Source organism: Podarcis vaucheri (assembly GCF_965113315.1).
Source record: "Podarcis vaucheri genome assembly, chromosome: 7".
Classification (NCBI taxonomy): Eukaryota; Metazoa; Chordata; class Lepidosauria; order Squamata; family Lacertidae; genus Podarcis; species Podarcis vaucheri.
In genome coordinates, this window is record NC_138765.1 from 15,789,399 (window position 1) to 15,933,577 (window position 144,179).

Consider the following 144,179-nt stretch of genomic DNA (forward strand, 5'->3'; position numbering starts at 1 on the left):
TCATATATACTCATATTAGTCTGAGAGTTTATCAGTTTAGGCAAAGCTTGAAATTAGTGGAACAGATGGAGGTCATTATTTTAAAAAAAGATTGCTTCCCCCTGGTCAAATCACTGAGAACAGTCAGGGACACTCATTGTATTCTGCTCAGCACCTGCTAAAAACATTCTTGTTTAGACAAGCCTACTGAAATGCTTAGAAAGTTTTTGCAATTTTAATCTGTTTTAGTATTTTAACTCTTGTATATTCTGATTTTTATCAAATTTAAATTTAAAATTTGTATGATAAATCTGAAATATATTTAACATACTTGCAAGTGGGGCTTTCATGTTTTATATAGACTTACTGTTCCATCTCCATCCAATATACCTTTAAGTTCATAAACATCTCACAAAAACTCCTGCATTGACTTCTATCACTTTAATGCGGTGACAACTCTGAAATGCTCCTACTGTCATCGTAATGCAATCCCATGTGAAGGCGATACACCTGAGGTCTGCAGTTCCACCCTCCCCTGTGCAGTGAGTACTGTGGGGTGAAATAGAATGAACTTACACAGACAATGATCTGGATTAAAAATGGTGTAGGTGGAATTTGGGCTCAGGCATTGGCTGTATATCCATTTCAGGGCATCCATGTAATATAAAGCTAACACGAGTTACGAGTAAATTGTAGAATAATTATATAGAAATAAATTCTGAGAAGTGTCTGGCAACAGCTAATGGAACTCAAAGATGAATAAAACAGCCAATTTTGGCACAGAGCTGTGAATTTCGCTATGTCCCTCTGTGTCTTCTTGGCAAACACACAGTACCCACCCCCAGACCTGAATGAACCATTTTTTCTCCAAGAGTTGCCCACATCATGAATCTATAGCCTTTAAATATCTCCATGTAAGACTCTACCAGCACCAGTTCTCTGCCTTGGTACATCTCTGCTCTGAGTCGCCATCTTTCAAGAATGCAGAAAGCATTTCTGAGCACCTGCCTCCTCTTGGCCCTGCTTTCTCCAGGTAAGTAGGAACCAGCAGAATTTGATTCTTTTAATCGTTTTTCGATGACACTGAAAATGTTTACTCCTGGGGATGGAAGGAGAGTGAGTAAAATAGATGAGCATAATGGAGTGTAAGGACACCTGTGTTACAAGGAAAGTAGGAGAGAGTCAACTCCAAGGTTTAAGCACTTAAGCCATAACAGCCAAATACAAAATAAATAAAAAAATTCCTTCCAGTAGCACCTTAAAGACCAACTAAGTTAGTTCTTGGTATGAGCTTTCGTGTGCATGCACACTTCTTCAGATACACTGAAACAGAAGTTGCCAGATCCTTCTATATAGTGAGAAGGTGGGGAGGAGTATTACTCAGAAGGGTGGTGGGAATGGGAGATTGGCAGATAGCTGAGATGAGCCTGTTGACGACTCTTAACGACTGTAATAGGTCTTACAGGAAAAGGCAAGGGGTGAAAAGGTGAGAAATGGCTTAGTCATGTATAATGGGATAAGAATCCAATGTCTTTGTTCAAACCAGGTCTCTCCATGGTTTTAAGTTTGGTAATGAGTTGCAATTCAGCAGCTTCCCGTTCCAGTCTATTTCTGAAATTCCTTTGTAGTAAAACAGCTACTTTGAGATCTTGTATAGAATGTCCTGGGAGATTGAAGTGTTCTCCTACTGGTTTCTCTGTTTTGTGATTCTTGATGTCAGATTTATGTCCGTTTATTCTTTGGCGTAAGGTTTGGCCTGTTTGTCCAATATAGAGAGCTGAAGGACACTGTTGGCATTTGATGGCATACACAATGTTAGACGATGAGCAAACTGAACAGTCCCGAGATGGTATGTGTGATGTTGTTGGGGCCAGTAATGGTGTTGTCCGGGTGTATGTGGCAGCAAAGTTGGCATCTGGGTTTATTGCAGGCTCTGGTGCCAGTGTCCGTGTTAAGTCTGGTTGTAGTATTATTGTGGGTTAGGAGTTGTTTAAGATTGCAACTCATTACCAAACTTAAAACCATGGAGAGACCTGGTCTGAACAGAGACATTGGATTCTTATCCCATTATACATGACTAAGCCATTTCTCACCTTCTCACCCCTTGCCTTTTCCTGTAAGACCTATTACAGTCGTTAAGAGTCGTCAACAGGCTCATCTCAGCTATCTGCCAATCTCCCATTCCCACCACCCTTCTGAGTAATACCCCTCCCCACCTTCTCACTATATAGAAGGATCTGGCAACTTCTGTTTCAGTGTATCTGAAGAAGTGTGCATGCATACGAAAGCTCATACCAAGAACTAACTTAGTTGGTCTTTAAGGTGCTACTGGAAGGAATTTTTTTTTATTTTGACTATGGCAGACCAACACGGCTACCTATCTGTAACTGGAGCCAAATACAGTTTATTCCAAACATGTATTTATGTGATGAAGGAATCTGACTAACCATACTATGGCAGTAGAAGTGAATAAAGGTCAATGCAGATGTCAGGTCTGGAGAAGAGTAGTAATCTGAACTGAGTGCAATCAGCTCTTGCCTTATTGGTTGGCCACCTGGATTCTGTACAAATATGTTTTAAACTGGAAGGCTATCACTTTGATAGTAATGATTTGGTGCCAGTGCAACATTCCCTTCCCAGTAATTAGGAATAGAATTTTGATGTGTGTCGATTGAACACCTCCAAATAATTTTTGAGGCCCTATTGCGAAAGAGAGAAGAGCACTAAATTCACTTATTTATTTATTACTTATTAAATTTGTATACTGCCATTGGATGAAGGGCAGTATACAAATTTAATAAGTAATAAATAAATAAGTGAATTTAGCGCTCTTCTCTCTTTCGCAATAGGGCCTCAAAAATTATTTGGAGGTGTTCAGTACATACTGTCAATAAGAAAACCTATCTATAAATTACTCTAAGAGCAAGATTAAGATTTTTGGCAAAAGCGGTCCTAGGTAAAAATGGAGTGAATTTAGCGCTCTTCTCTCTTTCGCAATAGGGCCTCAAAAATTATTTGGAGGTGTTCAGTACATACTGTCAATAAGAAAACCTATCTATAAATTACTCTAAGAGCAAGATTAAGATTTTTGGCAAAAGCGGTCCTAGGAAGCTATAGAACAAACCTGCTCATGAAATTCCTATATATACTGTTTGGTTAAACCCTTTCTTGGAAGTGTCAGATGGATGCAATGAAATTCAAACACAGAAAACCGCAGGGGCATTGATGAAATTCTATCACATTAAGGGAGCGCAGTTGAATGAACCTGTCCTAAAGATATTTCATAGCAAAGAGCTTACTAAAATGCTCTGTGGTACTGAATAAACCATTTTTTGAAGCTAAACTCTCTCCCATCAGTAATAGCAACAGTTCTTATTTACCCACTTGTCTGCCATCTCCTTAGGATGTTGACACCTCCTCCCACTTTAGAGTATTTTGGCTTGTTTGTAAAACAGCACCAGGGTGATCAACATGCATTTGCCTTCATAAATTTAATTTATAATTCTGAAATATATTTGATATACTTGAATGTGGGGTTCTCATGTTTTATATAGACTTATTTTCCATCTCCACCCAATGTACCATTAAGCTTGTTACCATCTCAGGAAACCTCCTGCACCAACCTCTATTTCCTTTATATAGTGACATCTCTGGTATGTTCCTACTGTCATAATAAAACAACCTCATGCAAAGGCGAATCAGATGAGACGTGTGGCGCTAATCAAATCTGTGTTTCTGGTGTTCTGGATAACAATATAGGTGAGCTGAAACTTTTCAATTACTGTTTTTCACCCCATGTTTATTGATTACTGGTGTAGGTAGACTTTTGGCTCTGGCTTTGGTTATAAATCCATTCCAGTCGCCTGCTGAAGGGGTGAAACCACAGGGTAATGTAATGAAATATGGCCTCTCATCAGGCGCCAATCTACTCAGATTGACTTGCTAAGGCCATCGCTGGGAACGGAGACTTCCATCGAGACCCTTCTAATGAGGTACCCTGATTATGCTGCTGGTTCAGGACAGGGTGGTTAGGTTCATCTATTGATTCAAGAACTGTGCATTGAAGAGTAAACAATTTAATTATTGGGAAGCATCATTAATTCCTTCCAAGTGTATTTATTTTTAATCAGAATACTCACAGATCTTGTGATTTGTTTCCTTTTGTTCTTTGCAGTTTCACAGTATAAAGCGACAGCTTACCGGCGATGTGGTGATTCCATACATTGCCACTCAGGTGATTACAGTTTAACTTCAGCCAATGGTAACTACCTCCAGGCGAAGGTCTTCTGCTGCGGAACAGAAAAGTGTAATAAGGAACCTCTCTATGGTGAGTTTCTGCATCTCTGAAGGTTAATATCTTATTAACCTGTTATATAACTTCCACCCAGTTACAGGCAAAGTGTAGCATCTTTGTTTTTCAGTCCATTCAACACTGGGTGCAAGGGTCTAATAAGTATCTACAACTGATCCCTGAATCATTCAAGTTACAAGATAAAAAAATTCCTTCCTGTAGCACCTTAAAGACCAACTAAGTTAGTTCTTGGTATAAGCTTTCGTGTGCATGCACACTTCTTCAGATACCTCCTTCCTGTAGCACCTTAAAGACCAACTAAGTTAGTTCTTGGTATAAGCTTTCGTGTGCATGCACACTTCTTCAGATACGTGTTCAGACCAACACGGCTACCCATCTGTAGCAAGTTACAAGAAAAGAGATTCCAATTAAACTTCAGGAAAAACTTTCTGACAGTAAGAGCTGCTTTACAATGGAATGGTCTCAATCAGGACAGTGTGGAATCACCTTATTGAAGGTTTTGAAGCAGATTGGATGGCCATCTGTCCTGGATGCTTTAGCTGGGTATCCTGCATTACAGGGGGTGGACTAGATTATCCTTAGTGTCTCTTCCAGCTCAACAGTTACATAATTCTACGATGAATCTGGAATGGATGAAGTAGATGATCAGTCAAACTTCACATACGTAAGGGCTGGGGCTGGAGGCATGGATGTGAAAAAATCTGGAAAATCTGGACATAGGTCTACCAAATTTGGGTTCTGGGTCTGCTGACTACATCCTTGCACCCATAGAGAGAAGGAGATTCCTTCTCAGAGAATGCAGCTGACTGTAGCTTCAAATAGCTTGCTAGATAACAATATACAGTGGTACCTCGGGTTAAGAACTTAATTCATTCTGGAGGTCCGTTCTTAACCTGAAACTGTTCTTAACATGAGGTACCACTTTAGCGAATGGGGCCTCCCACTACCATCTCGCCTCTGCAGCATGATTTCTGTTCTCATCCTGAAGCAAATTTCTTAACTGAAGGTACTATTTCTGGGTTAGCGGAGCCTAACCTGAAGCCTCTGTAACCCAAGGTACCACTGTACAAAGTAAGAACTCCGGAAAAAAAGAATTAAAATGAGCATACCTGACAAATGGTGAAAGACAAAATCATTATGCATAGACACTCAGCAGATGTTACAGTTCTGCAAAGCTGATGGCAAATATAGAGTACAATATGGAGGTAGCACATCCAGCTAGTGCTAGAAGTTACTAGAAACCATGAAAAAAAAGAAATAATGTTAACAATAAAGTGAAGGGGGGATGAACTACATCCATATACTGACTGTTGGTTTTTACTTTGGTAGTTCTACCTCGTGAGGATCTTTCCCCCAATGGTTTAGAGTGCCCAGCCTGCTTCGGTATCGCCAATTTTACCTCAAATCTCAAGTGCAAAAATCGGGGGACTGTCAGCTGCCTTGGCAATGAGATCAAGTGCATTGACTATTCTTCCAGGGTTTCATGTGAGTATTATTTCCAATCAGCCAAGAAAATCTGCTCCTCTGTCTCTTTATCACTGCCAGAAAAGCAATGTCTAATCTTTGTTTCCTTTTTATATGTGTTATGTGTATAAAGCTTTGATTTCTTTCTCTGAGGAAAAAACAGATGCTCTAGTCCTGTTTTGTATTCTAAACTACCCTGTTAGAATTGTGTAAGAGCAAAAGGGAACAGACACCCTCATGGGCAGGGGTTTCCATTGTGTGGGGTGTTTACAAAGGTACAGTAGGCTCCTCACAGCACACTTTTGTCCTCTAATGGGCAAGGGGCATCAGAAAATAGGGATACAAGCGAGGGTGTAGGACCAGATAGCACTGTCCTGCCTTGCAATTCTGAAGTACAGAAAGCATTGGTTTAATGTGTAGTCTGGGTTCTGGTAGAAGGTTTTGGTAATTTCAACATATTTCTAATACAAGCTGGTGCAAGCTTGGATTTTCCAGCTGACAAGTAAGTTTCTATTCTGTTTTGGATTCCAATCTACACCTGTTATAGTTAGATAAGAACTAGAGGGGACAGACTCACTCAGGGGCAGGGTTTTCCATTGTGCGGGGAGCATAAACAAGTACAACAGGCTCCTTACAGCACACCCTTTCCCTCTAATGCACAAGGGGCATCAGGGCAGAGGGATACAAGGGAAGGTGCAGAACCAGCCGGCACATGACTGCTCCTCTGCACAGCAGTATGAACCATTGGTTGCTGGTCCAGGAGGACTGTGTCTTACCACAAACCTTGGCCAAAAGTTTAAAAGAAAGGAGGCTGGGAGAAAGAAACATTCTGCCAGTGCACAACTATTCATTTTTCCTCAGAAATTAGTTGCATTGTGTTCTTGGATCCTGATGCCAGCACAGCTTCCTGTTGGTGCCACTCAGCTGATTTGCGTTGACAGCAACAAGTTCAGCCTATTGACTGTGACTGCAAGCCCTGCTTCTCAAGCAGCAATTCAGAGTGGCCTTCAAGGCTCCCAGTTGTTCTGCAGCAGCAGCAGATCTACCTGACACATATCACTTGTGATGTGTTGTTGGTGTAAGGCAATTGGGGATAGCTTTGGTAAAAGCGACAAATTTAGCCACCTGCTGGGCTTCATTGGCTAACAGGTTAAGGTTCCTAAGGCATGCACTAGTGATAGTTTGATGTCAGATTAATCATACCATGTGTTGGTTTCAAACACATTAAGCTTTTATAATCATGTTCTTCCCTATCCCCAAGAACCTAATAAAGAACTCATGCAAACCTTATGCTTTTTATTTCCCAGATTTTACGATGCTTTATAAGAAGCTGAAACTCAAAGGATGTGCAACTGAAGACGTTTGTGCCCTTAACGGAAAAGATACTAAATTTGGCAATCTTATAGTAGAGAACATTGTAACCAAATGCTCTGATGCCTCAAAGCAGATTGAGCTCAAAGGGTAGGTAGGAGAGAGGAAAGATCTCCTTATCAATTCCACCGTTCATGGAACCAGCAGAATATGTTAACAGCTTATGCTGAGAGGAGGGGCTCAGGCCTTCTGGGTTTTCTTTTTCACTATTGGTGAAATTCATGATCAAAATAAACCCTTCTGACACATAGAATCTGTATTCTGTATTTGTATGTTTTGTATATGCAGAATGTGTGGAATGATGAGAAAGCGTGTTCTCCAATAAATGAGAGCACGTGTTGCGGTGTGGGCCACCGGGCCAGGCCTCTGGTTGCCAAGCAGGTTAATAGTTGTTGCCTGGCATTGTGATTGGATAACCGGGTTGCTGGGGCAAATTGTATGTTGCAAATTGGGTGGGTGGGACCATAGTCTTTAAATATTGGTGCACTCTGGTTTCTCTTTCTCTTTGCAGAGTGCATCGGATCACCCGCCCGCCCGCCCTCTTTTCCGGTTGACCTTGCTTTGCCTGTCCTGGGGTCGTCTACCTGGGTGCAGGGGCCTAGTAGGAATTTTGCCATTTGGTGATTGGCTGTGCCATTTGGTTTTTGCCTACTACTCAGCAATTCGCCACAACTTGTAAGGTTGCGGTTAGGCATTGGTTATAATATGCTGGTGGTGGAGGGGTCAGGATAGGCCGTGCCTGCCCCTCCCATTGCGCTGAAGGGAATTCCTTTAAAGGAATCCTGGGGCTTGCCATGATTTCGTCCAATCCCTGTCATGGGACCAGGGCCGCCCAATCCCTGTCATGGGAATCCTTGTCATAGGACCTGGGCCGGCAAGCTTTCGGGGAGCTGCTGGGGTGAGTGGCGTGGGTCCGACACTTAGCTCAAATGACCCCCAACTTTCCCTTCTACTGTCTTCCATTCTCATTATTACTAATAATGAGAGTATCACATGTACTCTCATTATTAATCCTTTGTCATTGCTGAAGAGGCTGCAGTGCTCATCAGAATCATATGAAGCCTGAGCCAATGTCTGTGCCAGAGGGGTGCAACTGAGGCCTCGCTGTCACAAATAGGTATTAAACACACACACCCAATTGAAATAAATTGTGGAATCCACAAGACAGAAGGTTATTCTACATCCTATCCTCAAAATAACATTGGCAGTCAGGGTAGAAGCAAGGGGACTACATTCTGTCTTTCATACATTTTAGAAACTAAAGACTTTATGATGAGTGAGACAAGTACAAAGTAAAATACAGTGGCACCTCGGGTTACATATGCTTCAAGTTACATACGCTTTAGGTTACAGACTCCGCTAACCTAGAAATATTACCTTGGGTTAAGAACTTTGCTTCAGGATGAGAACAGAAATTGTGCAGCGGTGGCGCAGCGGCAGCAGGAGGCCCCCATTAGCTAAAATGGTGCTTCAGGTTAAGAACAGTTTCAAGTTAAGAAGAGACCTCCAGAACGAATTAAGTTCTTAACCCGAGGTACCACTGTAAAGCCAATGCTTAATACTTCCATTCTCAACATGTACTCTCATTATTAACCCCTATTGAAGCTGACTAGGGCTGAGGCTTCCTGTTTCCGGCGGTGGGAAATGGCTGCCTCCCACATGACCCCAGCTGTGCTGGTAATACCTCAGCAGTCCTTTTTCTGGGGCATGAAAGATGATAAAAACATCATATTCACCTTCCATCTGAGTTAGACTCTACACAGCAAAAAGGAGCAAAGACAGAGGCATTGTCTCACCGTGAATATATCCCTTTATCCAAGAAAAACCCAGCAGCTTCCCATAGGCATTGGACACCTGAGTAGCAGCAGTACTAGTTCACATTTGTGTAACAAATTAAGGCCAGCAGTCAGTCTCTGAGAGCATTGTTGCTGGTCATAGCATTGTGAGAAGATACTAAAAAATGGGGGGTGGGGGATACTCAGAAGGCCTCAGGTTGGATGGCTGTGTGTCATTTAAGATTTAGTTGAGAATCCTGTATATCAGCAGCTTGGACAAAACGGCGCTCAGAATACCTTCATATATTTCAACTCTTCAACTCTATTCTTCTAGAATGTTATGATTCAATGACTTAGAGGCCTTCTCAGAGCAAGAATCTAAGTAGGAGCTGTCCGTGTTCCTACAATAACCCTACCTCCTTACCCCCAGCACCAGTACAAGAGGCAGCTGCCTTACTTGTTGGCTGAAAATCTGCCGTACCCTCACTATCCAAAACATTATTGGATTCTTTTAGACATTTCTGCTCTAAAGCTAGTATGACGTGCAAGCCTTAAATATACTGAATAAAAGCCACAATTCTTTTTGATTTTAATAGAGAATACTAATAAAAATGAAAGGCTTGCAGTAGCCCGGCTCCACATATCACATATCAGTCTGAGAGTTTCTCAGTTTAGTGGACACTTGAAAACAGTGGAACAGATGGAGTCAGTATTTAAAAAAAGATCGCTAAGGAAGTTGCTGCAGATAGAGCACTGGCTCCATTCATCACTCCTTGCATGCCTTCCGCCTGGTCAAATAATACTATTAAGTGGATGAATTTTGGGAAATAGTCTTTCAGTAAATTAATTCAGTTGCTACACAGGGTCTCTTGCCAGTACCTTCTCTAGCACTGAGATCAGTCAGGGGCACTCAATGTACTCTGCGCACCACCTGCTAAAAACATTCTTGTTTAGACAAGCCGACTGAGATGCTTAGAAAGTTGTTGCCGTTTTAATCTGTTTTAGTAATTTAAAACTTGTATATTCAGATGATTTCTCATATTTATCTGCTTGTAACTGCTGCTTCTTTTTACAATGAAGCCATCTTTAAGTCTTAGGAAATAAATAATGTATAAACGAAACCGCATTGCTGGGTATCTGGGATGCAGAAAGGGGAAAACAGAGCAGATAAAGGTTTTGGTTTTTTTTCTTACTACATTACTATAAATTTTGTGGGAGTATGTAAAGAAGTTCCGTTTAACCATAGTCATATATGGGTAGCTGACAATGTTTTCTTTTTCTCTGTTGTTGTTTTTCAAATTTTTAATTAATATTTCCCTACATAAGTGTAACACAGAGGAATAGTGAATTGTCGTATGTTAAGGTATAGTAGGATGTGCTATTGTCAAATTCTCCCTTATTTGGGTTTGTATTATTGAGTATTTCTTAGCAAAATAGTAGCAGTGGGGGTCTGTTGAATTGAAATCAACCAAGCACCTTGTGGTATCTTAAGCACTAGCAGCTGAAGAAAGAAAGACCAGGCCAAAAATGTTGATAAATATAGACCCAAAATGGTTTAGCTGAAAGAACTTATAAATGCATAACTGTAGGACCATGTAAGTTTGGTGCGAGAGATGGGGTTCTGGTAGGCTCTCTACTCTCACACCCAATATAGTGCACACAAGCCAACATTAGAGTATCCCTAACAGATGAGTGTCCATCCTGTTTTTGAATAAGTTCAGATTTGGGGCATATACCGTATTTTCCGCCCTGTAGGACACAATTTTTCCCCTCCAAAAATGAAGAGGAAATCTGTGTGCGTCCTATGGGGTGAATGCAGGCTTTCGCTGAAGCTTAGAGAGCGAGAGGGGTCGGTGCGCACCGACCCCTCTCGCTCTCCAGGCTTCAGGAAGCTATCAGCAAGCCTTGGGAGCCCGCGGGAGTTCCCGCAGGGCTCCCTAGGTTGCGGATAGCAGCCTGCTTGCCCGGAGTGCGGGGCACCCTGAAGCAGAGCGCCCCACGCTTCGGGCAGACATCGGGCAGCCCCACAAGCTCGGGGGACAGCGGGGAGGTGCAGTGCCGCCATCCCGCTGTTCCCCGACCTGGTTTGGATTCCCCGACCTGGTTTTGAGGGGGGGGAGGGGAAAAATTTCCTTCATCCCCCCCCAAAAAACTAGGTGCGTCCTATGGGCCGGTGCGTCCCATGGGACGAAAAATACGGTAGATGAGTTTCATAATGGGTTTTGAAAACACTTGTAAAACATTAGCTTTGTTCTTTTCAAAACAGTTTGACTTAGGGCAGTCATCACCAAACATGTCAGATGACTCAGACTGTCCTCCTTCCCAACAATCTGATACAATTGGAACAATGAGAAACTATGTACCAGATACTAATAGTGATTTTAATAGCTTTGGCTCCATTGTCCAATATTCAGGGCACGTCACAATGTCCCTAGCACTGTCTAAATCCCTCTAGCTCTATCTAGCTTGGCTCCCTCAGCAGTCACCTGTGCCATATTTTGAGTCTTTAGCTGTCCTATGATTTGAGGCATGGGGGAATTTTTTAAAAAATGCTTCTGTGAAAGGCTGCAGTACTGGTTCTTTTTCAGTATATTGCTTTGTCCATCAAGGACACAATAACCTCCCATAGTCCCTTGGACATTGAAGTAATACATAGATAGCAAACAGTTGCAGAGCAATTGTCCTTATTTCTTCTGAACAGAACCAATGTGTTGCAGAGCTTTTAGTTAGAGGGAGCCATGCCACCACTTGTGGTGGGGCTGTCCAAGAAGAGAACTTTTGGGGTGTGTGGAAATACATTCAGAAATGTATAATATTGTATATATAAGGTTTTATGGGAACAATCAACCCCCATCCATTTGTTAGTTTTACTAAATGTGTTGAAGGGTTATCCAGACCTAGATAATAGTACTTACAATTTGAAAGGTTTTAGGATCCTGTTTCATATATTAGTCTGATAGTTTATCAGCTTGGCCTAAGCTTCAAATCGGTGAAACAGATGGAGGTAATTATTTTAAAAAAGATTGCTAAGGAAGTTGGTAAAGGTAGAGAACTAGATCCATTCATCACTCCTCGCATGCCTCCCCCCTGGTCAAATCCCTGCTGTTTGTGGTCCTGAAAAAAAGTGTAGAGAAAAATTGATTCATGCATCTTTGATCCTTCCCAAAATGTGGGTCAGTCAAGATGTGCACCTGTGCTTAGTTCACTGTGTGTCCTTTGACAGTGTAGTGGGGTTGCTGCCCAGGTGTGGCATTGGAACCCAGATGGGCAAGGTTGTTTTAGAACAATCTAAGGGCCAAAGTTCCACTTTTAGTCAGAGTACTATTAAGTTCCTGAAATTTGGGTAATAGTCTTTCAGCAAAAGAATCCAGTTACTCCGCAGGATTTCTTGCTAGTATTTTCTCTAGCACTGAGAATAGTTGGGGCACTCCCAATATTCCGCTCAGCACCTGCTAAAAACATACTTGTTTAGACAAGCCTACTGAAATGCTTAGAAAGTTTTTGCAATTTTAATCTGTTTTAGTATTTTAACTCTTGTATATTCTGATTTTTATCAAATTTAAATTTAAAATTTGAAGGATAAATCTGAAATATATTTGACATACTTTGAAGTGGGGCTTTCATGTTTTATATAGACTTACAATTCCATCTCCATCCAATATACCTTTAAGTTAGTGGCACCCACTAACTTTAAGTTAGTGGCGCTGGATGGATGAAATGGTGCAGTTAGGGCATGGCAGATGCCCAGTCCCAAAAGGTACTGCTCAAAAGTGCCTGACGTGAACTGCGGTCCGTTGTTGGAGACAAGGACATCAGGACACCCATGTGTCGCAAAGAGGCCTCGCAGCACCCGGATGACAGCCTCGGTAGTGGTGGAGGGCATCAGGGCCACCTCCAGCCATTTGGAATAGGTGTCTACCACTACCATAAAGGTCCGGCCATGAAAGGGGCCGGCCAAATCGATGTGCACCCTCGACCAGGGCGTCTTGGGCGTCTTCCAGGTGTGTCCCTTAGCTGCCGGTGTCGCAGGCCTCGATTCTTGGCATGCTTGACAGGCGGAAACCCAGGCAGTCATGGCATCACCCATGTTAGGCCACCAGATGTAACACCGAGCCAACGCCTTCATTCTGATGATTCCCGGGTGGCCAACGTGCAGAGCCTCAAGGACGCGTTGACGGAGTCTTTGGGGAATCACGATGCGGTCTCCCAACAGCAGACAGCCGCTATGAGCCGAGAGTTCGTGTTGTCTGGTTGCGAACGGCTGGAACTCCAATGCAAAAGGCCCTTGTGGCCATCACCTCCACACCCAGTTGAGCACACGGCTGATGGTGCGATCCTGGGCAGATGCGGAGGCCACAGTGGCTGCCGATACAGGCGCTGCCAGAAGATCCTCAGTCAGGAGGAGCAATGAAGCAGGAGTCGGGTCTTCCACAAACGCTGAAAGAGGGCAGTGGCTGAGAGAGTCAGCATGGCCCATTAATTTCCCCGGGTGATGGACGAGCCGGTAGTGGTAGGCAGCCAGGAAAACAGTCCATCGCAGCATGCACAGCGAGAGGACCGGTGGAGTTGGTCGATAACTGGCGAGGAGGCCCGGGAGCGGTTTGTGGTCGGTGATGAGGTCAAAAGTCCTGCCATGAATACCTATTCATGGAACCTCTTCACTCCAGCCACAAGTGCCAGTGCCTCCTTGTCAAGCTGGCTTTAATTCCCTTCAGTCAGAGATAACAACCTGGAAAAGTAGGCAAGCGGTGCTTCTCTTCCATCTGGAAAACAGTGACTAAGGACAGTGCCAATGCCAAAAGGTGAGGCGTCACAGGCAAGGACCAGCGGACAGGCTTAACTGCACTGTACCAGCACACTGTCCGATGAAAGGAGAGCCTTGACCACGTTGAAGGCCGCTGTCTCCCGATGACCCCAGGTCCAAGGTGTCTTCGTGCTGAAGAGTCGGTGAAGAGGCTCAGCCACCGTGGCTTTCTGGGGCAGGAACATGTTATAAAAGTTCAGCAGTTCCAGGAATGCCTGCAAATCTGTCTTGTTCTTTGGGATGGGGGCCTGCTGGATAGCGCGGATCTTCGATGTGGTCGGGTGAAGGCCGGAGGCATCGATAAGATAGCCCAGGAACTCCACCTGGGGAACGGCAATCTGGCACTTCTCCCTCTTTACCTTGAGCCCGGCCTCCTGAAACCTGGTCAGCACGGCACGGAGGTGCTCGAACAGCTGCTGGTGTGAGTCTGTGGACACCAAGACGTCATCAAAATATGGTACCACACCCGGAAGCCCTTTCAGGAGACACTCCATAAGGCTTTGGAAGATGCCAGGAGCCACACTCACCCCGAACTGCAAACGGCGGCAACGGAATGCCCCCGGTGGGTGCCGATCGTCTGGGCTTCAGCGGTGGCATCATCGACGGGCAGTTGTTGATAGTCTTGGGCAAGGTCCAGCTTAGCGAAGACCTTACCCTCACCCAGGGAAGGCAGCAGGTGTTGGACAACAGGAACCAGATAAGCATGCTGCTGAAGTGCCTTGTTGAACGTGCACTTGTAGTCGGCGCAGATTCTCACTGACCCGTCTGGCTTGACAGGCGTGACGATGGGGGTTTCCCACTTGGTGTGGTCAACCGGCTCCAAAACTCCTTGGGCGATCAGCTTGTCCAGTTGTTCATTCACCTTAGCCTTGAGAGCAAAGGGAACCCGGCGTGGCTTTAGCTTGATGGGGGCGACTTGTGGATCAAGGCTAAAGGACATGGGCGTACCTGTATATTACTCCAAAGTGCCGTCAAAAACCTTGGCAAAGTCTTTGACCAGACCTTCAGTCTCTGCGTTAGAGATGCAGTTGATGCCGGTGACTTCCAGGCCGAGGGCATCAAACCAGTCTAGCCCTAGCAGGCTTGGCCGCTGACTTTCGACCACTACCAGTCGAAGCAGGCCCAAAAAATCCTTGAAGGCGATCCGGAACCAGCCAACGCATACCACGGGGATGTTGATTCCCTGGTAGTCTCTCAGCTGTACAAGGTGAGAGTCGAGCTGCAAGACACGATGGACAGGGCAGACCCAGTGTCGATCTCCATGTCACATGGAGCTCCTTCAATGAGCACAGTGACATTCAGCTTATATCTCGTAGGCAAGTTGGTTTGGCCAATTGTGGTTCCAGACGGGCAGTGGCAGTTGGTGAGAGTGAAACAGTTTTCCTTGGCGGACTGGAGTGAAGACTTGGACTTGCGAGTCAGTGAAGGGGGTGTGTCAGATGGAGCCAATCGGCAGACCTTAGCAATGTGGCCCCTTCTGGAACACTTCCGACAGATGGCATTTCGGAATCGACACTTGGCACGGGAATGGTTGCCTCCACAGCCGGCACATTCCTATTGGCCCTTGGATTTCTTTTGGAACTTCCTGCGCTCCCGCTTTGTCTGGTGCACGTCATCGTCTTCACTGGAGGATGCCTCATCACTGCTGGCCTCTTCATGATGCACTGGAACTGGCTTTGTAGCAAGACGTGGGCTGCTGGCCTTGCAAATCTCCTGGGCGGAGTGTTCGGCAGCTTCCGAGGCCACGGCCTCCTCAATGGCTTTCTGCAGTGTGAGGTCTGGCTTGGTGAGGAGACGCCGTTGCAGACGGATGTCTCGGACCCCGCAGACGATTCAATCCATCAGGGCATCATCTAAGTCTCGGAACTCGCAGTGTATTGCAATCTGTCAGAGGGCGGCGGTGTAGTTGTTAATTGACTCCCCCTCTGCCTGGTTCTGGTGGTAGAACGCATGGTGGGCAGCAATCTTGGACGGCTTTGGCGCATAGTTGTTGCGGAGCTTCTCTTGAATCGTGTCCCATGGTGTTGCCTGTGTTGGGATTCACAGGATACTGAGTAAGTCTGCAGGCTTCAACAGGCTGATGCAATACTCTGTGAAGTGCTGGGTCAGAGTGACTCAGCAGGAGTGTGATTAATGTGATTGGCTATCACCTGTTTTAAAAAGGAAAGCCTGTTCAACAGTAAGTGTGGTGGTTGTGCTGTGGTGTGGTGATGCTGTGGTGGAGAGTATTCGTTTGTCTTAAGGAGCAGGTACTCTGTATGGACTGTTTTCATAAATACTTGTATATAGCTCACATTAAAAAAGACTGCACTGAAAAGAAACCTGGGACTCTGAGCGTTTCGCTAAAAAGCGCCGCGAGGAATTCGTGACAGGGGTATGGGCCCAGCACGCTTCCACTGCGCAAGAGTACAGGTGGCAGTTATCTAGCCGTGGGTGCTGGAGGTGAGCTGCAGGGATGGAGCAGTCCAGAACTGGTGTGTTGCTGGAGAAGCTGACGGCCACGAACTACAGCATCTGGTCGGTCCGCATGCAACACTTCCTCAAGCGTGAGGGCCTGTGGAAGGTGGTGGAAACTACACCGCAGCCCCCTGAGTGGGATGAGGATGATGGAAAGCTGGCACTAGCAGAGGCCCAGCTAGAAAAGGATGAGAAAGCTTTGGCTACGATCATTCTTGGAGTGGACGACAGCCAGCTAGCATACGTAGCTGATAAAGTGACAGAAAGTGAGGCGTGGAATGCGCTCAAGGCTGTCCATGTGCGAGAGACAGCTGGCTCACTGATAACATTGACCAGGAGACTGTACCGGTGTCGGAAGAAACCGGGGGACTCCCTGGTGAATCACCTAAGATTCCTAACTTGCTGTTTCCAGGAGCTAGCCTTAAGAGGGAGGCCTGTGGGGGAAGAGTACAAAGTCTTTATAGTCCTGAGTTCCCTTGATGACAGCTATGATATGCTGGTCAATTCCCTCGAGTCTGTAGAGACTGATAAGCTGACTCTGGAATACGTTACTGGACGGTTGTATGCAGAGGAGGACAGGCGTGCAGAGCGAAAGATGACCTCAGCCCAGCTGTTGGAGCATCCCAGAGGGAACAACAGCCGGGAAGAGCAGAGGTATCGGGAGCCAGAGAAACAGCCAGGAGGAGCTGCTGCAGACCAGCCGGTGGTCAACAAAGTAAAAAGGTGTTTTTGCTGCAAGTCCAGTGGACATCTGCTGCAGGACTGCCCAAGAAAACAACAAAAACAGCAGAAGCACAGGAGGCAGCAGAGAGAGTCTACCGCTTGGGTGTCTGCAGATGGTCAAGAAAATGAAGAGCTGTGGGTTCTGGACAGTGGAGCTTCTCAAACCTTTTGTAAAAGAAAAGGATTGCTAACTGATGCTAGGGCTTCAAACAAAACAACAACAACATGTAAGTCTTGCTACGGGCCAGAAAGCTAATGTGGTTTGTGAGGGGGAGGTTGTGTTCCCACAGCTGGGACACACATTCAGGAATGTGTTGTGTGTGCCTAGTTTGCAAAACAATCTCCTGAGCATTCCTGACTTGGCAAAAGCAGGCTTTGAAGTAAACCTTGTGGGAGATAAGTGCCAGATAAAGAAAAATGGGGCAATGTTGGCAAATGCTAACCTTAGAACTAATACGTATGTACTGCAGTGTGAGTCTAAGGTTGTGAATGTGCAAAATGTCCCAACCCATGATATGTGTATTCATCTCCTGCACAGGCGTCTGGCTCATGCTAGCTTTAAGGTGCTGAACAAAACATTGGAGTTGTGTGGGGGGATGACAAACATAAAAAGTTGTGATAATTACTTAGATTGCAATATCTGTAAGGAGGTTAAAAGCAGGGCTTGCCCAGTAGCAAGAGCAAGCCAGAGAGAAACCAAAAAACTACTGGAGTTGATTCATGCTGATGTAACTGGTCCTTTTCCACCAAGTGTCTCCCATAACAATTACTGTTTGATCCTAGTGGATGACTATTCTAGATTTGGCTGGGTCTATCCATTAAAGCAAAAGTCTGACGTTTCCCAAACTTTGAAGAAGGTAAGAAGGGTAGAAAGGCAACTTGGCAAAAAGGTGTGCTCTATTCAGACAGACAGGGGAGGGGAGTTTATGGCAAGCTCCCTAAGAAACTGGTTGCATTCCCAAGGGATTAAACATGGGCTTACCAATGTGGCCACGCCTCAGGAGAACGGAGTAGCAGAGCGTAGGGGAGGTGTCTTGCAGACACAAATGAAAGCATTGTTAGCAGATGCAAATCTTCCAATTAAGTACTGGGCTGAGAGTATTAAGACCGCAAATTATATTGGGAATCGCTTGTGGTCAAGGGTACTAGATGACATACCCTATAAAATTCTCTATAACAAAAGTCCCAGTTTGCAACATTTAAGAATCTTTGGGACAAAGGTGTGGGTTGACATACCTGTAAAGAACCGAAGAAAAGGTGGGAAAAGGGCACAGCAGTTGCTATTTCTTGGGTATGAAAGTGGTACGAAAGCCTACAGGTTTGAAGATGATAAAAATCTTTTGACTTATAGTCGATCAGCCAGCTTTAATGAGCAAAGAAATTGGCCCAAGATACATGCAAACCTACTGCCAGAAAAAGTTTTACTGCCGAGCGTACCTGATAAGGTAGTTGAAACAAAGCTAAGAATTGGTAGCTCTCCCAGAGAAACTGAAAGGGAGGAGGTAAAAGTTGAGCATTTTTCTCCAGCTGCTAGCATGGAGCAGGGGAGAGAAGAAAGTGCAACAGGGACAGGAGGAGGTAGATCTACAGAGTCAATCCACCCCAAATGCAGCCCTGAAGGTAGCCCAGGGGGTGAGATTAATGAACCAAGGAGGTCTACAAGAAGTAATAAAGGTCAACCTCCAGACCGTTATGGGTTCCCAACCACCATAAACCAGGTTTGTGTAACTGAGCCAGAAAACTTTGAAGAAGTGCAAGAGTTACCTACTCTAGAGAAAGAGGCGTGGTTAAAGGCAATGCAGGCAGAGTATAACTCTCTGCTAAACAACAATGTGTTTGTACCTACAGAATTGCCTGAAGGTAAAAAGCCCATAAGCTGTAAGTGGGGTTTTTAAAGTGAAAAAGCTGGCTGATGGTAGTTGTCAGAGGAAAGCCAGGTTGGTTGCAAGGTGCTTTACACAAAGGAAAATGATACATTATGATGAAGTGTTTGCCCCAACAGCAAAGGCTGAAACAGTAAAATCAGTTTTATCGATGGCAGGTCTGAGAGGGTTAAAAGTTAATCATTTTGATGTTGCCTCAGCATATTTAAATGCCCCTATTGACACTGAGGTGTATTTACAGCAAATACCAGGTTATGAGCTGGAAAAAGACAGCATGGTGTTAAAGCTGCAAAGGGCACCAAAGTGCACATCTATGGCATGAATGCATAGACACAACTTTGAAAAAGATGGGATTCAAACAAAGCTTGGATGATTCCTGTTTATATTCAGCAATGGTGCAAGGAAGTGTTTGTTATTTACTTTTGTATGTTGATGATATCTGTCTAATAACAACTGCACAAAAGCAAGTGTCTTGCTTTATAAACAGCCTAGGTAACAAGTACAAACTGAAGTATTTGGGAGAGATTCAGAATTACTTAGGAGTAGAGGTTCAGAGAAATGAAGAGGGCGTCTACTCTCTCAGTCAGAAGGAAAAAATCGAAAAGTTACTGAAGACATATGGAATGGAGAGGGCAAATGAGGTTGACACTCCCATAACTACCCAGTATAAAAATGAACCAGAAGGGCAAAAATGTGAGAATGCAACAGCGTTTCATTCTCTGTTGGGTTCTCTATTATATTTAAGTTGTTGGACAAGACCCGACATAACATTGGCAGTGCATATGTTAAGCCAAAGAAGTGCAGACCCGGCTCAGAGAGATTGGGTAGCACTTAAAAGAATCCTAAGGTATCTGAAAGGCACAAAAGATTACAAACTGGTGCTGGATACAGGATATGATCAGCAAGTGTATGCATACGCTGATGCCAGCTGGGGGGACAGAGAAAATGGAAAGTCTACCACTGGCTATGCCATATATATTGGAAATGCCCTGGTTCAGTGGAAATCCCAGAAACAAACATTTGTTGCCACAAGTACTTGTGAAGCAGAGTACTCAGCCATAAGCGAATGTGTGTCACAAATAGAGTGGTTTGCTTGCCTAACAAAAGAGCTTGGAATACCTTCTGAAATGCCAATCACTGTGCTAAGTGACAACATGGCTGCACAACAGCTTGCTAACCAACAGAACTTTAAGAGGAAGAGTAAACATATTGCTATAAGATACGGAAACGTGAAAAATGCTTTGGAAAGAAATGTGTTAAAGGTACAGCACTGTAACACAAAATGTAATGTGGCAGATTTGTATACAAAATGTTTGGATGCTCCTAAATTTCGAGACTTAAGAGAATTATTAGGTCTCAAGCCTTTGACTTAAGGAGGAGTGTTGGGATTCGCAGGATACTGAAGTCTGCAGGCTTCAACAGGCTGATGCAATACTCTGTGAAGTGCTGGGTGAGAGTGACTCAGCAGGAGTGTGATTGGAGCCAGTGTGGTGTAGTGGTTAAGAGCGGTAGACTCGTAATCTGGGGAACCGGGTTCACATCTCCGCTCCTCCACATGCAGCTGCTGGGTGACCTTGGGCCAGTCACACTTCTCTGAAGTCTCTCAGCCCCACTCACCTCACAGAGTGTTTGTTGTGGGGGAGGAAGGGAAAGGAGAATGTTAGCCGCTTTGAGACTCCTTCGGGTAGTGATAAAGCGGGATATCAAATCCAAACTCTTAATGTGATTGGCTATCACCTGTTTTAAAAAGGAAAGCCTGTTCAACAGTAACTGTGGTGGTTGTGCTGTGGTGTGGTGATGCTGTGGTGGAGAGCATTCGTTTGCCTTAAGGAGCAGGTACTCTGTATGGACTGTTTTTGTAAATACTTGTATATAGCTCACATTAAAAAGACTGCACTGAAAAGAAGCCTGGAACTCTGAGCGTTTCGCTAAAAAGCGCCGCGAGGAATTCGCGACAGCCTGGACTGCTACAGGCGCAACCAATGCTCGGACCGTCACGAACACCTCAGGCCTCCTACCGAGCAAGGTAGGAGTCCCATGATTCAGAGGCTGGCACAAACGGTGGTAGAGGCACGAGTGAAGCCATGCTTCCGATGCCGATGTGGAGGCGATGGATGGAACACAGTGCTCTAGCCAGAACAGTCAGCTCTGAATTGGTTCTGTTCAGTGATTTCGCTCGGTGTTTCAGCTCAGTGATTCAGCTCTGCTCAGAGGGTGGCTGCATCTGGCTGTGCTCTGTTGTCCATCCATCCCACCTTCATCGCCAGTGTTAAGTTGTGGGTGAACATATCAGACGACACAACGATTCTTCAAACAGCTCTTGAGCTGAAACTTTTCAATTACTGTTTTTCACCTCATGTTTATTGATTACTGGTGTAGGTAGACTTATGGCTCTGGCTTTGGTTAGAAATACATTCCAGTCGCCTGCTGAAGGGGTGAAACCACAGGGTAATGTAATGAAATATGGCCTCTCACCAGGCGCCAATCTACCCAGATTGACTTGCTAAGGCCATCGCTGGGAACGGAGACTTCCATTGAAACCCTTCTAATGAAGTACCCTGATTACGCTGCTGGTTCAGAACAGGGTGATGTATAGATTCTCAACATTGCCACTCAGGTGATTACAGTTTAACTTCAGTCAATGGTAAATACCTCCAGATGAAGGTCTTCTGTTGCGGAACAGAGAAGTGTAATAAGGAACCTCTCTATGGTGAGTATCTGAATCTCTGAAGTTTAATGGCTTATTAACCTGTCATATAACTCCCACCAGTTACAGGCAAAGTATAGCATCTTTGTCTTCAGTCCATTCAAACACTAGGTGCAAGGGTCTGATAAGTATCTACAACTGATCCCTGAATCATTTAAGTTACAAGAAAGGAGAGTCCGACTTTCTGACAGTAAGAGTTGTTTTACAGTAGAATGGTCTCCCACAGGGCATTGTGGAATCACCTTATTGGAGGTTTTGAAGCAGAGGTTGGATGGCCATCTGTCCTGACATATGGATAATCTTGACACAGCTCTACCAAATTTGGGTTCTTCGTCTGCTGAATACTTGCTTGCACCCATAGACAGAGAGATAACATCCAAGAGAATGCAGCTGACTGTAGCTTCAAATAGCCTGCTAGATACCCATATACAAAGTGAGAACTCAGGAAAATAGAATGATAATGAGCATGCCTAACAAAAGATGGGAAAAAAAATGTTTATTTATAGACGCTCAGCCAAAGTGCCTGTTCTGCAAAGCTAATGGCCAAAGTAGGGCACAATGTGGAGGTAGCAAGTCCAGCTAGGGTCAGAAGTTACCAGAAAGCATGAAATGAAATAAAGCTAGCAATAAAGAGAAGGGGGAATGAAGTGTACCAATATACTGAGTGTAGGTTTTTACTTTGGTAGTTCCACTTCATGGGAATCTTCCCCCCAATGGTCTTCAGGGCCCAGCCTGCTTCAATGTCACCAATTTGGGAGTAATTCCCAATTGCAAAAGTCAGGGGACTGTCAGCTGTGTTGGCAATGAGACCAAGTGCATTGGCTATTCTAGCGGGGCTATATGTGACTATTATTTCCAATGAGCTAAGAAAATCTGCTCCTCTGTCTCTTTATCACTGCCAGAAAAGCAATGTCTTGTTTGCTTTTCATATGGGTGTTATGCATATATAGCATTGATTTCTTTCTCTGAGGAAAAGGAGGATGCTCTAGTCCTGTTTCGTATTCTAAACTACCCCATTAGAATTGTGTAAGAGCTAGACAGAACAGACACTCCCATGGGCAGGGTTTTGCATTGTGTGGGGTGTCTACAAAGGTACAGTAGGCTCCTCACAGCACACTTTTGTCCTCTAATGGGCAAGGGGCATCAGAAAATAGGGATACAAGCGAGGGTGTAGGACCAGATAGCACTGTCCTGCCTTGCAATTCTGAAGTACAGAAAGCATTGGTTTAATGTGTAGAAATCATTTATAGTTTATGGGTTCAAGTAGAAGATCCTGATAATTTCTATTCTTGATACAAGCTGGTACAAGCTGGGATTTTCCAGCTGACAAGTAAGTTTCTATTCTGTTTTGGATTCCAATATACCGCTGTTAAAATTATGTAAGAACTAGAGGGGACAGACTCACTCAGGGGCAGGGTTTTCCATTCCATTGTGTAGGGAGCATAAACAACAGGCTCCTTACAGCACACCCTTTTCCTCCAATGCACAAGGGACCTCAGAGCAGAGGGATACAAGGGAAGGTGCAGAACCAGCCGGCACATGACTGCGCCTCCGCACAGCAGTATAGACCATTAGGTGCTGGTCCAGGAGGATTGCGTCTTGCCACACACCTTGGCCAAACATTTGAAAGAGAGGAGGCTGGAAGAAAGAAACATCCTTCCAGTGCACAACTATTCATCTTTCCTCAGAAATTAGTTGCATTGAGTTCTTGGAACCTGATGCCAGCACAGCTTCCTGTTGGTGCCACACAGCAAATTGGCACTGGCAGCAAACATTGCTTTCAACAAGGAGTTCAGCCTATTGACTGTGACTGCAAGCCCTGCTTCTCAAGCAGCAATTCAAAGTGGTTTTCAAGGCTCCCCATTGTTGTTCTGCTGCAGCAACAGATATACCTGCCACATATCATATGTAATGTGTTGTTGGTATAAGACAAGTGGGTATAGCCTTGGTAGAATCGACAAATTTGACCACTTGCTGGGTGTCATTGGCTAACAGTTCTTAAGGCATGCACTAATGATAGCTGGCTGACAGATTAATTATACCATGTGTTGGTTGCAAACATCCTGAGCTTTTATAACCATGCTCTTTACTATATCCAAGGACCTAATAAAGAACTCATGTGAACCTTATGCTTTTTATTTCCCAGATTTTTTTAGTTTTGTTAAGAAACTAAAACTCAAAGGTTGTGCAACTGAAGACGTGTGCACCCTTAATGGAAAAAAAGATTAAATCTGGCCATCTTGGCTTAGCTAAGATTGTAGTCAAATGCTCTGATGCTGAGAAATCCTCAAAGCAGATCAACCTCAAAGGGTAGATAGAAGAGAGGAAAGCTTTCCTCCTTGCCAATTCCACCGTTCATCCTACCAGCAGAATATATTGACAGCTTATGGTGAGAAGAGGGGCTGAGGCCTCTTGGGTTTTCATTTGGTGAAATTCATGATCAAAATAAACTCTTCTGACACAAAGAATCTGTATTCTGTATCTGTATGTTTCATATATGCTGAATGTGTGGAATGATGAGAAAGGGTATTTGACGGGAAATGTGAGAATTGGCATAGTTCAACCCTACTGAGTTCCACCCCTTCCTCTTCCCACATGTAAAGCCCCGCTTTGCTTCTATTCCTGTTCACACCTCTCATTAATTCTTGCTCGACTGCACGTCATGTGATGGGCTATTTCAGGTGGCCCTCCCTCTGAGTCTGAGCTTAAACTGTCAGTCTGTGTCTTCACCCTTGAACTCCCCCTTCCTTCTCCAAGTTCTTGGAGGTCATGCTTCTACTGCATCTAGGCTGCTCCTCCCTCGTTCCGCATTCCTACCTAATTACCTCCTCCTGTCTCTCCAAGCTCTCCCCCTCTGTCAGCAATGGGATTCAGCTGACAACAGAGTGAAGTATGATTTGAATGGATTAATAGAAGGAATTCCTGGGTTTGAATCAGGTCCTTGTGTTGGGAGACTGTGACTGGACCAAGTGGTGCCTTCTTCAAACATAACATGAAAAATGCCTCAAACTAAAGACTTTATGATCAGTTAGACATGGACAAAGTAAAAGAAAGCCAATGCTTAATTCTTCCATTCTCAACATGTTCTCTCATTATTAACCCCTGTTGATGCTGACTAGGGCTGCAGTGCTCATCAGAGTCATATGAAGCTGGAACCAATGTATGTGCCAGAGGGGTGCCATTGTGTGTGCCAGAGGGGTGCTGTCACAAATAGGTCTTAAACTCCCCCCTCCTCATTGCAATAAATTGTGGAATCCACAAGGCAGAAGGTTATTCTATCCTCAAAATAACAGTGGCAGTCAGTAGAGAAGCAAGGGGGCTACTTTCTCTCTTTCATTCACATTAGAATCTATGGACATCTCTCTCTCCCCCCCCCCATGTGTGTGTGTGTGTGTGTGTGCGCGCGCGCGCGTGCGTGCGCTGATATTGACATTCAAAGAAGAACAAAAGGTTGCTTCTTACTTTTATGGCAACATAAAAGAGGGAGGGAGAGACAGAAAGAGGTGGGCATATTTTTGCCATCAAATTTGCAGAATTTGCTTTCTGGCTCAGTAAGAATTTTACTTCTGAACATATAAACTTCAAATATCAACGCACTGATTTTCATTCCCATGGAAGTCGATGATCTCATCACTCAGACAATTTTTGTCTTTGTAAGTGAAGCATACTGGGCACTGCAGACCATTCAGGGTAAGAGCATTGGGATCTGGAAGTGTCAAAATCAAATGTACAGTTAGCCTATGTTATTGTTTTATCTGTCTTTATATTTGCATGTTACATGATTGTCATGTACCAAAAGTGTGGCAGGAGGAATGTGCCCCTCCACCCCTACTCTGCCTGTGACTTTGAGGCGGTGTTGGTTAGAGCAAGAGCAGACGTGGGTGAGAATGGTGCGCCTTTGCTGCTGCTGCCGCCGCTACCACCGGTGCCCCACTGGCTGCTTCTCCTGCTGCCCCTCTGTCCTTGACATCCGAGACCTGACAAAGATGAGGGGTCACCCTGGTGAGGGGAGTGCAGGAGCGCTGGGGAGAATAAGGCAGAGAGGGTGTCCCCCCCCCGTTATGTACTAACTTTGGATCTTAGAACAATAGGCAGGTAGGATCCTAGAATGCAACAACTGATTGGCTTGCAGGAGAAGACCAATCAGGCTCCAGGAAGAAGTTAATCAGCCTATTAGGCTAGTAGGATTGTAGAATGCAACAACTGATTGGCCTGCAGGAAAAGACCAATCAGGCTCCGGGGGGAAGCAGAATCAGCCAATCAGATGGGACTCACTGTGTAAATAATGTATATAAAAGCCTGAGATTTGGGGTGCAAATCAATCACTGTTTTACAAGCTGCATTAAAGAGAATGAAATCACTACAGGACTCCGAGTATATTTCAACCCCTTTCCCCAGCACACGCGCACGGCCTTCCAGCCCTTTTGTGGGGTCCCCGCATTCACCACCGCTCCCCTCAGCCTGCCCTATGATTTTTGTCACCATTCTTCTCTCCCTCAGTCCACCCCACTGCCTGCCCTACACACCCTCCTGCCCTATCCTCCCTCCTCCTTCTCCTCCTCTTCCGTCTCCTCCGTCTCTCCTCAGGTGCCTCCCGCACCTGACCTGGAGTATGTGTCAGCAGCTCTTCTCTGGGGGCCATGGATCCTATTCATAGTATCTCTTAATACTGGTTTTCTGGCGCTGATAGTGGCGCCTTCTATTTTGTCTCCTGCTCTGATCCTTTTGACTCCTCCTATTCATAGAGGTGGGAAATATATATGTATATAGAGAGAGAGAGTGCAAGAGAGAGAGCAGATAGGAATGGAGTGTAGGGTGATGAGCAGGCCCTGCTGGGGCGGGGCAGTGTGCCAGTATTTGATACTGGATCTCAGCCTACCCTAAAGTGGACATGCTTGCATTACACCATCTGCTTTATCTCAATTTGGCTTTGTTCTATTCAAAACAGTTTGGCTTAGGGCGGCCATCAGAAAACAAATTGTTCTCTCTCCTTCCCAACAATCTGATGCAATTGGAAGGAGGAGGGTCAAAGTTCCAGAAAATTATTTCATCAGGGCTCAGCAATGACTTTGGAGTCATTGTACAATGTTCATGGCACAACACTGTCCCTGGCACCAATCAATTGCCTTAATCTATGCTTAGCTTTTCTGGGACGTGGGTGGCGCTGTGGGTTAAACCACAGAGCATAGGACTTGCTGATTAGAAGGTCAGCGGTTCGAATCCCCGCAATGGGGTGAGCTCCCGTTGCTCGGTCCCTGCTCCTGCCAACCTAGCAGTTTGAAAGCATGTCAAAGTGCAAGTAGATAAATAGGTACCGCTCTGGCGGGAAGTTATACAACATTTCCGTGTGCTGCTCTGGTTCGCCAGAAGCTGTATGCTGGCTCCCTCGGCCACTAAAACGAGATGAGCGCCACAACCCCAGAGACGATCATGACTGGAATTAATGGTCAGGGGTCCCTTTACCTTTACTATGCCTAGCTTTATCACATCAGGATTCACCTGAGTTGTACCTTTAGGCTTTAGTTGCAGTTTGACCAGGAACTTGCAAAACCAGAAGTCAGACCTGGGGACTAATGTTGTTCTTCCAACGACGTTAGACCCCACACCAAGTGAGAACAAAGACAGAGGCACTGGCGCATAGTCAATATATCTCTTAATCCGTCAGTAACCCAAGAACTACGCATAGACCATGGATAGTCAGATAATACTGTAGGCGGCACAGGATGCCAGTGCAATTCTTCCACGTTAATACTGAAATAGGGTCAATGTGTTGAAGGTATTTCATTTATAGGGGGACAAAACACCACTGAGGTGGTGTTCCCCTAGAATACACTGGAGGGAGCAGAGTTAAAAATACATTCTGAATTTTAAAAAAATGTATGGGAGCAAATAACAGCTGTGTTTCTTTTCACTCCTTAAAGGGTTTCCCCCCTACCCTTTAAAGGTTTTTAGTACATCCTTGATGTATTTATTTGGTGGAGCGAGATTATCAGTTGTGCAAATGTGAAGGGAATTTAAAGTTTGGGAAATAGGCTTAAGAATGACTAACTGAGAAAATGACCTGTAATGTAATAGTGCTGAAAGGATAGAAAGAATGGCATAGATAGTCCTAAGCCTATCGCTGTGAATATTGAATAAAAGACGGTGAGTCTTACTTGTCTACTTATCCCTGGCAGCCTGCTTTGAGGATCAGATTTCCTGAAGTCTGACAGCAGCCTTGTTCCATGACAAAGTGCTCACACTTTTGGGGGAGTTTTTTATATAAATGAAGTCATTGTCTCCTCTGGGGTGGGGGACACTTCTTTCTGGACTCTCTTACTAGAGAATGTAAGCTTTATGGCTCGGTGTGCCTCTGTCTGTTCATCCCATTCCAAGACAGATCAATAGGAGAGGGGACCAAGAGTTGACTTTGCAGGCTCCACAGTGGGTTTAGGTGCAGGGAAAGAAATAGTTTGGTTTAGCCTGCTGAGGCTCTTTAGGCACATTTCAGCTGATGGATTGTCCCCGAGGCTCACCTCTGGCTCACCTCTCCCACCCCATTGTAACCTACCTGGGTTGATTTTTATTTAAGGTCAAAGTAAAAGTGGCTGAGTTTATCCTCAGCTTATGCAATCCAAAGCTAAGATGGGGTAAGAGTACATTGTAAATTAATTATATAGATAATGACTTCTGAAAAGTGTCTGACACTCAAAAATGAATAATTTAGCCAATTTTGAAATGGAGCTTAAGATTTCACTATGTCCCTTAGTGTCTTCTTGGCAAACACACAGCCCCCACTCCAGGACTTCACTGAACCATTTGTTCCCAAGTGTTGCCCACAGCATGAATCCTTGGTCTATAAATATCTCATTGTAAGACTTTACCTGCATCAGTTCTCTTTCCTGGTCCATCTCTGCTCTGAATCGCCTCATCTTTCGAAAATGATGAAATCACTTCTGAGCACATGCCTCCTCTTAGCCCTGCTTTCTTTAGGTAAGCAGAGACCAGCAGAATGGCAATCTTTTCATCTTTAGATGACACTGAAAAGACTTGCTACTTGGGAGTGAAGGAGAGTGAGGAAAGGAGATCAGCATAACAGAGAACAAATATTGCTGGGTTACCAAGGAGAAGTAGGGAAGAGTCAAGAATTTAAGCACTTAATCCTTGACAGCCAAGTATAGTGTGTTCCAAACTTGTATCTAGGCAATGGAGGAATCTGATTAACCACACCCAGGCACAATAAGTGAAAGCTACAGTTTCTGGGATATTTGGGTATAGCAAATCTATCTAGATTATACCTCTATCTATCTATCTATATCTATATCTATCTATCTATCTATCTATCTATCTATCTATCTATCTATCAAAATATTTATTCATCTCTAAATTGCTTCTACATCATTTCCAAAAAAATGAACAAATCTGTATTTTTGTTAAATTCCAGAATGATTAAAATATACACCATGGTTAAAATATGCAATAAAAAACCCCTTTAAATTATAAACCACCATGGTTAAAAGGTGCAATTCAACAATTCCCATTAAGCAGCTCAGCAGTTATGCTCCACCATCTTAGTCTGCATCCAACACCGTACATTCAACTGGGGATTTAAGTCTGATAAACATTCACTCTTTCCCTCACAGCAGTTGCAGAAGTGTAGCAGCCTGGTGGTGCAGAGAACTGTGGCTTAGAGTTCCACTTTCCCTCAGTTGCTTTTGACATTTAACATACTTGCATGTGAGGTTTTCATGTGTTATATAGACTTCCAGTTCCATCCCCACCCAATACACCATTAGGCTCATTACCATTTCAAGAAATCTCCTGCACCCATCTCTATCCCCTTTCTGCAGTGACATCCCTGATATGTTCCTCCTGTCATAGTAGAACAACCTCATGTGAAAGCAAATCAGAAGTCACCTGTACGTCTAATGAAACCTGTTCCTCCTGTGTTCTGAGTAACAATATAGGTGAGCTGAATCTTTTCATTTGCTCTTTGTCATCCCAAGGAATGACTTTTGTGTGTAAATTAGCTTTATTTATTATTTATGAATTGTATTTATATTTCATCTTTTTCCAAGGAGCACAAGGTGGTGTACATGGTTCTTCCCTTATGCATGAAACCTTGTGTGTGGAAGTGAGAGTGTCCAAGGTCACCGAGTGAGCATCATGGCTGAGTGCAGTTCAATCCTGACAGCCCAGGTTCTAATCCAACACACAGCAGCTATCCTCTGTCTCTTACATTTATTCCACATGAAGGTTTCAGCATAAAGATCCTGGCATGGTTCCCGGGACTGGCTATGCTATGGCCCTCTAGAAGTTGATGGACTATCACACCCATCCACCTCAGCCAGCATGGCCAATCGATCAAGATGATTGAAACTGTAGTTCAGTAAATAATTGAGGGCCACAGCATAGCCGTTCCTGCTTTAACCAAAAACAGTGAGCTCTAGTTTGATTTTGGTTAGCCTTCCATCATAAGGCAAGGTATTCAGTTAAATAAATTATTAGAAATTCAATGCAGGCATCATTTGGGGCAGCTGCAGTTTCTCAGTTTGCTGCTACCCCAGCTGTAGTGAAGTTAGGAAATCTTAGTTAGACAAACTTTGGTCAAGCTGAGGAAAAGCATTGTGGGAGAACCAAAGGCCAAAGGATTTATGGGAAATGTGTATTTGTTACTTTAAACCGCAGACTAATTGGCTCTGGAAGTGTGAATAAGTTATCTCATGCATCTGCAGGAAGGAAAAACTTTCCCAGTTGATTTGTGGGTTTTTTAACACCTGGTTATCTAAGTGCTGTCCCTGTGTGAATAAGGGCTATCAAACCTCATTACAACAAGAAAGGAGGATCTGGTCTGTGTCTGGGAAATTGGGAGGAACCCCTTTCATCCCAAGGTCTTGAGAACAAACAAGCTTCAGCTGTCACAAGCTGAGTTATCACCCTACTAGGTGACCATTGGTGAATTTTAAATTAATCAGAAAAGCTGATTGGTCCTTGGGGTCCGATTACACGTGGGTCTCAAGGATAAAAACTTTAGGAATGGAGCCTGCAAGTGCACAGCATCCATCCGCCCTTCTGCCAGATTCACCACCGTGCTGGCAGTTGTCTTCCTCTCTACATTCTGCCATCCACGACCTGATTGTGGAAGGAGGATTTGACCTGGCATGTGTAACAGAGACTTGGTTGGATGAAGCAGATGGGCCTGTTCTTGCCGCTGCTTGTCCACCAGGTTTCTCTTACACACAGCAACCCAGGTCATGTGGGCGGGGAGGGGGGGTTGCAGTGATTTTTAGGAAGTCATTAGTTTGCACCAGGCGTCCTACTGGGAAGACCCAGTTTTCTGAGTGTATGTTCTGGAAGTTGGGCAATAGGGGCAGTACAGGATTCCTTTTGGTGTACCGACCTCCCCGCTGCACCAAGGATTCCCTGTCCGAGCTGATTCAGGTCGTGGCGGATGTTCTTCTGGAGACACCTAGTTTGGTTGTCCTAGGGGATTTTAACATCCACACCGACACGACCTTACAAGGGGCCGCTCAGGACTTCGTGGAAAGCATGGCCTCCATGGGGCTGTCCCTGAATAAGTTGGGCCCAACTCATAGTCATGGACATGCCTTAGACCTGGCATTCACCTCTAGTGACGTGGGTGATCTGACACTAAGTAAAAGTGAAAGCAAAGAAGTGCCATGGTCAGATCACTTCCTGGTGCAACTGGACTTCTCCGCGACCCTTCCCCTCTGCAGGGAGGTGGGACCAATTCGGATGGTCCGCCCCCACCACTTAATGGATCCAAATGGTTTCCAGAGAGTGGTAGGGGATGCTTTATCCCATGTTGATGGCCTTTCAGCTGACTCCCTGGTGGCCCGCTGGAATGCGGAGTTAACCAGGGCTATCGACTGTCTGGCTCCGAAGCGCCCTCTCCGATTGCATGGAGCCCGGACAGCCCTGTGGTTTTCCCCGGAGCTGAGGGTGATGAAACAATCGCTGAGACGGCTAGAGCGTCGGTGGCAGAAAACTCACTCCGAATCTGACTGGACACAGGTTAGAGCTCAATGTCGAGCCTACCAAGTGGCGATAGCGACAGCGAAGAAGACTTTCTTCACCGCCTCTATTGCATCTGCAGAAAATAGTAGCAGGAGACTCTTTCAGGTGGTCCACAATTTAACGGAACCACCTTTACCACCGGGGCCTTGTAAAGACCCCAAGATCTCCTGCAACGATTTTGCAAAGTTTTTTGCAGATAAAATCACTCATATTCGGATGGAGCTAGACACCACCGTGGGAGCAGGGCGGGGGCGGGAGAGTGCTGGAGCTCTGTCTGGTCAAGTTGCATGGAATCAATTTCAATCCGTTACCCCCGAGGATGTGGACAAGCTGCTTGGACGCGTGAAAGCAACCACCTGTCTCCTTGATCCTTGCCCATCCTGGCTAATAAAAGCAAGCCGGGAAGGGCTGGGCGATGGGCTCTGCGGGGTGGTGAATGCTTCCCTCTGTGAGGAAACATTCCCAGATCTGCTGAAAGAGGCGGTCATTAAACCGCTTCTTAAAAAACCATCTTTAGACCCGGCCAGTATGGCCAACTATCGCCCAGTCTCAAATCTTCCATTCTTAGGCAAGGTGATTGAGCGTGTGGCTGCTGAACAACTCCAGGCACACCTGGAGGATGCGGACCATTTGGATCCCTTCCAATCGGGGTTCAGGCCTCATCATGGGACTGAAACTGCCTTGGTCGCACTGGTTGATGATCTCCGGCGAGCTAGGGACAAAGGTGAGAGTTGTTTCCTGGTTCTGCTGAATCTCTCAGCGGCCTTTGATACAATCGACCATAACATCCTTCTGGACCGTCTAGAGGGGTTGGGAGCTGGGGGCACAGTGGTTTCGCTCCTTCCTCCTGGGCCGTGTTCAGAAAGTGGTGGTGGGGATGAGTGTTCAGACCCCTGGGCCCTCACTTGTGGGGTGCCTCAGGGTTCCGTCCTCTCCCCCATGCTTTTTAACATCTATATGAAGCCGCTGGGAGAGATCATCAGGGGATTTGGACTGGGTGTCCATCAATATGCAGATGATACCCAGCTCTACCTCTCTTTCAAATCAGAACCAGTGAAGGCGGTGAAGGTCCTGTGTGAGTGCCTGGAGGCGGTTGGAGGATGGATGGCGGCTAATGGATTGAAGTTGAATCCTGACAAGACAGAAGTACTGTTCTTGGGGGACAGGGGGCGGGCTGGTGTGGAGGACTCCCTGGTCCTGAATGGGGTAACTGTGACCCTGAAGGACCAGGTGCGTAGCCTGGGAGTCATTTTGGACTCACAGCTGTCCATGGAGGCGCAGGTTAATTCTGTATCCAGGGCAGCTGTCTACCAACTCCACCTGGTACGCAGGCTGAGACCCTACCTGCCCGTGGACTGTCTCGCCAGAGTGGTGCATGCTCTAGTTATCTCCCGCTTGGACTACTGCAATGCGCTCTACGTGGGGCTACCTTTGAAGGTGACTCGGAAACTACAGCTAATCCAGAATGCGGCAGCTAGACTGGTGACTGGGGGCAGCCGCCGAGACCACATAACACCGGTCTTGAAAGACCTACATTGGCTCCCAGTACATTTCCGAGCACAATTCAAAGTGCTGGTGTTGACCTTTAAAGCCCTAAACGGCCTCGGCCCAGTATACCTGAAGGAGCGTCTCCACCCCCATCGTTCTGCCCGGACGCTGAGGTCCAGCGCGAGGGCCTTCTGGCGGTTCCCTCATTGCGAGAAGCAAAGCTACAGGGAACCAGGCAGAGGGCCTTTTCGGTAGTGGCGCCCGCCCTGTGGAACGCCCTCCCATCAGATGTCAAAACGATAAACAACTACCTGACATTCAGAAGACATCTTAAGGCAGCCCTGTTCAGGGAAGTTTTTAATGTATGATATTTTAGTGTTTTTTTGGTTTCTATGGAAGCCGCCCAGAGTGGCTGAGGAAACCCAGCCAGATGGGCGGGGTACAAATAATAAATAATAATAATAATAATAATAATAATAATAATAATTATTACATTCATATGCGTGTACTTTATGGTGTAGAATTTCTGTTGTCTTTTTGAAATGTGGATTCAGCCGAGAACCTTTGAGCTATCCTAAGTCTTCTTTTGTTCTCGTTGTGAGTATGTATTAGCTAGTGAAATTAAACCATGTTTTTATTTTCTGGTTTGAACCCTGTAAGAGATGTGCTTACTTTTAAGTATGTTTAATCTTGTTTTTTAAATAAATCTTTAAAAGGATTTTCCTGTTTGTCCTGTGTGCCTTCTGTGGGGAAAGTCTGAATCCAAAGTCTGACCACTTAGCCTCCTACTGAACCTGTTGAATTTCTGCCCACATTTGTGGTAAAGCAATGCAGGGTGGGGCAGCCGGTAGCACTGAAGAGTAGCCTTCTCCCTTGGGTTATTCTTCCGGGCTTTCCCCAGACAAGGGAGTGGTGGCAGCATCTACCCGTTCTGTTGTGTTTTGTCCTGAAAAAGTAAAGCTCTGGCACACCCTCCCTTAGCCGGGTCCTCCTGGATTGGAGGACAGGTGAGGAAGGTGGGGGTGTGTGCCAGCGTCAGCATTACTACACCTGCTGCTTCAGATTAGATTTCACAAAGAAGAAAAAATGCCATTTTTCTTTCTTGAAATGCTTTTTATCCTTCTTGCATTATTCCAACTAACATCCTGTGAAAGACGATGTGTGCCATGATGTCATTCTGCCCAGAGACCCAGGTCCCCTGCAGTTTCTTGTAATGGTTGTGAAACTCAGTGTGCAATGACACTAAGCCATGCATCTTCATAGATTGCATTTTGGAGGGATACATGGGATTATTGTCTTAAAAGCAGAACCAACTTCCTTTTATCCTGAGTATGCAGTGATTTTAGAACACAAGGAAGGACTATATGGCCTCAGCTTCACAATGGCCCCTGGCATGTTGGCTTGCTCTCAGTTTCAGCTTCCAGTTATCTCATTGACTGCCCGCTCTGGAATAATGACCTGAGATACAAGATTGCGGTGTGAAAGTTAGACATCATTTATTACAATTTGTGAATCTTCAGCATTAACAAAGCACACAAAGGCAGACTGGTGACAACTGTGCATAAAGTGAGGGCAGTTGTATAGCATGCAGGGGCTGTTGCCCTGGGCATAAAATTGTTAGGGGTGCAAAATTTCAACACCCAGTGCTGCCTCAATACAGCTATGTGCTTCAGTCGCTGGGCTCTGTTGAAAATGGCTTTTCTGTGTAAACCAGGAAGTGACCTTTGCAGACAATGGAATGACTTATCTCTGTGGGTGATGAGGACACTGTTAGACATTCCCTCTGTATGGCCCCAGGTGCTGGCAACCCACGATATGCCTCTGAGTCAGGGAAACCAGTCTGTATAATAGCCTAGACAAAGGTTTCTTCCATCATCAGAATGCTGCAAATTCATTCCCGTCTGATAAATGAGATGCCTTTTTCATTTGCTACGCCTTTCAGCTAGAGTCTTCCAGACAGACAGATGTATTATAGTCTCTGATGGGGTGGATAAATCTGTCAATATTGTTTTCTCTCACCTTTTCATTTTTTCCCAAACTTACATTGAATTCTGCACAGTAGATAAATAAATAACTCATAAAATGTGCCAGAATTTAAGAGCAATTTTCTCCTAATACAACATTCTCCTGCAGTTTTTGTTAGGATATTTCCGTTCCACCTTAAAAGGGAGCAGGTTGTGTGAGTCAGAGAGTCTGCGCATGTCCTGTTCACAGGATGTTTATGTTTGTTATTGCTTTCATTTTTCTCTCTCTCTGTCGGAGACACTGACGCAGGCAGTCATGTCTTTCTTTGTTCTGATCAATGCTGAATAAAGCTTGTAAATAATGCTCTCCTGAGTGTGACTTTTGGCTGTGCATTATCTGCTGATAGAGTGTACATGAGCTCTAGAATGTGGCAAGATATTTTCTATTTTTTTTCATATAGATGTTTATTAATTTATTCCAAAAAAGACAAAGAAAAAAAAGGCACAAAAAATGGGAATACACAGATTAAGAATTTTACCCCAGAAATTTTACATTACCATCTCTTTCGAGACTTCCTTCAGCTTGTCTGTAAATCATTCGTGGTAATAATTAAGGTTACGCATTTCCTGGCTTATATTGTCATTATACATTTCTCTCTCTTCTATTTTCTTTGTACAATAACTCTTAGTCTTTCACAGTGCTTCTCTAAATCCCATTAGCGTTGTTTGTCCCTCACTAATGTGTTCCAGATAATCTACATATTTTCCCCATTCCTTGATGAACTTTTGTTCTCTTAAATATCTGATCTTTCCTGTCAGTTTGTCCAATTCCGCGTAGTCTAATAACTTTGATCTCCACTCCTCCATCGGCATTTCCTGCTGTTTCCACTTCTGGGCTAATATTACCCTTGCTGCTGTAACTGCATAATATACAAATTTGCAATCTTTCTTTTTTATCTCGTTCCCTAATATCCCTAACAGGAAGATTTCTGATTTCGTTGTAAACGTATATTTTAAAATCTTCTTTAGTTCAATGTATATTTTTTTCCAAAATTGTTTCACTTTTCCACACTCCCACCACATGTGGTAAAAGGAGCCCTCTTTGTCATTGCATTTCCAGCACTTATTACACACCTTATATATTTTCGATAGTTTCACAGGTGTTATATACCACCTATAAAACATCTTCATGACATTTTCCTTTATCGTTATACACGCCGTGAAATTTAGACCGTCCTTCCATAGTTTTTCCCAGTCCTCAAATTGTATACTATGACCCACATCCCTAGCCCAGCGAATCATTAGGGCAAGATATTTTCTAGACACTCATGTCGCTAATTGCTGATACTGCGTGCCTATGGGAGATCGATGGATCGTCCGGCAGACGGCTTGGGGCCATGATGGACTTTATCTCCCTGGCATTATCCCAACAGTTTTGACTAATATAAAGATATTGGCAAACCATTTCCCTTAATACAATTTTTTTAACTAATATAGCTGGATTGCATTCAACTAAGTCCTACTCAGAGAAAGCAACTGAAATTAATGACCCTAAATTAGCTACACTCATCAATTGCTGTGGGTCTATTGTGAGTTGGATTAGCATTGAATGCCACCTGTTTCTATGCACATATTCGTTAATATTTGCATCTTTGTATGCACTGTTTGGTTGGAGAACTGCTTAGCAATATCAGAGAACAGTGGAATTCGAAGGAAAATTGTGTTTCGGAGACAGGATTGACACTGGTTAAGAAAGTGAAATATTTAGGGGTTAACATGACATTTCTTCTTACAAGAAAGAAGATTCCACCTAAACATTAGGAAGAACTTCCTGACAGTAAGAGCTGTTCGACAGTGGAATTTGCTGCCAAGGAGTGTGGTGGAGTCTCCTTCTTTGGAGGTCTTTAAGCAGAGGCTTGACAACCATATGTCAGGAGTGCTCTGATGGTGTTTCCTGCTTGGCAGGGGGTTGGACTCGATGGCCCTTGTGGTCTCTTCCAACTCTATGATTCTATGATTCTATGACTGCTAAGAATATGAATTTATTTAAGGATAACTATGAAAAATGTTGGACTGAAGTGAAAAAGGATTTAGAAATATGGTCAAATTTGAAGCTATTGTTGTTAGGCCAAATTGCTGTGATAAAAATGAACGTACTGCCAATAATGCTGTTTTTGTTTCAAACATTGCAAATTTTGGACAAAATGGACTGTTTCAAGAAGTGGCAGAGAGATATCTCTAGATTTGTCTGGCAGGGCAAGAAGCCTCATATAAAATTTAAGATATTAACAGATGCTAAAGAAAGAGGTGGATTTGCCCTGCCAGACCTTAAACTTTATTATGAATCAGCCGCATTTTGTTGGCTGAGAGAATGGATGCTTCTTGAAAACACGGATGTGTTGGATTTGGAAGGTTTTAACAACGTATTTGGTTGGCATGCATACCTGTGGTATGATAAGGTTAAAGCACACAAAGCATTTAAAAACCATATTGTTAGAAAAGCACTGTTTAAAGTCTGGATAAGATATAAGGATTTGTTAGAAAATAAAACCCCAAGATGGTTGTCACCAATGGAAGCAAAGGCTCAGAAAAAAACTCAATATGGAGGCCAAATGGCCGAAGTATTGGGAAATTCTGGAACAAGAGGGAGATAGATTAAAATTGCAGAGTTTTGAAAAATTAAAAAACAGAGTGCGAGACTGGCTCCATTATTATCAAATAATGGAGGCATATAATTTGGACAAAAAACTGGTCTTCCAGGTGGAAAAATCAAAATTGGAAACAGAATTGTTAGATCCCAAAGTTAAGAATCTGTCAAGAATGTATAACCTGCTGTTGAAATGGAATACTCAGGATGAAACGGTGAAATCTGCTATGATAAAATGGGCACAAGATGTTGGACATAATATTATGATGGCTGACTGGGAACAGTTATGGACCACTGGTATTAAATTTACGGCATGTTATGCCTTAAAAGAGAACTTAATGAAAATGATCTATAGGTGGTACATAACACCAGTCAAGCTTGCAAAAATTTACCATTTGCCTGATAATAAATGTTGGAAATGTAAGAAGACTGAAGGTACTCTCTTTCACCTTTGGTGGACATGCCCAAAGATTAAGGCATTCTGGGAGATGTCTCCGCTCCTCCACATGCAGCTGCTGGGTGACCTTGGGCCAGTCACACTTCTCTGAAGTCTCTCAGCCCCACTCACCTCACAGAGTGTTTGTTGTGGGGGAGGAAGGGAAAGGAGAATGTTAGCCGCTTTGAGACTCCTTAGGGTAGTGATAAAGCGGGATATCAAATCCAAACTCTTCTTCTTCTTCTTCTATAATGAAATGAAAAAGGTATTCAAATATACCTTTCTGAAGAAACCAGAGGCCTTGCTTTTGGGCATGGTTGGCCAATTGGAGCCAAAGAAAGATAGAACTTTTTTATGTATGCTACAACAGCAGCAGGAATACTTATTGCAAAATACTGGAAGACGCAAGATCTACCCACCAGGGAAGAATGGCAGATGAAACTTGATGGATTACATGGAAATGGCGGAAATGACTGGCAGAATCCGAGACCAGGGAGAAGAGTCGGTGGAAGAAGATTGGAAAAAAATTAAAGTATATTTACAAAAACATTGTAAAATTAATGAATGTTAGAAAGATGCTGGAATGAATTTACATGGTTTTAGCAGAAAGGTTATAAAGAATTAAGTAAAAATAGATTGTCAATGGGTCAAAGTGTAAAATTTAAGGTTAAATTGTGTCAAGATAAACTATGGAACAAAGTTTGAGAAAGAGGGAAAGGACTTGCTGAAACAACTAATTGAATTAGAATACAAAAAGGGAGGTGTGAGGAAGTCAAGGAAACAAGTAAATGAAAGATAAAGATATGAAAATACTGGACGTTAGTGTTTTTAAAAGTTTTTGTTTTTTCACTCTTATTGCTTTGTTGTACTGTTTTTGGGTTTTCTTTTTTTTTCTTTTCTCTTTTTTTCTTAGTATTGTATTTTTCTTTTATTTTTGAAGTTGTCAAGGAACTGCCATCAGAGGCACGGGAGAAGGAGAGGGTCTCTGATTCTGAAGGGGAAGGTCCAAGCGCTAGAGGGAGACTCAGCCGGGAGGAAGGGGAAGAGAATGAGTGTAACACCAGGGATCCAGGAGAGCAAAGGGACAGGGAGGTGCAGGGGCTCCAGGACTCTTCGTTGGAAGTTAGCGAGGAGAGCCCAAGCACCCCGCTGCCCACGCCCACCCTGCACAGGAGACTCCCGCGCAGTGAGAGGCGGAAACGATCGGGCGTCAAACAACTCTTATGTTGGCAACGCTTTAAGAAACGCCCACAGACAGATTCTACAAGTGACTAAGGGCAGCCATGCTAACATGGGCTGCGTAGTCTGGAGGGTTTAACCAGGCAATCCGATGCTCAAACGGAGCAGGATTATGCACAAGTAACTCCCAACCACTACAGCAATCTGTCTGTCCCTGAAAGTTGCTCGTGCGCAACAAGCAGAAGGGGGCATCATGAGTAAGACCGGAGGAGCAGGAGCCACGGGAGGGGCGGCTGGAGGCCAATCGCTGGAGGAGAGAAACCGCGATTTGGAAGAGCACATCCTGACGGCGAGGCTGGACGAACGACGGTCGCTGGATGCTCAGGGGAAACCCACCCCCATAGCGAGGAAGGTACCGGGACTGGTGCACAAGTTTGGGGGAAAGCCTCAAGAGTATGGGGCGTTTAGAACAGAAATAGAATATGCCTTGAAGCTGCAGAAAAATGATTTTGAAAATGACGCAGCCAAAGTTGCTTATATTGTGGGGCACTTGCAGGACGGGGTGAGAGAGTGGATTCGACCGCTTATGGTGACGCAGAATGACGCCATGGAGGATCTATCGAAATTCTTTCAGGCGATGGACGCTATGTTCAGTAGCGATGTGCAACAGAGTGTGACCAAACGGGAATTGCTGAGCTGTAAGCAGGGAGAAGGGTCAGTTAGAGACTACTGGTCACGTTTTGCCATGATTGTTCATCGTCTGGGGTGGCAGCTGGACTCGGAACCCATACAAATGCTATTTCAGGAGGGGTTGTCACCAACGGTCAAAGATGAGCTTTCGCGCGCACCCCGCCCACAGTCTATGGACCAGCTGACCAAGGCAGCCCTTGCAATTGGAGTAAGACAGGAAGCGCGGGCTCAAGAGAGGAGGGAAGGGAGAGAGCAGCGTTGTCATGACTACCGCATTCCTAGAATTCCTAGGCAGCCTTCCCCGCTGGCGGAGCCAATGGAAATAGATGGTGCGCGCGCCCAGGAAGTTTCAAACGCCAGCGAGAGCCGCAAAAAGGAGGGAAAGAAGGTAAAAACGACCAAGAAATGTTTCCTTTGCCAAAGACCAGGACATTTTGCCAGAGTCTGCCCACAAAGAAAGGCCTGGCAAGGAATGGTGGGGGGCCGTGGGGGGAGAGGAGGAGGAACCTCAGACTCCGGAGCAGGGAAACGGAAACGCTTGGCTGCCAATCAGCGGGCACAGCAGCCGAGCCAGCAACCAATGAATGTGCCCAAACCAGATTCTCCAAGAGCAGCAATTGCCATTGAGGTGGTGCTTGAACTCCCGAATGGGCACCCAGTGAAGGTGCAAGGTATGCTGGACTCAGGAAGCTCATGCAATTTTTTTAGCAGGGACTTTGCCTTAGAGCATCAGCTTCACCTGCTACCTCTGGATGCACCTCTGCAAGTCACCACCATTGATGGGAGGGAGCTGATTGGGGGGGAAGTTACCCACCAGACCCCACCGATGAGAATGAGAGTGTCTAGGCACTCAGAGACAATCGTCTTCCACGTTGCTTCATTAGCGGGTCCCCCAATAATATTAGGGATGAGCTGGTTAGCGCAACATGATCCGGTGGTGGCGTGGCATCAGAGGACTGTCAGCTTTCGGTCTGACTACTGCCTGCAGCACTGCCTAGGAGGGGAAATGCCAAGGATGAGCGTAGCCAGAGTGGCAAGCACTGCAGTGGAGGGGAAAGGGAAGGTGCCACCACAATATGCTGATCTGAAGGAGGTTTTTAGTGAAAAGGAGGCTGATAGACTGCCACCCCACAGGCCGTTCGATTGCCAGATCAATTTGCTCCCTGGGGCGCAGCTGCCGGTGGGTAAGCTGTATGCCATGTCAGACAGAGAGATGAAGGAGTTACGGGACTTTATCGACAAGAACCTAAAGAGAGGGTTCATAAGAGAGTCAAAGGCCGTGGGGGGCAGTCCAGTATTTTTTGTGGACAAAAAGGACACTGATAAACCGAGGCTGGTCGTGGACTTTCGGGGGGTAAATTTGGTGTCAGAACCTGTGACTTTCCCAATGCCCAGAATTGATGACATTCTGACGAGAGTGAGGAAGGGAAAGATTTTCACCAAGCTAGATCTGAGGGGGGCTTACAACTTAATCCGGATGAGAGAGGGGGATGAATGGAAGACCACTTAGTTCACACCCCTGGGGGCTTTTGAATATCTCATTATGCCTTTCGGATTACAGTCAGGCTCCGCCTGTTTTCAAGCGTTCATACACCACGTGTTGGGTTCTCTGCTTTACAAGAACTGTGTAGCATTCCTGGACGACGTCTTGATTTATTCAGAAAATGAGGAGCAACCTGTGAGAGATGTCAGGGAAGTGCTACAACGTTTGCAGAAACACCAGTTGTGGGTCAAGCTAGAGAAATGTCAGTTTCATGCCCGAGAGGTGGAGTTCCTGGGGTACATGCTATCTGACAAAGGCTTAGCGATGGACCCAAGCAAGGTGCAAGCAGTATTGGAGTGGAAGACCCCAAAGACACGAAAGGATGTGCAGAGGTTCCTAGGTTTTGACAATTTCTACAGGAAGTTCATCAAGAACTTTGCACACTTGACGGCGCCAATCACGGACTGTCTCAGTAGTAAAAGAAAGTTTGTGTGGACGGAGGAAGCCCAGCAATCCTTTGAAAGATTGAAGAAGGCGTTCGCGTCGGAAGAACAATTACTACATGTCGATTTGGAGAAACCACTGAGGTTGGAGACGGACGCGTCTGACAGAGCCATCGGGGCGGTTCTGTTGCAGCCAGGACTGAACAAGCAAGAATGGAAACCGTGCACCTTTTTATCGAGGAAGCTGAGCAAGTCGGAACAAAACTACACCGTGTACGACTGAGAACTGCTAGCAATTTACGCCGCCTTTCGTCGGTGGCGCCATCTGCTGATAGGGGTGCAGCATAACATCCAGGCCTGCACAGATCACAAGAACTTGGAATATTGGCGGACAGCACGGGTGCTCAACCAGAGACAGATTCGCTGGGCGCAGGAGTTTTCCAAGTTCTCCTTTGAAATCCAGTATGTGCCCGGCGAGCAAAACGGGAGAGCAGACGCTCTCTCGCGGAAACCAGAGTACTTCGAAGGAGAGGGGCCGCCGGAGACCCGCCACGTCATACCTGAGGACCGATGGGTGTGTGGGGGTACTCTAGTGGGCACGAAAGAACTGACAGGACTTACTAGGGACGATGAATTCGCCCGGACCAAAATCAGGGAACTCCAGGAGGGGAGGGGAGCACCAGAGGGGTTTGAAGAGAAAGAAGGGGTGTTGTACTACAGGGGGGCGATGTACGTACCGGGGGAGGCTCTAAGAAGAAGGGTACTCAAACAACTACATGACACCCCCACAGCGGGGCATTTTGGGCAACACAAAACCATGACGCTGGTGACCCGACAATTTTGGTGGCCACGGGTGAGGGAAGATGTACGCGAATATGTAAGAGGGTGTGACCGCTGCCAGAGGGCCAAAGGGGAATGCACAATGCCAGCAGGTTTGCTGGAACCCTTACCCACGCCAAACAAACCCTGGGAGGTGGTGTCAATTGATTTCATGACGGATTTGCCAAAATCGAGGGGGAAAACAGCAATGATGGTAGTAGTCAACTTGCTAACCAAAATGTGCCACTTTATCGCCTGTTCCCATGCGGTGACGGTGGAAGAAACGGCACGGTTGTTTGTAGAACACATTTTCAGGCTGCATGGCGCCCCTTTGAGGGTTTTATCTGACCGCGGAAAACAATTTACTTCCCGGTTCTGCAGGAAGCTCATGAGCCTACTGCAAGTCAAAGTCAGCTTCTCGACAGCGAGACACCCAGAAACCAATGGGCAGGCGGAAAGGGCAAACAGTATACTCCAGCAATACTTACGCTGCTACGTTAGCGAAAGGCAGAATGATTGGGTAGAGAAACTAGTGCTAGCAGAATTTGCGTACAATAATGCTGAACATGTGTCCACCGGTATGAGCCCCTTCTTGGCCAATTATGGGTGTCATCCCAGGGCATTCCCGGGCAATGAGGAACAGAGCTGGAGTGTGCCTGCAGCTGAACAGTTTGTGGAAGAAATGGAAGCGTTACATCAACAGCTCAAGATGAACCTAGAAAGGGCCAAGGCCAGTTACAAGAAGAAAGCAGATAAACACCGGAGGGAAGGGGAAACCATTAGGGTGGGGGATCGTGTGTGGTTGTCCACTCAAGGGTTACCCTTTAAGGGAGGGTGCAAGAAGTTGCAGCCCAGAAGACTGGGTCCGTTTGAAGTTATGCAACAGATAAACCCAGTGGCGTTCAAGCTCAGGTTGCCCAACAACATGAAAATACACCCCGTGTTCCACAGATCCTTGCTCTCACCACACAGAGAGGGGCGGGAATTCGAGGGGCGGGAGGTAGAAGGCATGCCACAACCACAGGTAGAAGAGAGGGAACACCAGAGCTCGGCCGCAGAGATCGTGGATTCAAGGTGGCGAGGGCGGCAGGTGCAGTACTTGGTGGCGTGGGAAGGAGAGCCCTGGTCGGAAAACACGTGGGTGCCAGCAGAGGCAGTTGACGACGAGCATATGGTGGAAGTGTTCCACCGACGGTTCCCAGATAAACCCAAGCCCTTAGGGCGATTCTGGGAAGAACAGTTCGGCACCACAGAGGAGGAAGAGAGTTTCGAAGGGTTTTCAGAATCCGAAGAAGAATCGGATTGGGAGAGTCATTCCTTGGGTGGGAACCTTAGCAGGTGGGAAGAGGTGTTCACACCCACAGATGAGGAGGACAGCTCATTCCGGGGTTTCCTTGGCTCGCCGACCAGAGAAGAGGCTGCAATAGAGCCCCCTGGTCGGAGGGGGAGTGAAGGGGGCCCTGGGTGGGAGGCATAGGCGCCGACTCCATGGGGCCTGAGGGGGCCCGAGCCCCCTCAAAAATTCGTTTGGGGGGGCTCCACCCCCCCAATAATCTCGGGCGCCCCTCCAGCGCGCCGCCGCCGATCGCGCGGCTCTGCTCCTCGGCTCAGCCTCCCTCTCGCCTTGACGTCACGGCGCCCAGCTACAGTCTGTCCGCCCCCCCTCTCCACCGACACCACCCCCAAACACACACACACACACAACCTGCCCAGCGTGCTCCTAACGAGCGCCCACCTGCCAGCCTCAGTGTGGCTTCTCTGGTTCCTATTATGAATGTGATTTCTGCCTCTCTGTGTATAGAAGGCATCGACAAGGTTGTGTGCCCCCCTTTCTTTCTCTCTCCCTCTCCCCCCTTTCTCTCTCTCTCACACCACAGGGAAAGGCAAGTGCTGGGAGGTGGGGGGGGGAAGCAGGGGGTGAGGGGAGAGGCGGCAGCAGCAGCAGTGGGGAGTAAGGGAGAATGGCGATATAAAATCAATTGCGGCTGGAGGGTGAGCGAGAGTTTCAGCTGGGCTGTAGGGCGGGCGGTGAGGGGGGAGAGTGTGAATCTGTGGGGAAGGCGAGAAGGAAGGAGAGAGGGATAGGGGTGAGATTGAGAGAGGGGAGGGAGGAGGGGTGGGGGAAGGAAGGAAGGGTTGGAGGAAAGGAAAGAAATGAATGAAACAGGAAGCAACGAGAAGAAGGAAGGATGGAAAGGGTTGGAGGAAAGGAAGGAAGGAAGGAAGGAAGGAAGGAAGGAAGGAAGGAAGGAAGGAAGGGAGGGGGGTGAGATTGAGGAAGGGGGTGGAAAAGGAAGGAAGGAAGGAGGGAGGGAAAGAGAGAGAGGGAAGGAAGAAGGGAAAGAAAGAAAGAGCAGGGAAGGGTTGGAGGAAAGGAATGAATGAAACAGGAAGCAATGAGAAGAAAGGAAGGAAGGAAAGGGTTGGAGCAAAGAAAGGAAGAAAGGAAGGAAAGAGGAAGGGAGGGAGGGAGGGTGAGATTGAGGGAGGGGGTGGAAAAGGAAGGAAGGAAGGAAGGAAGGAAGGAAGGAAGGAAGGAAGGAAGGAGAGGGGGAAAGGAAGGAAATAAGAAGCAATGAGACAAAGGAAGGAAGGAAGGAAGGAAGGAAGGAAGGAAGGAAGGAAGGAAGGAAGGAAAATGAATGAAATAAGAAGCAATTAGACGAAGGAAGGAAGGAAAGAAAAAGCAGGGAAGGGTTGCAGAAAAGGAAAGAAAGGAATGAAATAGGAAGGGAGGGAGGAAGGAGCATCGAAGGGTTGGAGGAAAGGAAGAAAATGAATGAAATAAGAAGGAATGAGACGAAGGAAGGAAAAAGAAAGAAAGAAAGAAAGAAAGAAAGAAAGAAAGAAAGAAAGAAAGAAAGAGGGGAGCAGTGGAAAGAGGGAGGGGAAAAAACAGGAAGGAAGGAAGGAAGGAAGGAAGGAAGGAAGGAAGGAAGGAAGGAAGGAAGGAAGGAGTACTTAGGCTATGTCTCTTGGGACAGGTTAGCTGAGCTCCTGATCAAGCGCCCCGTGCCCCTCCTGCCCTCTTCGCCCCTCGGCCCCGTCTGCCTCCGCCCCCGACTGTATCAGGACCCCCGCCTCCTCCCCACCTGCTCCCTCGCCAGCCAGCCAGCCAGCCAGCCACGCGCCCTAGCCAGAGAGCCCCGGCCGTCCCCATCGCACAATCGGCTGGATCTCCCTTCAGCAGGCCGTGCTCACAACTCGGCCCAGGGACCCCTCAGCAGCGGATCTCTGGCCCAGCTGAAGAATCCGGCAACAAGCCCCCTCCTCCCCAATCGCTCCGCTGAAATACGCTCCAAAACCCCCCAGATAGGCCGCCGGCCGCCAAGTCTCGTGGCGCCCTGAGCGAGGGTCTCTCCCCAACACCGCCACCTCGAACTGCATTCTCCCGGCTACCCAAGCGAACCAGCGGCAGGACCCCGGTATGGGCCCCCCCAATACTTTTTATAAGTCGGCGCCCCTGGAGGGAGGTGGATGTCAGGGAACTGCCATCAGAGGCACGGGAGAAGGAGAGGGTCTCTGAATCTGCAGGGGAAGGTCCAAGCGCTAGAGGGAGACTCAGCCGGGAGGAAGGGGAAGAGAATGAGTGTAACACCCGGCATCCAGGAGAGCAACGGGACAGGGAGGTGCAGGGGCTCCAGGACTCTTCATTGGAAGTTAGCGAGGAGAACCCAAGCACCCCGCTGCCCACACCCACCCTGTGCAGGAGACTCCCGCGCAGTGAGAGGTGGAAACGATTGGGCGTCAAACAACTCTTATATTGGCAACGCTTTAAGAAACGCCCACAGACAGATTCTACAAGTGACTAAGGGCAGCCACGCTAACATGGGCTGCGTAGTCCGGAGGGTTTAATCAGGCAATCCGATGCTCAAACGGAGCAGGATTACGCACGAGTAACTCCCAACCACTACAGAAGTATTGTAATCTTTTTTTCTTTTTTATCACTGCCTACTTTTCTTTTTTTGTAATTGTTAAACTTTAATAAATATCATTTTTAAAAAAACAATATCAGAGAACAGTGGAATTCGAAGGAAAATTGTGTTTCGGTTTATCTATTGGTTCAAGAGCTTTGAATTGCTTACTTTTTCACTGAATGGTAAATATTTTACTTAATGGGAAATATCATTTAAAATAAATCCATTTGGTAGGAATTAACCAGAATCTTTGCAGATTTTGTGATTTGTTTCCTTTTGTTCATTACAGATCCAAAGCGTAAAATGGCAACTTTCCAGGGTTGTGTCCTTTCTGAACTTTGCCACACAGGAGATTTCAGTATCAGTTCAGCCAATGGTAAATTCCTCCAGATGAAGGTATTTTGCTGTCATACCAAGCAGTGCAATGAGGAACCTGTCCACAGTGAGTATATTTATCTCTGATGTTTAAAGGCTTATAAAGCCATTGCATGAAGTGCCACCTAGTTACAGGCAAAGTATAGCATTTATGTTATTTGGTCCATTCAGACACTGGTGCAAGTTTTCTAAGGAGTATCTATAGCTGATCCTTGAATCTGGGATATATAGAGTAGGTGATCTTCTCATAGGAAGCAGAATACCTTTGTCCTCCTTACTTACACTGGTCAAATTTCTAACTGGGTGGGGAGGGGGGTGGGCTGGAGGAAATGAAATAGAAAGATATATGGAAACAGTTGGCTTAGTTCTGCCCAGTTTGGGTTCTGGGCCTGCCTACTCCTTGCTTGTATTGAGAGAGAGTGGGTAGGGGATTACCTCCAGGTGAATTCAGCTGTCTGTTCATTCACATATGGAGTTTTAGAAACAGAGTAGATAGCTTGCCTGATGCTCTTATACCAAGTGAGAACTCCTGAAAATCCACAGAGAAAGAAAATGCATGACAGAAGGTGAAACACAAAAACATTATTTAGAGCAAGCACAGCAGACATGTCTGATCTGCCAAGTTGATGACAATTGTAGGACACAATGTGGACCTTCCAAGTCCATCTATGGTCAGACATTACTAGAAGGTGTGAAAACAACTGAAGTAAAGTTAAGAATAGAAAGAGAGGAGGGAATGTGTTGCATTCAAAGGCCGACACTGTGTTTTTACTTTGGTAGTTCCGACACGTAAGGATCTTTCTCCCAATGGTCGACAGTGCCCAGCCTGCTTCCTCGAAAGTGCTTTTGGAAAAGCTGTCACTTGCCAAAGTCAGGGGATGGTCAGCTGCCTTGGCAATGAGACCAAGTGCATAGACTTTTCTGGTAATCTACGATGTGAGTAACATTGCCATTGGCTTTTCTCACTGCCAGAAAAGCAATGGCTGATCTTTGTTTGCTTTTTATGTATGTTATGTGTGTATAGCTTTGATTTCTTTCACCCAGGGAAAGGTGGGTGCTCTAATCTGGTTTTGGATTTCAAACTATCCCCCATATGAATTGCATAAGAACTAGAGGGGGCAGACTCACTCGTGGTCAGGGTTTAAACATTGTGTGGGGACCACAAATGTACAGCGGGCTCCTCACAGCACACCTTTGTCCTCTAAATCACAAGTGGCATATAAAGAAACACACGAAATAAGGGTATAATTTGCTGATGACTTTATTATCAAGAATGCATTATGCGGAAGATGTGGGGAAGCCCAATGGAAATTTGAAATAAGCTGTTGAAATGGATGTGATTTTCTGTTCTTTTTCCTTTTTTTCTTCTATTCTGCTTTTTCTTTCTGTTCTTTTTGTAATTTGGAAAAATGTAATAAAAATTATTATTAAAAAAAATAAATAAATCACAAGTGGCAGCAGAGCATAAGGATACAAAGGTGGGTGGAGGACCGGCCAGCACATCATTGCAGCTCTTCATTCCAGAATACTTGATTGGGTGTTCATCCAGGAGGACGGTGTCCACCCACCCACCTTGGCCAAACATTTAAAATAAAGGAGGCTGGGAGAGAGAAGGGTTCACATCTATTAATCTTTCCTCAGAAATATGTTGCATTGAGTTCTGGATCCTGATGTCAGCACAGCTTCTTATTAGTGACATGTGAGTGATTGACACTGGGAGCAGATGTTGCTGTCAACAAGGGGTTTATCATGTTGGCTGTGATTGCACACCCTGCAGCAGCAATTCAGAGTGGTTCTGCTGCAGCAACTAATTTGTCACATAATTTATGTAATAAACAGTGGTGGAGAAAGGTCTGCCCTGGGCACCATCCTGAAGAGAGTGTGAAATTTGGCGTGTCCCACCCAACCCTGCAACTCCTAAGCCAATGACTCGAGCGGCAAAGCATCTGCAAGTACCAGCACCCCCCGGCCGGCAGGCGGCTGCGCCAAAGAGAAGGCAGGAGCGCCAATTTGGCAGCCCCGGCGGGTGGGCGGATTGCGTGGCCACACCAATTGTCACCCCCAATGGGCGGGCGGATGTCGCGGCTGCGCCAATCTGCAGCCCTGGTGGGGCTCCTCCTTTCCCGGCAAAGCAGCTCCCCCCGTCCCCCTTCCTCCCTGGCTTACTCTCCGGCAAGCCAGCGGCTTGCGAGCAGCAGCACCTGCAAAGCTCCTCCTCTCCCTCCCTCCCCAGCTCACTGTAAAGTGGGTCCTCCACCCCCTCCCTCGCGACAAAGCAGCTCCTCCCTCCGCAGCAGCCAAGTGAGCCAGTGAGCCAAGAGGCAAACTTGAGCCTCCCAGCCCCTCACCAGTGGGGCCAAGAGTGGGCCAAGAGGCAAACTTCTGCCTCCCAGCCCCTCACCAGGCTCGGGTAAAAGAAGAGGAAGAAGCTTCAGCCGCCAAACGAAATCTCAAGCGGATCAGTGTTGGGAGGCACGCTTTGCCTCCCTCCTCCAGGTCATTTTCACCCAACGCATTGTCCAATTCACCTCTGCAAAAAAGCATTCTTCAGCTTTAAATGTCCCGATCAAACCTCGGTTTGCAGAAATGAATTTAGCGGTCGCCTCCCCCTTCTGCTTCTTTCTCTTCTCCTAGAACTCTCCGCTAGCATTTATTTATATGGAGATCGGCTCTTCTCTCTCTCTCTCTCTCTCTCTCCCTCGCCCCCTCCCCGCACCATGGATCGTCATGATGCAAACCCAGGATATTTATTTGTATTATTTAATATTCTTTGTTATTGGGAACATACTTCTTGGGGGGGGGGTCAAGTTTTGTAAGGCCAGGAAACAGAGGGCACCCCACCTATCAACTCTTTGCTGGAGAGAAAATGTATCTGAAGATCTGCATATGACCTCCTCCACCTGCCCCCCTTTCTTCTTTTTCTTCCCAGGAGGGCTGAGGGGTTAAAATGAGAAGGAGCTGGATTTTTTTTTATCGCTGGCAGTTAAATCCTACCTATCTTTAAATCCTACCTAAGATAAAATGGATCAGTTCTATGGATAGATATTAAAAGAGAGAGAGAGATCAGACATGAGCAGCTTTTGGACTGAGTAGCAAGGCTAGGCTTACTGGTACAGTGGATGCTCGGGTGGCGAACGTGAACCATGCGGGATGCACGTTCGCAACCTGCGTTCGCAACCCGCATCTGTGCACGGCGGGTTGCGATTTGGCGCTTCTGCACATGCAAGACTGCAGAAACCCAGAAATAACCCGTTTCGGTACTTCCGGGTTTCGGCAGTCCGCAACCCGAAAAAACGCAACCTGAAGCGGCTGTAACTCGAGGTATGACTGTATTTGCAAGTTGTATGGGAAGTTTGCAGCAAGATCATTTTCATATCATCCCATTGTAAAGCAACTTGGAAAAAAATAGTATGGGAACACAGTACAGTTTAAAAAAGTAAAAAATTGTCCATCTGAAGAAGTGTGCATCACGCACACTAAAGCTTATACCCAGAACAAACTTAGTTGGTCTCTAAGGTGCTACTGGACAATTTTTTAAAAAAATTCAACTGTGTCAAACCAACATGGCTACCTACCTGAATCTACAGTAGTTATTCTTACACTGTTCTTTTGTTTCTCTGTGTGTGTTGTCACTTTGTCAACAACAGCTTTTTGTTTTCCTCAATGAGGAGTGTTGCTCATTTGAGAGCCTTCATTAACTCAAAATGAAATGGTTAAAATATTTATCCTGTTAGACTAGGCTGCATCTTTTTAACAAGCTCGTTTTTGCCAAAAATCTCAGAAACCTCATCAGGAGGGCTTTAAACTGACTAATGTGGGGGAGGGAGACAGTGCTCCTGAAGGTAGGAGTCTATCAATTATTGAAGATGATCATCCAAATGTCATAGACCAAATGGAGCAAACAGCATGTGGACCTAGTGGTGGGAGGAAAAAATCCTTAAATAAGAGACACGGGGGAATGATTAATGGACTTCAATGTCTGTACACTAATGCGCAAAGCATGGGAAATAAACAAGATGAGCTTGAGCTCTTGGTACAGCAAACTAAATATGACATAATAGGCATCACTGAAACCTGGTGGGATAAGTCCCACGATTGGAATGTAAAAATGGGGGGATACAATCTATTTCAGAGAAACAGACCAGACAAGAAAGGAGGAGGAGTGGCGTTATATGTCAGGGATGTGTATACCTGTGAAGAGATCCAAGATTTAGAACCTCAAAGCCAAAGTGAGAGCATTTGGGTCAAAATTAAGGGAGAGAAGAATAACAGAGACCTCATTGTGGGAGTTTACTATAGATCCCCAAGCCAAACGGAGGACATAGATGATGCCTTCCTGGAACAGATGGCCAAGCATGCAAAAGGAAGGGAGATAGTAGTAATGGGGGACTTCAATTACCCGGATATTTGTTGGACGTCAAACTCAGCCAAGAGCATAAGGTCAAACAGATTCCTCACTGGCCTTGCAGACAACTTCATTGTCCAGAAAGTGGGAGAAGCAACAAGAGGAACAGCCATTTTAGATCTGGTCCTAACCAATGTTGATGACCTGGTTAGTGGGGTAGATGTGGAAGGATCATTAGGCACGAGTGATCATGCTCTTCTGAAGTTTACTATACAGCGGAAAGAAGCAGCCAAGCATACTAGGGCTCAATTTCTTGACTTTAAGAAAGCCGACTTCATAAAACTTAGGGAAGTGCTGGGTGAGATCCCATGGACAGCAATACTAAAAGGAAAGGGAGTTCATGATGGCTGGGAGTTTGTTAAGAGGGAGATAGTAAAAGCACAACGTCAGGCAATACCAATGAGACGGAAACATGGAAGGTGCCTAAAGAAGCCAGGGTGGCTATCTAAAGAACTTTTAACTGAATTAAGATTAAAAAAGGATGTGTACAAAAAATGGAAAAGGGGGGAAACCACCAAAGAGGAATTCAAACAAATAGCCAGCACGTGTAGACACAAAGTCAGAAAAGCTAAAGCACAGAATGAACTCAGGCTTGCTAGAGAGGTTAAAAGCAACAAAAAAGGCTTTTATGGGTATGTTTGTAGCAAAAGGAAGAACAAAGAAACAGTGGGGTCACTCAGAGGAGAAGATGGTGAAATGCAAACAGGGGACACAGAAAGGGCTGAACTCCTGAATGCCTTCTTTGCCTCAGTCTTCTCCGATAAAGAAAACAATGCCCGACCTGAAGAATTTGGAGCAAATGATTCAGCAAAGGAAACACAGCCCAGAATAACTAAGGAGATAGTACAAGAATATTTGGCTAGTTTAGATGTATTCAAGTCTCCAGGGCCAGATGAACTGCATCCAAGAGTATTAAAAGAACTGGCAGATGTGATGTCAGAACCACTGGCAGTCATCTTTGAGAATTCCTGGAGAACAGGCGAAGTCCCGGCAGACTGGAGGAGGGCAAATGTTGTCCCTATTTTCAAAAAGGGGAAAAGAGAGGACCCAAATAATTACCGCCCAGTCAGTCTGACATCAATAGCAGGGAAGATTCTGGAGCAGATCATTAAGCAAACAGTCTGTGAGCACCTAGAAAGGAATGCTGTGATCACCAATAGTCAGCATGGATTTCTGAAAAATAAGTCATGTCAGACTAACCTGATCTCGTTTTTTGACAGAATTACAAGCCTGGTAGATGAAGGGAACGCAGTGGATGTAGCCTACCTTGATTTCAGCAAGGCATTTGACAAGGTGCCTCATGATATTCTTGTAAAGAAGCTGGTAAAATGCGGTCTTGACTATGCTACCACTCAGTGGATTTGTAACTGGCTGACTGACCGAACCCAAAGGGTGCTCATCAATGGTTCCTCTTCATCCTGGAGAAGAGTGACTAGTGGGGTGCCACAGGGTTCTGTCTTGGGCCCGGTCTTATTCAACATCTTTATCAACGACTTGGATGATGGACTCAAGGGCATCCTGATCAAATTTGCAGATGACACCAAACTGGGAGGGGTGGCTAACACCCCAGAGGACAGGATCACACTTCAAAACGACCTTGACAGATTAGAGAACTGGGCAAAAACAAACAAGATGAATTTTAACAGGGAGAAATGTAAAGTATTGCACTTGGGCAAAAAAAATGAGAGGCACAAATACAAGATGGGTGACACCTGGCTTGAGAGCAGTACATGTGAAAAGGATCTAGGAGTCTTGGTTGACCACAAACTTGACATGAGCCAACAGTGTGACGCGGCAGCTAAAAAAGCCAATGCAATTCTGGGCTGCATCAATAGGAGTATAGCATCTAGATCAAGGGAAGTAATAGTGCCACTGTATTCTGCTCTGGTCAGACCACACCTGGAGTACTGTGTCCAGTTCTGGGCACCACAATTCAAGAAGGACACTGACAAACTGGAACGTGTCCAGAGGAGGGCAACCAAAATGGTCAAAGGCCTGGAAACAATGCCTTATGAGGAACGGCTAAGGGAGCTGGGCATGTTTAGCCTGGAGAAGAGGAGGTTAAGGGGTGATATGATAGCCATGTTCAAATATATAAAAGGATGTCACATAGAGGGAGGAGAAAGGTTGTTTTCTGCTGCTCCAGAGAAGCGGACACGGAGCAATGGATCCAAACTACAAGAAAGAAGATTCCACCTAAACATTAGGAAGAACTTCCTGACAGTAAGGGCTGTTCGACAGTGGAATTTGCTGCCAAGGAGTGTGGTGGAGTCTCCTACTTTGGAGGTCTTTAAGCAGAGGCTTGACAACCATATGTCAGGAGTGCTCTGATGGTGTTTCCTGCTTGGCAGGGGGTTGGACTCGATGGCCCTTGTGGTCTCTTCCAACTCTATGATTCTATGATTCTATGATTCATTAAAGAAGAATTCTAGCTTTTGAGGTGACTTCTACAAATTACAGTACATTGTTTACCATGCTGTAGTGCTTTAAGAACACTACTTAAAAAGCAAAATATATTTGGTTTACATTTATTTTCCTTTCCTTGGCATTATTCTCTCATTGCATTAAATGCTCTGATCACCTTAAAATTCAAGCAGAATTTAAAATAGCAGAAGAATTTGGTTAAGGACCCTGCAAGACCTGGGAGGGACTCCCATAATGGCCGTGGGACCTTCCTCTGCAGGAGAGTGGCTCTGCAAACTGGTTCTTTAAACATAGGTTTTCAACACATCTCCCGAAATGGCCTGCCCAGCACTGTCTTTCCCCCCCTTTAACCCTGGGTTTGTGGCTCTTCTCAAGCAGTGTATGATAAGACCAAAAACAAAACAAAAAACAAAACATTTGGCAGTATTTTGCTTAACATTTCTCCAGAATTTCTCTTCTGTATATAAAATGCCAACTTTGTATTGGTTTTCCTGGGAGGGGTGGCTTCCATGTTGCCTAGAGTCCCAAGACTGTCTCACTACTTTTTTAAAAATGCAACATTCATGTGCCGCTGTTAAAGAAAATGAGGATAGATGATTAGTGAAGGCAGCCCTGTTTAGGGAAGTTTTTAAATGTTTAGTGCTGTGTTGTGTTTTTAGTATTTGGTTGGGAGATGCCCAGAGTGGCTGGGAAAACCCAGCCCGATGGGCGGGGTATAGATAAATCATCATCTTCATCATCATCATCAATTGGGATTTTACATAACCTTTTTAAGCAGCTATAAATGAGATCTAGATTCCATTCCTGCTAAATCACATAAAAAAGATGTTTCCCAGATCTTAGGATCGAGACATGCCTCATGATAGAGCTAGGCTTCCTTTGCTCCAGCAGAATATGATGCTGATGGGGAAGAGTCCCCCAGTGGCGTGTACTTGATTAATCATTTATTCTGTAAAGTGGGTGGCATCGCAGTGTGTTGGGTGAAGTTTGACTAGCAAAAGCAGAAACGCTGTAGTGGGTGACTCCCCCGGCTCACTGTAGGCTTGGAAGGCGGGGGGGGGGGTTGACAAAAAAAATTCTGCACCGGGTACAACCTTACCTTGCTACTCCTTTGGGAAGAAGATGTCGTTCTAAGGCAAATGGGTGTAGCTTTGGTAAAATAGTCAAATTTGGCCCCCTGCTGGGTTTAATTTGGCACACATGGTAAGGTTCCAAAGGCATGCACTCATGATATCTGGCTGCCAGATTAATAATACAGTGTGTTGGTTCTAAGCACACTGAGCTTTCATAGCCACCATCATGCAAACTCATTCAAACCTTATGCCTTTTATTTCCCAGATATTCTCGACTATAGGAAACTGACATTCAAAGGCTGTGCAACTGAAGACTTTTGTGCCCTTAATGGAAAAAATGTTAGCTATCAACATATTCCTTTATCTAAAATTAAAGCCGAGTGCTACAATGCTGAGGAATCCTCAAAGCAGATTAACCTTGAAGCGTAGAGATGAGAGAGCTAAACTCTCCTCCTTGTTCATTTCACCATTCATGATAGCAACAGAAGAAAATGGGAGCCTAGTGGTGAAAGGAAGAGTTCAGGCCTCATGGAATTTCTTTTTCACAATTGGTGAAATTCATCATGAAAAATAAACTCTTCTGGCACATATAATCTGTATGTTTTCTGTATTTTTTTATAAACTACTAATCATAAATAAATAGGAATAAAAATGTGCACTGCAGCACCGAGACCATTCCATTGTGACTATTCAACCTCCCAAAATTTCAACACCTCTTGCAATGGTTTGACCCATATCCGTTTCAATAGTACAAATTCTACAAACACCTTCCATATCTCCTCAAAATCATTTCACCTGTGTATTGTGTCTTACCTTAATGGCACATGCTAATTTATCATTAATAGCTATATCCCACAACTCTTTATGCCATTCTCCCATTTTATATTCTGCTTGCCCCTTCCACTTCCTAGGTATAATAATTCATGCAGCTGTCAATAAATTTGTGACCAAGTCCTTCATAGCCTTCGAACCTTCCACCCCATCGTAAATTGATAATAATGCTACCTCTGGATTTTTGGTCATTATTAATCCAGTGATTTCTGTTATCTTCTTAAACACCCTTTGCCAGAAAAAAGGTACATATTTACACTCCCACCACATGTGAATATAAGTCCCAGTTTCCTGGCATTCCCTCCAACACTGAATATTCCTTGTTTATCTGAATTAATCTGACTGTTGTGAAATACCATATCCAAACTAATATAAAATAATTTTATTTTATATTTATAGACAACATTTTCAACATATGATTCTCCCATATTTCCCCCCAGCTTTGACTATCTGCCCTGTTGCCTCCTTTCCCCACACCTCTTTTAACTGATCTTTTTTATCTTCCATTTCTACTAATATTTTATAAATTTCACTGTTTTCCCCTTTCATAATTGTATTTCTTCTTCATCTCCCATTTTTATAATCATTTTTAAAAAAATGTATATTCTTTGCTGTTCTTGTTTTTCCTTAACCACTTCTTTGTCCATTGCTGCAGTTGTATACACTTAAACCAATCTATTTTACTTGCTGTTAGAGCTTCTCTTATTTCTTCTTTGCTTCTCATTTTCTCCATCCAATTCTTTATTTCAAGTATTTTCTTCTTTTTCACAGATGTGCATACTATTCATCTATGCAGATTTGTCTCTATAAATTCAAATTCATCATCTAGAAATTCATCTCTCTATATTGGTGCAGGCTTAATTTTGAACTGTGTGCCTGCCCACTGACTTCTCCCGATTCAAGTTGGTGATAGAAAGCCCTATTCTCTTTGCTTATTGTTCTTGGTCTTTGAAACAGAACTGACCAGAGAAGCTTTCAAATCAAGGACCCCTTGAAGGAGAGGGTTGTCTTCTGACAGTTCATCAAATGCAGGACTACCCTCTATACAGATAGAAATATGTCTCCCTCTTAAGACATATAATTGCAATGACAAAGTTGACTGATGTTTAGAGACAGATGTAATGGTTGGGTCTTTCCCACATAAGCGAGACAACTCCAGCAGGAATCACCTCAGGTTTATTACTCAAAACACAAAAATCACTCAGCATCTGCTTCCAAATCAGCTGTTGCCGAGTCTGAGCTCTGCCCCTTCCTCTTCTTCTCTCATTAATTCTTGCTCGCCTGCGCGTCATGGGATGGGCTATTTCAGGTGGCCCTCCCTCTGAGTCCGAGCTTAAACTGTCAGTCTGTGTCTTCCCCCTTGTTAAGTTGTGGGTGAACATATCAGATGACATAGCTCTTGTTTCTTCACAGACAGCTCTTGTTTCTTCACAGACCCAGAACAGAACTGAACTGAAGAGTTCAGCAAGCCTGCTTATACAGAGCTCCACTACAACACAACAGTAACAACTTTCTGTAACTATCCAATCACTGAACGTCACTTTCAATTCCTTATTTGCAAATGTGAACCTGAATGGAAACTATCTACAATATCCCCTGTCAGTGTTTGTAAAAAGCAAAAAAAGAAGGAAAGGGTTCTGACCTCCTTTTGTGTCCTCAGACCCTTGTCAGCATAAAAGAGTCCAGAAGAATATCTTTGCAGAATTTTATTCTTAAAAGTCTTTGTTCAAAACTGAATAACTATACACACCAGCACTAACCAACCAAGCCAAACACCAGCCTCAGCAAACTAACATTTCTCACTCTATATACTTGGTGCAGGCCGCTGAGTCATGCTGACCCAGCTTTATTCGCATTAAAGAAACAGCGGCCATTTTAGCCGTGACACCCCTTCTGTTTCTTAAATGCGAAAAACCCCAACAGAAACAATACATACATACATTATATACATAAACTACATACATAAACCCAGTTTTATCATCAATTCATTATGGCATGTTGCTGGCAAAGGCTTGGTAAACAAATCAGCAATATTATCTTGTGATTGACAATACTCCAGTTTGATTACCCCATTCTGTACACAATCTCTCACATTCGCATGACGGATAGCAATATATTTTGATGTGGATTTCATTATTTCCGAGCCTGCTAATGCAATGCACGATTGGCTATCTTCATACACTTGGATAGGCAAATCTACTTTACAATCTAGATCTTTTAGTATCTGTATAAACCACATGATTTCATTGCATGCTAGCGACAGGCTCCCATATTCTGCCTCACAGGATGAGGTTGCAACAAATCCTTGTTTCTTTGACCTCCATCCAACTGTGGAATTGGCAAACATCATGACCATTCCACTTGTAGATTTTCTAGTAGCTACACAGCTTCCCCAGTCTGCATCAACAAATACTTCTAGTTTTTCATCTTGTATACTAGATATCTTTAAACATACATTTAATGTCCCCTTTAGATATCTGATAAGCCTTTTCAAAGCACACCAATCAGCAGTACTGGGTTTAGATACACGTTTGCTTAGAACATTTGTAGCAATGTCTGGCCTTGACCACTGGCTTAAATACAACAGTGATCCTATTTTTGAGTGATACAACTCAGGTTGATCAAATTCATCATCACACACTGTCTTTGGGAAATCTGGTGTCATGGGAGTCTGAACTGGCTTGCAGTTTTCCATGCCAAACTGCTCTATCAAATGAAGAATTTTCTCTTTCTGGCTTAATAGAAAGCTTCCATCAGCTTCCTGCCTTACTTCTACTCCCAAGTAATTGCTTACAGGCCTCAAGCTTTAAGCTTAAACCTCTTTTCCAGTTGACTTGTGAGCTTCTGGATCTCATCTGTGGAACTCCCTCCTACAAGCAAATAATCAACAAAGACTAAGAGCATTAGATATTTGTTGCCTATCCCCTTGGTGTACAGGCATGGATCAGCCACACTCCTTTTAAAACCAGGTTTTACAAGGGCTTCATTTAAACACTGGTTCCAACACCTTCCACTTTGTTTGAGACCGTAAACAGCCTTTTTCAAATGCCAGACTGTACCATTCCCCTCTTCAAACCCAGGGGGTTGTCTCATTAACACTTCATGGTCTAAATTTGCATGCAGATATGCAGCATCAACATCAAAATGGTGCACTGCTAATTGTCTTACAGCAGCAATGGAAAGCATTAAACGAAAAGTTTCACTCTTTACAGTGGGAGAAAACACTTCATCATAACTCTCCCCTTTAATCTGAGTGAACCCTCTGGCTACTAATCTGGTTCGAAAACGTGGTTCCCCAGATGCAAGGGTTTTCCTTTTGTAAACCCACTTGCATGACACCACTCTGCCACCAGGTGGCAGCATTATGACCTCAAACACTTTGTTACACTTAAAAGAGTCCATTTCTTCTTTCATAGCTTATTCCCACAAAGCATGTTCCCCAGGGGGTAAGTCTAAGACTTCATTATAACTTTGTGGTTCCACACAACTCACATTGCATACTCTCACTCCTCCTAGGGTCAAACGCTGAGGAGGTACACCCTTGCTTGAACGCTGGGAGCGCCTAGGCACAACTTCTTCTTCCACCCTTATCTCTGGCTCTTCTTCCTCTTCCTCTAGAGAAGTATTATCTATTGCCACATCTTTTGGGGAAATCTGTACCTCCTCCTCATCCTGCTCCTGTGTTGCCAATGGCTGAGAAGAAGCTTCTTCTCTTACTTGCAGGGGCAGTAGGCAATCTGGGTTGGCATGGATTGCAGTCCATCTGTCCTGGTCAGCAAAGTCTGCACTTCGTGACAGAACCACATGTCCTGGGCGTAAATTGAAACGCCATCCTTTGCCATAGGACTGATATCCCACAAACTGCAGTTTCTGCGCTCTAGCGCCCCCTTTCTGGCGCTGAGCTTTGGGGATATTTACATGTGCCCAAGAACCCCAGTTATGGAGCATTGTCCACTCTGGTTCTTTCCCAAACAACACACGATAAGGAATATCTTTTATAGAGCTAGACCAGGTTCTATTAATCAAAAGGTTCGCTGTCAGAAAAGCCTCGCCCCACAGCCTATGGTTGTGACCCAATCCTGCATCCACTAGCAGGCAGTCCTTTACTGACTGTATTACAGCCCCACGTCTTTCACACTGACCATTTCCAGCAGGGCTATAAGGGTTAGTCAAGCGATGAGTGATCCCCTTACATCGCAACCATGCCCCAAATTGTTTGTTCAGAAATTCTCCGCCCCTATCTGTTTGCAACTGCACAACAGGGTGAGTGAAGAGCTTTTCAGCTTGGGCAACCCATTCTCTGAATGTGGGGAAACACTCAGATTTCTGCTTTAACAAAAACAACCAATTAAAACTTGATTTATCATCTATTACCAGAAAAGCATATCTGGCTTTTCAGTCTTCTGTGGAAAAGGGCCTATCACGTCACAATGGACAAGTTCTAAAACCTCTTTAGATACTCTGTCACTTTTAGAAGCCACAGGCTTCCTCTTAGATTTGGCCATTTTTTTTATTAAATTTTTATTCATATTTAATAAAGAGCAAACAAATATATAAACAAACAGATTAACATAAATTGTTATTCCCATTTCCCATTCTATACAAACAAGAATTGAACATACAAAATCATAGAAATAAAAAAAAAAATACTTTATACTCTGTCGAATCTTTGACTTCCCTCCACCCTTTTGGTAAGTTTCTAATAAATTCTATGGTTACGTATTTATTTTTAATCTTAGGATTGTCGCTGATAGAGTTTTTCTTTCCCCGCCAGATCATCTTATAAGTCTGTTCCAATATAATTCCAGAATTTACTCCAATTTTTTTTGAATTTCTGTTCATCTTGGTCTCGTAATCTGCCTGTTAGTCTATCCAGCTCGGCGTAATTTACCATTTTAACCTGCCAATCACTTATGCTAGGTACAGTTTCCGATTTCCAATTTTGTGCCAGCAGGATTCTTGCGGCTGTGGTGGCGTAGAGGAATATTGTTTTATCCTCACTTTTTATTTCTTTATCCATTATTCCCAACAGAAATGCCTCAGGTCTCTTGGGGAAAGTGTATTTTAATATTTTTTTAAGCTCATTATAAATTAGTTCCCAAAAGACCCTCACCTTACTGCATAACCACCACATATGGTAAAGATCTCCCCCTACTTCACCGCATTTCCAGCATGTCTTATTCTTTAATCTGTACATTTTGGCCAATTTCGCCGGCGTAAGATACCATCTGTACATCATCTTCCAGACATTCTCTCTCAATGCCATACAAGCCGTAAACTTAATATTACTGTTCCACAGTTCCAGCCACCTTTCAAAATCGATGTTATAGCCAAAGTCAATTGCCCATTTGATCATTACTTCTTTCACCTCCTCATCTTTTGTGTACCATTCTAACAGCATATCATATATTTTGGATAATGTTTTGTTCTTTCCTTCTACTATCTCTATGTTAAATCTTGATTTTTTGTCATCAAAACCTGTTTTCCTCTTATCCTCTTTTAACAGGTCATTCACCTGGTGATATTGTAACCAACCAATGAATAAATGTTTTATCTCTTCATAAGGTTTAAGTTTGGGCCCTTGTTCTGTTTTTCTTACCAGATCTTCGTAAGTAGCATTTTTCCCCTCCATGTTAGTTTTCTTAATTGTTAATACCTCTATTGGTGAGATCCACCAGGGGGTCTTTCTTTCAAGGAGGTTTTTATTTCTCTCCCAAACCTGATATATTGGTCCCCTAAAGATATGGTTCAAGAAGCCCCTATGGACCTTCACCTTCTCATACCAAAGGTATGCATGCCACCCATACCAGTTGTTAAAACCTTCCAGGTCCAACAAGTCTCTGTTCTCTAGCTTTATCCAATCCTTTAGCCAAAGTAGACACGCTGCTTCATAGTAAATGCCCAGGTCTGGGAGTGAAAAGCCCCCTCTTTCCTTTTTATCAATCAATATTTTCATTTTTATCCGTGGTCTTTTTCCCTGCCAGATGTATCTCGCCAGGGCTTTCTGCCACTCTTTACATTGTTTTAAACCTTTAAGTACTGGAATAGTTTGAAATAAGAACAGCATTCTAGGCAAAATGTTCATTTTAACCACTGCTATCCTCCCTAAAAAGGAAAGTTTCATCCTCCCCCAAATTTCCATATCTTTCTTTATATTCCTCCAGGTGACCTCATAATTATCCTTATATAAATTTGAATTTTTGGCCGTAATCCACACTCCAAGATATTTCACTTTTTTAACTGCCATTATTTCCACCTTTCGTTCTAATTCTATCGTCTCTTCCTTATTTAAGTTTTTAACCAGCATTTTAGTTTTATTCCTATTTACCTTGAATCCTGCCACACCCCCAAATTCCTCTATTTTTTGTAAGGCTTCTTTAACACTCTCTTTTGGATCTTCTAGGGTCAGTACGATGTCGTCCGCAAATGCTTTAATTTTAAATTCCCCTTTCCCCACCTTAATTCCTTTCACTTCTGTTGCCTCCCTCAGTCTCTCATTAAGTATTTCCAGTACTGTTATAAAGGGGATAGGGGGCAACCTTGTCTAGTTCCTTTATGAATGTTGAACTATTCCGTTGTGGTGTTATTTATTACCAATTTTGCTTTCTGCTCCTTATATATTGCTTCTATCCCTTTTCTAAATTTTTCTCCTATTCCCATCATTTCTAAACTTTTCCTTAGGAAGTCCCACGAGATATTGTCAAATGCCTTTTCGGCATCTATGAAGACCAGAGCGGCCTGTCTGTCTATTTTCATATCCAAGTATTCAATAATATCTATCAGAATTCTTACATTATCCCGTAGTTGTCTCCCTGGAAGGAAGCCTGTTTGATCTTTATGTATTTTATTAATCAAAACCTTTTTAAATCTTTCCGCCATTATATCTGCGATTTGGCCATTTTACATACATTGCAATCTAGGAAACAATTACAGCTATTTACTTTTAGATTCTTGCACACCTTTTGCATCTCTGAAAGCACACGGAAATTGGCATGACCCAGTTTTCTGTGCAGTTCATGGACACACCCCTTATGAACTGGCAAATTATCCTGAACCACCTGGGCTGCTTTAACAAGCTAGTTCTGCATTACATATAACCCATTTTCCATCTTTGCATGGCCACATACCTGAGTTCCATTCTTTATCAGACAGCCATCCTGTGTGAAGTTAACACTATACCCTACATTAATCAAACAGCTTACAGACAGCAAACAATAGTCCAAGCTGCTGACAAACAGAGTCTCTGGTAAAGTAGTGTTCAAGCACTGCAGGAAACATGTTCCCTGGCCATCAATCTTGCTTCTACGACCATCAGCAAGATAGATTGAGTCTTTTCCATTGGCTGGCTTCCCCAGGGTCTTAAAGTCCTCCCGACTGTTGCAGATAATCCTGCTGCTCCCAGAGTCCAGCAACCATGTTGCTCAAGGTATCTTTCTCTCCTTTCGAGAAAATGCAGACACAAACTGAGCAGAACGCGTGTTCTTCTTCCCTGAAGAGAACCCCTTCTGCTTACATTTCATAACGCTTACCTCTCTGCTGTAGTTGAAGAAACAGAGATTTCAGTGTTTGAAGATGAGTTGCCAAACTCTCACCTTCTTTCATAACAGTCCTGAACAGTCTTCTGGTCAGAGAAATTATAGTTCCAGCAGTTTCTCTGACATGCATTGCCCTTAATAAATTCCAGCACTCAAACGCTGTGCTGGCATTTGCTACATGCAATAACTGAGAGTTGCTCAAACACAGCATAATTTGGGCACGAGCCCTTTCATCCAGCTGTTTTTTCTCAGCAGAGTCCCGTCTCAAAACCTCAGTTTCATCACAGTCCCATAGTCCATCTCTCCTTAACAACTGCTGCATTTTAATTGACCAACTCAGCCAGTTGTTTTCTGAGAGAAGTTCAAAAGGGATGCCTTCCCCAATAGTTACAACTTGGGAAGACCGGAAATCTGCCATCTCTGTTGGTGCTTGCTGAGCCCCTTCTGTGGGTCTCCGGCAATCTCTCCTGACTCTCTCTTTAGAGTCCAACTGAATGGTCCTGGCTGGCACTCACTGGCTTCTAGCTGCTGCCTCTGTTGACTCTCAGGTCCCGCCTGGCTCTGCAACTGGTGTAGCCATTCTGTGAGTTGCCTACTGTGGTCCTCTAGCAGTTCAAACTGTTCCAGTAGCCGACACTGAGTGCTTTCCTGATCCTCAGATCCTAGCCGCTCCAGCGTCGCTGCAGACAGTTACAGCTTGTCACCAACTGCTCCAACGCACAGCCACTAGCTTCATACACCACCAGGACTCACCAGCTCCCTGCTCAGATGCTGTCAGTCGTTTTGCACTCTGCACATGCTCAGAAACACTGGGCCCATAACCTGTCAGTGTTTGTAAAAAGCAAAAAAGAAGGAAAGGGTTCTGACCTCCCTTTGTGTCCTCAGACCCTTGTCAGCATAAAAGAGTCCAGAAGAATACCCTTGCAGAGTTTTATTCTTAAAAGTCTTTGTGCAAAACACGACTGAATAACTATACACACCAGCACTAACTAACCAACCCAAACACCAGCCTCAGCAAACTAACATTTCTCACTCTATATATACAACTTGGTGCAGGCTGCTGAGTCATGCTGACCCAGCTTTATTCGCATTGAAGAAACAGCGGCCATTTTAGCTGTGACATCCCCCTGCTGGCCCAGGGTGAGAACTTCAGTACATAACACCCCTCCCCACTGAGATAAGGTGTTAGTTACAATCATAATGGTTTCCTTATATACAGCAGTACACGTAATGGTTCCATTAGGCACAAAAGCATATCGGTTACATTTCACCTACTTCCATTAGACTGACAGTGTTACATGTCCAACAACATAGTCCTTTAAATAAGTTGGGCATTTGTAAACTCTGTCGGACCGCTGGGTACTGGTACCCAGGTCCAGGGGGCACCCCAATTCTTGCTGAGGCTGTGGTGTGACCCTAGGTGGCATTGAAACCAAGAACCCTGGATCCGCTGCTGTGGGTGGAACCTCCGCAAGTGGAGTTGGTGGAATGTCAGGCATGGCAGTGGTCTGAATCTGTGGTAAGTCTGGAAGACCCTCTGAAGCGACTTGGTTTGGCTCCATGCCCGCAGTTCGTGAGAGAGGTGTAGGTAGAGCCTCGCCATCTCTAAGTGTCTGTTCTGGATCCACGAGCGCAGTTGGGGGTGCTAGGATATTTCTGTTCCACCTTAAGAAGGGAGCAGGTTGTTGTGTCACAGCCTGCGTATTTCCTGTTCACAGGATGTTTCTGTTTTTGTATATAGCTTTTGTTCTCTCTGTGCCTGAACATCGAAGCAGGCAGTCATGTTTTTCTTTGTTCTGACCAACGCTGAATAAAGTTGTAAATAATGCTCTCCTGAGTGCATCTTTCGCTGTGTGAACTCTGCTTAAAGAGCGTGCACAAGCCCTGGAATGTGTCAAGCTATTTCTGAGGCTTGTGTCGCTAATTGACTGATACTGTATGTATGGGAGATTGATGGATCGTCCGGAATCGACGTGGAGGCATGATGGCCTTTGTCTCCCTGGCAGTATCCCAACAACAGGTTATGGGCCCAGATTCACGGCACTTACAGGAGAGTAAGACTGCGACAGACTGCTGTGGGGAAAAGCGAAAGTAAGGCTTTTCTGTTGCCGTGGCAGAGTCTTTGATGAACTCCGGCTGGCTAATTGGCCTGGGAGCCGTGCCAGAGGCTTCGTGATTTATGAGCTGCCGAGATAAGGAGTTTTTGAAGGCATAAAGGCTCCTGGCTCAAGTAAAATCCTGGAATGGAGTTTTTCCAAGCCTCTGAAGGCACTCAGTGCCCAAAGTTAAATCGGCACAATTATGAGATTTGGGCAAGTTGCTGTGAGAGCTTGCTGCGAAGATTTGGAGTGTGGCATACTGTGTGTGAAGCCCCTCTAGTTCCTCTGACAGATAGATGGGAGGCCCAAGATTCAAGGGCCATAGATGTAATAGTCTTATCCGTCTCTCTGGAGGAAATATCAACACTGGCTGGCAACACGACAGCACACCAGATGTGGAATGCTTTGAAAGTAGCCCATCTGCCGGTCATCCCAGCCCAGAGTTTGACTGCGTCGGAGGTCCTGGCTGTTTCCCAGATCGAGAGTGATTGCAGGGATGCTGAGGGCACCGGTTGCAAGCTGCAGGGGGAGCTGACTGTGATGTCATCCCAGGCAGCATTCCAGCCTCCAGGGGGAGTTAAGGAGTCGGCAGCTGAGAGCTCTGTTTCTCATGAGAGCCAAGGTCATCCTCACAGATACCGGAAGGCCAGAAGTAAACAGAGACAGAACTCTGCAGATGGCCCGAAGCAGAAGGGGGGTGGAAAGCCCACACAAGGGAAAAACAAGGCTTTGTTTGCTGGCACTGCTTCGCCAAAAGATGAAGGCAAGTTTGATTACCAGGAGCAGGGGGGCAAGCAGCAGCCCAAGCCATTGGAAGACAAGGTTTTGCTTGCTGGAAAAGCTGCTCCAAAAGCCAAAGCCAGATTTGTTGTAGACTCTGGAGCTACCCACTATTTGGTGAAAGATAAACATCTGTTTATCTCCTTCACGCCTCAAGATGGAGAGATCCACCAGGCTGATGGAAAGACATTGTGAATTGCAGGAGTCGGGAATGTGAGACTGGCAAGTCTGCACACTACCATCAGAGATGTACTTTATGTTCCAGATTCTGCAGACAATTTGCTCGGTGTCCCACAGCTGACTGGGCATGGCTTTGAGATTTCCTTCAAGAGGAGCGTCTGTGTCATCAGGAAAGGCAAAGAGGACATTTTGCATGCAAAGTTTATGGATGGCTTATTCTGTATAACTTATGATGACAATCCTGTTGCTGTGTCTAATGTTGATTCTTGTTGTGTTGCACAAACTAACAAAGTTCTTCATGCAGGATGTGTTCACGAGGCGCACAGAAGATTTGGACACATGTCTTGGCAGGCACTGGCCAAGATGCCTGTGTTGGTTGAGGGTTTGAACATGTAAGTTTCACATGAAATGTGTATCTTGTGCAGAGAACAAGGTGAAGGTTGCTCCAAAAGGCAAGGAGTCTACCAGGCAGGCTTCCAAACCCTACCAGCTAGTCCATGCAGACCTGGTTAGTCCACTTGCGCCCTCTTTGGGTGGAGCAAGGTACTTCATGGTTCTAATTGATTCTTTTTCCAGGTACATTCATGTGTTTATTCTCAAGCAGAAATCGCAAGTGTTTCCTAGGTTCAATGCATTCTGTGCTTGGTTGGAGAATGCTCACAGTAAACATATCAGTTGTTTGTTTACTGATTGAGGCGGGGAGTTCACTTCTCAGCAGTTTGAAGCTTTCCTGACTGAGAAGGGAATCCAGCACGATCTCTCAATGCCTAGATCGCCATGGATGAATGGACTTGCTGAGCGAGCAGACCAAACTTTGCTTCAAGGCCTAAAAACCTTGTTGCATGATGCCAATCTCCCTGAGAAGTTTTGGGGGGAGGCATTGAACTCGTTCGTTTATCACATAACAGGAGACTGTCATCACCTATTGGTTGTACTCCCTATGAGAAGATGTTTGGTAAGAAACCTTACGTCAAGCACATGAGAATCTTTGGTTCTGACATGTGGGTACACACCCCACAAAGAAACAAGCTTGGGAAGCGTGGACACATGGTTTGTTCATGGGGTACGAAAAAGGTTCATACAGGGTATGGATGACTGACTCTAAGTCCATTAAGTTCACAAAGAGTGTTGAGTACAATCCTAAGTGGGGGGAAATGTGGGAATTTTCCAGAGTTAACCAGAGGAAGATGAAGGTGATGTGAAAAAAGCAGATGATGTTGAGGTAGAAGAGGAAGCTGAGGATGATGATGATGATGATGATCAGAGTTCGGATTCCAGCTCAGTGGGCGGCGCTGCTGCTGATGTCAGCGACAGTGACGACACAGCAGACTACAAGAACGCAAAGGCCTCAGTCAGACCATCTGATGTGTCTGACAATGAGCTGGAAGAACCACTGTTCACCATTGGTCACTTTTCTCCTAAGAAGGAGGAAATGAGTGAAGAAGACTCGCGCATAGTACGCAGATCTGAAAGGGCCACAAAAGGAAACCTCCAAAGAGATTTGCTGATGAGTTTGCTAAGACGGCAACTGCTGTTCTTAGTAGCTCCGAGAAGGTGTGGGAACCCTCAAGCTTCAAAGAGGTTCAGGAGTTAACCTCTAAAGATGCTGAGCCTTGGCTTAATGCCATGAAGGCTGAAGTTGATTCCTTGAATAGGAACCAAACTTGGGAGCTGGTACCGGTGGTCCCAGGAATGAGACTGGTTGGCAGCCAGAATGGCAAGTTTGTCAGACACAAAGCCAGATTGGTTGCCAGAGGTTTTTCACAGGTACCAGGACAGGATTACCACGAGACCTACTCACCCACTGTCAAGTATGAGAGCATTTGGCTGATGCTCAAGATTGCTGCAGAGGAGAAACTGCATGTTTCCCATCATGACATTCATACAGTTTTTTTGTACGGGGTTTTGGGAGAGGAGCTGTATATGCTTCCGCCTGATGGAATGCAGATACAGAAGGGAATGGTCTGTAAACTTCGGAAATCCTTATATGGTCTCAAGCAGAGTGCTAGGTGTTGGAACACAAAACTCACTGAGACATTGCTTTCTCTAGGTTTTCACCAGGGCAAAGCTGATCCACGTGTGTTTGTCAAGGAGGAGGGGCAAAACAAACTGTATTGTTTATGTTTTGTTGATGATCTTCTGATGTTTTGGAAGAATCAGGCTTTGTACCAAAGCACCCTCACTCAGCTGAAGGAGCACTTTGACATGAAGGATCTTGGTGAGGTATCCAACTACCTTTCTCTGCAGGTGGAGAGGGACCAAGCAGGTAATTTTCTGGTACACCAAACACAGAAAATTGCTGATGTATTAACCAGGTTGAATTTGGTTGATGCAAACCCAGCAGACACACCGATGGTGACAGGTTACCAGGTAGATAGTACTGCTGAAGCGTTTTCTGACACTACGCTGTACAGATGCATTCTAGGCAAGCTGAATTTCGTTGCTAGATGTTCAAGATCTGACATAGCTGTAAGCTGTAACCTGCTTTTTGAAAGGGACTTTGCACTACAGGCTGATGTTCACCAGTCAGAAGACTGGAGGTCTTGAAATCTTTGCAGATGCTAGTTTTGGAAGTGACACCACAGATGGTACAAGCACTTCTGGAGTATGCTACAAGTACAACCACTGTCTGTTTGACTGGCTGTGCAAAAAGCAGACAACAGTAAGCCTAAGTTCCTGTGAAGCAGAACTCAATGCTCTGTCATTTTCACTCATGGATTGCGAATAGTTGATGCAACTGTTTCAGGACATCAGAGTTTCTGTGAAATGTCCTATACAAGTGTATCAAGACAATAGATCTTGTTTGGCTTTGCTGAACTCAGAGAGTTGCAAGCAAAGAACCAAGTACTTGCAGATTAAGCTACATCGTGCAAGAGAGTGTATTCAGAAAGGACTCATTCAGGTGTCCTACATGGCAGGAAATGAAATTCCTGCTGATCTGTTGTCTAAGGTTGTTAACAGAGAACAACTTAAGGTTTATGTACAGCGGTTGCAATTGGGTTGAACCACAGGTACTACAGGTTACACAAAAAGGGGGAGGATGTTAGGATATTTCTGTTCCACCTTAAGGGAGCAGGTTGTTGTGTCATAGCCTGCGTATTTCCTGTTCACAAGATGTTTCCGTTTTTGTATATAGCTTTTGTTCTCTCTGTGTGTGTCTGAACATCGAAGCAGGCAGTCATGTTTTTCTTTGCTCTGACCAACGCTGAATAAAGTTGTAAATAATGCTCTCCTGAGTGCATCTTTCACTGTGCGAACTCTGCTTAAAGAGCGTGCACAAGCCCTGGAATGTGTCAAGCTATTTCTGAGGCTTGTGTCGCTAATTGACTGATACTGTATCTATGGGAGATCGATGGATCGTCCGGAATCAGCGTGGAGGCATGATGGCCTTTGTCTTCCTGTCAGTATCCCAACAGGGGGCACCGTGGTAGTGTCCAAGTCCCCAACCCTGAGCCTAAGCTGGTCTATGTGCCGGCGCCACAAATGTCCATTTTTGAGTGCCACCTGGTACGAGCAAGTTCCAGTGGCTCCCACTACTGTGGCTGGCATCCAAGTAATGTCCCCCACAAACTTCCAGGCAAAGACCTGGTTTCCTGGAACAAATGACCGTGGTGCGTTGGCACAGCCCGGGGGTTTGGCCACAGCAAAGTCTGGGTGCAGCCGGTCAAGCAGAGATCTGAGGCGGCAGCCCATAAGCAGTTCGGCAGGACTCCACCCTGTGGCCGCATGAGGAGTGATGTGTTGCATGAAGAAGTATTCAGTGACCCACTCGTGCCAGCCTCCCTGATCCAGGCGCACCAGTGCCTCTTTTGCCGAGCGCACCATTATCTCTACTTGCCTGTTGCACTCATCACCCAGCACCACTTTCTGCACATGGCCTCGGAGGAAGAAGCAGAACCATTGTACTACAGTGCCCTCTGCTCTCAGCCCCCCTAGATGGTCCAGAAGGATGTCATGATTGATAGTATCAAAGTTCGCTGAGTGATCCAGCAGAACTAGGAAACAACTTTCACCTTTCCCCCTAGCCCACCGGAGATCATCGACCAATGTGACTAAGGCAGTTTCAGTCCCATGATGATGCTTGAATTCCAATTGGAAGGGATCCAAATGGTCCGCATCCTCCAGCTGTGTCTGGAGTTGTTCAGCAACCACCTGCTCAGTCACCTCTCCAAGAATGGAATATTTGAGACTGGGCAATAGTTGTCCATATTGGCCGGGTCCAAAGATATTTTTTAAAAAGAAACTGTTTAATAACCGCCTCTTTTAGTGGGTCTGGAAAGGCTCCCTCACAGAGGGAAGCATTCACTACCCCGCCGAGCCCATCGCCGAGCCCTTCCCAGCTCACTTTTATTAGCCAGGATGGGGAAGGATCACCGAGACAGGTGGCTAGTTTCACTTGTCCAAGCAGCCTGTTCACATTCTCAGATGTGGAGATAAGAAAGAAGACCCCAAGTGCCCCCCAATTGATCCTGGGTATCATGAGTGGGATCACCACCACTTCCATGTTCCTGCTGGCAAGCAGGGAAGGCCATCCTAGGATTTGTGTACATAGTTTTCAGTTTATGGTGCTTGATTTTCAGTCCAGCAGAAAAATTGAGTTTCTTGAAAAACACCATCTTTAATAGAGCTTACCTAGTAATTAATTCACATATCTACCAACAGTATTACAATTCCTCAAAGCAAAACTATAAAGCTTCTCTCTTTCAATGCTAGAGGGCTAGGCTCAGCAATCAAAATAGCCTGAGTGGAGGCAGTTCTGCAGAGGGAACATCCAGACAGAGGCGAAGGAAGGAGAACCGACACCCGGTACAGGGTGTTGGGGGTGGGGCAAACTGCCCTGCGGTGCATGTGCACATGCCATACATATGGTGCATGCACACGCCACTACGTACGGTGCATGCCTGTGCACTGTATGTGTATGTAGTGGCACCGCGTATGCGACGCCAGGCGGTTTGCTGAAGGTGTTTCTCAAGCACTGTACAGCCAGCAATCTGTTCCCTTCTTGTCACCCCTACAGAGATGGCACACAGGGCACCCTAACTCTGCCACTGCATCCAGACCAGTGCTATTTTTCTGGGAAAACAGGTGCCGGAATGCACCATGAACACCTCCATCATTCTCTTAGAATGGCAATGGTGCCCACCTGAGAGGTGCCAGAGCTGATTTATGGTGAGGTCCAGCTGAAAAAAGCTCTGACCCAGACATTACCTTCTGCAGGAGACACATCAATGCAAGAACCAAAAGGCTGCCTTACTCAAAGGATGCTGGATAGGCAAGCAACTACAAATTTCTGCCTCTGGGAAAACTTGGGGAGTTGCTTTCCTGATAAGCAACCACTACCCTCTGAGCATTGGGGAAAGTTGGGCAGAGCCAACAGGCAGACACCTCTTTGTTTTTGCTGTCATAGAGAGTCATCCAATCACCATCACCAGTCTAGATGAACCCAACTCAGCACAACAAGACTTTCTCTGGAAGATGCTAACAGAAGTAGAACAATTTTAAAAGAAGACAAACTATAGTAGGTGGAGACTTCAATGATTTCAGAGATAAAACCAAGGACCAAAGTAGGCACCAATCTGTGAACAAAATCTGCAACTCAAATTTGGCAGAAATATAAACTGAATGGGACACTCCATGATTTGCTTCCCAGAAGAAAAGCAATCTCTAAAGAGGAACTGCAAGGTAAATTAAAAGCCATTAATACTACCTGGTTTCAAGTGGCTCAGGCACATTCTTTTGCACTTTCTTTGGAGCAGAGAGGAGAGGACCTATGTACACTTACCTTGTTTGAATTCTTATGCAGCAGTCTAGCATATGACATGAAGGGTTCCACTTTCCTAACAGCAATCTAGTAGATCATGAAGCAGGGAATGCTAGAGGCCTTGAAATTGTATGGGAATCAGAATTAGGCCACACAACTGAATAGCACAAAGGGGAGGGAGCTGGAACACTCCCCTCCTTAAATGATCTCTGCTCACTTGCAGGAAACCACACTCAAGGCCATCTTTCACTGGCACTGGATGCCAATCTGCTTGGCAAAAGTTAATCCCTCCCTTTCCCCTTTATGTTCGAACAGCTGTGGAAAACTTATCCATGTGGGGTGGGAATACCCCTATGTTAAAAACTTTTGGAATAGAGTATTCTCCATTTTATCTGCAGTTACAAGCCAACCACTTTCTCCAAATCCTGCCTTAGAGAGATGTGGCATATGGATAAGGTTGGCACTGAAGATGGGATTTGAAGGAGGCATAAATGACAAGCTAGGTGCAATTCAATACAGTCTCACCAAACAGATGAGATGACTCAAAGTATTCTTTCTCCTTCCCAACAATCTGATGCAATTGGAACAAGGAGAAACAATGTTCACGAGTCTAATCATGATTTTAATCTCTCTCAGTAATAACTTTGGCTCCATTGTCCAATATTCAGTGTATATCACAATGTCCCTAGCACTGTCCAGTGCCCTTGAGCTCTATCTAGCTTGGATACTTAAGCAGTCACCTGTTCCATACCTTGAGTGTTTAACTGTCCTTTGATTTGGGGCATGGAAGATTATTTTTTACAAATGCTTCTGTGAATCAAGTTAGAGCCCACACCAAGTTATAGGAAAGGCAGCAGTACCGGTTCAAAGTCAGTCAATTGCTTTGTCCATCAAGGACTGAGTAACTTCCCATAGTCCCTTGGACATTGAGGTAATACATAGACGGCATAGAGTTGCAGAGCAATTGTCCATATTGCTTAGTCAGTCAATTGCTTTGTCCATCAAGGACTGAGTAACTTCCCATAGTCCCTTGGACATTGAGGTAATACATAGACGGCATAGAGTTGCAGAGCAATTGTCCATATTGCTTAGTCAGTCAATTGCTTTGTCCATCAAGGACTGAGTAACTTCCCATAGTCCCTTGGACATTGAGGTAATACATAGACGGCATAGAGTTGCAGAGCAATTGTCCATATTGCTTCTGAATAGAACCAATGTGTTGTAGAGCTTTTAGTTAGACAGAGCCATGCCACCACTTGTGGTGGGGCTGTCCAGGAATAGAACTTTTGGGCTCGGTGGAAATACATTCAGAAATGTATAATATTGTATATATAACTTGTATGGGAACAATCAACCCTCACCAATTTGTTAGTTTTAGATGAAAGGTTTTAGGATCCTGTATCATATATACACATATCAGTCTGAGAGTTTCTCAGTTTAGCAGAAACTTGAAATCAGTGGAACAGATGGAGGTCATTATTTTTAAAAAGATCGCTAAGCAAGTTGGTGAGGGTAGAGTACTGGGTCCACTCATCACTCCTTGCATGTCTTCCTCTTGGTCACATCCCTGCTGTTTGTGGTCCTGAAAATTTTGATTAATGCATCTTCTATCCTTCCCAAAATGTGGGGCAGTCATGAAGTGCACCTGTGCTTAGTGCACTGTGTGTCCTTTGACAGTGCAGTGGGGTTGCTGCCCAGGTGTGGCATGGGAATCCAGATGGGCAAGATTGCTGTAGAACAATTTAAGGGACATGATTCCACTTTTAGTCTGAGTACTATTAAGTGGCTGAATTTTGGGAAATAGTCTTTCAGTAAATTAATTCAGTTGCTATGCAGGATCTCTTGCCAGTACCTTCCCTAGCACTGAGATCAGTCAGGGACACTCACTGTACTCTGCTCAGCAGCTGCTAAAAACATGCATGTTTAAACAAGCCTACTCAGATACTTAGAAGGTTGTTTGCCATTTTAATCTGTTTTAGTATCTGAACTCTTGTATATTCTGATGTTTTCTCAAATTTCTCTGCTTGTAACTTCTTCTTCTTCTTCTTTTACAAGCAAGCCATGCATAAATTATAGGAAACAATATATAAATAACACAGCATTGGTGGGTATCTGGGATGGACCAAAGGGGAAACCGAGCAGATAAAGGGTTTGTTTGGTTTTTCTTTGCTTGAAAAAGAAAAAAGAAAAAAAATACTACAATTATTTTGGGAATAAATAAAGAAGCTCAGTTTGACTATGCTAGTACCTGGATAGCTGGCAATGTTTTCTGTTTCTCTGTTTTTTAGAACTAATAATTAACACTTCCCTAGATATGTGTAATAGAGAGGAATAGTGAATTGCTGTATGTTAAGTTACAGATAGGTAGCTGTGTTGGTCTGCCATAGTCAATATAAAAAAAAATTCCTTCCAGTAGCACCTTAAAGACCAACTAAGTTAGTTCTTGGTATGAGCTTTCATGTGCATGCACACTTCTTCAGATACACTGAAACAGAAGTACACTGAAATAACTAACTTAGTTGGTCTTTAAGGTGCTACTGGAAGGAATTTTTTTATTTTGACTATGGCAGACCAACACGGCTACCTATCTGTAACTGGAACCATGGAAGGCACCACATTGAGCCGCATGAAATGGAAGTCCATCAGCCTCACCAAGAAACTACTTCTGTTTCAGTGTATCTGAAGAAGTGTGCATGCACACGAAAGCTCATACCAAGAACTAACTTAGTTGGTCTTTAAGGTGCTACTGGAAGGAATTTTTTTATTTTGCTGTATGTTAAGATATGGTAGAATGTCCTATTGTCAAGTCTTCTCTTATTTAGGTTTGTATTATTTAGTATTTCTTAGAAGAATAGTAGCAGTGTGGGTCTGTTGAATTGAAAGCAACCAAGCACCTTGTGGTGTCTTAAGCACTAGACCAAGCCAGAAATGCTGATAAATATAGTTTAGTTGATAGAAATTCTAAATGTGCAAATCAAGCTGTTCTGAAGTACATTTAGGCTCAGTGGTATGGCTACAAATAAGCTCCTGTATTATGCATGTCATGGTTATTAAATACATATTAAAAGTGTTGTAATAAGATAATTTGTTTTTCAGAAACGCAAAGTAACACATCTTCCATATCTAATTTGGCATCAGGGCCACATGAGCCTCAGGGCAGTACCTAGGAACAACTGCTTCAGTGGAGCATAGGAAGAGAAACAAATGGAGATGTGACTTTCTTAGAAGCCTCACATTTAGCAGGGGCATTCAAATTTGATTGATACAATTTGATGGGCATTCCATCTAGATTTCCTGGACCCCTTTTCCACTCACTCCCAGCATTAGTTTAACAGGAATGCATGTGAGCAAACATATCCACAGCCCACCTGAAGATCAGAACTGAAGAAGTGTGCATGCACACGAAAGCTCATACCAAGAATAAACTTAGTTGGTCCCTAAAGTGCAACTGGACATTTTTTTTTAAAAAAAAAATTATATATATATTTCTACTGTGTCAGACCAACACGGCTACCTACCTGAAATTAAAATACCAGTCATCAAAAACTTCCCTAAACAGAGCTCCCTTCCTCTTATCACCCTCCAATGGTGAGTTAAATGTTCCATAAGTGCCATACAGAAAACCCCCCATCTATGTGCATTCATTATGTGCGCAACTGCACATACATGCCTCACACCAAACCCGGAAGTGACCTGAAAAGATCACAAGAAAGTCACAAAAAGGGTCGGAAGGGGGCAGGGGCAGAATGGAGTGTTTGCAGGCTACTTTAGTAGTTCTTCAGATATAAGAATAATAATAAATAATAAATTTTATTTATATCCCGCCCTCCCCAGCCGAAGCTGGGCTCAGGGCGGCTAACAACAATCAAAATAACTCAACATTCTAAAACATTCATTATAAAATTAATTAAATCAAATTAAAATCAAATTAATGGCAACCATCAAGCAAAATTTTGTGCAGATTGCCAGAGGAGGGGGTCAGGCTGCGCCCTGACAAAAGGCCTGGTGGAACAGCTCTGTCTTGCAGGCCCTGCGGAAGGATGTCAAGTCCTGCAGGGCCCTAGTCTCTTGTGACAGAGCGTTCCACCAGATTGGAGCTGCGGCCGACAAGGCCCTGGCTCTAGTTGAGGCCAGCCTAACCTCTCTGAGGCCTGGGATCTTTAGGGTGTTTTTATTTGCAGACCGTAAATTTCTCTGTGGGACATACCAGGAGAGGCGGTCCCGTAGGTACGAGGGTCCTAGGCCGTATAGGGCTTTAAAGGTTAAAACCAGCGCCTTAAACCTGATCCTGTACTCCACCGGGAGCCAGTGCAGCTGGTACAGCACTGGATGGATATGATCTTGCAGCGAAGACCCCGTAAGGAGTCTCGCCGCGGCATTCTGCACCCGCTGCAGTTTCTGGGTCAGTCTCAAGGGCAGCCCCACGTAGAGCGAGTTACAATAATCCAGTCTGGAGGTGACCGTCGCATGGATCACAGTGGCTAGGTCAGGGCGAGAGAGATAAGGAGCCAACTGCTTAGCTTGGCGGAGATGAAAAAATGCCGCCTTTGTTATAGCTGTAATCTGCGCCTCCATAGAGAGGGAGGTATCGAAGATTACACCCAAACTCTTTACGGATGATGCTGGCACTAATTGCACTCCCGCAAGAGACGGGAGTTGCCCCCTCATTCCCATATCGCTCCGTCCCAGCCAGAGGACCTCTGTCTTCGAAGGATTTAACTTCAACCGGCTCCCACGTAACCATCCAGCCACAGCTTCCAGACATCTGGTCAGTGTATCTGGGGCCGAGTCAGGATGGCCATCCATCAACAGATAGAGTTGGGTGTCATCGGCATACTGATGGCAACCCAGCCTAAAACTCCGGACAAGCTGGGCGAGGGGGCGCATAAAGATGTTAAAAAGCATCGGGGAGAGAATCGCACCCTGAGGCACTCCACACACCAAGGAGTGGCGCGATGACAATTCCCCCCCAAGCGCCACCCTCTGTCCCCGACCGGAGAGAAACGAGCGCAGCCATTGAAGGACTGTGCCCTGGATCCCCACGTCGGCAAGGCGGCGGTCCAGGAGTTCGTGATCGACCATGTCGAAGGCTGCTGACAGGTCTAGAAGAATCAGCAGCCCCGACCCGCCTCGATCCAGCTGCCTGCGGAGATCATCTGTTAGGGCGACCAAAGCTGTCTCGGTCCCATGGCCAGCGAGGAAGCCGGACTGGAATGGGTCGAGAGCAGATGTTTCATCCAGAAACCTACCAAGCTGTTCAGCAACCGCTCTCTCAATCACCTTACCCAGGAATGGAAGATTCGAAACCGGGCGGTAATTGGATAGATCTAAAGGATCTAATGATGTTTTCTTTAAGAGCGGACGCACCACTGCCTCCTTCAGTTCCCCTGGGAATATCCCAGTGCCAAGGGACAAATTGATGATATCACCCGGGGGGGCCCGCACCTCGTCTGGACACGCTCTAATCAGCCAGGACGGGCACGGGTCAAGAGGACAAGTGGTGGGCTTTCCAGCTTGGAGGAGTCTGTCCACATCGGCTGGGGATATCCAGTCAAAGTGGTCCAATACTGGACCCGAGGACAGTCGAGGGGCCTCCAGTTCCTTCATTGTATCCAAATTGGCAGGGAGGTCATGGCGGAGCAACAGGACCTTCTCCGCAAAAGAGCTCGCAAATGCCTCGCAGCTGTGTGTTGAATTGTTATTTAAATTTGGCTGTCCTTCAAGGGACGTTAAAGACCTAATTATACTAAATAATTGCGCCGGGCGAGAGCTAGCGGAGGCAATGGAGGCCGAGAAGTAGGACTTCTTAGCGGCCTTCACTGCCATCTCGTAGGTTTTCATAAAAACCCTATAAGATGTTCTTGAAGCTCCGTCACGGGCACCCCACCATACTCGCTCTAGCCGTCTGAGGTCCCGCTTCATTTTCCGAAGCTCCTCGGTAAACCAGGGAGCCCGGTTTCTGCGGGGTCGCAGAGGGCGCCTAGGTGCGATCTCATCGATGGCTGCCAGGAGCTGGATATTCCAGCCCTCAACAAGCTCAGTCAATGAGTCGCCAGGGGGAGCAAGGTCCCGCAAGGCCTGACGGAATCTATCAGGGTCCATCAGCCTCCGCGGGCGAGCCCAAATTGGCTCGCCACCTAAGCGGGGTGGGGGTGGAAAATCAATCCTGGCTTTCAGAGCATAGTGATCAGACCATGGCACCTTCATCGAGGGAGACATGATCACATCTATACCGGCGCCAAAGATCAAATCCAGCGTGTGGCCTGCTTGATGTGTGGGGCCCGAAACAAACTGGGAGAGCCCTAGTGTCGCCATGGAAGACACCAGGTCCAGAGCCTGTGAGGAGGGAGTGGCATCAGCATGGATGTTGAAGTCCCCCAGTACCAATAGGTTGGGGAACTCCAAGGCCCAGCCGGCCACCGCCTCCAGCAGGCCTGACAGGGTGGCTGCTGGTGCGCTAGGTGGCTGGTACACCAGCCAGACAGCCAAGCTCACCTCGGAGCCCCACACTAGGCCAACACATTCAATGCCGGGGATCAATGGCGATGGTAGAGCCCTGAAAGAACAGTCTTCTCGGATTAATAATGCCACCCCTCCCCCCTGGCCCACAGTCCGTGACTGGTGGAGGACGGAGAAACCCGGGGGCGCCATCTCTCGTAAGGTAACAGTTTCCCCTTCGCGCACCCAGGTCTCCGTCACACAAGCCAGGTCAACCCCCTGCGAGGTGAAGAAGTCTCGCAGGGTGGCGGTTTTTTTGCCTATAGACCTGGCATTGCACAACACCAGTGACGGAGGTGAGTAATCCTTGCTCACCCTATCCTCGTCCCTCGGGATGGGGCGCAGATTGGAAGGGGTACGAGCATATCCATATCTCGATCCCCTTCGCCTATGACATCTGCCCCCACCGCCATACCTCCCTCGCCCCACTACGGTAGCAATCCCAAGCCTCAAACCAACCTCCATTTACAAAATAGAAAACAAATCAAATCAAAACAATTATACCAACACAACAAATCCCCACCCCACTCAATAGCTAACCCTAAACCAAAATAAAACGGAACAAAATAGAAATACATCAATAAAAACCACCGTTCACGGTGGTACAACAAAGTAAAAAGTAAAAACCCCTATAAAATATTTTAAAATATATAAAAACATTTTAAACATTTGCCGCGGCAACACCAGTGTCCTTATAACTATATATTATAGTTATAATATATAGTATACTATATATAGTATTGTTGTATTGGTTATTTTTGGTTTTTATGGAAGCCGCCCAGAGTGGCTGGGGAGGCCCAGCCAGATGGGCGGGGTATAAATAATAAATTATTATTATTATTATTATTATTATTATAACAGTAGCGGTGGCGAGTGTGGGCCCCGCCCCCTAGGGCTGGAGGAGTGGGCCTACAGGAGGGAGCGGCCTTCCTCAACCCCCACGGTGAAGCCGCAGCAGTGGTGTCCCAGTGCCTCATGCGGCCTCTTAAGACAGGAGAGTCCTCCTGGGCAGCAGAATGCAGCAGTCCCTGTGGGGCCTCAGGCCCTGCCCTGGGCCAGGTGGTGAGTGGCAGGAAGGAGCAGGGCCCTCAAACACCCACACAGGAGAGTCCTCCTGGGCAGCAGAATGCAGCAGTCCCTGTGGGGCCTCAGGCCCTGCCCTGGGCCAGGTGGTGAGTGGCAGGAAGGAGCAGGGCCTTCAAACACCCACACAGGAGAGTCCTCCTGGGCAGCAGAATGCAGCAGTCCCTGTGAGTCCTTCAGGCCCTGCCCTGGGCCAGGTGGTGAGTGGCAGGAAGGAGCAGGGCCCTCAAACACCCACACAGGAGAGTCCTCCTGGGCAGCAGAATGCAGCAGTCCCTGTGGGGCCTCAGGCCCTGCCCTGGGCCAGGTGGTGAGTGGCAGGAAGGAGCAGGGCCCTCAAACACCCACACAGGAGAGTCCTCCTGGGCAGCAGAATGCAGCAGTCCCTGTGAGTCCTTCAGGCCCCGCCCCGGGCCAGATGGTGAGTGGCAGGAAGGAGCAGGGCCCTCAAACACCCACACAGGAGAGTCCTCCTGGGCAGCAGAATGCAGCAGTCCCTGTGGGGCCTCAGGCCCTGCCCTGGGCCAGGTGGTGAGTGGCAGGAAGGAGCAGGGCCCTCAAACACCCACACAGGAGAGTCCTCCTGGGCAGCAGAATGCAGCAGTCCCTGTGGGGCCTCAGGCCCTGCCCTGGGCCAGGTGGTGAGTGGCAGGAAGGAGCAGGGCCCTCAGACCCCCACACAGGAGAGTCCTCCTGGGCAGCAGAATGCAGCAGTCCCTGTGAGTCCTTCAGGCCCCGCCCCGGGCCAGATGGTGAGTGGCAGGAAGGAGCAGGGCCCTCAAACACCCACACAGGAGAGTCCTCCTGGGCAGCAGAATGCAGCAGTCCCTGTGAGTCCTTCAGGCCCCGCCCCGGGCCAGATGGTGAGTAGCAGGAAGGAGCAGGGCCCTCAAACACCCACACAGGAGAGTCCTCCTGGGCAGCAGAATGCAGCAGTCCCTGTGAGTCCTTCAGGCCCCGCCCCGGGCCAGATGGTGAGTGGCAGGAAGGAGCAGGGCCCTCAGACCCCCACACAGGAGAGTCCTCCTGGGCAGCAGAATGCAGCAGTCCCTGTGAGTCCTTCAGGCCCCGCCCCGGGCCAGATGGTGAGTGGCAGGAAGGAGCAGGGCCCTCAAACACCCACACAGGAGAGTCCTCCTGGGCAGCAGAATGCAGCAGTCCCTGTGAGTCCTTCAGGCCCCGCCCCGGGCCAGATGGTGAGTAGCAGGAAGGAGCAGGGCCCTCAAACACCCACACAGGAGAGTCCTCCTGGGCAGCAGAATGCAGCAGTCCCTGTGAGTCCTTCAGGCCCCGCCCCGGGCCAGATGGTGAGTGGCAGGAAGGAGCAGGGCCCTCAGACCCCCACACAGGAGAGTCCTCCTGGGCAGCAGAATGCAGCAGTCCCTGTGAGTCCTTCAGGCCCCGCCCCGGGCCAGATGGTGAGTGGCAGGAAGGAGCAGGGCCCTCAGACACCCACACAGGAGAGTCCTGTGAAATATACAAGATTTCGCTTAAATGTGCAGCGCCTTGGAACACAAACCCTGAGTAAATATCCAAGAGGCTTCCTGTCTCCATAGTCGATCTGCAGATTTTGCTGTGTTCAGGTTTTGACAGAGAACAGGTTTGAACCCTGGGTTCTGTTGCAGTCAGGTCTGTTCAGTTCCTTCCTTGTTTAAAAAACATTTGTACTTTGCCCTTTCTCACAAACAGCGGAAAGGGGCCCACATAAAAATCCAATCCCAGATTAACTACTTCAAGCATCACTTACAAAATCAAAGATACATTAAAATGCTGCAAAACCACAGGATAGAAAAAGAAAAGAAAAAACATCCGCCTCAGAGTGACTGGGATAAACCAAAGAAGCTGAAGTGGTTAAAAAACAAAAAAAGCCAAAAACCAGTGCAATAAAACAGCCATCTACAAGCAAAAAACCTTCTTTGAAAGGAAAGGTTGTTTTAATTGTTATTTACTACTTTCTGGAAAGTTACTAATAAGAGGAAGGGGAGACATGCTTTCTCTGGAGGAGTTCCAGTGCTTTCCTGTGTGGAGCCCATGTTCGCTTCCTATTACCTCTCTTAGACTCTCCATCAGCTTTAGAAATTTCAACCTCAGAAACAGCAGGCGTGAGAGTGAATTCCCTGCCCCCTCCTCTGCTGTAGCTTCCCTATGATTCCGTGCTTCCCCCACCCCCCTCTTTCCCATCTATCCTCCCTCCCTTATTTTAAAGACCACCCTCCTCCTGTCTGGACCTCATTGCCAGCTGAAGAGAGGGAGAGGGAGGCAGCTGCAGATTGGAAAAATCACCAATGTGGACAAGAAGCGGTTGAAATTGTGGATATTACACTTGGGTGTTTTAGAGTTTGCTTTTCAGAGTCTGAAGCAGGAAGGAGAGAGGTGAGATCACGTGTGAGAGAAGGCTGCAGGTTCTTCTTCTGTCTCTTTTCCACTTCGAGCTGGAGATCTCCACTGCCGTTTCCTTCATCGCTCTTCGCCTCCTCTAGGATTGCCTCCAGGCTATCAGTCCTTTGCAAAGAGGGATTCAATCACATCCCAGAAATTGCCCAGTGAAAGTGGATTAAAGCGTTCTGTCGCAACAAATCTACTCTCTCTTTAGGATTTTTTGTGGGGTGGGAAAGATGTGGAACAAATGATTGGTAAAGGAGAAGATGTATCACCAACCGTCGCAAATGCAAACCAGGATTTGGATTTATCATTGAAGTCTAACCTTCTTGCAAAACAAATTGGAACAAACGCTCCCCATAGGATGGACTTCATCTTACCTCTGTGTAAGCTTTGTGCAAGCACATTGGACGCATGCAGCCCCATTACTCTGCTTTTAGGATAGTGTGTTGATGGGAAAGAATAAATTAAATGGAGGTACCAAGTTTGGAGGCAATTCATGATCTGGCTCTGAACTGATTGCAAGAGGTAACTCTTTCATTAGCCATTTGCTCCCTCCCTGCCAAGACTGATAGATGAACTGTTGTTGGAGGCTAGGTGGGGATGCACTAAAATGAATGAGAAGACTGTCCATAGGAAATAATGGGAGCTGCAAATGCCATTTAACATGACGGGGCTCCATTGAAATACGTGCAAGGAATGAAGCTTGAGAGGGAACTGAATGGATAACAATGTTAGTTAACTGCATTGATGCGGAGAAACGTAAATACTACTGTTAGGGGTCATCTACACTTCTGTTTGTCCTGTGTTTTCTTCCATTTTGTCCCTTGATTTCCAGGCATGGGTCCATGAGATTTTTTTCTTTTGCCTCACTACTTCCCCACTGCTTACTGCTGAATCAGAACATATGTTAGTCCACAGAGAAAACTCGACTGGCATTTGTGCAGATTCAGTGGTAAACAGTAGGTTTTCCCAGGGAAAGGGATGGGACAAAAGAAATGTCTCTCAGACCCCTACCTAGAAATCCTAGGACAAGGGTAGGTGAGCCCTTAGTCAAGGGGCAGAGTGGGCATCTGGAGACTGAAATATATAAGATAGGAGAAGATAAATTTTGGATTTGCCAGCGGAAAAGGGGAGACTGTTTCATGTGTGATGCTGTAAAAAAGTAATTGTTTTGGATGGGGGGGGAATAACAATTATTTATGACATGTTCCCAATTAAATCTCAAACCTAAACCTATGTTGTGCTTATTTAATTATGTGGGGAAAGGTAATTTTCTTTCTGCAATTTGTATTTATGAAATTATATAAAACCTATAAAAGGTAGGTTTTTAAAAAGTAAATCCACTGGATTGAATTCATAGAATTGTAGATTGGTAGAGTTGGAAAGGGACCCTGAGGATCATTTAATCCAATCCCCTGCAATAGCAAGGATATGCAGTTGTCCCATACAGGGATCGAACCTGCAACCGTGGCGTTATCAGCACCACATTCTAACCAATGCAATGATACAGGCTCTTTGGGAAGAAGTTGTGGCTCAGTGGTAGAACATCTGTTCTGAAGGTCCCAGGTTCAGGTGGGGCAGGGAAATAGCATTGCCTGAAACCCTGGAGAGCTCAGTATGTCAGTATTGAGCTAGATGCACAAGTGGTCGGACTCAGTTTAAGGCAGCTTCCTAGGGACTTAGGGATCATCCTCACTTCCTGGGAAGCACAGGTCCAAGTGGTTTTCCCCTTGCCCCACTCCTTTCCCAGGGCAAACCCACACTTTAGGGATAAATCAGAAGAAAATGTTGATCCAAGGAAAAGCTGAATTGCTGTTTGCTCCCTACTGAGTGCTAAAATGTGGAATGCTGTGGCACAAGAGGAAGTCTGGATAAACCCTAACTGGCAGGGATACTCCATTTTTACTGGAAGAGGCATAGGTTTTGTGTGTGTGTGTGTGTGTGTGTGTGAGAGAGAGAGAGAGAGAGAGAGAGAGAGAGAGAGAGAATGTAAGTCGTGAATTTGCATGAAGTCAGGGGAGGGGAGCAAAAGATAAGGCAGGTTTTTATTTGGTAATTTTAAACAGCAGCAGAAGTTTGAACAAAGCAGGGATGGAAGAACACAGCAGAGGTGAATTTAGGGCAGTGAGTGCCATTGTGACTATTTAAAATGACATGATTCTCTCTCTCTCTCTCTGTGTGTGTGTGTGTGTGTGTGTGTGTGTGTTTCTGCCTAGTCTGGAATAAAAAGATGGATTTTCTTTATATATGTCTTTAAAAGGTGCTTCTAGGAAAATATGCAAAGCATTAAGGCGATCTTTCATTTCAAAATCAAAGGTGATTTATAAAGTCTTCAAATATATATTTATATATAAAAGGGAATGTACCTGGCAGGATTGGGTCCTTAGGTTCCTTGCAGCTGGTAAACGGAAGAGTCCAACCTGTGTGGTGATGCTCACATTCAACCACCTTCTCTGCAGGGAACACCTTTCGCAAAGGAGCAGCATTTTGCACCCTGCACCCTAGGATTTCATTCTCTACAGCAGGCACGTCCAACAGGTTGATCGTGATCTACTGGCCAATTGTGGGGTGTCCCTGTTCGATCCTGTTCGATCACTGGACCCCCAACATTCCCCCCGCAAAAGCTCAACAACTCTTGGGATCTCTTGGGAGTTGGACGCCCCTCCTATACAGTGTTGCTCCAAGGGGCAGATCATTGGGAAGGATGGAGAGGCCAGATAGGGGTGCTTACCTTTTCCCAGGAAGACACAGTTCTGCCCCCTGTGAGCCCTGGAAAGGGAAGAAGAAGAAGAAGAAGAGTTTGGATATGATATCCCGCTTTATCACTACCCTAAGGAGTCTCAAAGCGGCTAACAATCTCCTTTCCCTTCCTTCCCCCACAACAAACACTCTGTGAGGTGAGTGAGGCTGAGAGACTTCAGAGAAGTGTGACTAGACCAATGTCACCCAGCAGATACATGTGGAGGAGCAAGGAAGTGAACCCGGTTCACCAGATTACGAGTCCACCATTCTTAACCACTACACCACACTGGCTCTCTTATCTCTTGTCCATAAGAAGCTATTTCTTATCCAGTAAATCTAGCCATGAGGCAAAGGCAGCATACACACACCATATAAACCACATTATTTTCCCAAAACAATCATGGTTTGCCCATCAGATAGCTATAAATCCCAGCATCCTCAACAAACTACAGTTCCTAGGATTCCATTTTTTGGGGGGTGCGGGCAGAATCATGTGCTTTGGGTGTATGAATGAATCGGTTTATTTTGGTCACTGACCAGAATGTTGGATATTTGGTTGTGTATGCAGCATTTGCAGTTCAGAAAGCATTTTTCCCACCTGATATTGTCCACCACAGAATGCAAGTCCATATGACCAACTCCGTAAAATGGTTAATGAGGGGGAAGTATTAGCACTCTCCCCCCCCCAGTTTTTCAAGAGGGGAGTCAAGTAAAAAGAAGATTATCACAATATGGGGCAGAGAGGAGAATTAAAATATGTATACTGGGGGGAACTGAAACTCTAGAGTGCATTCAAGTACAGTAATTATTATTATTATTATTATTATTATTATTATTATTATTATTATTATTATTATTATTATTACCCACCCATCTGGTTGGGTTTCCCCAGCCACACTGGGTGGCTCCCAATCCAACAATAAAAACACATTACAGCATTAAACATTAAAATCTTCCCTAAACAGGGCTGGCTTCAGATGTCTTTTAAAAGTAGGATAGTTGTTTATTTCCTTGACATCTGGTGGGAGGGTGTTTCGCAGGGTGGGTGCCACTAGATGGGTGTCAAGTCCTCTCTTATTTAGGTTTGTATTATGTAGTATTTCTTACCAAAATAGTAGCAGTGTGGGTCTGTTGAATTAAAAGCAACCAAGCACCTTGTGGTATCTTAAGCTCTAGACCAAGCCAGAAATGCTGATAAATATAGACCCAACACAGTTTAGTTGAAAGAAGTTCTAAATGCACAAATCAAGCTGTTATAAAACTCAATCTTCTTTGTCCAGCTGTCTGCTTCTCTGGGACTTAACTTGTATCCCCACATTCAGGCTACTATGGAAGCTCAGTGTTTCCCTTACTTTCAGAATTTAGTGTGTCAATGTATGTCTAAATTGTAGGGAGTTGGACTAGACCCTCTGGGCTCCTTTGTACTCTACAATTCTAGGATTCAAATTAAGACTTTTAATGAACAAGAGAATTAGTCAAAGTCTTAATAAAGAAAGACACTGACAAATGATTATCACAGAATCACAGAACTGTAGAGTTGGAAGGGACCCTGAGGGTCATCTACTCCAACCCCCTGCAATGCAGGAATATGCAGCTGGTCCATACAGGGATCGAACCTGCAACCTTGGAGTTATCAGTACCATGGTCTAACCCACTGAGCTATCCAGGCTCCATGTAATGGCATGATATTGTGATGAGGGCTGATCTGAAGACAAAATAATTTTAATTGGTTCAGGATGTTGACGTTGCGTAGCAATTATGAAGAAAGCTCCAAAAATCTATAATGTAGCTGATAAATCAATACAATATGGTTGTGTCATATAACCCCAGTGCAAAATAAGTACAATGATAATAGGACAATAAACAGGTGACATAACAGGGTTACAATCTTGTTGAGAGACTGTTATAGGCAAGATTATTGACTCAATACATTGGAAGAGTATTTGAACTAAAGTATCTATGAAGTTGGTTTCAGCCCAAATTCAAGAATCTGCAGTTAACAATATTTCTGAGAGAAATGATAGCTCAATGATGCTTTGTATGAAGAAAACCCCAGGTTTGATACCCAGAACCACCAGATAGGCTGGGAATGCCCCATTTCAGAAATGTTCCAGTTCCAAAATTATGGTGCAACTACTGACAAGACACAGCCTCTCAAACCCATTCACATGACAGCATTTATGGATGCGACAGACAGTAACCTGGACCTAAACCCTGGGATGCTTTCCTATACTGAAGAATCTTCCTTTCTCCTGCAGCAGACCCACAGAAAACAGTTCTGCAACTACAAAAGGGATTAACTTGCTTTGAGTAACATAGAACTCTCTGTCTACTCCCTCCCTCCCTCCCTCCCTCCGTCTTTCCCTCATACACAAGCATAATCTAGAAATGTCAGGGCCAACTTTTTCACCTTTAACAGTTGTGCAAAACTGAGATTTCCAAAGGTGTAGCTTTCATGACAATCAACCCAATTCCTCTGGTACAGCCAGGAATCTGTACTCAACATCCTTCCGCAGGGCCTGCAAGATGGAGCTGTTCTGCCTGGCCTTTGTTTGACCCCCTTTTATTGTACCCTGTAAGTTACCTCTTTGACCCTTTTATCGGCTCATGTGGGACCAACATGGATAGCTGGCCCTGATGAATACTTCCAATGCAGGAAGCAGATCTCCAGCAGATGACTGTCCACCCCGTTCTGAATAGCTCCTATTTGGGAAAGATGGATGAGGTTCATACTGAAGTTGGGTTTTGAAGCAGCTGTAAACCATTAGCAACCACTTTGCTCATGTAGCCACGACTGATGGTTTTCTTACTTCCTTTCTAATTTTGCGTTTTATTATTATAGTTATTGCTGTTGAATCCAAATCCTAAATAAACTCCTTCTTAGTCCTCCTTCGCAATAATTCGTATAGGTCTCCTTACAAAACTTATTGTAACTCTATAAGCGATGTCATTTGATTACAATTGTCTTTCAAATATATCATGAATTTCTTCCAGTCCTTCAGGAAAGTCTGGTCTTGCTGGTTCTGAATTTTCCCAATTAATTTTGCCAACTCAGCATAATCCATCAATTTCACCTGCCACTCTTCTTTTGTTGGTAATTCTTCCTGCTTCCATCATTGGGTATTCTTGCTGCAGTTGTCGCATATAAAAACATTTTTTATCAAACTTTTGAATATCTGTACCTACAATACCAAGTAAAACGGCTTCTGGTTTTTTAAAAATATATATATTTCAACATCCTTTAAATCTCATTAGAAATCATTTCCCAGAAGTCCTTCACTTTCTTACATTCCCACCACATATGGTAAAAAGTACCTTCTTTTTCCTTATATTTCCAACATTTATTATTTGTTTTATACATTTTAGCTCTTTTCACTGGTGTTATATACCATCTGTACATCATTTTCATTATATTTTCTATTAAAGAAGAAGAAGAAGAAGAAGAAGAAGAAGAAGAGGAGGAGTTTGGATTTGATATCCCGCCTTTCACTCCCTTTAAGGAGTCTCAAAGCGGCTAACATTCTCCTTTCCCTTCCTCCCCCACAACAAACACTCTGTGAGGTGAGTGGGGCTGAGAGACTTCAAAGAAGTGTGACTGGCCCAATGTCACCCAGCAGCTGCATGTGGAGGAGCGGAGACGCGAACCTGATTCCTCAGATTACAAGACTACCACTCTTAACCACTACACCACACTGGCTGCAGGCAGTAAAATTTATTCCCTCTCTCCATAATTTTTTCCAATTCTCTAATTGTATATTATGACCAATATATTTAGCCCAATGTATCATAACTGATTTAACTTTTTCATCTTTCAAATGCCATTCCAATAATAATTTATACATTTTAGATAATATTTTAACTTTATTATTTAATAATTCTAATTCAAATCTCGATTTTCTATATCCAAATCCATTTTTCTTTTTATCATCTTTAAACATTTCATTAATTTGAAGATAATGGAACCAGTCATTCACAAAACCTTTGACCTCCTCGTAAGGTTTTGATTTCCATTGGTTATCCATCTCCTTCACTAATTGTTAATAGGTGGCCCAATTTTTACTCATATTTATCTTTTTCACACTCATTGCCTAAAGAGGCGATAGTCATCATGGTGTCTTACATTCTAATAAATGCTTATATCTATCTCACACCTCATACAATGACTTTCAAAATATGTGGTTCCCAAATCCTTTATGAGCTTTTACCTTATCATACCAAAAATATGTGTGCCATCAAAGATGAATAAATCAGCCAATTTCAGCATGGAGCTTTGAATTTCACTATGTCCCTCTGTGTCTTCTTGGCAAACACACAGCCCCCACTCCCAGACCTTACTGAACCATTTGTTCCCAAGAGTTGCCCACATCATGAATCTATAGCCTTTAAATATCTCCACATAAGACTCTACCTGCATCAGTTCTCTGCCTTGGTACATCTCTGCTCTGAGTCACCAAATCTTTCAAGAATGCAGAAAGCACTTCTGAGTGCCTGCCTCCTCTTGGCCCTGCTTTCTCCAGGTAAGAATCAACCTGCAGAATTGGATTCTTTTAATCATCTTTTAATGACACTGAAAAGACCATTAAGGAAATCTGCTGCAATAACCTCTATCTCCTTTATGCAGCAACATCTCTGATTTGTTCCTCCTGTCAGAGTAATGCAACTTCATGTAAAGGTGGAAAATCTGAGATTTGTCGCTCTAATCCAATCTGTGTCTCTGGTGTTCTGGATAATAATATAGGTGAGGTGGAACTTTTCACTTATACTTGTTCACCCCAATAAATGTTGTTCATGTGCAAATTAATATAATGTATTGATTATTACTTGCACCTAAAACCCAACTTTTTTCCAAAGAGCACTATGTGCTGTACATGGTTTTGGTACCAGTTGCAGTGTCACTCTCCCCTGTGTGAACTGTGTGAGTGAGAATGAACTCACTCACAAAATGATCTAGATTAAAAATGGCCACAAATTTATTGATTACTGATGTAGGTAGACTTTTGGCTCTGGCTTTGGTTATAAATCCATTCCACTTGCCTACTGAAGGGGTGAAACCACAGGGTCATGTCATGAAATATGGCCTCTCACCAGGCACCAATCTACCCAGATTGACTTGCTAAGGCCATCGCTGGGAACGGAGACTTCCATCGAGACCCTTCTAATGAGGTACCCTGATTACGCTGCTGGTTTACGCTGCACAGGGTAATTAGGTTCATCTATTGATTCAAGAACTGTGCATTACATAGTTTTTTCATGGAAGAGTAAAAAATTTAGTTAATAGGAACCATAATTAAAAATAAATACATTTGGAGGGAATTAATCAGAATTCTTGCAGATCTTGTGATTTGTTTCCTTTTGTTCTTCACAGTTCAACAGTATAAAGTGGCAACTTACCGGGGATGTGGTCATTCCAAACGTTGCCACTCAGGTGATTACAGTTTAACTTCAGCCAATGGTAAATACCTCCAGATGAAGGTCTTCTGCTGTGGAACATACAAGTGTAACAAGGAACCTCTCTATGGTGAGTTTCTGCATCTCTGAAAGTTAATGGCTTATTAACCCGTCATATAACTTCCACCCAGTTACAGGCAAAGTATAGCATCTTTGTTTTTCAGTCCATTCAGACACTAGGTGCAAGGGTCTAATAAGTATCTACAACTGATCTTTGAATCGTTCAAGTTACAAAAAAGGAGATTCCACCTAAACTTCAGGTAAAACTTTCTCACAGTAAGAGTTGTTTTACTGTGGAATGTTCTCAATCAGGACATTGTGGAATCACCTTATTTGAGGTTTTGAAGCAGAGATTGGATGGCCATCTGTCCTGGAGGCTTTAGCTCGGTATCCTGCATTACAGGGGGTTGGACTAGATGACCCTTAGGGTCCCTTCCAGCTCAACAGTTCTGTGATGAATCTGGAATGGATGAAGTAGATGGTCTCCTCTTAGGACGCAGAATACTTTAGTCCTCTTTATTCATCAGTCATACTTTATATGCATAAGGGCTGGGGCTGGAGGCAGAGAAAGAGAAAATAATATGGAAAATCTTGACACAGCTCTAAAAAATTTGGGGTCTGCGTCTGCTGACTACTTGCTTGCACCCATAGTAAGAGATATGATCTCCAAGAGAATGCAGCTGACTGTAGCTTCAAATACCCATATAGCTTTGAATACCCATATACAAAGCTTTGAATACCCATAAACTGTAGCTTTGAATACCCATATACAAAGTGAGAACTGTGGAAAATAGAATGAAAATGAGCATGCCTGAGAAAAGATGAAAAACAAAATCTTTATTTATAGACACTCAGCAGTTGTGCCTTTTCTGCAAAGTTGATGGCCAAAGTAGGGCACAATGTGGAGACAGCAAGTCCAGGTAAGATCAGAAGTTACTAGAAAGCATGAAATAAATGAAATAAAGTTAGCAGTAATGAGAAGGGGGGGGTGATGTTTATCAATATACTGACTGTAGGCATTTACTTTGGTAGTTCCACCTCGTGAGGATCTTTCCCCCAATGGTCTATGGTGCCCAGCCTGCTTCGGCCAAACCTGCGAAGGTCAGGGAACTGTCAGCTGCCTTGGCAATGAGACCAAGTGCATTGATTATTCTAGCGGGGCTATATGTGAGTAATATTTCCAATCAGCTAATAAAATCTGCTCCTCTGTCTCCTTATCACTGCCAGAAAAGCAATGTCTAATCTTTGTTTGCTTTTTATATGTGTTATGTGTATGTAGCTTTGATTTCTTTCTCTGAGGAAAAGGAGGGTGCTCTAGTCCTGTTCCGTATTCCAATCTACCCCTGTTACAATTGTGTAAGAGCTAGAGGGGACAGGCTCACTCATGGGCAGGGGTTTGCATTGTGTGGGGTGTTTACAAAGGTACAGTAGGCTCCTCACAGCACACTTTTGTCCTCCAATGGACAAGGGGCATCAAAAAATAGGGATACAAGGGGGGGGGGGTGTAGGACCAGATAGCACTGTTCTGCCTTGAAAGCATTGGTTCAATGTGTAGAAATCATTTATAGTCTATGGGTTGAAGTAAAATGGTAATTTCTACATCTGATACAAGCTGATGCAACCTGAGAATTTCCAGCTGACAAGTTTCTATTCTCTTTTGGATTCCAATCTACCACTGTTAAAATTACAGACAGACTCACTCAGGGGCAGGGTTTTGCATTGTGTGGGGAGCATAAACAAGTACAGCAGGCTCCTTACAACACACCCTTTTCCTCAAATGTGCAAGGGGCATCAGGGCAGAGGGATACAAGGGAAGGTGCAGAACCAGCCGGCACATAACTGCTCCTCTGCACAGCAGTATGAACCATTGGGTGCTGGTCCAGGAGGACTGTGTCTTGCCACACACCTTGGCCAAAAGTTGAAAAGAAAGGAGGCTGGGAGAAAGGCAAGTGGGTATAGCCTTGGTAAAAGTGACACATTTGGCCACCTGCTGGGCTTCATTGGTTCACTGGTTAAGTTTCCTAAGGCATGCACTAGTGGTGACTGGCTGACAGATTAATCCTACCATGTGTTGGTTCCAAACACACTAAGCTTTTATAAACATGGTCTTCCCTAGGACCTAATAAAGAACTCATGCAAACCTTATACTTTTTATTTCCCAGATGTATATGGTTTCCTTCCACCACTGACACTCAAAGGCTGTGCCACTGAAGACATGTGTGCCCTTAATGGAAAAAGATTTACATATGGCTATCTTCACTTAGAGCGGATTGTAACCAAATGCTTTGATGCTAAGAAAGCCTCAGAGCAGATCATTCTTGAAGGGTAGATAGGAGAGAGGAAAGCTCTCCTCCTTGTCAATTCCATTGTTCATGGTACCAGCAGAATATAATAACAGCTTATGTTGAGAGGAGGGGCTGAGGCCTACTGGGTTTTCTTTTTCACTGTTTGTGAAATTCATGATCAAAATAAACTCTTCTGACATATCTGTATTCTTTATCTGTATGTTTTATATATGCAGAATGTGTGGAATGATGAGAAAGGGTATTTGACAGGATATATGAGAATTGGCTTTGTGTTTTATTCAGCCCTACTTGCTTCTACTGCTAAATTTACATGGTAGCACAAAACCTCACACACACAAATGCCTCTGTCCTAAAACAGATATTTATTGGAAGATCCGTCAGCCAGTCATAGGCAGTCTAAGCATTAGACTGGTCAGTTGTGCATCACAAGACAGGGGAAATGTATCTCCAAAGAAGAGATCGCAGGTTTGCATAATATTCATCTTTGCTGATTTTTCTCTATAAATTCAAATTCATAATCTAGAAATTCATCTCACTATAGTGGTACAGGCTTAATTTTGAACTGTTTGCCTGCCCACTTAGTCCTCCCAATTCTAGTGGCTGATGGAAAGCCCTATTCTCTCTGCTTATTGTTCTTGGTCTTTAAACCAGAACTGGACCAGAGAAGCTTTCAAATGAAGGACGCCTTGAAGGAGAGGGTTGTCTTCTGACTGTTCATCTAATTCAGGACTGCCTTCTACAAAGATAGACATATGACTCACCCATAAGACATATAATTGCAATGCCAAAGTTGACAGATGTTTAGAGACAGATTGAAATACAATTTGAATGGATTAATAGAACAAAGTGCTCCTAGGTTTGAATCAGGTCACTGGACCAAGTGGTGCCTTCTTCAAACAGAAAATGAAAAGTACCTGAAAGTAAAGACTTTGTGATCAGTTAGATGTGGACAAAGTAAAATAAAGCCAATGCTTAATTCATCCATTATCGACATGTACTCTTATTATTAACCCCTGTTGATGCTGATTAGGGCTGCAGTGCTCATCAGAGACGTTTGAAGCCAAAACTCTCTCTCTCTCTCTCTCTCTCTCTCTCTCTCTCTCTCTCTCTCTCTCTCTCTGTGTGTGTGTGTGTGTGTGTGCCGATATTGGAATTTGAAGAACAAAAGGTTCCTTTTTACTTTTGTGGCAAAATAAAAAAGGGAGGGAGAGACAGAATGAGGTGGGCATGTTTTTGCCATGGAATTTGCAAGATTTGTTTTCTGGGTCAGTAACAATCTTACTTCTGAACATATAAACTTCAAGTATCAACACACTGATTTTCATTCCCTTGGGAGTCGATGATCTCATCATTCAGACAATTTTTATCTTTGTAAGTGAAGCAGGCTGGGCACTACAGACCATTCAGGGTAAGAGCATTGGTATCTGGAAGTGCCAAAATAAAACATACTGTTAGCATATGTAATTGTTTTATCTGTCTTTATATTTGCATGTTATATGGTAGTCATGCTTCCAAGAGCATTTTGGTTTTGTAGGGGCAGCTGCAAGCATTCGTAAATGAGAAGAATGTTCTAAATTCATTCCAACATGGATTCACATCTGATTATGGGACAGATGCACCCTTGGTCACCAAAATTTAGGACATTTACCAGAAGTGTGGCAGGAGGAATGTGAGTCTGCTTCTCCTGCTTGATCTCTCTGTGCCTTTTGAGCATGTCACCCTCCTTTATCGGCTCTGCAGAATTTGATTTGTGGGCTCTATGCTACATTGGATCCAATGCTATCTATGTGGTACTGCTTTCCCCAGTGCAATTTGCTGTCAACTGCATACTGTGTCCATAGCAAGTGAGGGGCTAACCATAGAAAGGAACACAGGAGATCTGTCTTGGGTTGAAATAGTCCAGAACCTGTATTGATTACAGGTGTATGCTTTGACCAAGGCATTGGATATGGATCCAGTATCAAGTAACCCACCTGTTGGCTGGTGAACAGGGTGGGTTCAGGCCAGAGTTGTGAGGTCACTCCTGACATGGACCAGGTGCTATGATCTTGCTTGAACTTCCATTGGGAGGGTTGTCATGACCCATTGGGCCCTGTGTGGGCTCACAGACAAAGGCTCCCCTCCTCAACCCATCCCAATGCGCTATCCTCAACCCATCCCAATGCCCTATCCTCCCTAGCTGTCAAGGTTGCTGCAAAATAGGTGAAAATCTGCAGAGCGGCCATTTTGCCTGCAGTTATCCCCCCCCCCTCCCCGGGTCTTAAAATGGTGACCGAACAAATCACACCAATGTATGGAAATGGAAATTGACTATAACTGGGGCAATGCAATAGTGCTGAAAGGAAATAAAGAATGGATGCTTTTATTTTCATTCTGTGGCCATTTACTTCATATCTTAGCTAAAAGCCTCTAAACAATGTATTATCTGCAGCATCACTGCAAAACCAGATGTTGTGGCCATGTCATGAACTTCTTGATGCTATGGTTGGAGAAGCTGACCACAGTTTGGATGGATGCTTCCATACAACCCTGATGGAATAACCAGATAATTTTGTAGAGAATCTAAGAGAGAAACAAATGTTATAAAGGTATGAATATTTATGTGGTAGCTGCCAAGATTTCAGAAGGGGTGTGTGTGTGTGTATATGTGTGTATCTTGTTTATGTGATATTTTGTAATACATTTATGAAAACAATTAAAATATACATTGTTGGAAAAATGGTCAGGTACCAGAAATAAAGTTGGTTTCCAGTAAAAGGGGGAATTCAGGGCATATGGATGAGGTTGGTACAGAAGAAGGGTGTGAAGCAGGTGCAAACGACTAGCTTGGTTCAAGTCAAGACAGTGTGACCAAAGGCAAGCAGTCCAAATAACTCAAAGTATCTTCACTCCTTCCCAAGAATCTGATGCGATTGAAACAAGTAGAAATGAAGTTGCAGAAAATGATTTCATCAGCTCTTGGTAATCACTTTATAGTAAATGTACAAGATTCAGTAAATATCTCTTTGTCCTTGGCATCTATCAATACCCCTGAGCTATGTTTGGCTTTCCCACCTAGGCAGTCCTTTTTCTGGGGCATGGAAGATGATAAAAATATATTCTCCTTCCATCTGAGTAAGATTCCACACCAAAAAAGAGCAAAGACAGAGGCATTGTCTCATTGCAAATACATCCCTTTATCCAAGAAAAACCCAGCAGCTTCCCATAGGCATTGGACACCTGAGTAGCAGCAGTAGTAGTTCACATTTGTGTAACAAATTATGGCCAGCAGTCAGTCTCTGAGAACATTGTTGGTGGTCATAGCATTGTGAGAAGATACTAAAAAATTGGGGGAATAATCAGAAGGCCTCAGGTTGGATGGTCGTGTGTCATTTAAGATTTAGTTGAGAATTCTGTATTGCAGCGGGTTGTACAAAATGGTGCTCAGAGTACGTTCCAACTCTATAACTCTATTCTTCTAGGATTTTATGATTCAGTGACTTAGAGGCCTTCTCAGAGCAAGAATCTAAGTAGGAGCTGTCCATGTGCCTACAATAACCCTACCACATTACCCCCAACACCAGTACAAGGCCTTGCTTGTTGGCTGAAAATCTGCTGTATCCTCACTACCCAAAACATTATTGGATTCTTTGAGGCATCTCTGCTCTAAACCTGCTATGAAGTGCAAGCCTTAAATATACTAAATAAAAGTCACACTCTTTTTTGATTTTAATAGAGAATACTAATAAAAATGAAAGGCTTGCAGTAGCCCGACTACACATATCACATATCATTCTGAGAGTTTCTCAGTTTAGTGGACACTTGAAAACAGTGGAACAGATGGAGTCAGTATTTTAAAAAAGATCGCTAAGGAAGTTGCTGCAGATAGAGCACTGGGTCCATTCATCACTCCTTGCATGCCTTCCCCCTGGTCAAATAATACTATTAAGTGGGTGGATTTTGGGAAATAGTCTTTCAGTAAATTAATTCAGTTGCTACCTTCTCTAGCACTGAGATCAGTCAGGGGCACTCAATGTACTCTACACAGCACCTGCTAAAAACATTCTTGTTTAGACAAGCAGACTGAGATGCTTAGAAAGTTGTTGCCGTTTTAATCTGTTTTAGTATTTTAACTCTTGTATATTCTGATGATTTCTCATATTTATCTGTTTGTAACTGCTGCTTTTTTCTTTTACATTCAAGTCATGTATAAATCTTAGGAAATAATGTATAAGTAAAACAGCATTGCTGGATATTTGGGATGGACCAAAGGGGAAACGGAGCAATGTAAAGCTAAAGAACGATTGGAATAAATTTTTAAGTTATATTGACGGTAATTTGGGAATTAAGAAAATCACAGTGGACGGAATTTAAAACCTGTGATGTAGAGAGTTAATACAATACAACTGCAGAAAGGTTATAAGTTTACCTAACCTAAACCGAGATGGAAGGAAGCCAATGAGTAATGTCTGTAAGTTTGTTTCTTTCATGTTAATATGTGTTAGTATGATCTTTATTTTCTATTCTTTTTCTTTTCTCTCTTTTACTTTTCTTTTAATCTTACCTTTTAAATGTCTGTGTGTTTGTTGATGTAGTTTGCAAGAATTCAATAAAAATATTTTAAAAAGGGGGAAACGGAGCAGGAAAAGTGTTTGTTTGGTTTTTCTTAGTTTGACCTTAGAAAACACATTACTACAATTTTAATTATTATTTTTTTGGAATAAATAAAGAAGCACAGTTTGACTATGCTAGTATCTGGGTAGCTTACAATGTTTTTATTTCTCAGTTTTTTTCAAACGTATAATTAAAATTTCCCTACATAAGTGTAACAGAGAGGAACTGTGCATTGTTGTATGTTAAGATATGGTAGCATGTGCTATTGTCAAGTTATCTCTTATCGAGGTTTGTATTATTGAGTACTTTTTTTACCAGAATAGTAGCAGTGTGTGTTTAATGAACTGAAAGCAACCAAGCACCTTGTGATATCTCAAGCACTAGCAACTTAAGATAGAAAAAGCAAAAAATGGTGATAAATATTGACCCAAGATGGTTTAACTGAAAGAACTTCTAAATGTGCAAATCAAGCTATTATAAAGTGCATTTTGCCGCTAGTGGTACAGCTACAATTAAGCTCCTGAATTTTGCATGTGATGGTTATTAAATATATATTAACAATTTTGTAATCAGATAATTTGTTTTTCAGAAACACAAATTCTGACAGATAGTACACGTCTTCCATATCCAGCTTGGCATCAGGGCCACATGAGCTTCAGGGCAATAGCTAGGAAAACAGCTTCAGTGGAGCATAGGGAGAGATACCAATGGAGATGTGATTTTCTAAGAAACCTCACATTTAAGTCTGGCCTTGGAATTCCAAGTTGATTGATACAATTTGATGGGAATTCCATGAAGATTTTGTGGACCCCTCTTCCACTCACTCCCAGTATTGATTTAATAGGAATGCATGTCAGCAAACAAAACCACAGCCCACCTGAAGATCTGTGCTAAACTCAAACAGTCTTCTTTTTCCAGCTGTCTACTTCTTTGGAACTTGTATCCCCACATTTGAGCTACTATGGAAGCTCATTGTTTCCCTTACTTTCAAAACTGTCATTCAGTGTGTCAATGCTTTTATAAATTGCAGGGAGTTGGACAATACCCTATGGGCTCATTCATGAGCCAGAAAATCCAATTAAATGTAGGAAAATATGGATGATGTAGATAAATAAATAGATGTTGATTGAAACAGCTTTCCCATGTTCTGATGCTGTTAGGGGGTGAAAATAATCACCCCGGGACTTTCTCTCTAAGCTCCTGACTATTCCTCTTCTTCTGAAACTGCACACAGGGCTCAATGATGCTTGCTTGTTTCTGGCCATTGTGTGCAGGATCATGGACAACTCCAAGAGAGCAACTTGCACTCATGAAAGCTGGGGCCAAACAGAGACCTTCTGTGGATGCATCTTTTTAAACCCTCCTAAATACCTCCCATCATGCCTAAAGACTGTATCTTCCTGTTTGTGCAATGATCTCCCCAGGGAGCCTTTCCTGTCACCTTCATAATGTATCTTTAGGTGTCAGGCAATATACATCTAACCAGACATTTGGATGATTAGACACTTCGATAGCCCCCAACATCCCATTGAGGGAAATTGGGACATAACCCGACCCCTCCAAAACTTAAAACCACCCCACCACCAACGCCTGCCTGCACTTTCCACAGATACATCCACCCCAGTGACCCCCAATTCCTGTTGGACCCATCAATGGAGGCGTGGCACCTCAACAATTTAAAACCACCCAATAGCAGACAATTCTGGCCTTTCTGCTACATATGAAGGCAAATCACTTTACATCAAAGTGGTATTATTTGTTCGCTTTCATAATTACACTATTGTGTTGACTCACGTCCCAGGTTTTTGATCGGCTTATGAGATTTAAGGGGTTTAAGAACTATACCCATTTTATAAATAAATATTAACATTCTCATTCACTGATTCAACCACTCTTTCCAATGCTCTGATGAGGGACTAATGTGAACATTTGTTTTTCCTTTTCCTGATTTTCCCACTTTCCCACGTTGTGTCACACCAAATTATTGTGCCTATAGGAAAATAGGAAACCATCCTCCAGGAATTATAACAACAGCTGCCTTAAATATTTTCTCAAGGGCCATGCAAATAACTGTTATAATGCTTCACAAATCTCATACCACCTTGATACAAAATAAAAAAATTGCTTCCAGTAGCACCTTAAAGACCTACTAAGTTAGTTCTTGGTGTGAGCTTTCGTGTGCATGCACACTTCTTCAGATGCCTTGATACAGTGTTGGAGAAATTAATAATCTCATAAAACTTTATTTTTATGATTCCATTTTCATTTGAGTCAACGTCATAGCTAAGCCAAAAAGGCCTGTACCTGCCTTTTACAGTACTGAACTAACTGCTTTTAGTTACCTTAATCAATGAATGCCCATTCCAGAAAACTAAAAAGAATAAAGTGTTAAAATCCATGGTGGCCATTGTATGCATGAAAGGAGAATTAGCTAGGCATAGCAATTCTGATTCATCTTGAATTGTTTTGTGGACAGAGAACATTGGAAGTATTTTAACGAACAAGAGAATTGGTCAACGTCTTAATCCCACCATTAGTCAAAATCTTTCCCCACTACTGCCCCACTTTTCATCTTTCTATTTCAACTGGCATGCAACATTCTGGGGCTTCTGACATACCCAGTCCTCGTTGGGCTGTTTGGAGTTTGGGTGTTAGCTTGTTGTTGTTTTCTTTGAATTGTTTTGTTTGCTTAAGATGTTTTGTACTTCTGCACAGCAGCTAATGGGACATGGAACAGTGTGCTGCATGTCATCTTTGATAGTCAGAGTACTATTAAGTGGCTGAATTTTGGGTAATAGTCTTTCAGGAAAATAATTCAGTTACTCTGCAGGATTTTTTGCTAGTACTTTTTCTAGCACTGAGAACAGTCAGGGGCACTCACTCCAATATTCAGTGCATGTCATAATGTCCCTAACACTGTCCAATTCCCTCGAGCGCTATCTAGCTTGGCTACTTCAGCAGTCCCCTGTGCCATATCTTGAGTCTTTAGCTGTCCTTTGATTTGAGGCATGGGGGAATTTTTTAAAAAATACTCATGTGAAGCAAGTTAGAACCCATTCTGAGTTATAGGAAAGGCTGCAGTACTGTTTTTTTTCTTCAGTATATTGCTTTGTCCATCAAGTCCACAATAACTTCCCATAGTCCCTTGGACATTGAGGTAATACAGAGATAGCAAACAGTTGCAGAGCAATTGTCCTTATTTCTTCTGAATAGAACCAATGTGTTGCAGAGCTTTTAATTAGATTAGAGAGAGCCATGCTAGCACTTGTGGTGGGGCTGTCCAAGAAGAGAACTTTTGGGGTGTATGGAAATACATTCAGAAATGTATAATATTGTATATATAAGGTTTTATGGGAACAATCCTCCCCCATCAATTTGTTAGTTTTACAAAAGGCGTTGAAGGGTTATCCAGACCTAGATAATAGTTCCAGTAGTAGATAGGTAGCCGTGTTGGTCTGCCAAAGTCAAAATAAAAAAAATTCCTTCCAGTAGCACCTTAAAGACCAACTAAGTTAGTTCTTGGTATGAGCTTTCGTGTGCATGCACACTTCTTCAGATACACTGATGGTGTTTTCTGGTCACATCTGTTTGGATTCTGTGGTGGAAGCAGTCAATGTACAAGTCCAGTGTGGTATTGCGTCCATCAGGAGGGGTCCATGTGGAGTCCCTTTTTGTGTAACACTTTTTTGGTGGTAGTTGGTGGTCGGTGTTCAGTTGGGAGGGTGGTTGTTGTTCTCCAGTGGGTTGAGAGGTGTTGTGTTGTGAAGTTGTTGTTTGTTCTGATTTGTCTTGTTGTTGTGTGTGTTGAAAATACTCCTTCAGGCGTAAACGGCGGAAAAATGCTTCCAAGTCCCCGTAGAACTGAATCATGTGTGGGGATTTGGCAGGGCAGAATGACAGTCCACGTGAAAGGACTGATTCCTCGGCTGGGCTGAGTGCTTGTTGTGAGAGATTGACAACATTGTTGATCTTGTTTTGATTAGTAGCCTGTAGGTTGGAAAGGTTAGAGAGTTTCTTGTTTTTCTGTTTTTTCAGTAGCTCCAGTTGAGAGTGGTAAATGTTTTGTTTTTCCTTTTGGAACTCTTGCCAAGCTTGGTGGTTCCTGATAGAGTTGTCTAATACAAGGAGTTCCTCCTTTATTAGCTTCTGTTTAGAGTAGAGAACGCTGATCAGATGTTTGAGCAGCTTCTTAGAGAAAGTGTTGCATAGTTTTCTTGCATATTCAGTGGGATACGTGGATTGTAGAGGGTTCTTAATTCTAAGACCCTTGGGTATAATGTCCAGGTTCTTGCATTTAGTAAGAAAGAAGATATCAGTCTGTACCTGTGCAAGTTTCTTGGTGAGGTTGATGGACTTCCATTTCATGCGGCTCAATGTGGTGCCTTCCATGGTTCCAGTAGTAGATAGGTAGCCGTGTTGGTCTGCCATAGTCAAAATAAAAAAAAATTCCTTCCAGTAGCACCTTAAAGACCAACTAAGTTAGTTCTTGGTATGAGCTTTCGTGTGCATGCACACTTCTTCAGATACACAAATCTGAAGAAGTGTGCATGCACACGAAAGCTCATACCAAGAACTAACTTAGTTGGTCTTTAAGGTGCTACTGGAAGGAATTTTTTTTATTTTGACTAGATAATAGTGCTTACAATTTTAAACGTTTTAGGACTCTGTGTCATATATACTCATATTAGTCTGAGAGTTTATCAGTTTAGGCAAAGCTTGAAATCAGTGGAACAGATGGAGGTCATTATTTTAAAAAAGATTGCTTCCCCCTGGTCAAATCACTGAGAACAGTCAGGAACACTCACTGTATTCTGCTCAGCACCTGCTAAAAACATTCTTGTTTAGAAAAGCCTACTGAAAGGCTTAGAAAGTTTTTGCAATTTTAATCTGTTTTAGTATTTTAACTCTTGTATATTCTGATTTTTATCAAATTTAAATTTAAAATTTGTAGGATAAATCTGAAATATATTTGACATACTTGCAAGTGGGGCTTTCATGTTTTATATAGACTTACTGTTCCATCTCCATCCAATATACCTTTAAGTTCATAAACATTTCACAAAAACTCCTGCATTGACTTCTATCACTTTAATGCAGTGACAACTCTGAAATGCTCCTACTGTCATCGTAATGCAATCCCATGTGAAGGTGATACACCTGAGGTCTGCAGTTCCACCCTCCCCTGTGCAGTGAGTACTGTGGGGTGAAATAGAATGAACTTACACAGACAATGATCTGGATTAAAAATGATGTAGGTGGAATTTGGGCTCAGGCATTGGCTGTATATCCATTTCAGGGCATCCATGTAATATAAAGCTAACATGAGTTACGAGTAAATTGTAGAATAATTATATAGAAATAAATTCTGAGAAGTGTCTGGCAACAGCTAATGGAACTCAAAGATGAATAAATTTTGGCACAGAGCTGTGAATTTCACTATGTCCCTCTGTATCTTTTTGGCAAACACACAGTACCCACCCCCAGACCTCACTGAACCATTTATTCCCAAGAGATGCCCACATCATGAATCTATAGCCTTTAAATATCTCCATGTAAGACTCTACCAGCATCAGTTCTCTGCCTTGGTACATCTCTGCTCTGAGTCACCAAATCTTTCAAGAATGCAGAAAGCACTTCTGAGAACCTGCCTCCTCTTGGCCCTGCTTTCTCCAGGTAAGTAGGAACCAGCAGAATTGTATTATTTTAATCATCACTGTGTGATCCTGTCTCTCTCTGTTCTCTGCTGAAGTGTGCTGCACATCAGCGTCCTTCTATGACACTACCTGAAAGATAAAGAGAAAACAAGAAACAAAAGAAAAGAAAGCAGGAAAAACAGAAAGGATATTTTTTTTAAAGGACTTTCAATTATACAAAAGTTATACAAAAGAAATTATTCAAATATTCACTCTAGAATTACACCCAACTACTTTACTTTCTGTTAAGCAATATTCCCTGAATTTCCCAACACAAGGCAGAGCTTTAAGCACTAAACTGTAAATGGAAAGCACAAGGCAAAAGGTAAGTGTGGCTGAGCTCTTGATTTGTGAGATTTCATGCCAGACAGGGGCGGAGGAAGGGGGTCCATTGGGGGTGGTCTGCCCTAGGTGTCACCACTGAGGGGGGTGACAAAATGCCGGGCGGCACTAATCGTGGGGCCTGCAGCATGCCGGAGCCACTCTCCTGGGAGTGACACAGTGGCTTGGGCGCCCACAGATTCCACACTGCCCCAAATGGTCTGCCCGCTGCCTCCCCCAGCTGTAGGGCAGCTGAGTGGGAGAGGGCAGGCAGACTCCTCGGAGGCACCACGGAGCAATCCTGCCCGGACTGTCCCTGCCCCCATGGGCAGTTGGCACTACCCTTAGGAGCTGGGCATGCGTGCCATCCCAGGCACCCAATATGGCTTGTTCCATTGCTGATGCCAGATGGCTATCTAGTGCATAATGCTGTGTGCTCTGGACTGCAGCCTTTTGTGAAAGATGTGGTGTTTTTCTACCTATACTTCATATCATGATAAGAAATGCTCCTTGGATGCTTTCTTTGAAGAGATTCCCAATAAGCTCAGATGTCAACAAAGAAAACAGACTTTTTTTTGGGGGGGTAAATAGCGAGATGTGGGGATATGGATGGTGTTGACACTGAAGATGTTGCCTATGGGTTGCTCTATTTCATGTGCAGCTAATAATAATAATAATAATAATAATAATAATAATAATAATAATAATTTATTTATATCCAGCCCATCTGTCTGGGTTTCCCCAGCCACTCTGGGCGGCTTCCAACCAAATATTAAAAACATAATGCAGCATTAAACATTAAAAACTTCCCTAAACAGGGCTGCCTTCAGGTGTCCTTTAACAGTAAGATAGTTGTTTATTTCCTTGACATCCATCGGGAGGGTGTTCCACAGGGTGTAGTCCACTGCCGAGAAGGCCTTCTGCCTGGTTCCCTGTAACCTCACTTCTTGCAATGAGGGAACCGCCGAAAGGCCCTCGGTACTGGACCTCAGTGTCCAGGCTGAATGATGGGGGCTTTAAAGGTCAGCACGAACACTTTGAATTGTATTCCAAATGTATTTTTGAATGCTTCAGTTGTTGTTTTTTAATTGAACTGTCAAGAAGTGGACAGGTTTGGCAGATGTGGTCTACTATCTGGATGACATCCTCTTTATATGTCCTGCTGAGGCAGGCTGGTGTTCTCATGTTCTCACCTGACACAGGAATTTAGTGATATGGTAGAGGAAATGATGGTTCCTCTGGGAAAGGAAAAGACAGAGGGGCCTAGTGCAGCATGAACTTTGCTAAGTATAGAGCTGGATTCAGCCAAGCAGTGTTCAAGGTTACTTCATGAGAGTTGCAGGAGTTAGTGGTTTAAATTTTTCATGCTGGGTGGTGCTGCAAGGCCAAGAATTTATGAAACATTTTTGTGATGCTAGTTTATCATAGAGAGAGTCTGTCTAAGGGACATTGGGATCAATTCTTTTTGGACTGGGTCTGCATCCACAGCAGCCTACCTAGATATGTCCAAGGATGGCTTCCATTTCTGCTCTGCAGCAGGAATGGATGCCTCCCTCAACATTGCAGGGAGAAGCAGATAAAGATAATGAGAATGTTGGGGGTTAAACCATTCTCTGAATTCCTCTCTGGGCTTGAGAGGAATTGTCTTTCATCCTTGGTTTGCCCTGAGGTCTGGCACTCACTTCCTCATGGAATGTGAGGGTAGGCAAAGGCACAGGGTGCAGAAGCATTGTGTCTGCCGCAACCCCCCAACTCCGTTTCTCAAAGCAGAGGCTACACTATTAATGGATTTTAAAATTGGCTTTAAAATAACAGTACATGATGGAAGATTATAGAACTTTCCAAAAAAATAATAATAATTCCTTGGTAGGCAGTAATAAATGATATCACAACATATCACACATGGAATATCATGGTCTTTTACTTCCACTTACACAGGCTTACTTTTTACCTCAACCTTACATCCCTAAACCCCAGGTGACTGCTTCACTGCCATTGGCTCATCCCACAGCTTGGCTGCACTAATGACTCTTGGGTTAATCTGCAGCAGAACCTGTCTTCCTTAGTTGCTCTTTGCACATTGCCCGGTGCACTTGACTAGGAGAGAGATTGCCATATAGGCTTTGCACTTGTCATTTTTGTTCCCAGATTCTTTTTTCTTTCTTTTTTTGGTGTCGTTACCATTTTAACTGTAATTTAATTTTATAGAAAAATAATTCTGTCAACTGCCTTGAAACAACTAATGAAATCAAAGATGAATAATTCAGCTAATTAAATCAAAGATGAATCATTCAAAGATGAACCATTCAATTAATTTCAACACTGAGTTTTGAATTTCAACATGTCTCTCTTTGTTCTCTTGACAAATACACAGGTCCCATTGCCAGACTTCACTGAACCATTTCCCCCCACACTTTGACTGTAATATGAATCCTTGGCCTTTAAATATCTCTAAGTAAGCCTCTGTCTCCATCAGTCCTCTTGACTGGTCCATCCATGTTCTTGAGTCTCCTTATTTTTCTAAAATGATGAAAGAGCATCTGAGCACCTGCCTCCTCTTCACTCTGCTTTCTCCAGGTAAGTAGGAACCAGTAAAATGGGATTCTTTTTATCCTTTTTAGATGACACTGAAAAGCCTTGCTCCTTTTGAGGGAATGAGAATGGGGACAGGAGATGAGAATAATGGGGGGGGGGGGAATTATAGAATTTTAAAGTTGGAAGGAACCCCCTTCTATGCATAGAGTGCTACTCTCTGTGTTACAATGCTATTATTGTTTCACAAAATAGACCAAACCATTTCTGCTTTGATATACCTACATGCTTGTGCCAATAAAGGTTTCAGAAAGCAGTCTCTTGGGTCTCTATATAAGGAGCAGGCTAAGAGATAATGAGTGATGTCTTCTACCTGAGGCTGATCACAAATACAAGATCTGTCTGTTATAGCAGTCACTGAAGGCTGTGTTGGGCATCCCTTGGAAATTGGCAATTCAATAGTGGCATTTGTTAAGGAAAGTGGCAAGCATTTGATCAGATAACTTGCGCTAGAATACTCTATTTTTGGAGTGGATACCAAGGGGAAATTTGGGTGTTTCTAATTAGTTGCATCCCCTTTTCTTGACACTTATTCAAGGGCAATGCAGAGCTCAGTTCAGAGAAACTAGAGGTAGTTTAAAACATACTGATATTCAATTCCATATAGCACAAGGCATGGAAATGCTACACTGGAATAGTAGCAATTTTAACAATATATATTTAATTGAGCACATTCCGCTCCACCTGGATAAAAACTGCTGAAATTCTTGATGGTAGAGAGTATAGCTTCCGTTTTTTATTCTACACAGTTTCAAAAACTTTAATGGAGTTTGACTCAGATACTCAGATTTCAATGCCATAGAGAATTTGAGTACCCCTATGATTTTCTATGTTTAACTTTCATTGACACTTTCAGGAGAGTGTTCTGTGTATTGTGTTCTTGGTCTAGGCTTTCTTATTTACGATATGTACTGTACACCTCCAAGAGTTTTTTCAGGACTCATTAAGAAAAAAAGAGGTGCTCTAAATTTATTCACTTTTTGCTTATTATTTAATATATTATTTAATTTATTAATTTTATCTAAGTATGTATTTATTATTAAATTTATGTTCAAAACATAAAATCATGGGCACTCATCAAGAGAGAGATCTCTCTTTTCCTAATTACTGGAGAAGGGGAAATTGCCTTGGATAAATATGACACCCAATCATTAATAAAAAAAGTTATAGCCTTCCAGTTTATCACACATCTACCCTCTTGCATGCCACCTCCTTAGGAAGAAGGACATCTTCTCCCACATTATAGTACTTTGACTAGTTAGGAAAACAGGAGTTGGATGATTAACATGCATTTGACTTCACTATTTCAAAGAATAAATCTGAAATATATTTTATATTTGCATACAGGGTTTATGTGTTTTATATAGCCAGACTGTCTCATCCCAACCCAATGTACCACTAACTTCATTACCATGTCAAGAAATCTCCTGCAGCAACCTCTGTCTCCTTTATGCAGTGACATCTCTGACATGTTCCAATTGTCGTTTGCCACGTGATGATGAAGCTTGTGACGTCGTTAAATATCCACATCGTGTCTGTAGGTCTTATGGAATCTGCTCCTCTGGTGTTCTGCAGAGCAATATATGTGAGTGAAATCTTCTCACTTACTCTTGGTCACCCCAAGGAATGACTTTCATGTGTAAATTAGTATTATTTATTATTTATTTATTGCATTTATATCCCACCTTTTCTCCAAAAAGCACAAGGTGGTGTACATGGTTCTTCCTGTTACAGATATCAAATATTGCACAGTTTGAAGTGACTGGAATCATAAGAACTGACTCCTTTGAAAATGAAATGTTGTTTATGAAATATTGTTTAAACTTTTACTGGCTGAACTTTCTTCAAAACAGAATTAAAACATCAAAAATATCCATATAATATATTGTGCTGTCCAGCACAGGCTCAGCGTCTTATAAAATATGAAATAATCCAAACTGACCTATAAGCAAAGGTCGCTTTCTCTCTCTCCAGCCTGCTTTTCTGTCTAAAGGATGTTTGTTCTCCCTTCAGGAGAGTCATTTACATGTTTTGTCTGTAGCTTTTAGAGAGATGACTCTATTTGCATCTTCACACCACAGAAGCAAAGACTCAAAGGCAACTCTTTTTGAAATGGGGATTTCAACCCAGTACCTCTCTCATGACCTCAGGTTTACAACGCTGACATGTTAGCTAACCGAGAACAATAATCAGTTAGTTAATCATTAACTCTGCAAGGAGCTCAGAGTCCTTTAGAAATGCTCAGTGTTACCAATACATGTTTAGTCATTTTCCATTTTCATACATACAGATTTTTTCATTTCTATGTGAATTAAACCACTATACTTAACACTTCCCCCATGCATTTAACCTTGTGAGGTAGGTTAGGCTGAGAGGCAGTGAGTGTTGAACGTCACCCAGTGAGCTTAATGACTGAGTGGAGATTTGAACCCTGGCACCTCATGTCCTAGCCTGACACATAGCAGCCATCCTCTGTCTCATGAATTTACTCCAACATTGGTTGTCTCTTTCCATCACATTTCAGTTTCAGCATAGAGATCATGGCATGCATCAGACCAGGGCTGGCTAAGCTATGGTCCTCTAGAAGTTGCTGGACCACCACCCACATCCACCTCAGCCAGCATGGCCAATGGATGGAGATGGCGGAAGCTATAGTTCAGTAAATTCTAGAGGGCCACAGTTTAGCCATCCATGCATTAACCAGCGATCTGCACTATACCAGAAGCCATAAACTCTGGTTTGATTTTGGTTGGACTTCCATCATAAGGTGAGGCGGTAAGTTAATTAAATTATTACAAATTCAATGCATCATTTGTGGCAGCTGTAGCTTTTTTCTCTTCTTGCTGCTGCACCAGATGGTCCAGATTAGATTGTACAAAGAAAACAGATGGTTGTCCTAGAACCCTACTTCTCCTTCCTGCATTATTCCAAGTATCAAGGGAGCTGACACATAGCACAGTTCATCCGCAGCTCAGAGAGAGACAAGGCAGCACCAGATACCTTGCAGTTAGTCTTTTATTAAAGAATCTTAACAGAAAACACACAGAGACACCAAAATACACACTATACCAAGCAGTTGCTGAGACTGTCTTGCACCTCCCACTTCTCTCCATTCCCTCTGTGTCAGGACCCTCCCTCCATCTACAGTGAGTCCCAAGAGACCCTCTCTATCTTTGCCTGGTTCTCTGCACTGTTATGTGTATCAAATCCCATGTTCTGGGAGTTTGCAGGCCGTCAACAGAAATACTATTAGGGGGGCTCTGTGGTAAAGCTGCTAAGTCTGACTCCTCTCTTTGCTTCTTGTGGGGGCACCTGCTTCCCCCCTCCATTTTCCTTGTCCTTCAAGCTCCCAATCTTTACCTCCTCTGGGATGTGTCCAGTTATGCAGCACCAAATCCGGGCTCCAAATCCTCTTCCTCTGTACATTCCCCGGGGAGCTCTTCATCAGACAGTTTTCACCACTCCTTGTCATCTAGCCAGTCCCTGACAGCAGGCATAGAGACACCAGGCATGGAGTTGAGTAGCAAAACTGATTCTTTATTCAAAGACACAAAACATAAACAAAGCATTCCACAGGCAGGTCTAGCCCAATGAAGCATTTGCCAGAGCTGAGGATATGAGCCTTCTACTTCATCCTAAAGCACCTCCCCAGCTGGCTGTCTTCCCAGCAGTCTCCTCTGAGGCGAGGCTCTCTGTGCCTTTTGTTCTGCTACATGGAAAACCCTTCTAGTTCTTGGAGACAGGGGAGGAGGGGAGAGGAAAACCATGGAACTGTCAAAGTGTCAGCTTCTTCCTTCTCAGTTACCTCACTCTGACTCAAGCCTGTTACTTGCTTTGCCTCCAACCTGCCTGCCTGCCCGCCCCCCTCCCCCACCTTCTACCTCTGATCTGTCTTTTGAATAGCACCATCATTCTTCTGGCTCAGAGGCTTCCCCCTCTGATGTTTGGGGGGGGGGGGGTCCCTGGCTGTAGCCTCCCACCATTCCTCCTTGTCTAGTCAGTCTCTTACATCAGCATCCTGTGAAAGAAGATGTGTGTTGTGATGTCATCAGTCGCAGAGACCCTGGGCCCCTTAAGTTTGTTGCAGGGGGATAGTAAAATCAAAGTGCAATGATACTAAGCCATGCATCTTCATACACTGTGCATTTTGGAGGGATTAATAGGATTGTTGTCTCAAAAGCAGATACATCTTCCTTTTATCCTGAGTATCCAGTAATTTTAGAACACAAGGAAGAGCTATATGGCCTCTTGGCTTCACAAAGGCCCCTCGAACATTGAGCATCTCTAGGTTTCAGCTTCCATTTCTCTCATTGCCTGCATGCCCTGGAATAATAACCTGAGATACAAGATTGTGGTATAAAGGCAGAAATTTATAGACCCACTACAATTTGTGGGTCTTCAGCAACAATGATCAACAAGTGCAGGCTGGGACAACTGTGCAATAAGTGAGGGAAACCTGTCTGTATAACACCCTAGACAAATGATTCCTCCATCATCAGAATGGTGCAAATTCACCCCATCTGGGAAATCAGATGCCCTTTTCATCTGCTACATCTTTCAACTAGTATCTTCCAGACAGACAAATTTATTCCAGTCTCTACTAGAAATGGGTGAATGTGTCAATTTTTGTTTCTTTTACTTTCTCATTTCCCCCAAACTTATATAGTGCTTTGCACAGTAAGAAAATAAATAACTCATGAAAATGTGTCAACATTTGAGAGCAATTTTCTCCTAATAAAACATTTTCGTGCAGTTGTGACTAATAAAAATGTGATTGTAAACCATTTCCCCTTAATACAATATACGTGTGTCAGTTCTTTTAACTAATATAGCTGAGTTGCATTCAGCTAAGTACTGCTCTGAGTAAATACAGTGGTACCTCGGGTTAACAACAATCCTATTAATCCCTCCAAATTTGGTCGATTCGTGTCCATGACAGGTGGGCCTCAGAAAAAAAGGTTCCTTCTTTACCCAAGGGGTTCTTTGTCCTCCATATGTCAATCACATCCATATTGTCTGTCATTTCAAAGAAAGTTTTGGGGAGTCTGCCGTCTGTTGTTAAGTTTTGGTTTTGAGATTTGTCCATGTTTGTTGACACCACCCCATTCATATCTCCCATCATAATGATGTTAGAATAGTCCATATAGTCCAGCATAGTCTCATGCAGCTTCTTGTAAAATTCTGATTTCCCGTCATTTGGTGCATAGATTCCTAATATCATAATTTTCTCTCCTTGTGTTTGAATTTCAATTGCCAAAATTCTTCCTTGGTCATCCTTAAATAAAAATTTTGGTGACAGGTTCTCCTTTGCATATATCACCACACCTCTTTTTTTGACTTTGTCCGATGAGATAAATTCTTGACCTAATCTTTTATTAATTAGCACTTTCCTATGGAGCCTAGTCACATGTGTTTCTTGAAGACATATTATATCCAGTTGTTCTTTCTTCAAAATATGAAATATCCTCCTTCTTTTTTCCGGAGAATTTCCGCCATTTATGTTCCAACTAAGTAGCTGCAGAGACATCCTGTTCTATTATATTGTTCTTAAAGTGGGGTTTCTTCCTTTTCCTCAGATCCCGAGGGTGTAGGCGTTGGCCCGCCTCCAGGCGGTGCTGGTATAGGTGGAGGTGGTGGCCAAGTTGCTCCTTTTTGAAGATCTTCCCCGAGGTCGTGCAGGAACTTTTGATTATCTTCAATTGTTCTAATTTTAACCTTCTTTTCTTTGTAAGTAAAGGATAACCCTTGTGGAAACTCCCACCTATAAGGTATTGCGTTGTGTCTCAGCAATTTTGCTAACTCTGTGTAGGTGGCTCTGAGGTCCAGTAGCTGTCTCGGGATATCTCTGTATATTTCCACCCTTTTGTCTTGTATTTCAATTGCTTTTTTAAAGTGAAGGCCTAGAATCTTGTCTCTCTCTTCCTTTGATCTTAAAATTATCAAACAGTCTCTGGATCTGTCCTTCCTTACCAATCTTCCCAGTCTAAATGCCGAAACAATTTTAAAGTCTGTGTCTTCCTTTATACCCCAGAACTTGGAAAATTCTTGTGTCAAATATCCAATCAGATCTCCTTGCTCAAGTTCTGGGATGCCTCTCAATTTAAGGTTGTTCTCGCGGTTTTTCAATTCCACCATTGACAGGTAGGCTTGTTGTTCACCCACCTGTTTGTGCAGAGGCTTAACTTCTCCCTTTATCTCCTCGACCTCCTTCTGTAAGACTCCCACTTTCTGAATAGCTTCCCCAGCTAATTCACGATTTTCAGCTGTTGCTCCTTGCAGATTCTCTATTGCTTGTGTGTGCTGGGAAACTTGTTCAGTCAGTTTTTGGATCGAGGATGTCGCTTTATCTATTTTCAAAGACTGGTTGTCCACCTTTTGATTTAACTTTGACAATTGCTCCAATATTTGTTTCAAAACTGCGTCTGATCCACCTGTTGCCATATCTTCCTCAGTGGGCTTCTCAGTCTTTTCAGTTTCCACCCTTTGTGCCACCAGCACAGTTGGAACCGATGATCGTCATCCTTGGGTCAGAGTTGTTTGTAAAAGTTGTGCTGGTTTTTTTTCCTTTTCTTTTTCCTTGGCCTCTTTAGTTTCCTTGGCTTTAGATGCTCTTGTTCTCCCTGCTCCACTCATTACACATCTGTCGATGTTCAAGGTCAGATTGTCTATTGTTCCATGGGAAAGTCAGATCCAATTATAAACAGTCAGTAAAGAGAAAGTCAAAACAAAAGTCAGTTCCCAGGTTTTTATAATCCCAAAGCCCTCTAGGGGGAGTGCCACCAAACTTCAGGAACAAAGAAGGAAGTTTTCCGCCATTAAAGTTCCAATTTGACTCAGTTCAGAAAATACAATAGTCCCTGCACAGACCAAAAGTTCCCCAGAGCACTTTTTAAAGTTCAACAAAGTTTCATAGAAGGTGTCTGTAACAATGTCACATCCAATCTGTTTCTGCTCAAAAGTATCAGTTGAGTTCCAATAAGTTTCAGTAACTGTATCCGCAGTTTAGCAAATCTCTCCTCCCTGGCGGCCCGACAATCTGGCTCTTTAAAATTGCAGCCCAAGAAATAGGAGGAGGAAAGTCCCAACTTAATGCTTAAAGTCCCTTTTATTCAGTAGCCATTCCTGTCTTCCACTTAGAAAAGAAAAAAACAACTCCATAAGTGCACGAAAGTTTAAACTCCCCACAGTCCCTTTTAAATGCTTCCCGCTTCTCAAGTCTTTGCTTTGATCTTGCCAGCAATGCCGAGAGACGGACTTCCCTTTTCTCGTCTCCCGGTTTCAGCCAAATTCAGCAGATTCTTTGTCAAATTTAATCCCCTTACTCACGGGTATGTTGCTTGCAGCTTGGTGTTGATTTTTAGGAAGAAAGGTCAGCGCTCATCTGCAACAGCCGCGCGGCTTCGCTTCCACGGAAAGAGCGGTGAACTCACAGCACCGCTCCCCCTCCTTCACTCCGGATCTCCTTACGGGGTCCCTTCTGTGATTTTGGGGTAGCTTCTGGTGCCCGCCGAGTCCCACGGCCACGGGCTCACTCTACCCGTGGTTTTTCTTAGTGGGTCGCCGCTATGCCGCAGCGTGCGACCCTTTTCCGCGGAGCCCCTCTTCAGAGAACGAAGAGGACCGCCATTACAGTTTCGCGCCGCCTCCGGAAGTCGGCCCCTCTGTTATTTATTTCAGTCCTGGAGGTGCTTTTGAATTTACTTAGGGAGGACCGGTTGGTGCAAGGAATACAGGTCGGAGTAAAACAATATAAACTGAAAGGTTTTGCAGATGACTTGGTGTTAACACTACAGGAGCCAGAACCTAGTACAAAAAGAGCTTTAGAACTGATTTATGAGTTTGGTCGGGTGGCAGGATTTAAGTTGAATAAGCAAAAAACCAAGGTTTTGGGGAAAAATTTGACACCTTCAGAAATAGATGGGTTTCAGAAGGAGACAGAGTTAAATGTGGTTAATAAAGTGAAATACCTAGGGATTAATTTGTCTGCTAAAAAATTGAATTTATTCAAAGATAATTATGAAAAATGTTGGTCAGAAATCAAAAAGGATTTTGAAATCTGGTCAAGACTAAAATTTTCCTTGTTGGGACGAATTGCTGCTGTTAAGATGAATGTATTGCCAAAGATGTTGTTTTTGTTTCAAACCCTACAGATCGTGGACAGAGTGGAATGTTTTGGAAAGTGGCAGAAAGATATTTCGAAGTTTGTCTGGCAGGGCAAAAGGCCCAGGATAAAGTTTAAAATATTAACTGATGCAAAAGAAAGAGGGGGATTTGCCCTGCCGGACTTAAGGTTATATTATGAAGCTGCATCTTTCTGCTGGATGAAAGATTGGTTTTTATTAGAAAACACCGATGTCCTAGATCTGGAAGGGTTCAATAATGCTTTTGGATGGCATGCATACTTGTGGTACAACAAGGTAAAAAATCACAAAATGTTCAAAAACCATATTGTCAGAAAAGCTTTATTTATAGACTGGACTAAATATAAGGACTTGTTAGAAAACAAGACCCCGAGGTGGTTATCACCAATGGAGGCTAAGGCCCGAAAAAGACTCAATATGGAGGTTGGTTGGCCAAAATACTGGGAGATAATAGAAAAAACCAGAGATAATTGGAGATTGCAGAGGTTTGACAAATTAAAAAACAAGGTGCAAGACTGGTTGCACTATGCTCAAATTCAAGAGGTCTTTAAAATGGATAAAAAAACAGGTTTCCAGGTGGAGAAATCAAAGTTAGAAACAGAATTATTGGAACCAAAGACTAAAATTCTATCAAGAATGTATAACTTGCTGCTTAAATGGAACACTCAGGATGAGATAGTCAAATCAGCCATGATAAAATGGGCTCAAGACATTGGGTACAACATTATGTTCGAAGACTGGGAAAGGTTATGGACCATCGGTATGAAATTTACGGCATGTAATGCCTTGAAAGAAAACATTATGAAAATGATGTACAGGTGGTACATGACCCCAGTCAAGCTTGCTAAGATATATCATTTGTCTGATAATAAATGTTGGAAATGCAAGGAGGCTGAAGGGACATTCTTTCACCTCTGGTGGACTTGCCCGAAAGTGAAGGCCTTCTGGGAAATGATCTACAATGAGTTAAAAAAGGTATTTATGTATACCTTCCCCAAGAAACCAGAGGCCTTCCTTCTGGGCATTGTCGGCCAGAAAGTGTTAAAGAAGGATAGAACTTTTTTCATGTACGCAACTACAGCAGCAAGAATTCTGATCGCCAAACATTGGAAGACACAAGATCTACCCACGCTGGAAGAGTGGCAGATGCAATTGATGGACTATATGGAACTGGCGGAAATGACTGGCAGAATCCGAGACTTGGGTGAAGAAAAAATGGAGGAGGACTGGAAAAAATTTAAAGACTATCTACAAAAACAACATAAGCTATATGAATGTTAAGAGTTTGCATGGCTGGGAAAGTCTAGCTTCAGCAATTAAAATTTGATGACCCTGGAAATTAAGTTATAAATTAGGAAAGAACCAAAGTTTAAAGTAATCTTTATGTCTATTTTAGGATAAAGATAATTTGACAACAAGTATTTTAAACTTAAAGTATAACTATCTGAAAGTACAAAAACGCATGAAACAAGGTAACAATTTGCTGATATCTTTATTGTAAAGAATGCAGGGAGAGTGAGACGTGGGGAAGTCCAGATGGTTATGAAAAAATGTTCTGGAAAAATGAATTTTTCTGTTCTATTGTTTTTCTTTCTTCTTTCTTCTTTCTTTTCTTTTTTGTGGATTCTATTATGTATTTGACTTTACATTTATATCTGGAAAAAAGCAATAAAATATTATTTTTTTAAAAATGTTCTGAACAGTGGTTCAGAACCTAAAAAATTATATATATATATATATATATATATATATATATATATATATATATATATATGCTTTCGTAGATTTTCACGGGTACAGGAATGCAGGTTTTGGTGTCTTCGGGTGTCTTCCCGTGTAAGAGTCGGGGTGTCTGTGCGACGTTTCGACGAGGTCTCACTCGTCATCTTCAGGCTGGTGCTTTCGGCTTCTTGTTACTGGAATAGAGCAGAATCTGGTGTTTGAGTTCCTATAAATACTGTTGAGGGGTGTGGTGTATAGCTTCCAACGTTCTGGGCAGAGAGGAAGTTCCTAGATTAGTGTGCCTTTTCTTCTTTTGTTCCTTAATTACTTGAGGGATATCTTGAGTGATTTCATGAGTGATATTCTGAATACCACTGGGTGGGTCATTAAGTGTAGATTAGTTGCTAAAGCTTTCGTGTCTTGACCTCTTGAGCTTGTGAAGAGTTTTTCTGAGAAGATGGCTGTGCTGCATTTAGTTGTGCTCTGGCTTGGCTTCGTGTATAGGGGCGAGCTGTGGTTTTGTGCCTTGTGCCAGCCAGATCTGTGTAGGGATTGCAGGGGGGTGCAGCATCCGGAGGTGCCACTATAGTTTGGCTACTGGATGGAGTCTGTAATATGTCTGTGGAGAGGGTCTGGGTTTGGGTCTGGTGTGGTTGATTGGTGACGGCGTTCTGTGTGCCTCTGGTTCTGGTGTCGGTTTTTGTGGGGAGGGCTAATTTCCAGATGTCTGGCAGGCGGGACGTGTCGTCACGCTTGTTCATGTTGTGAGGGTGTTTCTCTATCTCGATGGCTTCCATGATTATTCTCTTGTGGTGATGTTCCATGTTAAAGAGCAATTTGGAATCTGCAAAATTAATTTCGTGTCCTGTTTCTTTCATGTGTTGGAAAAGAGAGGAAGTTTTTTCTTCTTTTTTGACGGCATTCTTGTGTTCTGCGATACGTGCATTTATTCGTCTGTTTGTTTGTCCAATGTACGTGGCTGGGCAGACTTTGCAGGGTATTTCATAGACCCCTTGGTTTTCCAGCTGGATTTTGTCTTTTGGGTTTCTGAGGATATTGGCTATTTTTTGGTTGGTGCAGAAGGCTGTTTTGATATTGTGTTTATGGAGGATTTTGCTGATTTTGTCTGTAGTGCCCTTGATATAAGGAAGGAGGGCCATGCCATTGTTTTCTTCTGTGTCTTGGTTTTTGGGGGGTGTTTCTTTTTGGATTAGCTTCGTAACCCTGTTTTTCTGGTATCCATTGGCGATTAACACATTTGAGAGATTCTGTAACTCAGTTGTCAAGTGGTCTTTGTCAGCCAGGCGTTTGGTTCTGAAGATGAGAGTCTTGGCTACGGAGTTTATTTGTGCAGGGTGGTGGTGTGATTGTGCATGTAAGTAGCGGTTGGTGTGTGTTTTTTTCCGGTAGATAGTGTGTCCTAGGGAGCCATCAGGTTTTTTGTAGATTAGGACGTCAAGAAAGGGGAGTTGGTTGTTGTCTTCTATTTCCATAGTGAATTGTATTTTGGGGTGTAGGCTGTTGAGATGTGTGAGGAAGCTATCTAGTTTTTCTTTCCCGTGTGGCCAAATTACAAAGGTGTCGTCAACATATCTGAGCCAAAGTTTGGGTTTGTGTTCTGACTTGTCTAAAGCATTGGTTTCAAAGTGTTCCATGTACAAATTTGCGATGACCGGTGAGAGGGGTGATCCCATAGGTGCTCCTTCTATCTGTTTGTATCTTTGTCCATTGTGGATGAAGTACGTGTTGGTTAGGCAGTGGTTGGTCAGGTCCAGGATGTATTTGGGGGTAATTAAGGAACAAAAGAAGAAAAGGCACACTAATCTAGGAACTTCCTCTCTGCCCAGAACGTTGGAAGCTATACACCACACCCCTCAACAGTATTTATAGGAACTCAAACACCAGATTCTGCTCTATTCCAGTAACAAGAAGCCGAAAGCACCAGCCTGAAGATGACGAGTGAGACCTCGTCGAAACGTCGCACAGACACCCCGACTCTTACACGGGAAGACACCCGAAGACACCAAAACCTGCATTCCTGTACCCGTGAAAATCTACGAAAGCAAATATCTCACCTCTACGGGGAGGAAACCTTCCAGCTGACAAGAACCTACGAGAAACTAGAAATCCGAAGAGCCACCATCTTATGTGATCTCCTGTTCCTACGCAACTGCCGAGACAACAACTTAACTCCCACATGCTTCCAACTTAAATTCCACTCTAAAACCCCAGCTACCGAAAGGATCCTGAAACGAACTGAACTATCCCTAATCAGAAACGAAATACATAAGAAAAGATACCTACTAAACCAAACCAACAAAGATCTGCTCACTCTTCACCTCAAACTATGTAACAAAATCCACCCTGCACTCTGGGACAAATGCAAACAACTAGCCGTCTGGAGAGCTGAAACTGAGACCTCACATAAGACAGACAGACACACCAACAAACTCTACAAACTAGAGAAACGCCAGAAACCCAGCCACCCTCCACAACAACCCATGAAACAAACAGTACATAACATATCAGACAGGATCCTCACCCCAACTGAAACCAAAGTACTCTCCAAAGGTTTCAACTTTGCAGTCGCCCCGAGACGCATCCCCACGGAAAACATCATATGCGGAGTCGAAGCTAGCCTGACCAAAATCGACCCAGATGAAGCCAATAAAATCAGACTTGAAGTCACCAACATCCTCTGCTCCAGCAAACCACCCAGAAGCAATTTACACAAAGAAGAACAGAAAGCACTCACCAACCTGAGGAATGACAACAACATAATCATTCTCCCAGCAGACAAAGCAACGCCACTGTTGTGATGAACACATCGGACTACCAAGCAAAACTATCAAATCTACTCCAAGACCCTACCTACCAACCTATAAAAACAGATCCCACCACCTATCTGGAAAAAACCACCAAATCCAAAATAAAAGCCTCTCCTATCAGTGAAGAAATCCAGCTAAGAATCATCCCCAGAGAAAAATCATCCAGATGCCCCAAACTCTACGGTCTCCCCAAGATACACAAAGAAGGAACACCACTCAGACCAATAGTCAGCTCCATAGGCTCACCTCTACAAAATCTCGCTAAATTTCTCGCTAAGCAACTTCAGCCCTATGCAGAATCCATCGCTTCACACGTTACTAACTCCTTCCAGTTCATAGAAACAATAAAGAAGCAATACCTACATCCCGATGACCTACTTGTGAGCTTCGATGTTGTATCTCTCTTCACTCAAGTGCCCATTAATGAAGCCTTGACAGCCATTCAAAACAAATACAACCCCCCCAAATACATCCTGGACCTGACCAACCACTGCCTAACCAACACGTACTTCATCCACAATGGACAAAGATACAAACAGATAGAAGGAGCACCTATGGGATCACCCCTCTCACCGGTCATCGCAAATTTGTACATGGAACACTTTGAAACCAATGCTTTAGACAAGTCAGAACACAAACCCAAACTTTGGCTCAGATATGTTGACGACACCTTTGTAATTTGGCCACACGGGAAAGAAAAACTAGATAGCTTCCTCACACATCTCAACAGCCTACACCCCAAAATACAATTCACTATGGAAATAGAAGACAACAACCAACTCCCCTTTCTTGACGTCCTAATCTACAAAAAACCTGATGGCTCCCTAGGACACACTATCTACCGGAAAAAAACACACACCAACCGCTACTTACATGCACAATCACACCACCACCCTGCACAAATAAACTCCGTAGCCAAGACTCTCATCTCCAGAACCAAACGCCTGGCTGACAAAGACCACTTGACAACTGAGTTACAGAATCTCTCAAATGTGTTAATCGCCAATGGATACCAGAAAAACAGGGTTACGAAGCTAATCCAAAAAGAAACACCCCCCAAAAACCAAGACACAGAAGAAAACAATGGCATGGCCCTCCTTCCTTATATCAAGGGCACTACAGACAAAATCAGCAAAATCCTCCATAAACACAATATCAAAACAGCCTTCTGCACCAACCAAAAAATAGCCAATATCCTCAGAAACCCAAAAGACAAAATCCAGCTGGAAAACCAAGGGGTCTATGAAATACCCTGCAAAGTCTGCCCAGCCACGTACATTGGACAAACAAACAGACGAATAAATGCACGTATCGCAGAACACAAGAATGCCGTCAAAAAAGAAGAAAAAACTTCCTCTCTTTTCCAACACATGAAAGAAACAGGACACGAAATTAATTTTGCAGATTCCAAATTGCTCTTTAACATGGAACATCACCACAAGAGAATAATCATGGAAGCCATCGAGATAGAGAAACACCCTCACAACATGAACAAGCGTGACGACACGTCCCGCCTGCCAGACATCTGGAAATTAGCCCTCCCCACAAAAACCGACACCAGAACCAGAGGCACACAGAACGCCGTCACCAATCAACCACACCAGACCCAAACCCAGACCCTCTCCACAGACATATTACAGACTCCATCCAGTAGCCAAACTATAGTGGCACCTCCGGATGCTGCACCCCCCTGCAATCCCTACACAGATCTGGCTGGCACAAGGCACAAAACCACAGCTCGCCCCTATACACGAAGCCAAGCCAGAGCACAACTAAATGCAGCACAGCCATCTTCTCAGAAAAACTCTTCACAAGCTCAAGAGGTCAAGACACGAAAGCTTTAGCAACTAATCTACACTTAATGACCCACCCAGTGGTATTCAGAATATCACTCATGAAATCACTCAAGATATCCCTCAAGTAATTAAGGAACAAAAGAAGAAAAGGCACACTAATCTAGGAACTTCCTCTCTGCCCAGAACGTTGGAAGCTATACACCACACCCCTCAACAGTATTTATAGGAACTCAAACACCAGATTCTGCTCTATTCCAGTAACAAGAAGCCGAAAGCACCAGCCTGAAGATGACGAGTGAGACCTCGTCGAAACGTCGCACAGACACCCCGACTCTTACACGGGAAGACACCCGAAGACACCAAAACCTGCATTCCTGTACCCGTGAAAATCTACGAAAGCAAATATATATATATATATATATATATATATATATATATATATATATATGCAGGTTTTGGTGTCTTCGGGTGTCTTCCCGTGTAAGAGTCGACTCTTACACGGGAAGACACCCGAAGACACCAAAACCTGCATTCCTGTACCCGTGAAAATCTACGAAAGCATATATATATATATATATATATATATATGCAGGTTTTGGTGTCTTCGGGTGTCTTCCCGTGTAAGAGTCGGGGTGTCTGGGCGACGTTTCGACGAGGTCTCACTCGTCATCTTCAGGCTGGTGCTTTCGGCTTCTTGTTACTGGAACAGAGCAGGATTTGGTGTTTGAGTTCCTATAAATACTGTAGAGGGGGTGTGGTGTATAGCCTCCAACGTTCTGGTCAGAGAGGAAGTTCCTAGATTAGTATGCCTTTTCTTCTTTTGTTCCTTAATGCTTGAGGGATATCTTGAGTGATTTCATGAGTGATATTCTGAATACCACTTAGGTGGGTCATTAAGTGTGGATTAGTTGCTAAAGCTTTCGGGTCTTGACCTCTTGAGCTTGTGAAGAGTTTTTCTGAGAAGATGGCTGTGTTGCATTTAGTTGTGCTCTGGCTTGGCTTCGTGTATAGGGGCGAGCTGTGATTTTGTGCCCTGTGCCAGCCAGATCTGTGTAGGGATTGCAGGGGGGTGCAGCATCCGGAGGTGCCACTATAGTTTGGCTACTGGATGGAGTCTGTAATTTGTATGTGGAGAGGGTCTGGGTTTGGGTCTGGTGTGGTTGATTGGTGACGGCGTTCTGTGTGCCTCTGGTTCTGGTGTCGGTTTTTGTGGGGAGGGCTAATTTCCAGATGTCTGGCAGGCGGGACGTGTCGTCACGTTTGTTCATGTTGTGAGGGTGTTTCTCTATCTCGATGGCTTCCATGATTATTCTCTTGTGTTGATGTTCCATGTTAAAGAGCAATTTGGAATCTGCAAAATTAATTTCGTGTCCTGTTTCTTTCATGTGTTGGAAAAGAGAGGAAGTTTTTTCTTCTTTTTTGACGGCATTCTTGTGTTCTGCGATACGTGCATTTATTCGTCTGTTTGTTTGTCCAATGTACGTGGCTGGGCAGACTTTGCAGGGTATTTCATAGACCCCTTGGTTTTCCAGCTGGATTTTGTCTTTTGGGTTTCTGAGGATATTGGCTATTTTTTGGTTGGTGCAGAAGGCTGTTTTGATATTGTGTTTATGGAGGATTTTGCTAATTTTGTCTGTAGTGCCCTTGATATAAGGAAGGAGGGCCATGCCATTGTATTCTTCTGTGTCTTGGTTTTTGGGGGGTGTTTCTTTTTGGATTAGTTTCGTAACCCTGTTTTGCTGGTATCCATTGGCGATTAACACATTTGAGAGATTCTGTAACTCAGTTGTCAAGTGGTCTTTGTCAGCCAGGCGTTTGGTTCTGGAGATGAGAGTTTTGGCTACGGAGTTTATTTGTGCAGGGTGGTGGTGTGATTGTGCATGTAAGTAGCGGTTGGTGTGTGTTTTTTTCCGGTAGATAGTGTGTCCTAGGGAGCCATCAGGTTTTTTGTAGATTAGGACGTCAAGAAAGGGGAGTTGGTTGTTGTCTTCTATTTCCATAGTGAATTGTATTTTGGGGTGTAGGCTGTTGAGATGTGTGAGGAAGCTATCTAGTTTTTCTTTCCCGTGTGGCCAAATTACAAAGGTGTCGTCAACATATCTGAGCCAAAGTTTGGGTTTGTGTTCTGACTTGTCTAAAGCATTAGTTTCAAAGTGTTCCATGTACAAATTTGCGACATCTGGAAATTAGCCCTCCCCACAAAAACCGACACCAGAACCAGAGGCACACAGAACGCCGTCACCAATCAACCACACCAGACCCAAACCCAGACCCTCTCCACATACAAATTACAGACTCCATCCAGTAGCCAAACTATAGTGGCACCTCCGGATGCTGCACCCCCCTGCAATCCCTACACAGATCTGGCTGGCACAGGGCACAAAATCACAGCTCGCCCCTATACACGAAGCCAAGCCAGAGCACAACTAAATGCAACACAGCCATCTTCTCAGAAAAACTCTTCACAAGCTCAAGAGGTCAAGACCCGAAAGCTTTAGCAACTAATCCACACTTAATGACCCACCTAAGTGGTATTCAGAATATCACTCATGAAATCACTCAAGATATCCCTCAAGCATTAAGGAACAAAAGAAGAAAAGGCATACTAATCTAGGAACTTCCTCTCTGACCAGAACGTTGGAGGCTATACACCACACCCCCTCTACAGTATTTATAGGAACTCAAACACCAAATCCTGCTCTGTTCCAGTAACAAGAAGCCGAAAGCACCAGCCTGAAGATGACGAGTGAGACCTCGTCGAAACGTCGCCCAGACACCCCGACTCTTACACGGGAAGACACCCGAAGACACCAAAACCTGCATTCCTATACCCGTGAAAATCTACGAAAGCATATATATATATATATATATATATATATATATATATATATATATATATATATATATAAAAATTATAATTTAAGAACCATCTATGAATCGCATAGCGGGAGAAACAGATTATATGTGGAAAATGTAACCTAAGGTTTCGAAACCTTTTGTGACTGGGCAAGCCTACTTTGTGAGGAGTATATTTGGCTTTAAGTTGGCCTTACGTCCATCACTTGAAGGAACTGCAAACCAGTTCCCTCCTTCGTTCCCATTGGGCAAGCAGCAGCAGCAGCAACCCACGTCCCTTCAGTCAAACATCTCGTTTTACATTTCTTGTCACCGCTCAATTTAAAACACACTACTTCTGGGTCTGCTGCAGACTCCCCAAAACAAAGGGTTTTTTTGTTTGTTTGTAAATAAAAATAATAAATAAAAATATTATTTTTAAAAATGAGGAAGTCGGGGCTGTTCTTGAGGGCTCGGGTAGCATCCTTGAGGGGAAGCCCTCATAGGCTGCTCAGGCATCCCCCATGTGCTCTGCCATCTTCAGTCCCATTTGGAATAGCATTGTCCTTTCCCCCCACATGCACGTTTTTTACTTTCTGCCTCAACCTTATCGCCTTATACCTCAGCTGATTTCTTCACTTCCATTGGCTCAACACACACACATGCATGACTGGGTGAAACACATAAACATTATTTACAGATGCTCAGCAGATTTGCTTTATCTGCAAACTTCATGACAATTGGAACTAGCTGCCTACGATGGTTGCCTCACCTTGCCTCATGGGTGGGACCATCCTTCACCTTGATATGCCAAACTACACATTCAACACCCTCACTATGTAACCAGCATCACAAATACCAAATGGGGAAAAGCTTTTATAGCTCTGTGACTCCAGTGACTCCAGTCATAGAGGTTCAGATAAAAAAGTAACTCAGATATCATTCAGAATTGCCATCATACCCAAAGTAGAGTCAAGACACGAATGGCCTGGACTCTGCCTCTTCCCTCCTGGGGCAAATCAGCCGATATGTCCCTCATCTGTTCATTCCAAATCCCCTCTTCTTTTCAGGAAGGAAGGATTTGGCATATTTGCCCTTCTCAAAATATCATTGATCCTCAAAACTATGTTGATAGGAATAGGACTGAAGATACATGGATCTATATGTGGTGGAACTGCAAAAAGATCAAACTGTTCTGGAGTATAATTTACAACAAATTAAAGAAAATCTTTAAATGCTCCTTCCAAAAAAAGCCTGAAGGCTTCCTACTAGAAAATATTGGAGCTGAAATTCCCCCAAAAATACAGGATAATATTTATGTATGCTACAGTTGCTGCCAGAATTTTAGTTGCAAAATGGAGAACATATCCCAACTAAATCAGACTGGCAAAATAAATTAAGGAAATACGTTGAACTAGCAAGACTATCAGTGAGGCTGCAAGACATTACAGACAAAAAAAATCAAAGAATGGGATATTTATAGAACCTATGTTAAAGGGTATTGCCATTAATCCATTGGCAGGTTTTGACTGGGTTTCTGTGTTCTAAGGAAGACAATTTGACCAATCTAAAGTAAGCCAAACAACAAATGGAAAATAAAGTTAATGTGCCTACCTAAAGAATTAAATTTGAGAACATAATAGGAAGATTGGAAGTCAAGTTAAATTTAACTACAAAACGAAGTACAAAACAAATATCAAGCAAAGACGGAAGAACTGTTTACTTGTTTATTCATATTTTGTTTACAACATGTATGGATGATCTCTGTTGTACAGTTTTTTATGATCAATAAAGCATCTTGAAGAAAAAAGAAAAAAAAATCATCAAAACCAATTTGATAGGGAGGTATGCATCTAAGGCTGGATCTAGACACCTCAAAAAAGCAATGCCAAAGATGTTGTTTTTGTTTCAAACCCTACAGATCGTGGACAGAGTGGAATGTTTTGGAAAGTGGCAGAGGGATATCTCAAAGTTTATTTGGCAGGGCAAAAAGCCCCGAATTAAGTTTAAAATACTAACAGATGCAAAAGAAAGAGGGGGGTTTGCCCTGCCAGACTTAAGATTATATTATGAAGCTGCAGCCTTCTGCTGGATGAAAGATTGGATGCTTTTAGGGAACACGGATGTCCTAGATCTGGAAGGGTTTAACAATTCGTTAGGATGGCATGCATATTTGTGGTACGACAAGGTAAGGACTCACAAAATGTTCAAAAACCATATTGTTAGAAAAGCAATATTTATGGTCTGGACAAAATATAAAGACTCATTATGCTCAAATTCAAGAGGTTTTTAAATTGGACAAAAAAACAGGATTCCAGGTGGAAAAAGCGAAACTAGAGACAGAACTGTTAGAACCAAAGACTAAGGTACTTTCGAGAATGTATAACTTGCTGCTTAAATGGAACACTCAGGATGAGACAGTTAAATCAGCCATGATAAAATGGGCTCAAGACATTGGGTACAACATTATGTTTGAAGACTGGGAAAGGTTATGGACCACCTGTATGAAATTTACGGCATGTAATGCCCTGAAAGAAAACATTATGAAAATGATATACAGGTGGTACATGACCCCAGTCAAGCTTGCTAAGATATACCATTTGTCTGATAATAAATGCTGGAAATGTAAGGAGGCTGAAGGGACATTCTTTCACCTGTGGTGGACCTGTCCAAAAGTGAAGGCCTTCTGGGAAATGATCTACAATGAGTTAAAAAAGGTGTTTAAGTACACCTTTCCTAAGAAACCAGAGGCCTTTCTCTTGGGCATTGTCGGCCAAAAGGTGTTAAAGAAGAATAGAACGTTTTTTATGTATGCAACTACAGCAGCAAGAATTCTTATTGCAAACATTGGAAGATTCAAGATTTACCCACACTGGAAGAGTGGCAGACGCAACTGATGGACTACATGGAATTGGCCAAGATGACTGCCAGGATCGGAGATTTGGGAGAAGAAGCAACGGAGGAGGATTGGAAAAAATTTAAGGACTATTTACAAAAACTTTATAAGTTATACGAATCATAAGAATTCGCAGGATTTGGAAAGGTTAGCTCCAGCAACGAGATTGGAAGTATATGAAACTAAGTTATAATAATGAAAGGATTAATGTTTAAACATAACATTATATTTGTCTTTAGAGTAAATGGATAATAAGTAACTTAAACTTAAATGCAACTATCTGAAAGTACAAAAGAATGCACGAAACAAGGTTATAATTTGCTGATATTTTTATTGTTAAGAATGCACGGTGGGGGGAATGTGGGGAAGTCTGGTAGGAGATTGAAAGAAGTTTCGAAATGATGAATTTTTCTTCTTTTTTGTTCTTTCTATTCTTGTTTCTTTGTATATCCGACTTTGTGTTTTTATCTGGAAAAAATGCAATAAAAATATTTTTTTAAAAAATAGACACCTCAAAAAAGCAATTCAGTTAAATTTATTGTGAAATCCCAATGGCGACAAATAGTCCTCCTCATTGCCATCTGGTGTCACAGTGTTATAATGCATATAAAGCAATTTATCTTTTTACGAATGAAGTTAAAGTATGACAGCTAAATATTTGGAGCAGCTTTTAGGATGATACAGAGCACCTACAGGCAGAAGAGAACGGAAATTTTCATGCACAACTGTAAATTCTTGCACTAATTGTCTGAGTTAGCCAGATACATTCATTGTCAAAGAATTTAAGGAAATTTTTTGCATTCGTTTTACATAATAAATATGCTTTTTGAGAAAGAGGGTCACATTTTGTCTAAGACTACATCCCAGCGGTGGAGAGATCCAAATGCAACTGGGGTGAAGCAATGAATGTACTCTTTACTTTTGTTCAGAATGGTATTTTATATACAAATCTTGCTCTGAATCATCCTTCTGGGCAAGCAAGTGACATTACGAGAGTTAAAGGACACAGAGCAGGCAGGCAAAACACTAAGGGAGGGTGCAGAGTGGGGCCAGTGAGAGATGTGGTCCCTCTCACTTTTCAGCAACATGCAAGGGAAAGAAAGAGGGAGGACACATCTGATGACTAGGCTTTTCTCCCCTGTCTGAGTAGCAATGTTACCTATACGAAGATCTCCTTCAAAATCAACACACTGGATCTCATTCTCAAGGCAGCAGGTGGTCTTCTCACTTTTACAATTTTTGGTTCCTTTGGAGAAGCAGAATGGGCACTGCAGACCATCTTCAGCCAGCATGTTGCGATCAGGAACTGACAAAAGCAGAAGTATAGTGAGCATGTTAATGGTTTTATTGAATCAAATATCTTTACTGAGGTCCATAGACCCACAAAACAATTTCAAAACAAGATACAGTTAAAAGAACCAAACAACCGGATTGTCACGGGAATTGGGGTTGCTTGTGTGTAAACCTCTAGCTGTTCCAAACTGCTTAGGGGCTGTTGTGTCTTTCCCTGACTGAACAGCTTGGGCGCTGCTGCTCAGTCGCTAGAAGAATCCATGAGTGGGCGTCTCCTAAATTTCCTCCAGCATAAGAATTCCTTAACGGACAACCTTCGCCTCGCCTCTCTGCGCGGAAGCCTTCTGCGCAGAGTGGGCATGCCTAGTGGTGGTCCTCCACCCTCCTCACTGACTTCACTGGAAGAGTCTCGGAGCCTCACCTCCGAGATGCTCTCTGCCTCTCCCTTCTTCCTGGTGTCACCTGGACTTCCTTCCCCAGATGACGTTCTCTCTCTACCCTTACTCGTTTCCTCTCCTGCAGAATCTGGAAGCCTCGCCTCCCCCCTCTGCTCTGATGTCAGTTCCCTGACACGGATGAAAGAGATCGAGGCAGTCATTTTGTTTCGTCTAGAGCATGATGATTTTTACTTCTTACAACCTCCAAAAGAATCTTTGCCACGGCCAGCGTAATATAATTTGACCTGTCTTCCAGAAGGTATTTAAAATGGGAGGCTTTTGATTTTCCCGGCAAGTACGCCAGTAAGGGTTTGATCAGTTGATCCCTTGCTTGCTCGTACTGCCCACAGTGCAGTACGATATGCTTCATACAATCAACGTCCTGAGAACATAAACAAAGCCTATTCTGATAGGGGATGCCTCTCAGTCTACCATTTAGAACTTCCGATGGAAATACATTTAATCTAGTTTGGTAAATAAACACTGATAGGTGCGTACAGACAAGTTTGTAAGATATGAGGAGAACTGAAAGTCATGCCCATATTAGATTCCAGCTGCAATGGGGCCACAGATTACATAAGATCTGGATCCCAGGTTGCTATGTGAGATGTTCCAAAGCCTTTGCCTCAGGGATACAAGGGTGGTATCATAGCCCAGTTGATATAAAAGGGATGGTGACAGTCCAATCAAGGTGGCTTTTCTGGCCATAGTTTTCAGCCATGGGCTGATAAACTCTTCTTCGGTTAAATGTAGAAGTAATCCTTTTCCCAGGCCAAATACTGAGATCTTAAGCCAGTATCTCAAGACAGCCCACCATGCTTTGGTGGAAAGTGGGCTTTCACTGTATCCAAAAATAGAATTGAATTTGGGACACAATTTGCGACCTGTAATAAGGACTGAAGAACCTTTGCCTGGAACCCATCTAACTTAGGATATAAACCATTGTACCAGACTTTAGAAGCCTCGAGAAGTTGGGAAACAGATTTTGCATTAAAAACACTTATGGCTGATGGAATATGTTTTGTATCTGTATGTTATATTATTGTAATTCTCCCTAGGGCCTTACATTTTTGGTGGTACATTTGCAAGTATTATTGGATGAAAAGATGATCTAGACCCAGTCTGGTTTCAGGATTGACGCTAGGACAGATTCAGGAGAGAAGCCTGGTTGGAAAGGCAACCCATCCCTTCTCAGGCAGAGACGTAGCTGCCAAGTAGGTCCCTCTTTTTCACAGTTTCTCCTCATGCCTGCCTCTCCGTCCTGCCTGACTCTTCATCCCTTGAGAGCGCCTAGTATTCCTGAGCTGCTTAACACAACCTGTAGCCATCTGAAACTGTCTCATCCCATTTGAATGAGGGACATGTACTTTGAGTACTGCTGATTGACTAAGGATCCAGGCCTTGGCCAAACAAAGTGCCTAGCCCTAACATGTTAAGGATTCTAAAATGATGCAGAAACTTACGCCTAAGAGTTGCATTGTTACACAGTTCAGTGTTGCAACAGTGCCTCTTCATCTCAAAGAATTTACCATCTGCTGCAGTGAAGCTCTAATTGCCTGAGTAACTAGGGCTGGATGACGAGCATTTAATCGAAAGTTGCACTTTGTGTTTCACTATGAAAAAGAATTTGAAACAAATATCTAGATATGGAAAAAATATGCAGGTCTATTGCTCCTAAGGCACATTCATTCCAATTTTGCAGGACCTTTTCAAACTAACAACATGGAAAGTATTATTAAATTTTGAAATGGAATATATGAAGAACTTCATTTCAGGTCAAGTTTGTAGCACGAAGATTCATGGCTTCTTCTATACATCTGACAATAAATCTGCCATACACTGCACTCTCTCTGCCAGTCGATAACAACAGTTTGCAGTAGTAGATAGGTAGCCGTGTTGGTCTGCCATAGTCAAAATAAAAAAAATCCTTCCAGTAGCACCTTAAAGACCAACTAAGTTAGTTCTTGGTATGAGCTTTCGTGTGCATGCACACTTCTTCAGTGTATCTGAAGAAGTGTGCATGCACACGAAAGCTCATACCAAGAACTAACTTAGTTGGTCTTTAAGGTGCTACTGGAAGGATTTTTTTTATTTTAACAGTTTGCAGGTTGGGGAAATGATTCTCTGAACTCCTGTTCCCCAACGCATGACACTTGCATTGCACCAACGTTACTGCCTCCTTGCCCCTCTCCCTCTAAGGATGTTGGAACAGATGATCAAATGAGCACCACCATCCCATCCAGGATTGCCCCAAGGCATTTTGGCTCCTGAGGCGAATCACAAAATGGCACCCACACCCTCCTGGGTAGAAAGGGTGGGTGAATCAGGAACAAGTGAGGGTATTAAATTAACCTTAACCAATGGTTGAAGTAGGAACCAAACACCATCAGGGTGGAGGAGCCACTCTGAATCAAGCTGGGTAACTGAAACCCTTTATAAGAGGTGACCAACAGGAATGCTTCCTTTATGTTGGTTCCTTCCTCATCATTTCATGTCTGAGAATTATTTCTAAATTACTTGAGGGTGAATAGGGAGCAATAAACGTTTGAAGCACTTTCTTTTCCCATCCCGATTGCTCAGCTTTTGACTAGTTTTATAGATCTGTGAAATAATTCTCAATTTTAATGTCATTTTTGGCAAAGGGGATATTCAGTTTATATTCCAGGCTTATTGTCCTAGTCGGATTACAAAAGCTAAACTAGAGTTCATTGATTTGGGTCAGCAGGGATTTCTGGTTAATGCAAATCAAGTTCAAGTTAGGATATCAGCCCCCAAATTCAGTCACTGGTTGTGATCAGGTGATGTTAGATTCCTATTTTCATATGTAATCCATCCCTTACTTCAGGATTAGGAAGCTGTGGTCCTCCAGATGTTGTTGGACTAGATCTCCCATCATCTCTGACTAGTGGCCCGGCTAGCTGAGGCTGATGGGAGTTATAATTCATCTACAGCTGAAGTGTCACAGCTTCCTCACCTCACTTTTTTCATGGGTGAGTTGCCCCAGAATAGACATATAGACTTCTATATGCTAGTAGAATCCTAGTAGAACTATGTTAACATATGTTATATTCTAGTAGAACTATATATTAACATGGATCTACTCCAACAACAAAAGCCAAAAAGTCAGGAAAATCTTACTTATATTTGTACTCAGAACAGTGGCCTCACAGGAATTTTCCTTGGAGTCAGAACGTGTTTTTCAATAGCCAGTATATGTCAGTCGAGTCCTGTTATAGATATATCTGCACTTCAGAGATAATGCTGAGGAAACGAAGATTACTTCGTAGATTATTATTACCATTACCATTATTATTATTTGGTTTTGTTGCTTGCTTAATGAGACACAGAGGAGGAGGTGATAGTGAAACCAAAACTCCAAAATATACTTTGAAGAAGTTGCAATACAAAACTATACAGACTTATCTGGGAGTAAGACCCATTGAAATCAGTGACACTTACATCAAGGAAGACAGATATAGAATTGCATTGTAATCCCTTTGAAATAAATGGTTACTACTTCCACCAACAGTGCATAGGAGTGTGCTGAAATCCGTATGCCACCTCCAATCCTTCCAGCCAAATATATATTTTTTGTGAGGGATGGGGTGGAAACTTTGGCTATCAAGGAAGGAGTTGCATTGCTCTGTAGGCCTAACATAAATAATGAAGCGAAGAGAAGGACACCCCAAGATAGACAGCTTAGTGATGAATGTCCCCTGTGCCTTCTGTGCTGTGTATGGTTAAAAATACCTTGGTTGGTGTTATAGCGGAAAATGAGGATATTACTCTGTGTCTAAGAGCAGTGGAAAGAGCAGCTGGATCAGGACAATCACCCATCTAGTCCAGCATCCCAACCGATCCTTGTGGAAAGCCTGCAAGCTAGACAAGACTGTGACAATATTCTTCCATCAGCTATTCCCAGCACCAATTATTCAAAGGCAAAACGTTTTTTGAAAGTGGAAGTAGAACATAGGCATTGTGGGAAAACATGCCCTCTCTGAATTCATCTAATCCTGTTTTTAAGTCATCTGAGCTGGTGGCCATCACTGCATCCTATTAGAGTTGCCATATCTTGAAGAGCAAAACGAGCACAGCCAGAGCTGCTGTTAGCCTGCCAGACAGCGAAAGAGGCATAAGGGCCCAGTGGGAGTGACCTTCCACCCTCCTGTCATGATAGTCCTGTACCCATGGACATCTGAACAGCCACTCCAAGAATGATGCTTTTGTATATACTTCCCTCCCTTGGCCTAGGAGGGCATTAAAATCCCCTGTCAGAACAATAGGTAGATTGGGGCAAATGGTGTCCAAATTCTCGAGCATGTGTGCAAGGACATCCCATTGATGGTTCTTGGCTATGACAGTAGAGGTGGGAGGAATATACACCTTGACCAGTAACATGACCTGGCTCTTCAGCTCTACCTTTGTTGCTAAAAGTTTGCAATTTGCATTAGCCGAGAGAATGTGTTCACACAATTAGAACAAGGAGGGGCAAAGTTCCATAATATTTAATTAGTTCTCAGTAATTATCTTGGAGTCATTGTATTCCATTCAGTGCATACCAGTGTGTCCCTGGCACCTTTCAACAGTCCTGAGCTATGCCTAGCTTTGCCAACTGAGCAGTCACCTGAGCTGTACCTTGAGGCTTTCATTGCAATTTGATTAGTATATTGCTCCGTCCAACTCAGTAAGATTCCACTTCAGCTGCAGAGCTGTAGTAGCCTGACTGCATAAAACAACAAAGTCTCAGAGGAGCAGATTGTAGAACAGAAAAATAAGTGCATAAGGTACAAGTGGATTTTATAGAGTCCAGAGGTGGATGTACTTCTACACCCAATGTGTTAGGAGACTGGACATAAAGAGAGGAGACAAAAACGTACTGTATCAGATTCAACTGGAGCCACTTTATTAATTATTACTGAAAAACTCTGAACACATAGGTAGGGAAAACCACATGTGCACAGTATGCAAATCATCTGTTAGGCTCCAATGCTTTTTGGGAAGCCTGCCGTGCAGGGAGGACAGGTAAGTGAATCTTCTGGAGGAACTGCAAACCAAATCTGGACAAATTCAGAAAATGTGGGCAGGTGAGGATTTTGTCTAACCCTTGTATGGAAGCAGCCCCCCCCCACTCGAATGCCAGCCACCAAATGTGGCTTCCTGAGAAAGGATGGGGAGAAAAGGACTCACCTCTTGTTAGGTGAGCTTTGGGTATCAGGTAAAGGTAAATGACCCCTAGATGGTTAAGTCCAATTTAATTTCCTTTGGGGTGTGGCACTCATCTAACTGGGTCACCCCAGTCACTCTTTGCCTATTTGGCTCTCAATTGCCTTCACCATTTAAATTGTAAAGTAGCTATCTCAGAAAAGTAATCAGAAGCTTCTATCAGCAACTAATGAGATCATAACTAATGAGCTTTGCATTTCAGTATCTCCCTCTTTATCTTTGTAGTGAAAAAACAACTCCCATTCCTGGACCTCACTTTTGTTCCCAAGTGTTCCCTGTGACATGAATCCATGGCCTATAAATTCCTCCAAGTAAGCCTCTACCTACATCAATTCCCTTATTGATCCATCTCTGCTCTGAGTCATCTAATCTTTATAGAATGCTGAAGGCACTCCTGAGTGCATGCCTTCTCTTGGCCCCACTTTCTGCAGGTAAGATGGGGAACATCTGAAGAAAACTTGCTTCGTGAGAGGGAAAGGGAGTTAGCAGTGTAGATCAGCACCATAGAGAGCAAGGACTGCTGGGTTACCAAGAGAAAGTAGGGGAGAGTCAAGTCAAGAGATTGTTCATTGTGATGTCATACAGATAAATTATGTCACGTAGAAAAATAATGAAATATCCCATTCTAACATGGAAGCTGCATTTCAGCAATACACACAAAATGTGGATCTCTCTCTCTCTCTCTCTCTCTCTCTCTCTCTCTCTCTCTCCCTCCCTCCCTCCCTCCCTCCCTCTGTGTGTGTGAGGGTAGGGAAACAGAGCGGGGATTTGCAAAGGGAAGAAATTTCCAGATGAAAATGTTGGGCATGATGTCAAAGTGCAGGGAAAGTGCTAAGAAGGTGAATAAGCTCTTCTTTAGTGGGAGAGGTGGAGAAAATATGCCTTAAAAACAGGACAGAATAGTAAAAGTTGCTTTGGAAAGGAAAGGGAAGAAGAAAAAGTATGGCCATAGCAGGAAGAAATTAAATACATTTTACAAAGAAAGAAAGTCTACTCCTTGGAACAGAGCACATCAACCCACTGGTGAGGATCCAGATTCACTACTACTCATTGATTGTGGAAATGTGGGGAGCTGAATGTGATTTGAGTGTCGGACAAGGATCCAGGAGGCTAGGGTTCGAATCTTCACTCAGCCACGAAGCTCACTGGGGGATCCTAGACCAGGCACTTTCCCTCAGCTTAACCTACCTCACAGGAATCTTCTGAGGGTAAAATAGGGAAGGGAAAACCATGTACACTACCTTGAATTTCTTAGAGGAAGTTGCTGCAGATGAATAAATGAATTAGAAAAATAATAAATTGACAGCAAGTGAAATTGATAGATTGGTTCATCCCTAGTTGAGGATCCTGTCCTGACACTGGCCAGCCCAATGACTATAGGAAGCACACAATCGGGACCACACCACAGCGACACTCTGGCTTACTGTGGGTTCCAGCAGCTGTTATTTGAAATATGCTACTTTTGATATTGAAGGTAGTACATAGCCATCATGCTTAGTAGCCTTAGTAGTCTTATTCTCCATCAATTTATTGAATCCTCTTTAAAAGTCATTGAAATAGGTGGCATTCAGTGCCTCTTGTAGAAAATTCCATAGTTTAATTGTGCTCAGATCTAAGCTTGTGACCAAACAGTAGGAAGAAATTGTCTTTAAGTGAGAGTCTGGATGGGAGGGAAAGTTGGCTGTGGGGAAGGGAGGGTACACCTCCCCACTTCTTGGAAATAATTCAACCAGTGTTCTGAACAATGACTACAAGAGTTTTAATTAATGAGTGTTTTACTCATTTCATTTCATTTCATTTCATTATCTTCTATTACAATGCTTATTAAATTGAACACTTTTTATTTTAAAGTTTTATTATATTATCACCTCCTCCTCTGTGTCTCATTAAGCAAACAGGAAAACCAAATAATGATGATGATGAATGACAATTCATGAATCTTTTGCTCCTGTCCTCAGTGGCATCTCTGACGTGCAAATATAAGTTTAACAGGACTAGAATGACAGATAACAGCAATGCAGAAACAACTTGTAATAGTAATGTTATATATACCTGTTCTGCCAGTGTTCTGCGTACAAATATAGGTAAGATTTACCTGTCTTTTTGTCATTTGCTGTTGGATTTGACCCAGGTTAAGATAGGTGAACTTTAATGGATCTATTAGCATATAGAAGTCTATGCTGGAGGAACTCACCTATGAAAAAAGTGAGGTGAGGAAACTGTGACACTACAGTTAAGATGAATTAGAACTCCCATCGGCTTCAGCTAGCCAGGCCACAAGTCAGGGATGGTGGAAGATGCAGTCCAACAACATCTGAAGTAAGGAATTAATTGCTTGCATATGAAAATGGGAAACCTAATATCACCTTATCACAAGCAGTGGCTGAATTTGGTTGCTGATTGCCAAGCTTGGAGAACTTGATTTGCATCAACCAGAAATACCTATTGACCCAAACCAGTGAACTCCACTTTAGTTTTGGTTATCAAACTAGGACAAGAAGCCTGGAATATAAGCTGAATATCCCCTTTGCCGTAAATGACATTAAAATTGAGAGTCCTTTTACAGATGTATAAAAAATGCATAAAGCTGAGGAACCAGGAGAGAGATGAACATGCTTCACACTTGAGTGTTGATTTGATCCTTTTGCTTGCTCCTGATTCACCCATCCCTTCTACCCAGGAGGGAGGAGGTGCCATTTTGTAGTACACCTCAGTGCCAAAATGCCTTGGGGCAATTCTGGGTGGGATGGTGCTTGCTTGACCATCCCTTCCAACATCACTGCTACATTCTTGGAGGGAGAGCAGTAAGGGGGTAGTAAGGTTGGTGCAATGCAAGTGTCTTGCCAAGTGTTCAACAATGGGAGTTCAGGGAAGCATTCCCCGAACCTGCAAACTGTTAGGATCGACTAGAAGAAAGAGTGCAGTGTATGGCAGATGTATTGTCAGATGTATAGAAATAGGCATGATTCTCCATGAAATAAATTTGACCTAAAATGAAGTTCTGCATAAATTCCAAATTTAATGCATTTTGCAAATTACTGTATTTTTTGCTCTATAAGACCCACTTTTTCCCCCCTAAAAAGTAGGGGGAAATGTGTGTGTGTCTTATGCAGCAAATGCAGGCTGCACAGCTATCACAGAAGCCAGAACAGCAAGTGGGATCACTGCTTTCGCTGAGCAGCGATCCCTCTTGCTGTTCTGGCTTCTGGGATTCAGAATTTTTTTTTCTTGTTTTCCTCCTCCAAAAACTAGGTGCATCTTATGGTCTGGTGCATCTTATTGAGCGAAAAATACGGTAATTGTGAACCTTGAAAGAGAAGCTGCTTTTATGGAATAAGGAGGCAAGAGACTACTGCTTATGGTTGAGAGCTGAACACTTAAATGCCTGCAGAAAACCTTTCTTTTCCATTAAGAATTCACTGGTTCTTATTGTATCTTTTATATATTATAACTGAAAAACATTTTGATATCTCTTTCCTTTTACAATACAGCAGTGCACACACATTTAAATAAATAAACAGCACCTCATTTTAGATAATACTTTCCATGTTGTTACTTTGAAAAGGTCCTGATTCAGGCAACACAGAAAATTGGAACAATTATAATGAATGTGCTTTAGGAGCAATGGACCGCATTTCCCCCCAGATCCTGATAGTTCTTTAAAATTCTTTTCCACAGTTAAACCTGAAGTGCAAATTGAGAATACTTGTTTGTCATCCAGATACTTTCTCTCAGGCGATTACAGCTTCACTGCAGCGGATGGTAAATACTTTGAGATGAAGATGCAATGCTGCAACACTGACCTGTGTAACAATGCAACACTCAGCCGTAAGTTTCTGGATCATTGTAGAATCATTAACATGTTACCGCTCTGCACTGGGTTTCTCCAAGGCTTGGATCCTTAGTCAATCAGCATTACTCAGAGGACCTGTGCCTTGTTCAAATGGGGTGAGACAGCCCCAGGTGGCTACAGGTTGGGTTGAGCAGCTCAGGACTATTAGGGGCTCTCAAGGTATGGAGAATAAGGCAGGACGGAGAGGCAGGCATGAGGAGAAAACTGTCTTTGTCTCTGCCTGAGAAGCGATGGGTTGCCTTTCCAGCCAGGCCTCTCCTTCCTGTCCCTTGAAGCAGCACCATGAAGGAGCAGATATATAATTGGATACCTAAGCTCCTGAACAGCTCCTGAATAGTTTATGGTCCCTTCAAGTCCACTTTCCATTGGCTGTTTCAAACATGGACCTTACAACCCACCTATCTTATCCAAGTGTCCTCCTGAATCACCCTTCAGCTAGTTCTTCTCTGTCTTTTAATTGGCAAGCACTACCTTGGCCAGCAGTTAAAATGGTGCAAAGATAAGATCCTACCTTACAGCATTCTCCGAAATTTGTTTATTGAATTTATTGAATTTATGTACCACCCTGTACCTGGGTGTCTCAGGGCAGTTCACAGAAACACTCAAATAGCTCATTGCTGAAGAGCGGAAGAGAGACAGAATCTCTGTACAAAAATGGGGAACTGAGAGGCTATATTTTCAGAGAGGCTACACCATAATCAATGGCATGAATACATTCAGAGAGATAAAAAGGAAAATAAAGTTCGCACTCTCCCACCCCACTTTGGGTAAAGGTCATTCACCTCAGAGACCAATGGTGACTTCCCATGCGCAGCCCTTAACCCAGATTATTTCTAGATCATGTTTTCATCCAAGAACACTTGCAGCTGTCCCAGGAAAATTGTAATTGTAATTAAGATGCTCACTATACATTTGATCTTGGAAGTTCCTGATCGCAACATGCTGGCTGAAAATGGTCTGCAGTGCCCATCCTGCTTCTCCAAAGGAAGGGAAAACTGTAAAAGTGAGACAACCATCAACTGCCTTGAGAATGAGACCCAATGTGTTGATTTTAGAAGAGCTTTTAAGAAAGGTAACATTGCTATTCAGTCAGGTGAAAAGGCCTAGTCATCGGCTGGGTCACGCAGACTGTGTCCTGATCTCCTTCTCTCCCTTCCTTCCTCTCTTTTTCCATTGGACTTTGCTGGAAAAGTGAAAGGGATCATATCTCTTACTGGCACCACTCTTCACTCTTCCTTATTGTTTTGCCTGCCTGGACTTTGCCCTTTAACTTTCATAATGCCACTTGCTTGTCTAGAAGCAGGATTCAGATTCTGATGTTTATATTAAATACCCTCCTGAACAAAAGAGGAAAGTGCATTCATTGTTCCACCCCCAGTTGCATCTGGATCTTTCCACCACTGGGATGCAGTGCAGGACAAAATGTGTGCCTCTTTCTCAAAAAGCATATTTATTATGTAAAAGAAATGTAATTAAATTTCCTTAAATTCTGTGACCATGAGCAGTATCTGGCTAACTCAGACCATTAGTGCAAGGATTTATAGTTGTGCAACAGAATTTCCACTCTCTTCTATCTGTAGGTGCTCTGTATCCTCCTAAAAGCTGCTTCAAAATTTAGCAGTTATAATTTAACTACATTCGGAAAAAGATAAATTGCTTTATATGCATTATTACACTGTGACACCAGATGTCGATTTAGAGTCCTATCTTTCTGCTTTGGGATTTCATAACACATTGAACTGAATCACTGTATTCATGTGCCTGGATCCAGCCTTACATGCACACCTCCCTATCAACAGCGTTTTTGAGGAATAATGCTCTTTGGAGAGGGACCAAATTTACTACACCCTTTCTTCCTGAAGAGAAGAGGGAATTGGGAATGAACAGGGGAGGTGTATTTGGGCTGATTTGCCCCAGGAAGGAAGAGGCAGAGTCCAGGCCATTTGAGCTGCCTCTGCCCTACATCCCCCCTCCATCCTTCTCCTGCCCTTTGCAGCCTGGGCTTTGCTAGTTTCACTTTTGAGGGCGGAGTAAGAATTCTGATAGGAGTTCCTGATCTGCTCTTGGGACCCCCCCCCTTCCTCCGACTTCATGTTAGATGTGTTTAACATGAAAATAGATATGGTAAAATAAAAGGAGGATTCTTTGGTTGCTTAGGTCATAGTTTGGAACAATGAGGGAGCCTCAGTTGGCATCCAACCGTCCTGAGAGACAATGGAGTTCAACTCCAGCTTTTTATGTGGCTGCATCACACTGTTGACTCATGCCAGGATCATACACTCAAGGCTCACAAACAAGGAAGGGAGTGTTGTTTTCAAATATTGTTGTGTGGCCACAGCATGTGTCTTTTAACAGGGCCAGGAGATGGCAGGGATAGAAATCCTTGCATTTTAATGCAAATCACCTGACCACAAGAATTTGATTTTGTTAACATAGTTAATTAGGGCAGTTTTCAGAACCTCTAATTTCATTATATTTTATAAAGATAACCTGTTTATTACTAACCTTCATGTCTTGTGACTCCCTTGGGTATAATGCCATTTTTGTTTACATCTCAGTAATTTTTTACCTGAATTCCTAATGTTGAAAATTTTGTATTTTCATGTTCTGATGAAATTATAGCTTTCAGATTTCTTAAATATACACTTTTTATAACTAATGTGTTAAAATTCTCATTCACCATCTCAGGCACGATCTCCTGTTCCCTTAGTAAAGGACTAAAGTCAACACTTCTTTCCTTTTTTCCAGATACCTTTTCCCCCAACTATTTCACTTTTCAAGGTTGTGGAACAGCAAATTTCTGTGCCATCCGGAAAAACGGAAGAGTTTTTATTGGAATTAGGAGGTTTATTCTTTCAGTTTATGAAGAAAGCTGTTGCGTGTTGAGTCACAGTAGCCCCCCAATAACTCACACTTCACACATCAATTTTTGTTTAAGGTTTTTGGCATAATTTTGGCCACAACTTTATTCAAATACAAAAATGTGAGTGGTTGCTTAGGCATTGGTTATGACTATCTGTCCATGCCCTCAGGGACAGGGCTGGCCTTCCGGACACCAGCGGAAGCCAGCGTGGGAAACAAGTATTGGGTGAGAGATGAAGCTGGGACACAGACCCACACCTCTCACCCTCATGTTCCGTTGGGGCTTGCACGGCCCAAGTCCGACTCCGGGGACAAGGACGAAAGAATGGCAAGCCCCTGGATTTCCTTTAACGGAATTCCCATTCGCATCATTTGGAGGGATAGGCACTTACCCCTCCAAGCACCAATTTAACCAATGCCTAACCGCCAACCTTACAAGTTGTGACGATTTGCTACGCAGTAGGCAAAAACCAAATGGCACCAGCCAATCAGCCAGATGGCAAAATTCCTACCAGGCCCTCGCACCAAGGCGAACGACCCCATGACAGGCATAGCAAGGTCAAGCAATCCTTCAATACCCCCCTTAAACAAGGGAGGGAGGGCGGGTGATCCGATGCAAAACGGCCAAGAGGCCGTGCCAACGTCTGGCCCCTGTATATATAGACTCTGACCCCTCCTCCGAATTGGCAACAATCAAAACACCCCAGTAACCCCGTTTAACCATTTAAATGGTCGGGATTCAACTAAATTTGCCTAGTCACTGGAGGGTGGCCTGTTCCCAACCGCAACACGTGCTCTCTGCTAGGGAGAACACGCTTTGCGTGTTGAGTCACAGTAGCCCCCCAATAACTCACACTTCACACATCAATTTTTGTTTAAGGTTTTTGGCATAATTTTGGCCACAACTTTATTCAAATACAAAAATGTGAGTGGTTGCTTAGGCATTGGTTATGACTATCTGTCCATGCCCTCAGGGACAGGGCTGGCCTTCCGGACACCAGCGGAAGCCAGCGTGGGAAACAAGTATTGGGTGAGAGATGAAGCTGGGACACAGACCCACACCTCTCACCCTCATGTTCCGTTGGGGCTTGCACGGCCCAAGTCCGACTCCGGGGACAAGGACGAAAGAATGGCAAGCCCCTGGATTTCCTTTAACGGAATTCCCATTCGCATCATTTGGAGGGATAGGCACTTACCCCTCCAAGCACCAATTTAACCAATGCCTAACCGCCATGGAGCCCTCAGTTCACCGCCAAACCACTCACAGCCCCAACCAAGACCTCAGCTTGGTCACCACCGCACCAATCCAAGCTTCATTCCCTGAAGCAGAAAGGTGCACGCCATCAGCTCGGAAAAAGGATGGCCTCTCAAAAAGAATCTCGGGGTGGGAAATTGCATCGCCACCAGCTCCAAAACTTTTTTGACCACAGCAGAATTGATGCGTTTTCTGGTCCTTTCAGTGGCAGCCGGGCAACGACTGCCCTTCCAAACGCAGCGTTGCAAAAGCTTTGACCAAATTTTTTTTTTATTTTTTTCCCCCGCTGTCGGCACCATTGCACGCAGCGTCTCCAGGTCACCAAAATTGCAGCACGTAGTGACAAACAGTCCATGGGCACCAGGTCGTTCTCACCAAGCTGCACCACAATAGCAGCTGGCGGCCCCTCCAGGGGCAACTGCCTCCGGATACTTGGCAGGAACTCCGACCAGCGCATCCCACGTCTGGACAGCCAAGACAAGCGAATATGTGGAGGAAAGCCGGAATCTGGACCCAATCCAGATTGCCGTGCTGCGACGCCAGCCCAATGGACGATACTGTGCCCCACAATCCAAACACGGGTCACCGCTAAACCTGATAAATAAGATAAAACAAGCAAAATTTGTAAGACACCAATAATGTTAACGGACATAATCTTTGAATGCATTTGATTTCCAACGACCTGTATTTTATTTCCACTGCCTTATTAACATGCTTTTCGGCCTTCTTGGTGGTACGTTTGTCTAGGCATTGGTTCCCGACTAGCTGCACCTGACCTCAGCAGGGCAGCACTGACGACTGGGCCCCACCATATCGTCAGTACCAGCAAACATTGTGGGGGAGCAATGAATCCCAAGGCAATCGCATCCCACCAGGTGTCGTTCCCCATAGGGGAAAGATGCACCCCATCTGCCCTAAAGAGGGCAATTGCCTTGAAGAAAAATAGGAGGGTGCAATATTACAGAACCGCCTAAAGCAAGGACCTATTTTATTTTATTTGTTATTTTATTTGCTTTATTTATTTTATTCTATTATCTACCGCCTTATTAACATGCTTTCTGGCCTGCTCGGTGGTAGTTTGTCTAGGCATTGGTTCCCGACTAGCTGCACCTGACCTCAGCAGGGCAGCACTGACGACTGGGCCCCACCATATCGTCAGTTCCAGTAAACAGCATGGGGGAGCAATGAACCAGGATCAGACTCAAGCTCACCCCAAATGCTCCCAGGGACTCTTGCATGGCCCTACCCCTCAAAAGGGGTCGACAAAAGCATGGCAAATCCTTGGATTCCCTTAATAGAACATCTTTGCGCATTGGAGGGGACAGGTGCTCCAACCCCCCCTCCAGACCACCTTGAACCAATGCCTTAAATTATTTTGAGTCCAGGGAGAGCTGCCATCAACTCAATCCAAGCCCTCTTGCATGCAGGAATGCAAACTTATGCTGGAGGAAGACAGCAAACATTCTCGCCCAGCTGTACCACCAGCACTGCGGGAGGACCTGCACAGGTCACACTCGACCGCACCAAAGGAAGGATCTCCTCCCAAAGCATTCCCCATCTGGAGATCCAGTATATGTTCACATGGGCAGGAAGACTGAGATGGCGCCCCAGTCCAGACTCGTCAGCGCGCTTGCCAGCCTAGTGTACAAAGCTGTGGCCCAAAAGTGCACAGCTGCTCCTATGGGGAAAAAAGAGGAAATAACAGGCAAGCATCAGCACAGATATCATTATGACACTTCCTGATATAACCCTTGTCAGCGTCAAACTTCCAATGACCCGTATTCACAATCCTGTCTACTGACAGGCCCCCAGTGTGCAGCCTTTGCAGCAGCACCTAATCGTAAGGAATGAGGAGTGTTCAGCGGTAAGCAAGCCGCAGGCTGTAATAACTGGTGCACGACGTAAGCACATTGATGCTGGGCTAACGGGAACCCATTTTCATGCACTAGGAGCGGGCCAGCCCCCAGGGAATAAAAAGCCAAATATTCTGTTATCCATAACCGGGCAAGGGCCCTCCTCACCTGTGGCGGGATGCCTGATTGTGGCACTCTTGCCCACTAAGTCTGTTTTAGAGTTACCAACTCTAATGACAAGCTCCAAAGGATAAGGAAAAGTCCTGAAGCAATAAGCCTCCAGACTCTCAGCCCCGTGCTGGCTCCAACAACCATTTTCCCAACCCTCAGTGCGAAAATGCAATGGACTACTGAAAGGAGTCTCACATTGATCTTTAACTCGCAGACAAGTTTTAACTTGTTGCAGATACTGCATAGGTAAAATTGACCGACTTCCTGCCCACTGTCCTATGAGGTTGGAGCCTATTCCAACCTTCCAAGGCCCTGCGCACTGCAAACTTTATACAAGGGTCTCTGAAAAATAAAGCTTCAATGTAACAGACATTGCAGCGGACTGAATTCGGATAGTTATAACCGCATGCCCAATCTGCAGCAGGTGGACCAAATACTGCAGGATCTGCTCAGAGGATGGGGGCCAATTCTTCTGAATGGCCGAGAACTGCCAGCTTAAGGCTAAGAAATCCATCCAGGCCTTCCCATAAGAGGTAAAAGCAGAAGGGGAAATGGAAGCTGCCGCTCTCTGAAATTACTAATTGTTGTCAAAATGCCACAGGTCTGGAAAAGTCTGGCAATAGCTGAGTCTGGAGCCCAGGGTCTGAAGCGCTTCATCTGAAAATCGGATAGTGTCAGCGTAATTTGGAGAGTAGAAAGCACAATATTAAACCTTAAGTGGCGCAGCTTGAAAGCATGAGCGGAGGGGCAGAGACTGTGCTAGAGCGTGAGGACTGTTTAGCCAAGACGCTCACCACTACCTGGTTATCAGACCAAAAGCAGATCCGATGGTCACTGAACTCCTCGGGCCACATGTGAACTGCTACTACAATGGGGAAAACTCAAGAAAAGTTATGTCACATGATTGCCTCACCACACCAGGCTTGAGGCCATGGCTTTGCACACCAGCAGCCCTTGAAATAAAAACCAAAGGGCAAAGATCCAGCAGCACCAACATGAACCTGAAAATCCCTGAGCAGGTTCAAGGTATCCTGCCATGGCAAACTACTATTGAATACATTCAGGAATTGCTACCATCACCTGATATCTGCCTTCACCACACTTGGTAGGCATACACAAAGGTAAGGGGACCTCTGTCAGCATCGCCCTTGAGCCAGTGCCACCAACTGGACTCATCCACTGCAGCCCCAACTGGGCTAGGCGAGCTGGGTAGCACTTCCAGAGACCACCTTCTGCACAGGAACAGGTCAAAGTGCTGTGGACTCACAGCTTAGAGTTGTGAGCACCAGATTCACTCCAACAAATAGACAGTCGTCGCACAGCAGAGTACAGCAG

General features: G+C 44.0%; 2 protein-coding genes across 5 annotated transcripts; both read left to right on the forward strand.

The window, feature by feature from the left end:
• Nucleotides 1–848: 848 nt before the first annotated feature.
• On the forward strand, nt 849–93,423 carry LOC309537968 (phospholipase A2 inhibitor NAI-like). 2 transcript variants are annotated; one of them, XM_082233142.1, is made up of 6 exons: nt 849–1,012; nt 3,622–3,738; nt 4,154–4,306; nt 5,621–5,776; nt 7,063–7,220; nt 92,504–93,423. In XM_082233142.1, the coding sequence occupies exons 1-5, from the start codon at nt 961–963 to the stop codon at nt 7,218–7,220; spliced, it is 636 nt and encodes a 211-aa protein (XP_082089268.1). In that variant the 5' UTR covers nt 849–960; the 3' UTR covers nt 92,504–93,423. The 2 variants fall into 2 exon arrangements, with proteins under 2 accessions (XP_082089268.1, XP_082089267.1); XM_082233141.1 differs by lacking the exon at nt 92,504–93,423 and having other exon boundaries at nt 7,063–7,343.
• Nucleotides 88,721–107,270, forward strand: LOC309537957 (phospholipase A2 inhibitor and Ly6/PLAUR domain-containing protein-like). 3 transcript variants are annotated; one of them, XR_014222073.1, is made up of 6 exons: nt 88,721–89,243; nt 89,348–89,464; nt 90,092–90,244; nt 91,207–91,341; nt 105,462–105,664; nt 107,027–107,270. XR_014222073.1 is itself a non-coding variant. In XM_082233116.1 (5 exons), exons 1-5 carry the CDS (start codon nt 89,009–89,011, stop codon nt 92,501–92,503), a joined length of 807 nt encoding a protein of 268 aa, XP_082089242.1. In that variant the 5' UTR covers nt 88,740–89,008; the 3' UTR covers nt 92,504–92,511. The 3 variants fall into 3 exon arrangements, 1 of the variants encoding a protein (XP_082089242.1); XR_014222074.1 differs by having other exon boundaries at nt 107,136–107,270; XM_082233116.1 differs by lacking the exons at nt 105,462–105,664; nt 107,027–107,270 and adding an exon at nt 92,337–92,511 and having other exon boundaries at nt 88,740–89,243.
• Nucleotides 107,271–144,179: the final 36,909 nt, after the last annotated feature.

Excerpts from the sequence above, each read along its gene's own strand:
- LOC309537957 (XM_082233116.1), top strand. The coding sequence starts at position 89,009 with ATGTCCCTCTGTGTCTTCTTGGCAAACACACAGCCCCCACTCCCAGAC. Across the intron at positions 89,244-89,347 it reads CTTGGCCCTGCTTTCTCCAG|CAACATCTCTGATTTGTTCC; the intron begins GTAAGAATCAAC and ends TCCTTTATGCAG. Across the intron at positions 89,465-90,091 it reads TGTTCTGGATAATAATATAG|TTCAACAGTATAAAGTGGCA; the intron begins GTGAGGTGGAAC and ends TGTTCTTCACAG.
- LOC309537968 (XM_082233142.1), top strand. The coding sequence starts at position 961 with ATGCAGAAAGCATTTCTGAGCACCTGCCTCCTCTTGGCCCTGCTTTCT. Across the intron at positions 4,307-5,620 it reads TAATAAGGAACCTCTCTATG|TTCTACCTCGTGAGGATCTT; the intron begins GTGAGTTTCTGC and ends TTACTTTGGTAG. Across the intron at positions 5,777-7,062 it reads CTATTCTTCCAGGGTTTCAT|ATTTTACGATGCTTTATAAG; the intron begins GTGAGTATTATT and ends TTTATTTCCCAG.